Genomic DNA, 144,179 nt, shown 5'->3' on the forward strand with positions numbered 1-144,179 from the left:
GAGAACAATGCACTTGTGAAAGAATCTTTTAGGAGACAAAAGAAATGTGTTGAGGGATTTTCACTAATAGAGAATGGAAGTGATTCAGGTAATGATACAATTTCAAATGCACCACAGCTGAGACAGCAATACATTGATTTGATTTCCAATTCCAGACAACAATCCAGACTGGAGCTGATTTCATATTGACAAAAACCCTACAGTGGCAATGCTTTAGGTAGAAAAAAGGAATAGTAATAATGGGTTGTGGGGATGGAGAGAAAGAGTATCCAGAGGGATCAGAATATTTTTAAAAAATAAACCATGTTAGAGCAAAGTATGAATGGCCATTTATGATTGTCTAGGGCCATCAGAAAGAAAAAACATTGTTAGAAGTAAAAGAAAAACAAAACAAGAACTGTCAATGAATGGTAGATGTTTCAACATTTTCTTATAGGAGAGTCTGTGTGGGTTGAGAGACTGAGATAAATTTCTTCAGTTTACATTGTACAATTGACTCCTGGAGGGGATAAAAAAAAGACCAACTTACAGATAGGCATTTACCACCTCTGGGTCCAAGACTTCAATATCTGCCCCTCTGCTGGCAGCCTTTAGCAATCATGATACACAAGGACCAGAAGGCAAAAAGTGAATTGAAATTCCTTCCACCCCAGGCAACTTGTCTGCATCCAAGCTGAAAGGCATCTAACAAAGAAAAAAAAATCAGTGAGTGAATCAATTATTTCTAACACTGAACCTGTTATTATTGTGGAATTTATCTCACTACAAATATAAGCATTTTATCCTGCAACAAGCAATGCAAAAGCATCAAAATTAATATTGAAGGATCTGTCTCTATGGCCTGAATAGCAAGCTGATATGAAGACATTACCTAGTCACTTGGAAAAGCTGAGCAAATGCAGAAATGGAGGAAACTAACCCTTTCCTGGACCAACAATCCCTACTCATGGTCACTCATGCTCTAGTCACCCCTGTCTTGACTATTGCAATGCACACTACATGGGCTGCCCCTGAAGAGTATTCGGAAGCTCCCGTTGGTGCAAAATGCAGCAGCCTGCATGGTTTTGTGCAGACCTTAGTGTGCACATGTATAATCTCTCATGAAGGTTGCCGATTTGCTTCTGGGTGCAATTAAAGATGCTGGTTGTCACCTTTAAAGCCCTTCATGGCTTGGGACCTGGTTATCTGAGGGACTGTCTCTTGCTGGTCACATCTACCCTACCCACTAAAGAGGGAAACAAGGAAAGTTGTGGGTCCTATCTCCTAGGGAGATACATCTGGTGGGACCCAGAAGAAGGGCCTCCTCCGTGGTGGCTCCCTCCCTCTGGAACATCATCCCTCTGGGATTAGACTGACCCCCGCTCTAACACTCTTTCAGAAGACGCTGAAGATGTGGTTCTGTAAGCAGGCCTGGGGAACCTAGAGTGAGATGGAGCCCATTAAATGGCTAGTTTGAATGTGTGTTGTCACCAGGATGGGGGGGGGGGTTATTATTTTATTATTTTTCTTATTATTATTTTTACTTCTTTTATATGGTGTAAGCCTCCTTGATTGCCATGTGCAAGTAGATGGCAATATAATTTTTCTTAAATAAATAAATAAATATTCAGATTTACACATTATACTGCATATTTTGTAAGGTACCTGACTGGTATGTATTATTTCTTCCTTTCATATTAAGAAAACTTAGGAACAATAGATAAGTAACTTTCATGAATAAAGGTAAATATATGTGTCCCAGGATAATGTTGCAGAATCTGATCTGGGTCAGTCTCTGGAACCAGAGGTTTAGTCTTTTGAGCTTTTGGAATCGTGCTGGAGCCCATCTTCAGAGAACTTCTCTCTAGCAAAGTGTGTTATGTAACTTCCCCTTTATTGAGTAAGTAAATATAAGTTGGAGCTGAGAATTGTGTTGAGGTAGTTCAGGACAGATAATCTCATATCTTCCAGTTGTTTTAGAATTCAGTTCCCAAAGCTCCAACTGGGATGGACAGCAGCAAAGAATTGGTTGTAGTTCAAAACATCTGGAGACAATACCAAATTGCTTATCCTTGAAATAAACTTATAGTTACTATGACAACAACAAGGCTGGTATAACATGTATTTCTAAAACCATACAGCTAAAAGATTGCTTTTCTCAACACCAAATCTGATGCAATTATTCATTTCTGTGCTGACTTGTGGTATTAGCTAATACTTGCCTTATTATCAGCAAATTCACTATTGGAGAATTACAAAACAAAAGGTAAGATTTTTTTTTCAAATGGCCAATTCTACAAAGACACAGACAAAGCTAGATACATTACGAAACAACTCAAAAAGGCAAAAGTGAGGAAATTACACATTTTATGGCATTGATTACTGGCCAATTATGTTTTGATTCCATAATTATATATTTTTAACAAAACAATAACAGACCAGCAAATTAAACGTGAATGTAATATTTCTAATGCAAAATTGTATTAAACAAGGTTTAAAAAAAAGTAAAAATCAACCCACACTCGGTATATTCATTATATGAAGGTCAATCAGTTATTCTTCAGCTACAAAAGATACAAATCTTGAGCACCTCTGAAATTGCCCTGAGAACTGAAAAATAAATTGTTCTGTTTGTGACTTAAACACATACTTGCATACAAATAGAGAAATCGTAGGTGAGCAGGAGTTCTAGGGGAATGGTATGCCAAAGGTAAAATGCAAACACAAATAAATTCTAGTAACAAATACCAGGAATACTCTTGTGGCATAGTCTTGCGGCTTTAGGCTATTATTATGTATCCTGAGATGGCAAGTTACTCTGGAAACAAATCTACGCTTGGAGTGCCAATGTATGCCACAAATCTTTTATCTTATGACAAAGTGATCAAAAGTATGAATAGGAGGCTAGATGGAAGATGGCAGGTTTTTACAATTTTGTTCTAGAATTTAAGATTTCAGCTGAGTTCCCTGGGCATCTTATTGAAAATTGTAATATTTAAACTGCTAACATTTAAAATCCTTTAAAGGGGCAACATGACACTATTTAATCAAATTTCTTAGAAAATGTGTAAAAAAATCTTCCTTGAAGATCTATGAGCAAACTTAGCAGCCCTGAAATAAGAGAAGAAACTCCCTTGTGAACTGGTAATCAATTAAAAAATGAAGAAGCCAGAAAGTAGAACATAGTTAATTCTTGCTGTGGAAGGTTACGGATATACTATATACTCCTTGAAGAACTAGAACTAGGCTTTTAAAAATGTTCATAAAAGACCTGATGGTAAAAGTGAACAATCACTGACCAGTTTTCCTTATTACATCACATTTAAGTAGTTCAGCAAAATGAAGAGCGAAAAGTGTTTTTTTTTTCACTTGCAGAACAATCCATAAAAGGGAAAAAAATTCCCAACCTGATGGGAGCTGAACTGGCAGGTTGATCAGAAAGAAGAGCTTGCAGTGGTAGACAGCTCAATTAATGTATGTACTGTTATGAAAAAGGGCAAATATAAGATGGAATTGGTAGGAAATAAAATTGCAATTATTATAAAGTCTTCTATAAAAAAAATAGTACAGCAATGTGCAAAATTCTGTCTATCATTTTAGTCACTGCATTTCAGAAAAAATACTGCCAAGCTGGAGAAGATGAATGGAAGAACAAACAACATGTTCAGAGGCCTGGAACCAGTGGTGGGATTCAGCCAGTTCACATCACTTCGGCAGAACCAGGAGCTAATTTTTTGTTGCCCAGGCCCAGAATGGACTTCTGGAAGCGGCATCCACACAGAGAACTGGTTGTTCACATATTTGAATCCCACCACTGTTTGGAACTACTCCCTTGTGAGCAGATTCCAACTTTGGGAGACTTCAACTTAAAAAAACAACAGGTATCTGGGGACTTGAAATGGACAGAGAGAATTCTATGTGATGTGGAGAAAATGGTTAGGAAATTCTCCTTCCTTTCAAAATAGTCAGATATGAGGTCAAGCAGTGCAATTCAATGGTGTGAAGATTCATGGAAGGAAAAGAATGGTGGCATTTCTATTGGTATTTGGTTAACATAATGCTGGACTAGATAAGTCTTTCTTCTGATCCAGCTTGACTCTTCGTAGATCATTTGTTCCCATCATAACCCAAAAATGTAAAATACATTTAGCATATTATTCCACCTCATTATTAACAAATTATTTTAATATTGCAATATTGATAATTAAGTTCAAATCATTACCATGCTATGCTATGCCATGCCATGCCATACCATACCATACCATACCATACCATACCATACCATACCATATCATACCATACCATAATGCTAAAAGTAATCTCTTTAGAATCAAAACCAAACAGAATGAATATTACAAAACATCCATAATGCAAACATAAATGGAATAACATCAAAAACATCAAGAACAATTAAAGCAATAATAAAAACAGGTAGTATAATTCTTTCCCCATAGAGTGTTTGAAATAATTCAATTGTTTAAAGTGTATGTAACATAGGGATCAGTCTCTAGTAGTTTCACCTGAAATAATTGATTAGTTGGGTTGAATCCAGCTGCAGCGGGTGGTCTTACAGTGCTAAGACATAAATAGCTGATAGGTGAAAAACAGCACTTTGAATTACAACAAAAGCCAATAGAGAGCTAGGACAGGAAAAATGGTGTAAAGTGCTTGTTTCTACATGTGCCAGTGAACAAATGGATAACTTCATTCTGGGCCAATTGTAACTTTTAAGTTGTCTTCTGAGCTAGCCCCATATAAAATTAATAGCATTAACCCAAGCAAGTGGTGATAAAGTCCCAAAGTCCTTTCTAATCATCTGTAAATGCTGTGCAAACTGTTAAAAGTAATTACTTTTGTTCATCATTGTTTAAAATTCAAAACCAAGCAACCAGAATAATGATAAAGTGGTGCAGTGCAAGTATGTTTTCAACTGAGTGAAGCTATGCCAGAAATAAAACTTTTATTTCCCAACTGAAGTTGCTCATTTTGTGTAGGGGTGCCAGAGCCTTCAATTAAGCTGACCAACCGTCCTCCTTTAGGAAGGACAGTCCTCCTTTTGTAAGTTCTGTCCTCCCTCGAAAAGTGTCCTCCTACATGTCCTCCTTTTTGATATTTGAAGACTAATCTTCAGAGCTTTTTTCTCTCTCATAGAACGCTCAGAATGGCGTTTCGGCACCTTTTTTTGATGTTTTTTTTTTCAACTTTTTCATGAGCTGTGCTACTCCCCCTACTGGTTTTCGAAAGCCAAAAGGAATTGCTGCTGAGCACACCAAAACACCCGGCCAGCAAACTTTGCACATGCAAGTTGTCTGCAGCGAAGGCGAATTGACAGGAACTTTGTACCCCTCCCTGCTACCCAACTACACCATGTCCTAGTTAGTCCTGAAGATACCTGGAGGAGACTAACTTCCATTTAGGGATGGAAAAATAAAAAAAGAGGAAATGCCATTTCAACAATAAATTGAATAAGGAATTTCCATTCATCACATCAAAGAAGGATTACATTGTTTCTGCAATATTTGCAATGGAGAATTTTGTATTGCACTTGGGGGCAGAGCAGCTATTACGAACACTTGACCACCAAGAAACATAAGCAATCATCAGATGCATCTGCTTCCAGTTGTAAAGTAACAAGTTTTTTTAAAACTTCAAAGTATTATGAAGATGAAAAACAGTTAGCTCCAATGGAGGGAACATTTGCATTCCATACCACACCATAATTCACAATCAAAGTTTTCGTAGTATGGATTGTACAACTAAATTATTGAAAAAGTTTCACGATGCTAAATTTTCATGCACCAGGACAAAATGTGAGGCTATTATTAAATCAGCATTTAAAAATTACTGTGACAAAATACTTACAGAAGACTTGGAAACTGCAGCATTTGTAACGGTTTTATCTGATGCATCCAATCATAATGAAACTAAATTGTATCCAATACTAGTAAGATATTTTAATGTTACCAAGGGCATTCAAGTAAAAAATTTAAATTTAGAATCCATTGAGGGCGAAACTGCTGAAATTTTGTCAAACCATCTATTCAGAATAATAAAAGAAAACAATTTGAAATCCAAAGTTGTTGCACTAACAGCTGATAATACAAACACAAATTTTGGTGGGCGAAGATGCAAAGGGGTGAATAATGTGTATGTAAAATTACAACATTTACTCCAAAAGAAAATATTAGGAATAGGTTGTAATGCACATATTTTGTCAAATGCAATCAACACGGCGTCATGTGCCATGCCAATTGATGTAGAAGTAATAATAACTACAATTTATTTGTATTTTAGTCATTTTACCGTTCGTGTGGCTACTTTAAAACAATTTTGTGAAGAAGCGAATGTTCAATACAAAAAACTTTTAGGATATTCAAAAGTTAGATGGCTTGCTCTAACACCTGTTATAGAGCGTGTTCTACAATTATTTGAGCCTCTCTGTTCATATTTTTTAAGTTTAGACAAATATCCTAAAATCCTGGAATCGTTTTTCAATAATGAAATATCTGAGATATTAATGTATTTTGTACATAATCAAGCATCTATTTTTCATAAAATGATTCAAAAGATTGAAGGTGAACAAATTTCAGTTACAGAAGTTAGTCTTATTTTGAATGACTTTATCCTTCAATATAAAACTCGATTTGAAGAAAAATTTCTTCCTTTAGTTATAAAAAGAAAATTGTCAGACTTAGAGGAATCAAATCCGGGCATAACGGAAAAGTTTGTCAAAGAAGTACAGAATTTTTACCAAACATGTTTTCAATATATTGAAGAATGGTCTGAAACAAACATCACAGGAAATAACAGTTTTCAATGGTATTTTTTGACTTCATCGCAAGTATATTGGACAGATATTAAATCTTGTGTTGAGTTCTTACCTAAAGAAATGCCAGGCATTAAAATAGACAACAATTGTCTCTTTGAAGAAATTAGAAGACTGAATGTATTTTTAAATTCTGAAAAATTAATACAATGGGAAAATAAACACGTTAAAATTGATAAAATATGGGTGGAAGTATTCAGCCATTTCAAAAATGAACATATTCCATGTAAAAATTTATTTATTCTTGTTCAATTTACGTTGTGCTGTCCTGGAACTAATGCAGCAATTGAAAGGGTTTTTTCAATTGCTAATGATTTTGGGAAAAGTGAAAAATCGAGATTGAATATTGATACTCTACTGCAGCACTTGCCGTAAAATTCAATATGAAGGATATTTCTTGTTCATATATTTCCAATATATTGTTAGAAGATGATGGAAAAGTACTCATTTAAATAATAATTAATAGGCAGGTAAGCATAATTACAATATAAAATGTTATTGTTACAAATGTTTTTATTATGCATTTATCATATTATAGTGTATTCTGTATTATTGTTGCAATGAATAAAATGTTTCTTTTACTTAACAATATTTTTTTCTTCAATTTATTTGTGTCCTTTTTATGTAAAAAAGTTGGTCACCTTATTTCAATGAACTTTCACAAAATTGTTTTTTTATCTCATTGACTGCATGGATTATTACCCAGTTATTTCTTCAGACATCTATTGTATCCTGTTACATCCTGTCACTATTCCCCACCTACCAGCTTTTCAGCCCTGTTGCTTGGTATATTTTTGTGGCTCTGAAATGATGCTTTTCTCAATGCTTGCGGCATTGTGAAATGAAACTTTCTCTTACGTTAAAAAAATTTGAACTGTCCTGAAATTTTAAAGTTCCACATCTGTTCAGAGGGACAATACTTGCCAGCAGATACTCTGGGCCAAATTAACGATGGTGCTAAGCAGGGTATGAAATAGTAGAGCCTTAAGCAGGTTTGGGACCTTGATGTACTAGCACAATTTTCTGAGGAAGTACTAGCACAATTTTCTGAGGAAAACTGAGTGGAAAGTAGCTTCATCAGTTTCCTCTGTGGGTTTCTATAGTGTTTTTTTTCTTCCATCAACCACAAGGCAAACATAGCCTGTGCCTCCTCTTATAGGTGACTTTAAAATACATTGGTTTATCACATTGGCTCATATACCAGCTTAATGGCCTTGCCACTGCTATGCCCAATTTCAAATGATGGATAATGTGCACTCTGATTGTATGCTTTTTGTATCAAAACAAGAGAATTATAAATACCATGGCCTTCTATTGAATATACATACAGACATATAAAATAATAATGTAATACAGTTTAGAATCAAACCTAAAATCAGATGTAATTGTAAATCTTAAGAAAACAATATAAACTGCCTGCTGGATGTTATTAAACATATTATTTGCAAGTAGTGTTTTTTTTTTTTAAATCATGCTACTTTTGAAACCTTCCTATTTCCATTAAAATATATAGCTGCCCTCAAATCACTTGGATCAGCAAAGACCAACAGTGTGGAGAGAAAAACCTGAAGCTACATGACATCAAGCGTACCCGATAGAATTTAAACATTAAGAAAAAGTACCCTTTAATCGTTTAATTATGTGAAAGTATAACAGCTCAGGAACTAGATACTTATGAAGAAGCATATACCTTCAGGACCTTCCAATAGTACATTAAATACACATAAGTACACATTATTATTGGTTATTGTAGAATCATATTTGGGAATCTGTCTCTTGACATAAAAGTACATCACTTTTATTTTACTAAATAATGCCTCTACTTTGGAATTCCAGTTGGCATTTGCCTCTATGACTTTGTACTAAAGAAAGAAGAACACAATCCTTTCTTTTTAAAATATATATTTCATAGCTATCAAATTTTCTGTAACATAGTTTTATTGAAATTTCTAAATTAATGAAGATAGTTTGTTTGGTTTACTTTCCTTTTGTGTAAATAGGTTTTATTTTTAGCTAATTCTTCTCCCAGTAATGTAATGCTGAAAAAGTGACAAATACCATATTCTACCAGTACCCTATGTTCTTTTAATTTTTCAGTCACTGTTTATCAGGTTTACTTACGTATACTTTGCATAAAAAATATGATGCTTCAGAAAAATAACAGCCATACTTCACAGGTTTGGATGACATATGCTACCCTCATTGAAAGGCAGGCCATAAATTGAGATAATAGTAATAAATGATAGTTGAAAACAATGATATACATATGCCCATATGCAAATGAAATGGTAGTGCTTTCAAAACCTAGATCATTATGCTTTAAGAAAAATGATTGTTTTGATGAAAAAAAAATAAAGTTATGTCACAAGAAAGGTCTTAACCAAAAAAAAAAAAAAAAACCCAACACCCTACCAAAGTTTAAACTAGGTTATGTGGAAGGGATTAGTGGTTTGGGGAAGGGATTGATTTATCATGAAACATTATGTTGTTCTGGCTGTACCTCATTTTTTGCATATAATGGATGGAACACATTCTTCATTAGGTAGCGATAAACATGATAAATTTAAAGCAGTTTTTCCATTTTTTTTCATCTCATATATAGAACTGGCTTCCCAAGAATAAACTGAAGAGGAAATGGGCCTAAACTCTATGGGGCAGTTCATACCTTGTGACGACTGAGGGATTAGGAAGTGTGAAGTTGTGACCTATTGATATTTATTATATTTATTTATTTTCTGCTGAAGTTACCATACTCAAGGATTAAATATAATGACCACTTCTCTTTATTTCAACACTAAAGTCTAAATTTCACAGCAACAAACTTCAGTTACTTGGGTGAATGCAAAAGACACCAAATTAATGACACTTTGCAAATCACTGGAAATATGTATGGGAGATCTGATCAAGAAATAAGGTCCACTTATATGAAAACCAAACTACATGTTAGTTTCATTATGTGACTTTTCTCTTAGACTTAGGCTCTGAAATGAATAGTGATTAAAGAGCCAAATCATTGCTTGACAAAATTCCACAAAAGTTGAAAGAAGCATTGCATGAACAAAGCATCTCTTTTTGAATAATTAAAACAGCCACCTAAATAGGAGTGAGTATATTTGTGTATTAAAAAAAAGCCAAGATGGCAGCCACAACCATGCAGTCAAAGCCCTGAACTTTTTTTTTTTTTTGCATTTATTGATGTAAATACGTAAAACATAGGCTGAGGTTTGATTACATGGTTGTGGCTGTCATTTTTGATTTTATTTTTTTATCTGATTACAAATGTCCCAGGAAGCGTGCATTCAAGCACATGTGCCTGTAGCCCAGGAGTCTTCAAAGAGGCTGACAACACTTTTAAAGAGTTTTAAGGCTTCTAGAAAGAGAGCTTGCCTCATGCTAACCCTTTGCAAAATATTTTACATTTTTCTTTCTCTTAAATTCTCCGGATTCAAATTCTCCTTTTTCTCAAAGCCTCTATTAACCTGCTAAAGAGAATGAGATTGAGGAAGCACACATATCAATTTTTCTCAAAAAAGGCATAATGCTATATTAATCAAAAGAATTTTTTATTCAGAAGAACTTTGTTGGTGTGTGTTTGGGTATGAGAGAGATTTAAGCAGCATATTATAAATTTTAAGGAAAAAAAAGAGATTAGACACTATATTTTCCATAATACATCTGACAAAAAAAAATATCCATCTATGTTTTGCAAGGTTACCTTGAAGCACAAGGAGAACATAATGCAAAGGGATTTAAATAAATATTCTACACTTTTGATATTTCTCTGCAAAAGCAACATATGAATCACTAGAAAACTAGATGATGGGTACTACATGGCTTCTGCTTTTTAAATGAGCAAAAATATAGCTGGCCAGCCATCAATGAAATTAATTAGTTGGTACATTTCATTATTTCTCTCAATGTATTTTCCCATCTTCTATTACTTGCAATTAAATTATCCTTCCAAGAGAAATTAACATTTCATTTTGGTGGATTATTATGGCTATGTGTCATAAACCAGGTGATGTCTTTCAGCAAGATAATTACTCATTCTCTGAAGAGGTTGGAGGAAATTGTAGTCATCCTGGGACCATGAGCTCATCTCCAAGTCAGTCTTTCAAATTAGCAACGCAAACAACTTCTTATCCTTCTGGCTTCCCATGAGGCTCACTTTTAACAGAGAACAAGAAACACTCAGCAAACAAACACAAACCCAAAGTGTGCGCAACTACTATCATTGCATTTACTTAGAAATAATCATTCTATTGATTACAACTGATCTTCCTGCCTCAAGTTTATTTAGGATTACAAGTTCTTCAAAAGTCACTTGAATACTTTCTCCTCAGATAAAGACAGTTTAATTAAAAATGCTGCAGGGAAGTTGTAGCCCTTTTCCAGTGGTGGGATTCAAATATGTGAACAACCGTTTCTCTGTTGTGATGATGCTTCTGGAAATCCATTCTGGGCTCGGGCAACAAAAAATTAGCTACCAGTTCTGCCGAAGTGGTGCAAACTGGCTGAATCCCACCACTGTTCTTTTCATATAGAAAAAAGCACTTTGAAATTCTCAATAGATTGTCATGCTGTATAAATTGACATAATAGCAAGTTGATGTGATTTCTGTTAGCTACTGAAATTCAATGCTTTCCCAGACAACTTAATTCAGTAAACAATTCTTCTCTTCTGTACTTTTGCTTGGACAAAATAAAATAATATGGCTATTAATACCAGTACTGAAACAAGGTTTAATATTAACATCTGACTAATAAACATAGAGGTGGGTAATCTCTAGGTACTGCTTAACTGCAATTCCCAGTAATACTAGTTCAATCGTGCTAGCCAATAGTGAGAATTATGGGATTTTTAACTGAACATCATATGGCAGGAGATTAGCTCCCAATACTTAAATAATTTAATGACTTATAAAAATAGTTCAGAGATGTTTTTAGAGACTTAGCAAGAACACCGGAAGTGTAAAGAGCAAGGACATAGATATGCAGAAGTATTGCTTAGGCAAAAGGGCTAAAGCATTCTTTAAGAATGGCTAGATAACATTTGGAAGAGAGACCTCTTCCTAGCTTAATTGAATTACAGGTAGTCCTCAACATATGACCAAAATTGAGCCCAGAACTGTAAGTTGTAAGTCAAATCCAGCCTGTAGTTTTATTTAGTTGCCATGCCCCATCTGGCAGATGTCCTCAGGGTATTGGACAAATACTAAGTTTAATAATCTCACTGGACCTTTCAGCCTGACTTATCTTGTAGGTTATGTTCACATTAATACTGAATCACCAATTAGTCCATCAGATTTTGGCTTAAGGTGTTGCTTGACCCTAAGCAAAGTGTGGTTAATTAATTGTTCTTTGGATCCAGATTTGCTTAATAAAAAAAGATATAAAATATTATAAAGTTAGGTATCTTCCATTCTGAACTTGTGAATTTGATATTTTCTTCCCAAGTAAAGAGCTTCATAACTGTGTTTATTAAACTTTGCTCTCTTATTTTCTGCTCATTTCTCTAACTTTCCATGACCATTTTCTCCCCGCCTCCTATATTTTAGATAATTGGGTAGCTATCTATTCAGTTTTATGATACCTAATATTTGATAAGCATTCCTTCCTCTTTTTAATTCAAGACATCAATAAACATATTGAAAAGTGGAGGACCAAGAAATGATCCTTCATAGAATCATAGGGTTGTAAGGGATCTTGAAAAATCTCCTAGTCTTCCCCCAGGGCAGCAATCCCCTTAAGATCCCTCCAGTGATGGAGTACTCATGAGTCCAAAGGCAGGTTTAATAGCTCTCATAAAGAAAGTTCTCCTTATTTTGTATTTGGATTTTCCTTTCCAAAGCTTTTGCTCACTGATTCTTATTCTACTCTCCACACCTTACATGTCCACAGCTTCTTTTCAATGACAGTCGTCCAAGTATTGGAAAATTGTTATCATGTATCCTTCATCTTCTCCTCTTTAAACTAAACATACTCACTTCCCCTTAATGTTCTTCAACTATCTTCTCTGCATTCTTTCCAGTTCCTTGTAGTTTGATAAAGAACCATTTTGAGTATCTCGACAAACCCAAACACATTATCCATAGAAATTTTAATAATAATTTTAATAGTAGCATAAACAGACTGTAGCTTGAATTTTGGGAAAACAGATTTCCCAGTTTTTAAAACAGGCACAATGACGGGAAATATCTGATCTCACTCCTGAAAGAGTTACAAGTACATAAACATTTTCTTGCATAAGGAATAATCTATAGCAGCCTTAGTAATAGCAGGGCTGCTCTCCTTTCATATAAGCAGAGCTTTGACTCTGGCATCATTTTCATGGGTAGCTTGAGGACTTAATGACTTTGAGGGACATTTCTCGATGGACTCTTTGACCTCTACCTTCTCCTGTGGTCAGATCTCCCCTGTTCCCCTTTTAGGCATTTTTAACTAGAAAAGGTTGTAGGCCACAGAGTCACAGACTCCAATTTTATTCTTGAGGCTACAAAAACTTGTCACTTTACCTCTGGCAGGGCATGCCAGTCCGTAAACTTGAACTGCTCTGGACAGCTGTGAAGAGTGAAAAATAAGTGCTTTTGAAAACATTTGTCCTTGGTTGTGTGCCTTCTGTTTGTAGTGCAGCTGGTTCACATTATTTCTGAGAAGATGTCACACAGCTGTTTCTCTGAAGCATCACCAACAGGCAAATGGCCCTAACATCTCCCTGATCTCTGTAACTTGTTAATTTTTTGTCTCTATTCTGTCATATTTCATTTCAACACATTAAGTGTTTATTTTAAAGTATTGTCTTTGGGCATGTACTCAAAAGTTTACAGGAACTATGTATGTTTTAAAATCTTACCATTTTGCTCCTAAACGTTTTTTTTGTTTTGTTTAATTTCTTATGGGAATTTTGCATCCTTCTAAACACAAAGGAGGATGGGAGGTAAATGACAATACTTCCATGATGGGGGCCTCCACAGATTCGAGTTATGTACTTGCATAAGAGATAATGACTAACATATGGATGTGGTGTTTACATAATGAAATAATCATGTGTGTATACTGTTTTAAATCATCATGGATGCTACTGCTTCTAATTAAACCAAAGAATCAGTCTCCTAAGGGGAATAGATGACACCATCTAAATTAATGACCTATAGACAACAATAATTTGTCCTTCCTGACATATATGAAAGATGTGTTTCCTTGCCAATTGCACAGCTGTTCTGTTAAAATTCAAGAACTTTCTGCTACCCTCAAATTGTGAGATTGCACTGCAAGGTCAATCTGCTTTGGGTCTGGATGGGCGAAAACATTACAAAACATGTGCAAAAAGAATGAATCTTGCATCCTGAAAACACAATGTTACTGTCCAAATACTGTTACTGTTTCTTACTTTGAAGTATAATTCAGTTTGTCTTAAGTCCAAGATTCCTAAGCAAACTTTAAGACTTGGCTTAAATCACATTTGTGGTATTGTGATGTTATACTTGCAAAAGCTTCAAAAGTGTTGAAACAGGTGAGCTCATCACCTGATTCAGGATTTTTTTAAACATCCCAATCCATCCCATAGCCCTGGGTTTTTCTCCATCTAAAAACTGATCAAGTTTGAGCCATCTCACCCTTTTGAAATCAGCCAAGGCCTTCTATGTGCTGCAAAGTGGTTGGGTTACAGAAGCGTTGTAAGAACTACTAAAACTCTGTATTACAATGTTTCCATAATGTGAAAATACTAAGTACCTGTGTCTATGAATAAAGTGAATAATTTTTGAGATAAAGATTTACATTCTGTAATAATTTCCAGAATATTTCTTAGCTTGGTTCTTCTGTAGGAGGTAGGGAGGTGGTTATTTATTACTATTGTCTGAAGTTCAATTAACTTCAGATAGTATAGCTGAACTCCTAAAAAGATACATGAAAAGCAGCTAACTTCTACTTCATATACATTGGTGATTGTCTGTCAGATTAGTTATTTCTTGTCAGTGCAAAAAGATCTGCTGTTAAACATCTCCAAGATCACAAGGCTGGACAGAGCAGAATAAACTTATGATCTGAATTAAAAAGTTTAAACAAAAAACAAATGAACTTCACTTTAAATCTAGACCATGTTAAGAAAATAATATCTTTGTAATTATTATTTCTGCTCAACTTCTCCTGGCTCGTTAAACATTAATCTCTAACCTTAATTTCCATAACCTCTTATATGATTGACTAATATGAATATATTTTTGTATTCTTTCTTGAAAAAGTTATAAGTAGATGGGTGGTTGTTGGAAGAAAAATCAGAATCTGTAGAAGTGCTTGGTGGTTTTCTTGCAGACATTTCATTAACAAACTAGTAACATCAGCACTACTGTTTCTAGCGTAGTAGCTCTGTATGGTATCTAGTAGCTCTGTATGCAAGTTATCAATACTAATAAAAGACCCAATTTGTAACAGGGATTGCATTTTTGAAAAAAAAAATCCACAACTAACTTGAATTCAGTCAATTTTAAAAAACCTAACCCAATGCACTGATAGATCCTTGAAATCAAATAATAACATGAATTTTGCTATGATCACTAAATTAACCCTAAAGTTATAAATAAGATGTTTGAGGTATTTGTAAAAAAAACTATAATTAACCTACAGCAGATATTTAATCAATCATCCCTCTGTTTAGCATTGTTCTTTCTTATATAGATGCCCTAGTCTAGGGGTCTTCAAACTTGGCCCTTTTATGACTTGTGGACTTCAACTGCCAGAATTCTTCAGCCAGTGTGCCGGGTTGAGGAATTCTGGGAGTTGAAGTCCACAAGTCATAAAAAGGCCAAGTTTGCAGACTCCTTCCCTAGTCTGTAGATATTTGCTCTATGCTGTTCTTTGAACTAAACACTGTCCTTATTAAAAAAAAAAAATCATCAATGCATAGTTCACTCCTTTTTAGACTGATTGAATGGCTATCTGAAAAAATTACTTAGCTTTACATTAAAAAAAATATTACGGTCTTACACATCCTCTGTTGCAGGTCTCAGTTTGCATAGTGAGCCATAGAATTGTTAGATTATAATAAATAAATTACAGAAAAGCCTCCAATTGCCCTCTTTAAGTTAAGCACACCGAGGTCTCCTCCTCCTGCAAATAGATAGTTATCTTATTGAACCATGATATCTTACCTCTTTACCTATTTTTCCATCCTTTGTAGCATATTACTTAGTATTTTTTGGACTAGATATGTCAGTCTAGGGGTGGAACATTTTCATTGCAGTTATCCTACTCATCCATGATCTAGACTGCTTATTAAGATCATTATTCATTTATTTAATCAACAGGAATAGTCTTGTAGTCTTATTGATCACCTTGGGAAGTTTTACCCCTAAATGAGATATACAATTATCTTGTTAATTGTCAATGAGGCAAGCTTCTATCATTAACTCAGCATTCTATTTCAGTACTTTGTTAGATGAAAATAACATCTGTGGTTTTGTAAAGTTATACATAACAATGAAAACACAAGTTACATGTAATGCTATCTTCAGAGATTTATAAATTTGGATTTCCAAGGGATAAGACTATATTAATCAGTTTTATATTGCTTATTTCTGATTGTTTCTAAGAGTTCTTTTAGAAATGCAAGCAAGAAGGATGATAATGGGCAACCCTATTTATTGTAGTGCTTTGATTTGTACTGTATCTCTTGCTACTAACCATTAACATTAATTGTGACATAATTCTAATTATATAATCAATCCAAATCAGGAATAAAATTCTCTCTCATGTATGGAACTGCAGCTAATTTATTCAGATATTCCCATTCCACTGTAACAAAGGCTTTAGCAGCATCTAGTGACATCAAAGCAGAGTTTTATAAACTCTGTTTGATGTATGTTTCTTAATTTCCTTGTAAGAATGCCAATATATATCCTACTTTATTGATTAATTTATGCACTATAAAAGATAATCCACATTCTGCCTGATTTCAAATGGAGGTACATTCTGAACGCTTTACAGCATTTTGGAAAATTATTACTGATTAAATGTTATTAATTAAATATTAAAATATTAATTAATGTAATTAACATATGTGGGATTAAGATATTCATTAAATGCTTCTAAAATTCTTTTTTTAGGTATTTAGGTATTATTATTAAAGTCCTTTATTGCCTATTACCTGATTAATAAAGGAAGGGTTCTAATTTGGCTTTGAAAATCACTTTTGTATCCCTGCCCTACCCAAATTCTATGGAAGGATAAACATTTCCATTTTTATGTTCTTATTTAAAATGTTCTCTTTGGCATTTTAAAACACGTTTTTATTTTACATTTTATACAAATGGTAGCAACTAGTTAACATTAGCGGAATTCATGTACAAGATGACTAGTATGTCAAGTACAATATTAACAATAAGTGCCCTAGAAAAGGAAATGATATACTTCTGAAAGAATGCTAATAAACTCAATTGGTTCCTTCATTTCTTATCAAAATGAATATACAATGCTGCACATAATGGTATAACATTGTTTTGTCTAACTGCTTTATAATGCTGTTGAATGTATGCCAAGAATATATGCACCATTAATTTAAAACACTGAATATTTAATTTCCAACATATTATACTTTAGGATATAGATATAGAAGACAAGCATCTATTATGAACATAATATACCTGAATTACATCGATTATTTCTAAGGCAACAGATTTGTGGTTCAATAATATTTCCATTTTAATTCTGGTAATAGGCATATATTCATTCAATCCTTTTGTACAACTCATCTCAAATTACAAATCCTAGAAAGAATAAATGTTTTAAAAATAGTTTTTGAATAAGAATCTGACATGAAATTGGCCTACTATGTAACATTCATTTTATTTATTGAAACTTTTTATGCTTGCTTTGATGTTTATTCCCTTTGAGGCATATGCCAAAGCAGAATGCTATGTCCTATGACCCCAGTCCACATCTAGCAAAGCATTATTCCAGTTTCAGATGGAGCATTTTTCAAAATGGGGCATCTTTCAAATGATGAAGAAATTAGGAGTCTTTGGTGGTCTCTGAACGTGCTTATTTTCTTGCAGACGTTTCATTACCCTAACCAGGTAACATCACCAAGACTAGCATTGATGATGTTACCTAGTTAGAAACATGTAAGAAAACAAGCAAGCTCAGAGATCACCAAGAACCCCTCATTTCAACCCTGAGCTACAAATATTCTTTCATTGATGAAGAAATTGATATGCATCATCATCATCATCATCATCATCATCATCATCATCATCATCATCATCATCATCATCCTGCTGTTTATATATATAAAACTCAAGCTATCATATCTAGTTGTCCTGCCTTCTGTTTCTCCTACAACAGCAACCCTGTGAGGTGGGTTGGGATGAGACATAGAGTGGCTGGAACCCAGCTGGCTTGGTTCCTGGTTTCCAGACCAGCACCTAAACCCCTTCACCAAACTGGTTCTCCCTTCAACCAGGTCAGAGACTAAATAAAAATGCTGGTATCTGGTAGATAACAAGCTTAAATTGGGAAAGCACTGACAGTTATGTATATACAGTACACATAAAAATTCTGCTGATTACATTTCTAAAGTCACTTACCCAAATTATTTTAGTTTGGTAAGCAGCACATCAGGCTAAAGGGACTTATGAACTAGATTGAAATGCAGCTCTTCCAATGAAGACAGAGACCCCCACAGAGAGTTCCAAGGGCTTTCTGTAAAAGCTTTGTGATGGCAGAGGTCTTATGCCTAAATGGAATATACTGGCTTTGCCATGAATCTATTTAAAAATTGGCAATATTTTATATTTCAATAAGTACAGTAAATTCCCTTCACAGGTACTTGGTTGGCTGCCACATGTTTGAAGCAAACTTTACTTAAACAAAAGTGGGGGAATTACCAACTCTGTAACATTTCCATTTTTTCCCTTCTGATATCCTTCTGTCTCTCCCCACCATCTCCCCTCCTTCACAAGACATTAGACTCCAGGGAAGGAATACATAGCTATTATCATAATTATCTGGTCAGAGATCTCCATATTTCATTAAGTTTGCAATGAAGCCATGGGCTACACAATTTTTGCCCAAGGGTTAAATGTTGCACACCCAAGATTTATAGGGTTCAATTTCTTCTTTTTCCAGATCTTCTTTCCTTAATGTCCCCAAATTACATCAACCCAGCATTAGCATGCTACATTTCCTTCTGCTGGCATTAATAGGAATGCATTAAAAAAAATGTTTCTAGCATGCAGTACTTTCCCCTTTCCCAGATTTGGAATCCTCTAGCAGACAAAATGTTTTTGGGTAACAGACAAAAACCAGGAAAATTAAAAAGCAGGAAGGATGGCTGACACAAATATTCCTTTCAGAAAAATTTCTGACCTTCCCTTCTGGTCAGCTTTAGTATACCAAATGAAACTGTAGAGATTTGCTGTAATTTTTTTTTTATTAGAAAGTGCTTGAAACAAAATCCTTTGATTTAATTCTATCATAATTTATAAGAACAAAATGTATGGTATAAATATGTGATAAAACATTAAAAAAATACATTTAAAGAAAAAAATCTCAAGTCAAATATATAGTTGTAATATGAAAAGTGAAGCTTTAATGTTTAATAAAATAATTATTACTTTGAAAAACAATTCAGAAGTATCTCATGCAACTGTATTAGATTGTAATTTTTGAGGCTCAATAAATTCATCCTTTTCATATCAATAAAAGGCTGTGTGATTTTTTCCGATTTGTATGGCTTTGAAAGATATTGAGACTTGGTATTTGTTATGCTTTAAACCAGGGGTCCTCAACCCCTGGTCTGTGGACTGGTACTGGGCCGTGGCATGCCAGTAACTGGTCCGCACAAACAAGGAAAGTCCCATCTGTAGGATACAGGCAGCACACAAAACCATACCCCCTCTGGTCTGCGGAAAAACCTCTCTCCATGTAACCAGTCCCTGGTGCCCAAAAGGTTGGGGACCTCTGCTTTAAACAACTTTTTGTTGGCGTTTTTGCAAGCTTTATGACATATAATCAAGGCCCTCCATTTTTGTATGAATCATGTATGCAACACCAGAGGGAGGGACACGGCTTGCCATCTTTCTCTGGCCTTCTCTAAATTGATACATGGAAAGACTTCAGAGGCCGCTTAATTACATTGATTTTACTCCTGTGGGAAAACCACACTAACTTTGCTGATGGTGTTTTTGCAATATGTACATGTTGGGGGTGAGCAATTTAAGCCATAAGTACCAGTGACTGTCCAAAGTAACACTCTGTGTTTTTCTGAATAATTTTTCCTTCCAGTGTATGTTTTCAAACAGGCAATATATTTAGAAGTAGGTCTTTGTTAGTCACTTGAATGCAAAATATCAGTTACCAAAAAATATTCCGGTAATATTTTAAAGAATTAATAAATAAACCTCTTTATTATAATTACTTTTTAAAAATTACAGTGTATGCAAAATGGATGAGATTAAACATTTCATTTATATAAAATTGGCACAGTAATGCTTTATTTGTTTGAATAAGTGCACTGAAAGCAGATCAGTTTCCACCTTTTTTCTGATCCTTACACATTTTATTAGTTTTATGATGAGCAGCTAAACTTTGTGAGATCTTTTGCACGGAAGGACATTATAAATTGGTATATATATTTTTAGCATTATTTGGGATGTAAAATAATTTCAATTGCAAGATTATTAATGAGGAAGACCGTTGGTGGAGAGAAGACAGGAAACAATTAATGTTTTATTGGTTTGGAAGGGACAGACAAATGCTCTGATAGAGCTTTTTCATGTCCCCCATACCACTGAGTTTGACATAGACTTTACAATGAAAATACTCATCAGAACTGACAGCAGCCAATTAAGAATCAGAAGAACAATCTAATAGTTTCTTGTTTCTATGGGCAATAAGTTGCAACACGTCATGATGCGGTGATTTGACACCAGTGCTCTAAAGAATATAATTCTTCAGAAAAACAAAGATTTGTTTCAATAATAGATACATTTTGGTTTTTATAGAACCTAGCTACTAAGATTTCTAAAGTAGAGATCTTGCCAAAACCTGTTTCTGATCATAATCTCATGAGTTAGGTTTATAGAGGTAAAGCTACTACTTTTAAATGGAGATTAAATGAAATATTGTTATAAAACCAATGATGGATTATAAAAAGAAATTAACAGAATCTTTGAACATAATTTAAATATGGGCATGGATTTAAGAATGGTGTGGAATTCAAGTAAAGTTTTTATGAGACCATACAATACAACACCCAACTTAAAAAACGAACTAAGAGAAATATAGACTATCTTGATGAGATTAAAGAACAATTAAATCTCCAAAGCAGATAAATATTTCTCATCAAATTAAAATTTTACAATAACAGCTGTTAAAGTTTACAATAAAAGAAATGGATATAAAAATGAATTATGCAAAGCAAAAAAAAGGTATTTGCAAATAAATCAAGGAAACATTTTGCATATAAATTAAGAAAAGAAAAAGAAAACAATATGGAAATTTCACTGTATTAATGGATAATATACAAAAAAAATTCATCAGTATTATTCTATTTGGTACAGAAGGCATAAGATTCCCCAGGAGAAATTAGAATTGAACTATTTTATTAAATTTTGGAAAATATAAATTTTGGAGAGACTTTCATAAAAAGGATAAAATTAATTTATACTCCATAGACTGCATAAATAATTGTAAATGGAGATTTAACTAAACCATGTGAGATATGAAAAAGAATAAGACAGGGTTTCCCATTATCTCCTCTTCTGTTTATTTATTCTATTTATTTATTATTTTAGTTTGGAAAATATTGAATAGAGATATAAGATTAAAGGATTAAAGATGTAAATGTGAAAAACAGATTTAAAACTAAGAGCTTCTGCAGATAACCTGGTATTGGTTTTAGAAGATGAATTAAAGGGAATTGAAACATTGATGTGAAAAATCATGGAACTTTGTTTCTATATATGACAGTTACAATGAGATTATTATGTGCAGAAAGGTGGCAAGATTTAACTTTACTAACAAGTTGAGAAATAGATGGTGAAAATGATGGAACTTGCTGAGATTGCTAAATTGACAACTTTAATTAGAGATAAAGCATTATCTAAGGTCAATGCTGATTTGAAATCCCTTTTTAAGTTTTTGTGTGGCATTATGAAAATGAATAAATATGAAATTATGGTTTAATGATTAGAAAAAATACAGATTATAGAAAAAATGTAAGCAAAGTTGTAACCATAGAATAAGAGGTTAATTTAAATGTATACTTATAATTGCTGTAAAAGAAAATTGAAAGTCATTTATTTTTATTACTTTTTCCTGTTTGTTATTTTTTGCACTTTTGTCTTCTCTCTTTATTCTAAATATTAGTTCTTGTTAGTTTTATATATATACACTATCCTCTCACATATGATCTGATTAAACAGCTAATTCATTGATGATATTGCCCAACATTTGAAGTTATCTCAAGTGAAGAACTCACAATAGGTCTGTCTCTTTTATAGGTGGAAAACTATCTGTGAATATACTAGCAGGCTGATCTTTGCTTTCAGTGCTTCTTGCTAGTCATACAGATGATAGCACTTCATTGGTAGGATCTCTTCCTTTCTTATCATCACCCCTTTCCAGATCAATGAAGTGGACCATTCCAGGTTTCTGGAGTAGATCATCTGTTTCCCTCTGGCTCTTGGGGTCTTCTACTTCAAGGTATTTTCCTTTGGGTTGCTGAGTTGTCTTAGTAAAAGTTTCCTTGAACTTGTGCTCATCATCAGGGCAATAGACATAGTGATAAAGGGCACCCGCCAGGACAGCTCCTATAATTGGTCCCAACCAATACACCTGTACAGAATCAGAAGGAGACAAAATTTGATACAGAGAAATTAAGAACTGACTAATAAACAAAAGGGCAGATAGTAAAGTTCCTTTGGCAAATGACTTGCAATAATGTGATTGGTTACACCTTCCCACACTTCCACAAGTAAATATAAAAGCCAGCAACTTTTATTGTTTAGCAGTAGATACCTTTTCTATACATTCTGCATTGCGCAAATATTCAGACCCAACCAAACTAATCTACATTTTTTAGATGTTCTTGTAGTGTTGTTCCACAATGTTATGTTGTTCCTTTCCTCAAAGAAAATGTATTGGATGAAGAATGACTGACAATTCTGAATTTTGATTTGGATCATAATCTGTTTTCTTTTTTATGAAAGCTATGATTCATGATGGAAAACAACAAATATAAGAAGGAGACCTGCAAAGGGGGGGGGGCTCAAAAAAGTCAAGTTGACAACTGCAACTATGGAATTTAACCCTCCTTTTTAGTATGTCCCATGCATGGAGAATGTAAACAAGCAGTGAAGCTTCAATCTTGATTTTTTTGATTCCTTCCCCACAGGTAAAGTACCCACAAAGTAATCTTGATTTAGCAAATAAAAAAACCTGGTTGTGCCTTTTTACACAAAAGCCACTTTATAATTTATTTATTTTTTATAAAATAACCAAGCAAAATAACAATTATAGATATTAAGTGGTCTGAAAAAATAAGGAATACTAAAGTATAATAACTTACCCAATGATCTTTCCAGTTACCCATAATAACTGCAGGCCCAAATGACCGAGCAGGGTTCATGCTGGCCCCTGTGTAATTGATCTGCAGTAAGTATACACATGCAAATATATAAATATTTGGAGAGGAAGAGTATTATTAACTATTATCAAACATGAAGTTAAAATTCTTATAGCATCATCCTTTTCCAGTGGCACAGAAATGATGGATGCCAATTCTAGGGCTCTTATGCATTTCATTCCTTGGGGGCATATCTGTGGATGAAAAAGGTTACCAGGGGTGATTTTCACCTGCTTGGAAAGGAAACTTGCTGATGGCATTGCTGGCCTTTTCCCATTGGAGCAAGTTTCACTTGCTTCTTACCATAAGGGTGAGTTTTTTACATAATTCACTTGACCTCTGAACTCATGTCCGATCATGCCCTTTGAGCCCTTCCCATTTGACTGGCAACACATTTTCTAATTTTTTTTCTGCATTTTATAAGTGCGGATTTTGATGATAGGGTATCTTTGACACTATGTACATTTTTGCAGGGGCTTAGAAAAAGGCAGTTAGATCATTTCCAAGAGCTGTGCTTTCTTTCCAGCTTTAGATCTGTTTTCCTTCCTTCCTTCCTTCCTTCCTTCCTTCCTTCCTTCCTTCCTTCCTTCCTTCCTTCCTTCCTTCCTTTTGATTCATTCAATTTCTATAGCTGCCCATTTCAGTTAATGACGCTTGGCAATTTATAGTTTAAAAAATATATTACACTTAAAAGACTAAAACATTTTAAAACCATAAAGAAACAATAACATATATGGATATTGGGACATTAAATGATAATAGATTCATACATTACACTGTTAAAAGTGACTGTGTTACTGTTATATGTATTAAACATCCTGATAAAATAGCACGGGGGCCACAGTCCATCATGCAAACACTATAAATAAATATTAGAAATAAATTCCAGCATATGTGCGCGCACACACACACACACACACACACACAGAATATATCCTTATATGTCATAGTATACTAGTCACTTGAGGGACTGCCTGTTCCCCATAGCATCTGCCCAATCTCTTCAATCTGGGAGGATTAGGGTGCTCCAGGATCCTTCAATTAAACAATGTCATCTGTTGAGTTCTCAGAAGTGCAATGCCTTCTATGTGCAATGCTGCATCTGGAAAGAGGTTTTCCCCAAGACTTGGATTTCCCACATTCTGTTATTGGAAAAAGTGTTGAAGACTTTGCCACATTCCATCTGTTCTGTTGTGCTTGCCATCTTTCACCTTTGATTGACATTATTATAATTACAGTGAGCTGCCAAGAGTCATTGGGAGTTGAGTGGCATATAGGATATATAAAATAATAAAAAAAATCGTGTATTTACTTGGACCAGCATTATTTCTAGTCACATACAAACTAAGCTAACTAAAAGTATTAATATAAAATAAGATAAATTAAATATTTACACACTAGTAGATGTGTTTTGCCATTTTAGAATAGAATAGAATAGAATAGAATAGAATAGAATAGAATAGAATAGAATAGAATAGAATAGAATAGAATGACAGAGTTAGAAGGGATTTTGAAGGTCTTCTAGTCCAAACCCCTGTTTAGGCAGAAAAGCCTATACTATTTCAGACAAATGGTTGTCCAGTCTCTTCTTAAAATTTCCGGGGTTGGAGCATTCACCGCTTCTGGAGGTAGGTTGTTCCACTGGTTAATTGTTCTAACTGTCAGGAAATTTCTCCTTAGTTCTAGGGGTTGCTTCTCTCCTTGATTAGTTTCCATCCGTTGCTTCTTGTCCTGCCTTCAGGTGCTTTGGAGAATAGCTTGACTCCCTCTTTTTTGTGGCAGCCCCTGAGATATTGGAACACTGCTATCATGTCCTCCCTTGTCCTTCTCTTCATTAAACTAGACATACCCAATTCCAGCAACTGTTCTTTATATGTTTTATCTTCCAGTCCCCTACATATTGTTTGTATATTTATACACCCCCCCAAAGAGTGAAAGAGACATATATTATAAGAATGTTATACATTTTAATATTAATTTGACTCAAATGATTCCAAATAAACTTAGTTTCACATAAATATTTTAAATAAAATTAACTGAAAGTTAAGCCTCTGACCATGTACGGGTTTCAGAATAATAAGCTAATAAGCTACTTAAAACACTGCTACTCTATATTATTTACAAGTACCTAGCTGAAAAAGCAAATAAAAGAAGCTGGCAACTTACAGCAAAGAAATGTCCTATTGCAACCGATAGTCCAATTGCCACTGCCACAGAGCCGGTGACATCATTTCGTTTAGAATCACAGCTGGCAAAAATAGTAAAAACCAGCTGGAAGGTAATTATCACCTCCACCAAGAGCCCATGTCCACTGGAAAGTTCTGCATGTATCTGGAAGAAGAAACACACAGACAGCCAGGCAGCATAAATAAAGTGTGAAATTGTAATTACCAACCCGCTAATTAAAACAGTTTCAAAGTAAATAAGTGTTTTGGAAAGAAAGAAAATAGAATAAGGCAAGAAAATAATACACTGTTAAAAGCCTTTTAAGTAACAGCCTCTTGGGTAATCTGGGCTTCCTTGACAGAAAGCTCTGAAAGGCTCCTGTTAATGGCTTCTTAGCCATTGGATTGTTGGAATACAGAGTTGTGTATTTTGTGTCCTTTCATGAAACAGCAATGCATTAAATCATAAGATGATTGTAATGTAGGTACACCTAATATGGCTTATATATTATGATATATAGTTGACAGCAGTAAATTAAGCCAATGTGATTTATTCCCCCAAATCATGATGACCATAGGTTTGTGTGGTATGCACACTCACAAACAGCCTTACACTCAACATCAGCTAGGGGCCTTATTTATATGTGTATGTGTATAAAATACAAAACAGCCCCCTTCCAAACTCTTGGTTTTTGATGGGAATTTCACACAAAGAGTCTTAAGAATACAGCTATTTTTCTATTTTTTCTTCAGCAGATCCATGATTTAGTTTTCTGCTATGAATCCATTAATTAGCTCTTACTCAAATAATTTCAGTTTCAAATAGAAATTGACAGCATGTAAGTGCAGTTTCATGTCCTGCAGTGAGGCTAATTGATAGAAGAGAACAAAGCTAGAACCAAAAGCAAAGTCTGGTTTTAAAAAGTTATCTAAAATATACAGTTCTTTTGTTTTAATATATCTATGCTTTTCTCTTAAAATATTTCATGCCTGAATGTTATGATTATATGAATTCTTCTTTTAGTTAGAAATATCTACTAAGGAACAATTCCTAACTACAGAATAAAAGTCGCAAATAAGGTACATCAAATCTATTAGAATAAAAACAGTTCCTTGCTTTAAGTTAAACTGCATATGCCCCCCCCCATAGTTTACTAGGACCTGATACTTGCATATAACTGTTGCAAAATATTTAGCAGTTAGTTTACAGTAAAGAATGGATTTATGAGGCACAGGGTACCCTGCCTATCAAAATTTCTTATTAACATTTTTCTTAAAGGCATTCTAAATCCGTTCAAAGCAATACATTCCATGTGAGCCTGCAGTTTTATCAAAAGGTCACTTCTGAATTAAAAAATAATCACAGGAACCACTTGAGAAACCACTCTTCAAATTTTAAAGCAGTTTCTCAAAATACTTTCATTAGATTTAATATAATTTAAACAACCTCTATTCATTTTTTGCCCTAGGCATCTACATCATCATTATCATCTGTAACAATAAAAAGATGCTGAAGTGAATTTAAGCTATCCAGATCTTGTCCAAGGATCCATGCTAAAACATGAATGTGTGTATGAGACTTAGAATGTTTGTTTGTATATTAATGTGGAAGCCAGTATAAATGTAATCTGAATGAGAGACCACACTTTACAAAAGTGTTGCTTTGTAAACTTATTAAAACAAGAATTACTTGAAGCTTCCTCGGGGGAAAAAGTCATTTTTGCCCTGAATGTATTAACTGAGCACTGTTCCCCAATAAATAGCTCAATTAAAACCTTTTTCTGGATTCCTCAATCTAATATCTGTGGATGTGGTTTGCTCCCAAGACTGTGGCAAAGTATCTACTGCACAGTGTCTTTGATGTGGAAAGAAAATGTCCTGGTGAAGATATGGACTAGGCCTGTGGAGGAAAACCCAGTTTCAAGTCCACCTTTAGCTGTGCAAACTGATTGCCTGACTTTGGATCAATCACATTCTCTCAAGCATGGGGAGACTCTTCAGCCATTTTTCAGGAAGAAAGGCCTTTTTCCCTTTCAGCAAATGCTGAAATAGGTTTGCAAGGTTTGGGTTCTTATTGTGTTTCATTAGAAAGGGTAATTCTCCATTCTTTCAACCTACCTGGGTAACTCCCAGTCCCCCAATTACACTTGATGGAGTGACAAGATAGAGAATCCCTGCCCCTGCAATGGCACCCAGGCATTGGGCTACAATATAGAAGACTGACTTGGCAAGGCTGATCTTCCGAGTGCAAACCATTGCAATGGTCACTGCAGGGTTAATATGGCCACCACTGATAGGTCCAATGCACTGGACCATTGTTGCAATGCTGAGTCCAAAGCATAGAGAAATAAGGACCACGTCCATAGGAAGGGGTTTTTCACTTCCACCCCAGTTGATAGTAGAGCCAAGGCTGAGGAAGACAAAAATGAGCATGGCCAAAAGTTCTGCTGACACTGACTTCCAGAAGGACTTGGTCCAGATGCCTTTAAATGCTGCCATGACAGCCTCACAATTACACCATCGGCCACACTTACTGAAAAGGAAAACAAAGCAGCATAAGGATTATCCTGTCACTTAAAAAATGCTTTTAATGAACATGCTATCATTTGCAAAGAACTAATGACAGAAACAGCTTGTAAGAATCTATCACAGATCTGTAATTAGCCAATAACAGTCCCACATCTGTATGGAATAAACAATGGGGGGGGGAGAGATCCCATCTAGTCATCTCTATACTATATTGTCATGCTTTATCGATACTCTCCACCTCCAATTCCTGTTTAAAGTTATTGCCACAGAAGTAACAAGTGATGGGCTTTTATAAATAATCTTAGAACCTAGAATAACCAAGCACAGAGATGAAAGTGAGAAATTAATCTTCTTCTGTACCCAGTACCCATTCAGGAATGGTATGTGTGAGAAAAGATGCCTTGCTAAATAACATTATCTAAAAATATATTGCATACACCACAACATGACTGAACATTCTTTGTATAGTTGGGGTGAGGAGGTCTGACTTGCAGAAGTACTTAGATACTGGGGTGAGAATTATCTGAATTAGGAAAACTAGGGATACATCCCATGAAAAAATAAGATTGAGACTTAGTGCTATCCTACCTCTCAAGAGCTCCAGTAAATTGTCTCTAGAGCTATCCAAGGTGCTGCAAGTTCAGTCTGGATGCTTCAAGTCTTCCCTGTTGCTTAAAGTCTTATCTGCTTGAGTCAGCAGAAAATGAAGCCAGCAGGAAATGTGCAGTGTCCATTGCCTCTGTTCCCAATTACTGACAACCAACTGATTTTTCCCTAATATAATATAATCACAGCCTATTAGATTTTTTTTATACCTCGAGTCTGCCTTTGGATGATGTTAGAACAATGGGAGTAAATGACAAATAAAGTGATAAAATATGGCAGTTTGTCTCATTCATGGGCTGAGAAGATAAAGCCAACACTCTGAGGATATAGCAGGAAAAAAAAATATTGTCATGGCTTATTCCATGGTTAACTACAAGAATCTGAGTAAGATATGCATTATTCTATATGGCTGCCTGCTCATTAAGACGTCTGGAGAATGCATGACTTCTGACTTTTGTTCTTTTCTAATATGATTTCTTTCCTTCTGACCCTACATTTCTGCTTTGATGTTGGCTTAGTTTTCCATACTGTCTCTTCGTCCACCCACTGCTTACTCCTACAAGCATTGTTCCATCATCTGCTTCTATCTGAATCCTATTTTGCTTCTTATTCCTACCAAAGACCAGATGGGCTTACAGTGCAAACAAGCTTGAATGTATTTCCATCATTCTACAATCATGTAGCCTGAATTAGCAAGGACAGTATATATAGAAATAACAAATTGGGGAAGGTTATTCTACATAATGCTTCCATGGAATAGAATCAAGATTCTGCTCATATAAAGGTAAAGGTTTCCCCTGTCCAGTCATGTCCAAATATACAGTAAGGGGTGGTGTTCATCTCCGTTTTTTAGCTGACTGAGCCAGTGTTGCCCAAAGACATTTCCATGATCATTGGCCAATATGCCTATATGCTGAGGTGCATATGATGCTGTTACTTTCCCATTGAAATGGTATCTATTTATCTATTTACGCTTGCATGCTTTTGAACTGCTAAGTGAGCAGGAGCTGACATATATTTTAAATATCAGTATACTACAATTCAACGAAGCTTTCAAAAGTTTACAGGGCATGTGATTCATACACTTTAAGAGCTTCCAATAACTATACTTTGAGTTTTAACATGAAATGTTTTTTGTTTAGGACTAGATAATAGAAAATCTAGAAATACTTCTATTTAAACAAGAGCATAAAACAAGGTCCATAAAGTGAAAGCAGGGTAGTTAGAAACACCAAAGAAGGTTTCCAAATTTCTCTTTGTACAGCATTCCTGGACTATTAACATCATCCCAAAAGACAAAAGAAATTAGCAAATGATAATTTATCCTGGTCTGGAAATGAAGTAAAGGGAAATTTTGTATGTATCTGCTCAATGTTGCCATGTTTTGTGAAGAATCAGTATTTCCAAATAATACTGGATATTTGCGAATTCCAAAAATACTTTTGCAGAAACATGCTTGGAATGAGCAAGAAACTTGTGAAACAACTAATTGCTTGATCAGACTAAGCTACAACCAACAACTGATTCCCGTTGTCTATCTTTTGTTAGTATCCAAAGCTGCAGTCCCAATTAGTCCAAATATTGTGCAGATATATTCAATAGCCAGCATCCCAGCACATCCAAAGTGCTATTGTGCCATCTTTTTAAATGATGTAATAATAATTGTTTGTGGCAATTACTAATTACCAAATGTTTTGACTTGGTTGATATTCCTCTTGTTGGTTGGTGATATTCCTATCTTGTTGGTTGATTTAATGGCAGGGATTGCCAGAAAGGGTAGATTTAGAAAACCATTCAAAGGTGCAGAGAGCAAACAAAGTGACTTTGACAAAAGGTGACTTGGGTTAGAGTTTTAAATGATGTTAGGGAAAGCATGATGAGTTGCGCTGGGCTGTTAGCAATGTGAAGGTATTTCACAAACTACAACCCTGTATAAAATATGGCAGCCTGAAGCTTTATGGGATCATAGATTACACTACATAGGTCCATTACTGTGAATACTTAAACAGGCTATTTGTTTCTGGCCTGAGTGCAAGTGCCCCTTTCTAAATATCCTCTTCAGAGGGATAAAATATAAGCCCATTGCTGCTGGTTTCTTCCTAGGGGAAAAAAAAAATCAAACCAAAATACTCTGCAAACACAGTTAAGAAAAAAAAAAAACTGTGGCTGGGGAAAATGTCAACTCCAAGATTTTTTTCTTGCTGAAATTATTTTTGTGTGCGGTTTAGAGTTCTTAAAACTGCCTCAGAAGAGTAACATGCCCCCAAAAAGATGGCTTTAAGCAAAACAACTCACTATCTTGTCCATTGCTTGATGCCAATATTGCATGGTTTGAATCAGCACAGAATGAACAACCATCCAGATTTTAGGGCTGCCTTCCCCCAACTGCGCTCTTCAGAGCAGTTAGACTTCAGCTTCCTTGATCTCCTAGCCTGGCTAGACGGCCTCACTCTCAAGTGGGAAGCAGCACACCAGGCATTTTCTTTAACTGCTTCATGAAGGCCTTCAGCTGAACCAGAGTCCCCTTGCTCCTGGCTGATCTCCTCTGTGCATCTGGCGGGCTTTGAAAGGGAAGGAAGCCGACTTCTCCATCTAACAGGAACTTTGCACCATGTCTTTCCATCCCATGCCGGGTGCGCTCCTGGACTCCCTTTCCCCAAACAGAAGCACCCGAGCCGCGTTTCCCCTGCCAAGTTCGGAGCGACCTACTTTCCAGTCTGGCCTTTTGAGTCGGGAGCCAGGATGGAGGGGTGGAGGAAGGGAAGACACCCCAGATTATCTTTGCAGGCCTTTTATCTTGGCGCTAAATGCTCCGGATTTCGGCAGGTCAGCAGAAACCGAAGAGGAAGGCAGCACCGGCAGCGTCAGTCTCGAGGCAGAAAAGCGCTGGAAGCCCAGGGAGCGCGCGGGGCCATTCCCCCGGGGAGCGGAGCTGGGGAAGATTTATAGTGCGCCGTGGAGGCAGCTTCTAACGGGGTCCGCGTCCAGAGGCGCTGCGATCTATTTACGAGGCAGCGCAAACTGCTGGCAAAGGAGTTTTTCTAGGATCCTTTCCAAATACATAGGTGAAAAGGACGGGAACTGCCCTTGACATTTAGCAATTACAAATCTTCCAGGTATAACGTTTCATACCGTTAATACGCTCACCGAGCCTCCACAAGCTCTCTCTCTCTCTCTCTCTCTCTCTCTCTCTCTCTCTCTCTCTCTCATACACACACACTCACACACACACACACACACACACACACACACACTAGATGCCAACGGCACAAAAAATGCAAGCAAATGTCTTTCTTAAACAGTTCCCCCTTTTTAAAAGAAACTAAAGAACAATTAGATTAAACAACAACGCAAGGTGCATTCTGCAACAACACTTGGGTAGGAAGAAGAACCGAGGATTATCAGAAAGTCGTGTATAATTTCCACGTGTTTAATCAGAAAGTCGTGTATAATAAAAGCGCAGCGGCACACAACCCAGCTGCGCGGGACAGGGGTTCCGTACTCTGCTCGCGCGTTTTTGGGGAGCTGATTGGGGGGGAAGCGGGAGGGGGAGAGGAAGGACTCCGAAGGGAAGGGCGAGCGGACCAGGGTAAGGCGAGGCCGTGTCCCGCAGCGCTTCTGCCCTCTTATTGTCTGGGCCGGTTACCTCTAAGAATTCTTCGCAGAGACCTTATTCCTACTCGCTTTTACTCCCGCCAAGAACTTCTCGCTACGGCCCGTCAAATTTCGGAGGAGGGACTCGCGTGGGGCCTTTCCCATCTCTCGCTAGACCCTGGGCAGCCCTTCGCCGCAGCTTTGCTACGAGAGGTCGCTAGAACGAAGGTTGGGTCTCCTCCGTGGAAACCCTTCGCCCGACGGAGACAGAAGGGATTGGGCAAGGGGGCCAGGGGAGAATCGTGGGAAGTAAGGCAGTCCAGGCGCATCTTTCTTACCGAGGTACCCCAACCGATCCCCATTCCCCCACCCCCGGCCGGTTAGTCGACTCACCCCCAAGGTCTGGGCGCCGCTTCGTCGCTCATGCCTTCTCGCGTGTGGCGCGCCTGGCTAGAGACCGAGCCGCGAGAGGGGGAGTGGCGGAGCCCGGGGGCCTTGGGGGAATCGGGTTACTGCTCCTGTCTGGCCCGGAGGACTTTTCCAAGTGGAGGCTGTGCGCCGAACAGCTGGCCAGGCGTTGGGTTATATTTGAACTTTGAATAACTTTCCCATACCTGATCAGCCCGAAAGGGGTGGAGCCGCCGCCCGCCGCCCGAGCGAGCGCCTGTGGCCCAGGAAGGGAGAGGAACCGAGCGCGCCGGCCCTTGGCTCGCGGTCTCAGGCGCTGGGTTGGAGCAGCCGGGAGAAAAGGCTTCCCGGAATTCGCCAGCCCTTGCCACGAGCGGCGCTCAAAGGGACGCTGGTGCCTCAGCCGGAGAGGCCCCCCTCCCGCCTGGCTCGTGGCAAAGCAGAACGGCTTGACCCAGGAGCGGCGCGCTCGCCGCACGCAAACGAAGTACTTGGCCTCTTTATCTGGACTTCCCTCGCCCCAAACTCTGCTTGGCTTAACCATAATGTAAGCAGAGTTGCTTGGGATCACGCAAGCCATAAGCTGAGTTTGACCCTCCTGAAGACTCTGAGAACCCCAGCAGCAAGAGATTCATTTGGTCTGTCTGCACCTTGCTTTTTTCTGCCTGCATCCTAGAACAACATAAATTTTCCTCTGTTATTTTCTTTTCATTCAGGTCAGTGGCCCAATAAAAGGAACAGAACAGAATTCTTTTAATAATAATACACATTAAATTCCTAATTTCTAATCCTTGTTTTTCCAGCCATTGATAAAATACATCCCATATTTGAAACTATTCCGTGTCTTCTTTTTCTTTAATATTCAACGTTAGTCTATCCATTTTTGTACAGTCTGGTATTTTCTTGATTATCTCTTCTTCAGATGGTGTTTCTTCATTTTTCCAATACTGAGCAAATACAATTCTTGCTACTGTTAATACATGCAACATTAAATATACATTTTCTTATCATATTTTCCTGATAATATACCTAACAACAATAGTTCTAGTTTAAAATCTACATGTTTTCTTAACATCTTTTCTAGCCAGATATGTATTTTTGTCCAATTTTTTTTTTTTGCTTTAGGGCATGTCCACCAAATATGGTAGTAGGTGCCTGGTTTTTGATTGCACTTCCAATAGTTACTAGGCATGTTTTTAAACATTTTTGCTAATCTTGCAGGTGGTAAGTGCAGAACAGAATTCTTTATTGGCTATGTGTGATTGGACACACAAGAAATTTGTCTCCTGTGCATAAGCTCTCAGTGCACATACAAACAACAAGTGATAAATCATGATTATAAGTATGAGGAGAAAGCAGGTACTCTACCTCCCTTATGGCTGACTTAGCAAACTTTGAAATGTCTTGCTTTTCCCCTTAGCTCTCCTTGATCTCTGATAGGCGAAGATTCCCCAGCCAGGAAGACAATGTTCTGTACTCTGGATGTACAAAAAAACAGAGTATGGGCTTCTTCAATGCATAGAGGCGTTCATAATAGCTTTATTTCAGCATTATTACATATATATCCAGGGCTTACAGGACAATTCTACATCTCCCTGATGCATTCATACCAACCCTGCTACAACATACAGTGTTGCCGGGTTCTGTGTTGTAACTTTTAAAATATGTCAGAAAATGATCAGTGTCACAAGTCAGTTTTAACGAGCACTAGAGCATTATTATAGGTTTTTTCTTGTATGATTTGTATTAATTGATTCAATTTACCACGTTTTATGTTCATTTATTTATCTCTCCTTTTAGATTGTTTAACTATTTTTGTGTTTGTATTTTTTAGCTTTTTATGTGATTTTTTGTATTTTTTATGGTTTTTTTGTATTCCACCTTTCTTATGCTGGATCTTTGATCCTAATAAAGGTTAATGTGATTTAATGTGATTTGATGTATGGGAACTGGGATAAACTTGCCCCTAAATTGGGGCCATAGGCTGTTCTAAGCCCTATCATATAGACTGTGTGTGAACCTACTCATGATGTTTCTTCCCTATAGCTTCCCTATAGTTTCGTGTCTCATCTATAAATAGCATATATGCAATTTTTGTACCCAACTTTTAATACAAATTAGGCATTTGTTGTTGTTAGTTGCAAAGTCGTGTCCAACCCATCGCCGCCCCATTGACAATGTTCCTCAAGGCCTCCCTGTCCTCTACCATTGTTTGGAATCCATTTAAGCTCACACCTACTGCTTCAGTGACTCCATCCAGCCATGACATTCTCTGTTGTTCCCTTCTTCTATTGCCCTCAATCTTTCCCAGCATTAGGCTCTTCTCCAGTGAGTCCTTCCTTCTCATTAGGTGGCCAAAGTACTTGAATTTCAACTTCAGGATCTGGCCTTCTAAAGAGCAGTCAGGGTTGATCTCCTCTAGAACTGACCAGTTTGATTACCTTGCAGTCCAGGGGACTCACAGGAGTCTTCTCCAGCACCATAGTTCAAAGGCCTCAAAATATTTGAGATGAGGGAGGGAGAAAAACAGGCAAAAAACAAGCTGGGGAAGTGTCACCCTTCATGAGGAATGAAGAAATACACCATCGCCTGGAAGTGGCCAGCACATGGCCATCACCTACTTCACATATTTGGCTTGGTGGGCTCTGGGGGAGGGGATGCGTGAGAATCAACATTACCTGCGCAATGCTGCCCAGCCCCCAGCCTGCCTGGTCTCGGCAGGCAGTGGGGCACTCTCCTCACAGTGCCAAGAGGCTGAGCCGGGCAGCATGAATCCAAAAACAAGCACGAGGCTGCCCAGCCCTCAGCCTGCCTAGTTTCGGCAGGCAGTGGGCTGCTTTCCTCACAGAGCCAAGAGGCTGAACGGGGCAGTGCAAATCCAAAAAGAAGTGCGATGCCACCCAGCCTCCAGCTGCCTTGTTTCGGCAGGCAGTAGGGCGCTCTCCTCACAGTGGTGAGAGGTTGAGCTGAGTGGTGCGAAGCTCATCAGTTTTGCACCTTGCTGCCTGCTGAAACTGGGCAGGCTGGGGCTGGTCAGCATCGCACTTGTTTTTGGATTTGCGCTGCCCGGCTCAGCCTCTTGGCATTGTGAAGAGATCACCCCCTGCTTGCCAAAACCTCTCCCCTGGAGCCCATCAAGCCGGATATGTGAAGTAGGTGAGGGCCATTTGCTGGCCACTTCCAGGCAATGTGCATTTCTTCATTCTTCACAAAGGGTGACACCTCCTTCGCATGCACCCATGGGGCAGGGCTGACATAGCAGGGGCTAGCTCCTCACTGTTTTCGATGACCTTGTGGAGCTAAAACTGAATGCGTTTCAGCATAGATGACCACCACAAAAATGTACATTGCTCTCGGCTGGCCTGGGCCAGGGCCAAGGCAGCGGGGGCCGTTCCCTCACTGTTTCCAGGATGGCTTTGCGGGCCACATGAAACCACTTCATGGGCCACATCCAGCCTCCGGGCCTTGTGTTTGACATGTCTGTTGTAAAGCAAGTTGAAAAATAAAGCGTGGCTTGTCTCTGAAAGCACATTAAACCCATTAGACAGGTTCTCCTGTGGCTTTGTTGATCACCTGATGCTTATCCCATGCTGCTTATAGTAAGGTTTCCATGAACAATCTGTCTTAAGAATTTGAACACATACTGTGCATCAGACTTTCAAGATTCTTTGAAGGTTAACTAGAAAATGGAGCAGACAACATTGCCCTAAATTGGCCAATAGTACAAAAACAGATCCTTACTTTTTAATAAAAACAAACATAACCTGCAAATACATCCCAGAACAAAGATGTATACTCTTCTGTTTCCTATTCTGAAACATATCAAGCATAATCCTGGTTTTCTTTTTAATTTTGTCTTTTCAGATTGGATTACATAGTGGTGTACAGGTTTCAGACTTTGAACATTTTGATCCAATTTTGGCCAGTTCATTAAGGTCTAAGAAATGCTTCATCCCTTGAAATGTATATCAAGAACTGCACAAGAAACCAGTCAAGGGTTTGCTCCATTAATGCTGGCTGCCATCCCAGGAGTTTACTAGGACTAATCTTCTCCAACAGATACAGACTATATTGCCAGACAAGATAGTCATGTGCTGGGAAAGTAGAAAAGGAAACACAATTGATTCGAGCATTTTAGAGTTTGTTTTGGCTTTTATGGAAAAATACAAAAGACAGCCTGTTTCCTTAACTTTCACTTAAATAATTAGGTAATAATTTGCTGCAAGGAATAACACTGGTAAATAACAGTGGTAAATAAAATGGGAATTGTGCATCGGTGCAAAAGTGCAAATTCAGCTGTCTTCTTATCTCAGGTATTTGGCCAGAATTTCTTTCTCTTGCAACTAGGCACTTAAAAATATCTTTGTTGATTGTGCTATCAAGTTAGTCTCAATTCCTAGCAACCAATTAGTTAGATAGTCTCCATAACATACTCCTAACTTTGTCCTTCAGGGTTTCCAGTTGTACACTCATTGCCACTGTAACTGAATTCATCCACCTTGTTACTGGCTTTCTGTGTCTCCTTCCTTCCAGATTTACCAACATTAAACCCTTTTCCAGAGAACTAGGTCATCACATAATATGTCCAATATATGCTAATTTTAGCCTGGTAATTTGTAATTTGAAAATATAAAGTTATTGATAATGCAGTGCTAGATTATAGGTATCTCAGGTTGGATTACACACAATATGTTGTTGAAGAAGAGTGGAGATCTTTTCAAATACAGTGGTACCTTGGTACTTGATTGCTTCAAAACTCATCAAATTTGATATTCAATGCATTTTGATGGAACCTGGATCATATTCCACAAACCTAAGTTTCCTGGCATTTTTCTGTCCTATGCACCCAGGCATAACTGCCAAATGTCCTTAGGCGAGCTAATGAAGGTTTCTTCCCATACAACATGTAATATGGAGTTTCATTGATAGCAACATTCCATACCCAGTTTACTAAATAGTTGGCTGTTTTTATGGCTTCTCCCCAGTACGTGTTACTCATTCCTGCATCTGCCAGCAGTGAGTCCTTCATGGCCTGCAATATACCATTCCTCCTTTTAGCCACCCCCTTTTCTGCTGGTGTTCCTTTCTTCCTATCGCAGTGCATCAAATATTAAACAAATGCTGAACACCGGGACATCCCTTTAATATGACAATCTTCCAGGCTGATGTCTATGAAGATTCTGTTGTCTAAGTCATGTTTGTTCCAAAGGTGCTTTTTCAAAAGGCAACTGGACTTTGTTTTTCCTTGAAGATGTTTCACTTTTCATCCAAGAAGCTTCTTCAATTCTAACTGTATGATGGAGGATAAAAGGATTTATACTCCTAGCAGTCATCTGGTTGCTTGCAGTAATTCTGAGAGTCATTGAGGCCACTTGGAGGTTTATCTGTGTCTTATCTGAAGAGTGCAAATGGGTGTGGAGCCTTCTTGGAACTGCTGAAAGGACTGTGTTATAAACAGGAGATATGTAGTGTCATATCCTTCTCCCTCTATTGAGAGAAGGCTATTCAGTCTTAAAATAGATGGCCTCTTTGACCTCTCTTTCAAACCAGCAGTCCTCTGTCCAGAATGTGGACTTTGCTGTCTTCAAAAGAGTGACCTTTGTCTTTCAAATGCAGATGGACTGCTGAATCTTGTCCTAGTGTTTTTTTCCCTTTATGTTGAGCCAAGCATTTGTGAAGTGATTATTTTGTTTCTCCAATGCACAGACATCTATATATTTCACTACTTTGTACTGCATATATCACATTGCTCAGTTTGTGTCTGGGTGTTTTATCCTTGGGGTGGACAGGTTTTTGCCTTAGTGTATTTTTGGGTTGAAAGTGTGCATGTATGTAGTGTTGGTTGAAAATCCTCCTGAGAATTTTGGATATTCCTGCAATGTATGGAATGACAATGTTGCATTTGTTGTTCTTTTCTTTGTCTATTATTGATGAGCTCCTCCTGGGTCTTTTTTTTGAATTTGATTAATCAAAATTATTTCTTTTAATTTTTTAAAGTAACAGGCATTGGAAATTAGAGATCTCCTCAACATATACCTGTGCTTAAAATCTTGTCTGACAATGCTAGAGAGCAGCAAGCAATCCAGATGTTGCTTTCCATTTTACACAGTTGACACACATTTCTTTCTTCAAAAAGAGAGATTCTCATTCTGTAATCAGACATCATTGTTGTTGTTATTGCTTAATTGCTTGAAGGACTTTGAGAGATTTGTGTATGTGGCTTGAGGTGATGGGCAATTGTAGTACAGTATAGTTGACAAACTTCAGGTTGGGAAAACGAAGATGAATTTGTAGTGAAAGTATGACAGAAAGAAAACCTACAGTACAATTTTATAATAATGCTTTCACACACTCACATTGTAAGGAAGTCTGTTGCTAAGATTGCTGGGGATGCAAGAAAGTTGTCTGAAGAAAATCTGTGCTAAGAGGATGAGAAACATTGGATTTCACATGCCAGTCATTCACTACTGTATGTGTAGTTCCTCTCCAGTTGAAGCTTCAGATTTGTTATTTCACTGCAAGTGTTGAGTTTCTATTACCATTAAATCCAAAATTAAATTCTTTTCAGCTACACGCATCACTGAAGCAATTATCCATAAGCCTCCAGTTGTGAAACTTTTAAAACTGGAAGTGAAAATTCAAAGGATTACTGTAGGCATGAAAGCAAATGTATATATATGTTTCTCTCTCTCTTCTCCCCTTCCTTCTTCTGTCTAAACAGGGAGAGAGAGAGAGAGAGAGAGAGAGAGAGAGAGAGAGAGAGAGAGAGAGAGAGAGAGAGAGAGAGAGAGAGAAATAGATTTCACAAGTGGATTTCACATATTATTTGGTGCTTGATTTGATTTTCACTTTTGTGCCATTTGGGAACCTAGCAAATTGTAGCCTATTTAGAATAGAATGGAGTGGAGTGGAGTGGAATGGAATGGAATAGAATAGAATAGAATAGAATAGAATAGAATCGGGAAAGGACCTTGGAGGTCTTTTAGTCCAGCCCCCTGCTCAAGCAGGAGAACCTATACCATTTCAGACAAGTGACTGTCCAGTCTCTTTTTAAAAATCTCCAGTGATGGAGCATCCACAATTTCTGAAGACAAGGTGTTTCACTGTCCTCATTGTTAGGAAGATTCTTCTTAATTCCAGGTTACTTCTCTCTTTGATCAATTTCCAACCATTGTTTCTTGTCTTGGCCTCTGGTGCTTTGGAAAATAGTTTGACCCCCTCTTCTTTGTGGCAGCCCCTCAAATACTGGAACACTGTTATCATGTCACACCTATTTCTTCTTTTCTTTAGATTAGCCAAACCCAAGTCCTGCAGCTGTTCTTCATACTGTATGTTTTAGTCTCCAGGCTTTTGATCATTTTAGTTGGTCTTCTCTGAACTTTTTCCAAACTCTCAACATCTTTTTTTGTAGTATGGTGACCAAAATTGGTTGCAGTATTCCAGGTGTGGTCTTACTAGGGTTTTATAAAGTGGTACTAATACTTTGCGTGATCTTGATTCTATACTTCTGTTTATACAACCAGGATTGTATTAGCTTTTTTGGCTGCTGCTGCACACTGCTGACTCATAGTCAAGTGATCGTCTACTAGGACTCTCTCACAGTTGCTGTTTTTGAGACAAGTCTTGCCTAATCTGTACTTAAACCTTTGATTTTTTTCCTGCTTAAACGTAAAACTTTGCTTTTCTCCACATTAAAACTCATTTTGTTGGATAGGGCAGATTGTTCAAGTTTGTCAAGATTTTTTTGGATTCTGAGCTTGTCTCCTGGGATGTTAGCTATTCCTGCCAGCTTAGTGTCATCTGCAAACTTGATGAGTTCCCCTTCTATTCCCTCATCTAAGTCATTAATGAAGATATTGAAGAGTACTGGGCCTAAGATGGAGCCTTGTGATACCCCACTGCTTACTTCTCTCCATGTGGATGTAGTACCATTGAGGACTACTTGCTGAGTATGGTTTGTCAGCCAGCTACAGATCCATCTGAGGTGTTGTTGTCTATTCCAATTTTCTACTTACTAAGTAGCAGGTTGGGGTCTACTTTGTCAAATGCCTTACTGAAGTCTAAGTATACTATGTCCACAGTGTTTTGCTGGTCTACTAATTTAGTCACTTTATCAAAGAATAAAATAAGATTGGTTTGGCATGATCTATTTTTGACAAACCTGTGCTAGCTACTAATTATAACTTTGTTTACTTCTAATTGTTCACAGATCTGTTTTTTTGATTATCTTTTCTAGGATCTTCCCAGGTATTGATGTTAAACTGATAGGTCTGTAGTTTCCTGGGTCTGTTTTTTTTTTCCTTTCTTGAAGATGGGAACCACATCAGCTCTTTTCCAATCATCAGGTACTTCCCCGGTGCTGCAGACTTTTTGAAAGATACGGTACAATGGTTCTGAGATAACATCTGCCAGCTCCTTCAGAACTCTGGAATGTAATCTGTCGGGTCCTTGTGATTTATATTCATCAAGGTCGAATAGGTGTTCTTTCCTCATTTTCTTGCTTATTTTAATTTTTGTTTCTAATTTGTCTATTTTGTTTATTCAAGAAGTTATAATTTAATAAACAAAGACTTAGAGTAGCACATAAACTCAACTTCTGCTTGTCAAAGATGCAAAACATCTGAAGACCTCTGTCCTTTTCTTTACTAGCACTTCTGTGTTTTTTTTTAATTTGGAGAACATCTTGACTATTATCAGAAACAAGCCTAGGAATCAGTTGAATGACCAAGGAGCCTCAAATATTTTTCACTGGCATTTAAGGTTTTTCTGATAATATTTACTTAGCCTCATTTATGTTAGGAAGTACTTAAAGAACTACTTAAAGAAGTAAATGAACCACAATGATTCCACTAATCTTAACTTAGATGCTCTCCAAATGTGTTGGACCTCCATTTAAAGCAAGTTGAGTTAAGAGTCAAAATAGCTGGAAAAGCTTGGCTCATGTCCGTGTTTTATTTAAGATACTTTTAACATTGAAGTGGGAGAAATATTCCTATTCTTTAATTTTATTTTTATTTTCCTAATATAGTAAGTAGTAGTGAATGAAACTTAAAACACTGACATTCTCATCAGAGGATGAGATCATGGATTTTTCATGCCACTAACTAGAGCAAAATAGTTTAATTCTGTGAGATCCACATTGTTTCTTTCCAAGCCAATACATTTAGTTATCATCTAATAAATGCAAACAGAACATCCAAGAATGAACTGCTGATTCTTGCATACCAACACAACTCAGCCAGCAGAACAATTTTGGCAGAAAGAAAATGGATAGTTTGGTGTGAATGTACTCTGGAAGATCTTGTTTCTTTGGCAAAAAAAAAAAAAAAAAAAAAAAATCTGGAAGAAAAACAGAACTGAAAGTGAATTGCTAGCTGCTTTGTGTTAGGCTTCTGCACGTACATTCTCAGGTCTTAAAACTAGGGAAATGGGAAATGCATGGGAAATGTTTCACAAACATGTTTCTCTTCTTAAATTTGACTGACTTGGCAGTTCCTAAATTATTCAGTAATAGTTTATGTTGAAATGCATTTTTAAGAAAGCCTAATATTTTTAGTATTTAATATGGACACTCCATCTTCTTCATAAATAGATTTAAAGTAGATATCTAACTTTTAAAAGTCTGGTATAATCACCAGTTTACTATGTTTTGTATAAGGTGTTCTTCTCAATTAATGAACTTAAAACTCATCCAAATTCAATCAAATGTTCTTTATTTAAAAATGACACAAAAGTGATATGTTGTCTTTCTTCTACTGTAATACCAGTTGGAGATAACCATCATATTTAAAAATTGAAATGATTTAGACATACTTCCTAATTTTTTTATTTGGTAAAATACATTTTATAAAATAGATCTATCCTTTGCACCAACTTGGTTATATTTTAATAATAAGCCAGTGCAGAGAGGATACTTAATCTGAAACAATTTTGAGAACTAAAACAGTAGAACAAGAAAGAAACACTCCATGGAATCTCACGCTATCTTCATCCCAAATCATTGTTATTCAGGTCTGCATTCCCTTGAGTTGGAAATCTAGTCTGCTTAAAAAACTTGCTGCCAAGAATGTAGGGAGCAAAGAATAAAGTTGAAAGAAGAGGAAATAAACAAAGAGGAATTACAAAAGGGGGAATTTAAATAGGGGAACAACATAAAAAGAAAGCCAGTCCCAGAACATGAAGTTTTGTGAAATGCATTTATTGCTACGAGATCTGTGCCAACATTTATTTTTCTGAACTGACCTAAATAAAACTTACTTCTGTACAGAGCAGGAGCAGAAAGCAATTGAACTTTGCTGTAAATATTTCAGCCCTGTGATGTGGTAAGCCTCATATTTATTCATATTTCAAAGAATGCTGAATTTTCTTCAAGCAGAGTATCACTGGCTTATGGTCATAGTTGTTGAAGATGAATGTTGAGTAAAAAGTTCTCAAACCAGCTGTATTGAGTAAAGATTCAGACAGATTAAAAGAAATTTAAAGCTTCTTCTGAAGTTCTTATTGTGTTCAACTTTATCAGTATGCCAATTGGCCATCATGTTCTAGCTAAGTAAGATAAGTCACCTGAAATCTTTCAGGAGCTGCAAATTGAAGCCAAGCGATATTAAACAGAACTTCTTTACATTTCTGAAAACTGTTGAAATGTTAGAAAACTATACAGAATATTCTTATAGGAGTGTGAATCACTTTGGACAACTTGCAGCCTTTATGTCACATTAGATTGTAAGGTTATTTTCATCCTTTCATTGCAAAGGATCCATTTAGACTTCTTGCAAGAGATAGATGATCCTCATCCAGAAATCTCAAGGCAGAAGGAACAAGGAGAGAGAAAAATGCTTCAAACAGAAAAAAAGAAATTATCTCTGTTGTTTTTTTCTTTAACACCTGAAGTCTAAACAAATTTCTTTCATGGACAGAATATGAGTATCATCAGAAAAAATGCTCCTTTAGGATTTAGGATAATATTTGGATTACATAAAATTGACATGATTTTGGAAATAAGCATCCAAGAGAAGCAGCTATTATTACCTGAAGTGAATACCTTAAGCAACCATTATTTTCTATACAACCTGTAAAATTATTAGGCATGAAGAGGATTTGTAATGATTACTTTTCATCAATTTGCAAATTTATATAAAAAATAAGTGAATAAAATTATGTAATATCTCATTCAGAACTGTTCATTTTTTCACTAGTTTAGAAATCACCACTGAAATTTGATGATGGCTTCAAAATCAGAAAATGCACCAAGGCAGAGGCTACAGTTGTACCTTTGGCTTCATTTTATACAGGTAAGGAACACTTTATTTTAGTTGGATCGAGCAGACCAGTCAGTAATAGAACATACCAAGCACAATAGAATGAGAACTGAGTGACTCAAGGAACTGTGGTGAATTACTACTGCAGAAACCCAGCTGCTGTTTGGAGAACAGTTCTGACAGCTGTTGAGGATTGATGGTTCCAGAGATTAACCCTGGATCCCCAGAACATTAGGCAGGCTTGAGGAAGAGTACTAGTAACCGGTAAGAAAAAGAACAGTTCCATCATCTCTCCCCTTCTCCCTGCTGAGAGATGGAGAAGGCTGAAGAAGGGGTGGAACGAAGCCTTTTGAAATAGAATGTGGAGGCTAAGGAGCTCCCAGCAATGGGAGTATTGTTAGGTTTCAGGGATTGGTGGAAGGGACAATTACATAGGGAAGATTAAATAGCTGGTGAAAGCTATTGCCAGGGAACCTTCACCCAGACATGGCTACTGAAATAATTTTAAACTTTCCTGAGTCAAGCAAGATTGCTGACTTGTAACTTGTTCCCTTATTACAATCCTTGCAATGTTCTCTATATATGGCGGCAAATTGGAGATCACATGGAAGCTATAGCAGGTTAGTTACACTTAATTGCAGCTAGACAACTCATGGATCAATCCAATCATGTAGGAATAACAACATTTTTTTTAATAAAAAGTTTTTATTTTCCATTTATTCAACATAATATAATTTATAAGATAAAATAAATTCATAACCATTGGTGCCGCTTGCCCATTCCCCCCAGGCTGCATCTACCCTCTCTAATACCTTCCCTACTTCCCTCCTCTTTCTCTCCTCCCCTCCAACTGTCTTTCCCTCCCCTTCTCCTCTTACCATCCTACTTCTTCCCTATACCTTCCTCCCCTCTCATCCCTCTCAAACACAGGAACGCAGCATAGGGGAAATGCCCAAGCAGCACCTCTCTCATAAACTACCATATCTACATTATCCTTACCCACCCATTCAACTACCCACCCACCCTCAACCCTCCCCCCCTCACTTCCCAGAGCAGAGTACAGGATTATTAATAAGAAAAAACAATATACAATAATAAAAAAAAGAAAAGAAAAAGAAAAAAAGAAAAGAAAAATCATACTTAGCCCTTAATTCCCCTTAAATTACATCATCATAAAGAAATCTTCTACAACATTTACTATAAAATTTACTCATAAAATAAATGAAAGTTTGTAGTCCCATACTTTTTCTGATTATAATCTATCAATCTTCTCCATACAATAATATATCTTTCTTGTGTATGATCCTTCAAATAAGCAGAAATTTTTGCCATTTCTGCAAAATTAGAAACTTTAAATATCCGTTCTTCTAAAGTAGGCAACGAATCTTTCTTCCAATATGAGCCTACTAGTAACCTTGCAGCAGTTAATAAATTCAACATTAAAATAGTTTGTCATTTAAGTCCACAAAAATACCCAATAAAAATAATTGAGGAGTAAACTTTATCTTCCTTTTAAAAATCTTTTGAATGTTCTACCAAATCATAATCCCAAAAGCCTTTACCTTTTTACAATTCCACCAAACGTGAAAATATGTCGCATCCGTATTACATCTCCAACATTTGGGTTGTAAATTAGAGTACATACAAGATAATTTTTTAGGATCTAGATGCCATCTATAAAACATTTTATAAAAAATTTTCCTCAAATTTTGAGCTTGTGTAAATTTAACATTTCTGATCCAAATTATCTGCCATAAATCCAATGGGATCGGTTCCTGGATATTCTGAGCCCATTTAATCATACAGTCTTTAACCAATTCTGTTTCCGAGTCTAATTCTATTAAAGCATTATAAATTCTTTTTATATGGGCCTGATTCTGATCTTTAATCTGAATAACCAAACAACAATTTTGAAGTCATCTCCTTAGTTGAATTAAGCTCGGTGGCTCAATTCAAACTGTTGATTATTACCTTCAATACTCTTCATGGTCCAGAGATACGTTGCTCAAGTCAAATATGTTTTCTAGATGATTGGTCATCTAGAAAGGGCGTGATGCAGGACTCCCATTTTCAGAAGATTCATGTGGGATGGGCCAGGTGACATGCTAGCCCCATTACGAAGTGTCTTTCCTTGGAGGTACAACCTCCTTCTAAAGGCATTTCAAAAGATAGTCATATGGCCCTTAGGCTAGTTTAACTGAACAACGTTATGATGTGTTAAGGGTTTTTTTGAAACCGATTTTTATTACCCATGTGTGATCTTTAATGTATTATCTTTTCTTGATTTTGTTACACTTTTATCAGAGACTGTTTAGACTAGAGCAGGCTATACATGTTGCAAAATAAGTAGATCAATAGTTCTACAATGTACTGAAAGAACCCTCTGGCAGATTCACTGAAAATCAGACAAGATCCTTCAAAACAAAGTATGTAAATCCTATACAGAGAAAGGTTTGGTTTTTAGGTCATAGACACTGCAGTATGGCCTGAAATTTGTATTCAGCATTTCCCCTCCTCATTTACTTTGCAATCTGGCATGGAGCAGTGATCTATCATATTTAGGTTGAGCAACATCATTCTTGAATCCCATATCCCCAGCACTGTAAATGATTGCTTGACTCCTGGACTGTCCATCCTAAGTCATTAGCTATATTCATAAACTACATTATTTGTACATAATTAATTTACCAATGCTTTATCAATTAATCCTATTCATTAGACTCACACAAGATGCTGATCACTAACTACATGAAGGATTTATACAACACACTAAACTGAAATATGGTTAGTCACTTTGTGTTTCAGATGTTGTATAGACATAGCCTTTTTCTGAATTCCTGCCTTGAGTATTTATTAGTATGATAGCCAGATGAGACTAGTTTTCATCCCACAAACCTTTGTTCTTATTCATATTTGTAAAGGGTTTTGCTTGTATTGAACAAACAAGAGTTGTATTGAACAACTCTGATTAGAATGGGCTCCTGCAGTGAAAGAAGAATTACCGGTATTTTGTTTCCTCAACAGTCATGTCCTTTTTTCCTACAGAATTCAATAATTTCAAAGAAATGAAGATCATTATTAAGATATAACAATAAATACAAGTAATAGAGTTGAAGTATGTGTGAAAATAGGCTTTGGGATGTTGATCGTAGGATTTAAGTAAATAATTGATTTCTTAAGTTAGAAACAATGCTAAAAAATGCTAACTTTCTCCCATCAAAGGACTATAGGACAGGATCCAATCTGGATCAGTTCATCCTCAGGGAACTTGTCTCTCACCAGAGTGTGTGCTCAAAGCAGATTCTGGTGAGAATGAAGTGAGGATGGGCTCTAGCACAAGTCCAAAAGCTTGGAAAACTAAACTCATGGTCTCAGTGACCGACCCAGGTTGGATCCTGCAACATTATCCTGGGACACATACTGTAGATTTGCCTTCATTCATGAAATATAGGACAATTCATTATGAATCATTAATTTAAGAAGAGTTAAAAATGCTTGAAATGCATACTAAACAAATTGAAGCAAAATTATCTGATCCTGCAGCAATACACACAAGGATGCCGAAGAACTGTGCAGACAGTGAAATGGATATTAGTAAATAATATTGTAGAACAACTTATATTTGGAGTAACCAATGTCAAACAAGGGATGTACAATAAAAAAATGAAGAATTTATATATGAAACAAATGTTAAAGGTGTAATTAAAGATATATTTAATACTTAAAGGTGTATTAATAAAGGTGTGTTAATAAAGATGCATTTAAAGGTGTAATTAAAAATGTATATAAAGATGTGTTCAGATTGTTATCAAAATTACTATAATAAAACACAATGAAGAATTGTTTGTTGAAATAATATGTCTTATAGTTGATATTACAGTAGTGAAGCTAGGTATTTTATTATCTAGTACAGTGGCCCCAAACATTTTGGGCACCAGGGACCAGATCCGTGGAGAGTTTTTCTGTGGACCAGAGGGGGTGTGGTTTCACATGCTGGCTGCATCCCCCGGATGGGGCTTCACTTGTTTGCGTGGCCCCATTTCTGGATGCCATGGGCCAGGGGTTGAGACCCTTGTTCTAGTAAACTATTTACTATTTATTTTTATTTTTAGTGTGTTTTTATCTGCAATTCTGGCTTTTTTTTAAAAAAAAAATCAAAATATTTATGGTTTTAGAAAAATCAGTGGTTGCAGTATATATTATTTCTAAGCACCATCTGTCCAGACAGAAATAAGCTTTTCAAGTAGATAAGCTAATATTGGACCATTGCATACATTTCTCTGAGAACACACATATTGACTCTTCTCTAATATTTCCTTATTTGACTGATAATAAAACACAAATCCAGCTTCTAACTGCTCTTCCCTGAAATATAGAAAAATGCATTTGTAGCAACTGAATAAATATAATAAAACACAATTGTTTTAATGCCACTCGTGTTAATTATATTGCATTATATTCTAAAATTTTCTAATATTAAATTATTTTTCTCTCAGACATCACAGTGCAATATGTTGCTTCCTAAATGTTAGGCACTTTCATTTATGCAAATTTTAGCAAATCAAAGTATCTCCATTTAAGAAATTATACTTTTTCTCATAAGTTATAGGTAAACCGGATTATGTATTACATCAAATTGGAATGTCTCGTATGGTACAGTATAGTTAAACATTAAATAATCCAGGTAATAAAAGTTGTAAACCTGCAACCTCTCTGTGGCAGGAATTTCTGCCAAGTACTTCATTACAACTTCTGAATTGGTTCTTTTGTCAGTGGAGTGTCTGTCTTTGAAATGAGGAAATAGGAGCTCATCTGGGGCATTTATTAGTTTCAAAAAATAATTGGCGTCTTTTTCCAGAGTTTCAAATTTGCCAATGAAATTATAATTGATATTGCAAGGATAACAAAGTTTGTTAATTTGCTCCCAATGCGTATCCATACCTAATGGCCTATAGGGATCTAACAGATATTGTATAAACTCTTTAAATTGAACCCCTGAGCCAGTTGTCAATGGGTCTGCATTGGGTCTGTATTTCTTAATAATAGCCTTCCCAAATATAGGATGGTAATAACTGTTTGGATGTTCAAACTTATCCCGAAAAGCAGACACCAATCTTTCCATTGGATCACGGACAAATATAATTTTGGTATATGTTTTTAAACGCTTTTGTATCTCTTTTATATTATAACTATCTAGTTTCTTCAAGTGATCTCCATAGTGTACACTGTCATGAGAAATATTAGCAGCAGATTTTGTGAGACCGCTAAGTATCATCAGAATCCTTTTCCAGTTGGAACAGCCTGCTTTAGGAACTTCACAATACAAGAGTTTGTATTTATCTTCTACGTATATTCTAGAGACCATGTGCACAAGAGGTGTCTGGGTTCTGTTTCCATTAACATATTTTTGGCAAATATTACGAAGAAAAAATTTCCGTTTCTCTTGTATCTCATCGGTGGTTTTCCAGTTATTATTCCTATTAAATAATTTATTTTGATAAAACTTGGTGGATGAAAAATTCATTTTTTTGAGCTGTTTAAGAACCTTCTGTGGGTCTTCAGAAAAATTAGTGGTCAAAGAATCTTCTGTTTCCCCGAAAAGATAGGACTCCTGAGAATTTTCACTCTCAATCAAAGCTTTACTGTCTTTGTGAAAATACTTTCCTACAATCCAATTTTCTTTTGGTTTTTTAGATTCCTCAGTAGAATAGCTTCCAAAATCCTGTTAAAACAGAAGAAAATGATAAAGAGTAAAGCCTAATCTTCCAAAGAGGGACAAAAGTGACCAAGATATAAAATATATTTTGCTTTGTATTGGTTTATTTCAAAGCACATTTCTAACAAACATGGGAAAGGAGGCTAAGAAAACATTTTTTTCCCAATTTCAACACCTTCAGATACATTGATATTCTATATCAGAAATGTCAAACTTGCGACATCATGTGACATCATGGAACATATTGGAACTTTTTTCCCATTGCCGGCAATGGGGTGGGTGCGGTTTCATTGTGAGGTGTTCGGCCTACGGGCTGGCAGTTTGATACCCCTGTTCTATATTATCTAATGTTGAGGTTGTAAATGTTCTGGATATACCAGAAATCGAAATAAATTTAATGTTTTTTTTGAATAAGTAAGTTGTATAGAAATATAAAAATAGGATTGTTGAAATATTTGAAGATAATTATCCCTAGGGAAATATCTTCTTTGTTAGATTGGAATTTTTAAAACTGTATAGCATAAATTAATGATGATATTAATAGATGGCTGAAAATATGTACAAATCTGTCTAAATAATTAAGAGAGCAAACTGCTTAGAATAGATAAGATCCCCAATAGTAGAATGTCAATATTGGAAGGAGCTTTTTATTTTATTTATTTATTTAAAACATTTATATAGCCGACCATCTTATATTGATCTCTGGGCTTTATAGATACTTACGGTTTAGCGATAAAAAAGGACAAATTTTTTAAAGAACATATTGTAAGACAAAGCTTGGTAAAAGGATGGAACCTTATAAGAAAATTATTCAGTCTAACAATCTCACCGCTAGTCTCTCCTTTAAATGCTTTTCATGTCAGAGACAACCACAGTTAAGAAAAATACAATTATATAAGCAAATATGGTTCATTCAGATTTCATGATCAAACCAAACATACACCAGGAACTTGGTGAACTTTCCTTCCTTCCTTCCTTCCTTCCTTCCTTCCTTCCTTCCTTCCTTCCTTCCTTCCTTCCTTCCTCCCTCCCTCCCTCACTTAATTCAGAGATTTAATTCCTTACTGACATTAAAATAATTTCTTGTACTTTGTTATATATGGTTAATTTCTCATCAAAGATATACTGAGTATTAGCTTAATTAATTCTTAATAATTCTTTTATCTATTTCTTGTGGTACAGGTAGTCGTCAATGGTTGTAAAGCACATCAGCATGTGACTGGACCTAGTTTTACAACCTTTTTGGTGGTGATTGTTAAGCAAATGCCATGTCATAAACCAACCACCACAGTCATTAAGCAACCACAGTTGTTAAGCAAGCACCCAAAATGTGGCCACGTGACTGGGGGGAGGGGGAATGGATAGCTATTGGAAATTTGGAACTGGATAGTTTACAATATAACTTAAAATGGGTGCTAAGTGACAGGTTGTAAATTGGGGACTATCTGTAATCAGTTTTGAACAGTTTTCTGTCATTTTTATTATTGTTTATAATATAGATTTTTTTTATTCTGAAGTCACATTTCACAGGACACCTGTGTAGTCATCTTAAAAGGATTTAATCTTTTAAAATAGTTTTTAAAACTTGATTTTTAATATTAGAATACAGACATCCTCCCAATGATGACCATTATATTTATTTGTAATAAATAAAACCAACAAAGCATAAACATTCAATCAAATCAAATCAAAACAAAAACTCCAGCATGCTAATAACTATAAGCAGCTTAAAATCTAGGATACATGAGAATATATGAGCAGTTTGGTAAGCTGAACAGCAACAGTTTAACTGAAGATTTGGATGATTAGTTTATCTTAAGCTGGCTCAATTTGTTAAATGTATTGGTACAAGCTGCATTGGATCAGGGAAAGAAATACACAAGAGGCCATTTGAATCAAGAATTTGCATCCTGATGTAAGGCACCACTGACAGATGTAGCCTTCTCCAGATGTATTAGGAACCAGATGTGTCATTAGTTCCTAAGTCATCTACCATAGGTGTTTTATATTATTTATTAATTTCCTGCCTTTTTGTATCATTGTAAGTAACTCAAGGCAATGAACATCTTCCTCCTCCTATTTCCCCCACAACAATAACCTTGGGCTTTGGGCTGAGAGTGACTGGGCCAAAGTTACCCAAATCGCTTTCATGCCTAAGGTGGGACTAGAACTTCCCAGTTTCTAGTCTGCATCATAACGATTGCCTTGAATTTGATTCAGGAACAGTAAGAATGGTTCCTTCAGGAGAGGCTATTATCTTCATAATTGGTTATCCTCTCAATAACTAGTTGGCACATTTCACATTAGCCATAGTTACCAGGATTAAAATTAGCTCTATTATGTACACATTACAAAATCCATTCATTGCATGGATTTCTATGGTTAATTTATTCCTGGCTACGTCTAGTAAAACAGCCAGAGCATCCATTTCAATCTCCATCCAAGGCTGTGGATCTTGGAGTACTTCCAGTAAAAGAGTCACAGCATGCATCCATGGTTTCAACAATCCATTTTGGAGTAGTCCCCCAAAGACATAATTCTGCTGGACAGCTATTAAAGAAAATAATATGCAACATAAAAAACAGGCATGATGTTACCTGTAAATGATCATTTTACTGTTGGATTTCTGCTACCTGTTTGGTTGCCTATAGGCCTTCATTGATGTAATTGTTTATAAGATAAATCATAAATATCTAGATACAGATTTTTGTGTTATTTCTTCTCATGTAAAAATGCACAGTGCATAGATTTTATTAACCGTGCAACTGAAAAATATCTAAAAATGGTCAAAATACCTGATTAATCATCTGCTGCTGCATTTTTTCTGCAGTCCCTGAAAAAAAGAAAAAAGTTTTTATTTCAGAGAAAGTGGCCATATCAGTTTCAAAACAAGGTCAAGGGGGAAAAAAACGACCAGCTTTTAGAAGTGTTTGAATCATTCCTGTTGGATTTTATAAAATGGCTTTTAGGCGCGTTAGAATAATGATTTGTCCCATTTACAGTAGGTGAACTATTTCTGGTTCGATATCTTCATCTCTTGATTCTGTAAGATAGCCATCATCAAAAATACCTCACAACAGGTCAAATAGAAATACACCATTACAATGTCAAATAGTTTGCATTTTATAGTTCATATTTTACAAAATAGAGAGAATAATCTTTCACACATGAATAACTCCAAACCATGTCATGTGACGTGTCGCGACATATCGTGACTTTTGTCACATTGTTGGAGCTGGGGTGGGCGCGGCCTCCGCATGATGCAACTGGCCCATGGGCCGGCAGTTTGACCCCCTGACTTAAGGTATATAATATATGTTAGGCTTTGTCATTGGTACTCTGGAGAAAGGTCAGCTAATGTGGCAATTGTTGGGAATAGAAGCAAGAGAGGAACTGACAATGGGAACAGAAAATTCCTTCCAGTCTCTGATGACTTAGACATGGGTGAATAATACCATAACTCAAAAGTGTGGTATTGTGGAAGGGGCAATGTCAACTTCTTACTAAACAAATTGGTTCCTTTATCTGGATCGCTAGTGTTTACAGGGCTGTATCTACCTTTTCAATATATATTAAATTATGAAGAATCAGGCTTAAATATACATTCTCCATTCAGGCAGAAAACTAAATGGAGACAATCATCATCTACCATGCTATTCAGAAGATAAATGAGGAAGAAATCTTAGTCATCTTGAGCTTTTAAAAAATATAATAAAAATAAAATAAATATGTTCAAAATCAAGTAAGTTGATGGGATGAAAAGTATTACACTGTTACAAGTAAGAAAGTAACTTGCCTAATGATCTCCTAAAATAATAATCTTCCTAAAAAATAAACCAAAATCAAGATTATTTATTGCTTTAGGCTATGACAAGGATTGCCTCTTTATGGTAATTACTTTCTGCATAATAGTATAGCATTTTGTTTTCCTGCTTTGAGAAAGAAAATCAACATTATTCAGGCAGACTTTCAGTAGGCAATAGAGTTCACTGAGAACATCATTGTGAAAATTCACATCTTGAGGCTACTTTTTTTAACCAAATAAGGCACTCTCTTTTTGGGAGTAATAAAAGATTAAGGCAAACGTATTTTAAACAACCTTTAATGATGTACAAGATGCGAGGAAAGACCAATGTTTTCAATCTCTACTTGGTTCAACTCTATTTAGCTCAAAGGTTTGTGGACTTTGAATACTGATGCTTTCCTGCTTCCCACTACATTTGTTTCTAGGCTATTTTTATTCACTTTAAAGGAATTTTAATAACTTCGTGTTGACAACATAGACAGCTGGGACTAAGAATTAAAGAAAAATTCACTTGCTGACTTAGGAAGGAAGTGACATCAATGAGTTTCAAAAAACAGCCAAGAGGGAAAATCGAGTTTGTATGTTTATGGTCTCCCATTTTGTTGTTTTGACAGGATGCCTACAAATGCAAATTAGATGATCAACTTTATAATATTTATATCAAACCAACAAAGAAATGATGTAACTATACAATTAAGTTTTGATAAAAAGTCCACTGGCATAAGGCCTTGAACGCCAAAAACAATTTATTCCTTGGAAATTATTTCTGTTAAGATCCATAACTGTGTTAATACACTATCATTTTGCAACAAAGCTGATCCAGAAATTGTATTTATATTTGCAGGTTTGTTGATATGAACCTCTTAGTGCTAATATCAATATAACTTCTTAACCTAAATAATTATCTACTTATGTCTTGTCATATTACTAAATCTGTTTCATAGTTACAGTGCTTTAATATTACCACTTTGTAATTTATTGTAAATCAATATAAACAAATCAAACAAATCTTCCTCTTGTGGAAGCTTTCTGTGAGGGTTGAATGAAGAGTATTACCGCCACTTCCATAACTTAGCTTAAATAACATATTTTAATAAATGAAACAGAAGAATAATTCTTGAAATGAGCTCTTATATTACCTGTATTGACTTTTCCATATAATCACCTGCCAAGGATGGATAAGCTTCTTAAAGGCATCACAAAAGAACTCTATTCTTTGTCTTTTCAACCAGTTCTTGACATTGCTTTCCACCTCTTCATTTCAGTTAAATAGATGCCCATGAAGGTACTCTTTCAATTTTGCCCAAAAAGTAGAAGTCACATGGTGCCAAGTCTGAACTGTATGATAGATGGGATAAGATTTCACAATTGCTTCATGGGTGGCTTATTAGGTATAAAGCCTAAGCGCTGTCATGTTGCATTAAAAATTCCTTCTGGTTCTTTCAAACTTTGCTTAATTGTTTCAAAGTGTTGCAATACAGTGTTGTGAGTTGATAATAGTGTCAGTTGCAAGGAAATCTATGTGAATAACATCCCCCAAAATTGTAAACATTAGTTTACATGCTAATATCTGGTTTTGAAAACTTTCTCCATGGGTGAAATTTTGTGATGTTATTCCATGAACCAATGCTTTAGTTCTGGTTAATAATGATCAGTCCATGTTGTGTTGGCTGTCACTATGTTAAGGATTCCTCATCTTCATTCTTGTCAAGATAACAATTGCAGGCAAATTTCAATTCTTGAAGTCTAATCTTTGCTGTCAACATGCAAGGAATTCATCTTGCACAAATCTTCTAGTATTGAAGAACCATCAATATTGTAATCCATATGTTCCTATGAGATTCCAAGCTGGACAGCAGTTTCCATTTTAGTGATCTGCTGATTGTCCTTAATCAGCTCATGTAAAACTTGTTGGTTGCTGTCACAAGATATCCTCATTCTTGATCACACAAATCAGCTTTTCCTAGTTCACCAAATTTACATTATGTTGCTCCAGTGACACAAATTAAAAACATCAACTTACAATCACAAATGAGCCATGCATGACTTTATGACCATATTGCCATGATTGTTAAGCAAATGACTGCATTTGTTAAGTGAATCACATGGACATTAAGCAAATCTAGCTTCTCCCATGGACTTTGCTTGTTAGATACCCCTTGGGAAGGTTGTAAATGTATGCCAGCAGCCAAGTGCCATAATTTTGATCACATGGCCATGGGGATGGTCAGGTGTAAAAACTGGTCATAAGTCATTTTTTCCAGCGCTGTTGTAATTTTGGACAGTTGATAAATGAATGGCTGTACATTGAGGTCTACATGTACTCACTACAATCTTTACCATAGACCAGAGATCCCCAACCTGTGGGCCATGGCCTACTACTGGTTCGTGGCCTGGTTCGTGGCCTGAGTGGCTGGCCAGTGAGCATGCGTGTGTACACACACTTCTCCCCACTCGTGCTAGCATTGCCCCAAGGGTTGCACAGGTGCTACCATTGTCAAGAGGGTCACATGAGGGTAATGCGGGCACTAATGTCGCCGTGAGGGTTACATGGGTGCTAGTGTCACTGCAAAGGTAGCTATGAGGGTTGCACAGGCACTAGTGTCACCATGTGGGTCGCAGGCACTAGTGTCAGTGAGAACATTGCACATGTGCTCATGGCCCTGTTTGCATCATGCACCTGTTCATGGCCCCATTTGGAGTGCACACACAAAACCCTGTTCGCATGTGCACATGCGAGTGTACAAGCACCTGTCACTCCCTTTCCTTCTGGGCTGCCAACCAAGAAAAACAATCTGCATTTGACAGAGAATTTCAACTGGAAGGGTTGTTTCAGCAATCAAAAAATGGTGCATTGCTTAAGTGGCACTGATAAATATTTATTACAGGTATCTAGTTCATCATCAACAACAACTTTTCTTTCAATTTCTGCCAACTAAAGTTTGCAAGAGTGAATGCAGCCAAATATCTTGTGCTGACCCATGTGTGCATGTTCAGTTTCTGGCTAATGAAGACATTACAAATACTACAATCTACAGCAAAATAAGATTCTTATTAGACTGCCAAAGGGGCTTTCCCGTGAATAGATGTTTGGAGTATATATTCACTAATGCCTTTGTGAATAAAATAAGGAAAACTGAAATTAAATTTCAACCATAAACCAACAATTACATTAATTCATTTTTTTAATTCAGCAGAATAAAATCCTAAATTGAACCATTTTTACTGTGTACTCCCAAAAATGATCAGTAATCACAAATCAGAAGGATAGAATTTGAGAGCACTGAAAAGAGTATTTCATAATTTCTAACATGTAAGATGAAATTTGGAATTTTGGGAATGATAAATCAATTTTTCCATGTCAATAAAAAAGCAACTACTCTCACTAATTTAAAAGTTTCATTTTGTCTACCAAAACCTATCCATCAGAAAAAGGCACAGAGAAAAAATTAGATAAATTCTCACACATGTGTTTTCCTGTTTCTTTTCACAGCAGTTGCTCTTCCCAGCTAGGAACACTGTTGTTTCAACATGCCAAGTTACTCTCCCCTGGCTGATACAACTGAGAGTATCTCAAAGTAAGTATGATGAATTCCAGAGCCAAGTAACGTATCAAAAGCTCTTGCCTGATATCCTTCCTATTACTCTTATTATAAAAGGAAAAGAGAGAAAGAAAGACAACTTTCCTACCCAATTGCAAGACTTTTACTGTAATTTATATAGTGTCATGTGGTGTAATGTGGAACAGCAAATCATGCACCTGTTATATGTGTGGACACATTCTCTTACACTGATCTATGAACAGTCATAGTCTTTAAAGTAACAGTCTATGTCAGGGGTGTCAAACTCAATTTCACTGAGGGCCACATCAGCATTGTGGTTGCCCTGTGTGTGTGTGTGTGTGTGGTCAGAGTGGGTGCAGCCTAATGGGTGGGTGTGGCCTACAGGATGGGCATGGCCAGTTCTACATCATTCGCATCAAGGGTGCCTATGGGGGGCCTGGCCAGGAGTGGGACAGATCTGAGGATCTCTGGCAGAAGGGGGTGAGACCGGGGCAAGTGCCAAGGCATGGTCCACTGGGACAAGTGCCAAGATGGCCACCACGAAATTGTACATTGGCTCCCACTTGGCCTGGGCGAGGGCCAAGGCAGCGGGGGCCATTCTGTCACTGTTTCCAGGATGGCTTTACGGGCCACATAACACCACTTCACGGGCTGCATCCGGCCTCCGGGCCTTGTGTTTGACATGTCTGGTCTATGTCATGGTGCTGGAAAATGGACAATGAAGCAAATATAGATCCAGACGTGAGTATCATCTATCTAAACTGCATTTCCTTCAATGGAATAAATGCCAAGTGAATATCTTCATGCCTATCATGTTCTGATTAATAAACAGTGTATAACTAGAATGAGGCAAAGGATCACCTTTCTGGTTATTAGGCAGTAGTGCCATTTTTCCTTTTTTTCTGCTATGTACCCCCTTTATTAATAGTTTTTATCATTTCATAAAGTAACATAATTATCTGGAAGTTGGCATTTCAGTTTGGCATTATTATAATATATTTATGTAATTTTTATGACATCTTTCTATCTACATCTCCTTAAGATCTCTATATTTAATTTCAGCAATGAAGTATGATACACAGCAAGCCAATGCAATTACAGAAAAAGACTTTTTATTTGTGTATTTAATATTACATGACTGTAATTCCTTTTCCAGAATACTACTATGCCAATAAAACAGTTGTAAGAACATGAGTAGCAGGAAAAATCTGATAAAAGGGGCTAATAATTTGAATATAAAAATATTCTCTTAAACTTAAAAGATCAATAGTCTCTACCTTTTAGGATAAAATATCATAGTGAAAGAATCAGCAGTCAAAACAATACAATGCAGATTAACACTTGATGGAGTGGAAATGAAAAAACTGTAGTTCTTAAACATGGGCTACTATATGTCTGTCTATCACTTTGATTTCAGGCTTTGGGACCATCCTGTAAAGACTAATATCTAGCTGGAATAAAATTTGACTAATTACTTGGATAAATCCTTAATTTGACAAACTTGCACAGGCTAGTGAGGAATTTAGCCATAATACGTAAAACCAATGGTTGAATCTTCTAAAAGGGAATAAACAAGGACTCAAACTGCCAAACTCAGCTTTTATTGAACGAAGTGGTAAATTGCATTTGTAGGAAAAGTACAACTGAATGCAAATACTTTCCCTGATTAAGGTGGCAAGCAGAGATTAAAATATTGAAAGAACAAGCTCAGTGAAAAAAGCTGTAAACACATTTTAATTTCTACCACGCATCTGAGTTTTATTAATATACAATAAAGAAGCATCATCCAAGGCATTTCATTTGTTTTGAAATACAAATGCCTAGAAAATGGAAACAAGCCAATTCCAGGCATAACTTTTAAATTAATTCTTAATACATAAATTTGAATGATTGTGCCAACACTACACAAAGACTTTCAGCAAATCAACTGCTGCAAGGAGATAATGTTACCAACATTTTGCAAAGCTGCATTCTGACCATTTTGAAATACAGACTCAGCTGCATTCATAACAAATAACTTGCTAAAGGTCATCCATGAGTGGAAACATCAGTTTTGTAAATGCAGGAGATCATGGTGGTATTCTTTTACATTTTGAAGTTCAGAGACATATATAGGAAGGTCACAAGTAAAGCAAGTTTGCTTTTCATATGAAAATAGAGAAATTATAATTTGAATTGCCACAGGAAACAATTACTTCAAGAAAGCAATTAGTTTAGGATGCTCACATTTTTCTTCTCCAGTGTTGCTGATTAGCACAATGTTTCTCAACCTTGGCAACATTAAGATGTACGAACTTCAATTCCCAGCATTCTCAGCCAGACTAAGAGCACATGATATAGTTCGATGGAGTGCCTTTCAAAAACGAATAGAGGGATTTGTTCGGTTTGGATAATGTATTGAAAAAGCTCAAATGAAATAATATGAACCATTTTTTTTGCCAGCAAATTGTCCAATCTTTTCTTTACAATCTCATTCTGCTACCATAAATCGGGGCAAAGCACTCACTTTAAATGCAGTTTCATTCCGCAGTGTTGTCAATCAGAAACTGTCATGAAGTTGTGAAACTGAAAGACGGCTATAAATGCAACTTATTTGTAAAGCAAAACCATGTTGAAAAGCAAAAGACAAAAATCAAGTTACAAGGCAAGAATCAGAATTCAGAAAAACTATCTGACTTAGTAGGGATGCGGAGTGAGATCAGAGAAGCCATATGAATTGTTGCTTTTGCATTGGTCTATCACAAGCTAACTTTTTAAAATAGTAGACCCAACAATACAAGAATGCCTTATTAAAAAAAAGTTCACTTTTATTGCCTTTTAGTCTCAAGTATTTTTTTGCAGTAAGCACATTTTCTGAATCTGTATCCGCTGAGCATATGCAGAAGTCTGATAGCATGGAAGTTTCCACTAGATCTACCTGAGAGTTATTTTCACATTCAGGTTGTGCTGAAAAGAGTCAGGATTAGAACCTTTATATATCCCAACAAATGGCCTGAGTCAATATGAAAACAGCTCTACAAGAGCATCTTTTGAATAAGTGTCTATGGAGATTCTCACTCATCCAGATGCTGACTGGTTTTTCCAAACGTGCTCTCAGAGTTGAAGAGGCTTCTGGGATGAGAAGCAAAATGTCTTCAAAGAGAAAAAGGGGCGTTGTCTTACCTGAATGCCTTTTCTCAGCATGATGATGGAGAATCCACGGATGGGTTGTCTTAATCTATCTGCTCCAATTAGACTAAGTCTGAAATTTAGTACCGCCCCCTCTGTGCCAACTGCACCCCAGTTTTAGGCTAAGGCGATACTCAGACTTTAGTCCGACGCATCTGAACAATATGGGAACCAGGCCAACTGACCTAATGGGAGGGAGTGGATTCTCCATCATCATGCTGAGAAAAGGCGTTCAGGTAAGACAACGCCCCTTTCTCCAGCATGATTGGATGGAGAACCCACGGATGGGACATACCAAAGCCCTGTGTCCCTAGGGTGGGGAATTAGATTGGGCCTGGGTCCCATCCGATGTTAATGCGTGTTCTAGAACCTTGCGGCCAAATGAAGCCGTAGAAGATGCATATATATCCATCTTGTAGTGACAGACAAAGGAAGAGGGCGATGCCCATGTTGCTGCTCTACAAATTTCCTCTACGGAGGCCTGAGTACACCAGGCAGCTATAATAGCTGCGCCCCAGTGGAATGGACCGTGATATGCCTGGGATCTCGCAGTGACTGAGTCTGGTATGCCAGAGAAATACAAGCTCTAATCCACCTGTGTATTGGGGGTGAAGAAACCCTCTGACCTAGTGATGAAGGGTGATAGGACACAAACAGAGCCTCTGTTCTGTGGAAGGATGAGGTTCTCTGTATATAACAACATAAAGCCCTGGGCACATCCGATTTTTTCCACTGAACCTCTATGTCATTAGATGGATTAGGACAGAAGTCTGGCAAAACTATTTCCTGAGATCTATGATACAAGGACTTAACCTTAGTCACGGAGGAGGGGTCTAGCCTAAGAGTTACCCTGTCCTTATGGAAAGTACACAAGTCCTTCCTCACTGAAGAGCAGCCAGTCCAGAGATCCTTCTGGTTGAAGTTACATCAACAGGAAGTGCCACCTTCATCGATAACTGTTTGAATAAACAAGTGTCAATAGGTTCAAAGTGTGAAACAAGAGCCTATAAAACCGGATGAAGATGCCATGAGGGGTATCCATGTACAGTTGATGGGCTGGCGTTGTTAGCTCCTTTTAGGAAGGAGCATATCATAAGGTGATGTGTTAAGGATTCATTACCGCAGGAAATAACTGTGGCAAGTGTTCCTACCTGCCTGCGGATGGTGCTTGTAGAAAGCCCCTTGTCTAGACCATCCCTCAGGAACTCCAAGATAACTGGCGTTGAAACCGCCAAAAGGTCAATTTTGAACCGAACACCAATTACGGGAGCCTCTCCACGTGGCATCGTATATTGTATTCGTCGAGGGTTGCCTGGATTGCTGAATCATAGCTATGACTTTCAACGAATATGAGTCTTGGCCTAAGTCCTGCCTCTCAAGTGCCAGACGGTTAACTGGAGCCTTTGAGGGACTGGTTGGCGTAGTTCCCCCTGAATGAGGGAAATGCGATTTGCTGGGACCTTCCCTGGAAGGGATGCGGAGAGCTCCATTAGGTCGGCGAACCAAGAGCGTCTCGGCCAATGTTATGCAACCAGGAGGACCTGGTTACGAAGGATCTTCCTGATCGTGGCAGGAAGGATCTTTTGCGTTTGCGAAGGATCTTCCTGATCATGGCAGGAAGAAGCGGCAGAGGAGGGAAGGCATAGAGCAGTTCCCTGGGCCAGGGACTGCGGAGCGCATCTGTTCCCTCCACTGATGGAGATGGGAACCCGGAAAGGAATCTGGGAAGTTGTGAGTTGGTGGGGGAGGCAAAAGGTCTAAGGTTGGGGAACCAAACCCGTCCACGATCTCTCTGAACACCTTCGGATCCAGCTGCCATTCGGAATGATCCATGGTTACTCTGCTCAGTGAGTCCGCCTGCTGGTTGGTCACTCCAGATATGTGCTCCGCCCTGATGGAGGCAAGATTCAGTTCCGCCCAGGACCCCAGCAATTTGGCCTCCTGCATGAGAGGCCTGGACCTTGTCCCCCCTTGTCTGTTGACATGGGCTTTGGCTGTAATGCTGTGAGTTAAAATCAGGACATGTTGGCTCTGTACTATATTGCTGAATCTCTTTAGGGCCATATGTATGGCTCTGAGTTCCAGCCAGTTTGTCTTGTTCTTTAGGTCCTGTTGGACCACCGACCTTGAGCTCAGTGCATGTGGAGGTGTGCCCCCCACCCAAGCAGGCTTGGGTCTGTGGTAATGGTAATCCTGTCTGGTTCTTTGAATTCTGCTCCCCGTGACAGCGCCGGGGAGTCCCACCATCGAAGGGAGTTCAACACCGGTCATGGAACTCGGACCTTCTGGTGGGATGTGCTGGTGTGAAGTCTCTGAAATGGAAGGAAAGGCCACTGTAATTTTCTGGCCTGGAGGTGTGCCCATGGCATTTGCATGCAGGACCGTCTTCACCAGTAGCTGTGATAGGGAGGCCAATGTGCCTACTCTGTCCCTTCGGATCCAACATACAAGGGTCTGAATAGAGTTCCGTCGGTCCTGAGATAGGTAGACCGTACAATTGTCCATGTCTATAACAGCGCCCAAATGGAGGAGCCGGGTTGTTGGTACAGTATGACTTTTCTAGAAATTAACAGAAAACCCGTGCTCCTGAAAAACCTTGATGGCTAGGCCGAGGTCTGACTGAGCGTTTCGGAATGATGATGACTGAATTAGTATGTCATCTAAATAGCATTGAATTCTGATTGGAACTTGTCTAAGGTGAGCTGCGAACACCGCCAGTACCTTTGTGAATACCCTCAGTGCCGATGAGAGGCCAAATGGTAGGGCTCTGTACTGGTAGTGGCGTTGGGCATAGCTGAATCTGAGGAATTTGCTGTGGTCAGATAAATGGAATGTGCAAATATGCCGCATTTAGGTCTATTCAGGTATGAGAGTCACCTTGCCTGATGTTGGCCAGGACTGATTGAAGTGATTGCATCTTAAACTTCTTATACCTCAAGTAAGGTTTAGACCTTTCAAGTCTAAGATTGCCCTCCAGCCCCCCGAAGTCTTAGGGATGATGAAGAGGTTTGAGTAAAACCTTCGTCCTTCATGGTCAATTGCTTGTATTTGTAATAATGAGCTATGGCCTCTGACATAAGATCACTCCTGGACCTGCTCGTTGGAATAGGGCAAGAGCGGAATTTGTCAGGTGGTTGAGAACAAATTCTAGTCTCAGACCTTGGGTGATGGTGTCTAACACCACGCATCTGCAATGGTGGCTGCCCAAGTGCTGGAATAAAGGGCCAGCCGGCCTCCTAAGGGAGATGAGACTGTGAGATCACTTGCCTCGTTTAGAGGAACGGCCCCCCGCCCCTCGAAGGGGCCGCTTGGCCTGGATCTGTGGTCTGCTTCTGTATGCTGAACGATCCTTGAAAGGAATAGAGAAATGCCCGGGCCCAGTCCCAGGATGGAGGTGGTCGAAAGGACTGTCTCCTGTAATTGTTCTGTGACATGAGTTAACCAGAGTTTTACGTTTGTCCTTACCTTCAGTTAAGTATGGTTCTAGTGCCTTACCAAAGAGATGTCCACCTGTGTAAAGTTTAGAGGCCAGACGTCACTTGGCCTTGGTGTCTGCTTGCCAATTCCTGGGCCAAGGGAGCCTTCGCGCTGAGATGTCTGCAGCGATGGTCCGGACAGTGTATCTAGCCATGTGCCGAGAAGCGTCGGCTAGGAACTGGGATGTAGCCACTAACTTACCCAGATTTTGGTGAGCTCTGAGCTGGTCTGGAGGGATCCTGTCCTGGAGCTCACATAACCCAAGGACTGAAGCCCTGGCGAAGAAGGCCATGGATGTTGCTGCCTTTGTTGCCCAGGCTGATGCCAGATGGGACCTACGCAATGCGGAGTCAATCATTTTATTCTCTGCCCTAAGTGCCTCATCTATATCCCCAGGATGTTAGCATTGGAAAACAATGAGTTCAATGGTTCATCAGTCTCAGGAATCTCCAATAGGGAGGTCAGGGAAGGGGCAACATTGAATAATGTCTTCTCTACAGTACCAGGACTTGAGAGGGGTCCTAAATTCTCCCATGTTTTTGAACTATATTGAGAAAAAAGGGGATATGATTCTGAGAGGCTGAGGGCTCGGTATATATGGCATGGGGACCCTTGGATGTTGCAGGTGGGGCCTCCTGCTCTTGAGAGAGGTTTGCAGTTGTGCAGGCCCTGATTAGCAGGGAATTAAAGTGAATGGTCAAAGAGACCGACAGGAGGGGTGGGGTCAGATGAAGTGATACCTTCGTCCTCTGACATAATCAGGCCCGATGGTTCAGCCCCTGTTGATTCTAGATCTGATGAAGGTTCATCCATGATATCTGGAGATTGGGAATGATACATGGATTGTGGGGGTGGCTGTTGGGCATTGGAAGCCATGAATTGAGCCACAGCCTGGGCTATCATGGATTGAAGGTAATCCGGGTTTAGAGTCTGGTTCTCAGGAGGGCGAAGCCCTGCTGCAGTGGGGTGAATGTGGCCTGAGGGCCCAAATTAAGGGTATCCTGGCTAGTCAAGCCTGTCCCTGGGGCAGCCCTTGTGGCTGATTCTAGTTGGGAAATTCCCCTGGGGGGGAGACCAGGCCCTTGGGGCTGAGGCACAATGTGAGGAAAGGGGTTCAAAAATGGGCCTTCCTGTTTTGCCTGTCTGACCTGGGGAACCTCCGTGGATTAGTGGTTTCCCTGAGTGACTTGGCTCGTTTGGAGTTATTCTTTCCACTTGCCTCAGTAGGATGATTCCTCTTGGCCGGCGATGGTAGATTTTTCTGCCATGATGAATCTGGTTTGGGCTCAACCTCAGCAAAACGACCCCCCCTCGGCGTTATAGCTTACTAAGGGAGCCCAGCAGAGATGATCCGGCCCGGTGAGGGGGGTGGGCCATGGGAATGAGCTGGCCCTCCCCAATCCAATCACTCTTGTCCGGTGATAAGGTTGATCAATCTAGAGGCCTCTGTCTCAACTTGTCAGAAAACTGCCTTCTGGAATGATCCTGCAGGTGTCAAGCTCCCGAAGGCTTGACATGGAAACGGGGAAGGGGGGAAGCAGATGACATCCCACTAACCTCCGGATTCGCCGAGCCGTACGCCGTTGCAGCCGAAGTCCAGGCCAAGCGAAGCTTCGCAGGAATGCGTCCCCGGGACCCGTTTTCCCCAATGGCCATGCGGACGAGGACGGTCGCAGGTCCGCACGCGAGCTCAGACTCTTCCGAGGGCCAGCTGTTACTGGCAACCCGGAAGTCTGGTGGCGCACCGGCACGGGACCAGAACGGGACAGTTTTTCACATACTAAGGAACGGCACGGGGCCTTCCCAGAACTCTATGCCACTGCAGGCATATCCGGAGTGGGCGAGGGGAGGGGAATACTTACCAGACGGGTGGAGCGGCGAGAGGGGAAAGCCGGGTGGTGGGGAAAGCATACGGGAGCCGGTCGCGCAGACAGAGGGATGCAAGGGTGGGGTTCCGTCGGTGAAAGGGGGAGCACAGGAGAAGGGTGGGATGTTTATAGGGTTTAGGCGGATGTCGGTTTGGGGCTGGGGGCGGGGAATAGGGTGTGGCAAACAGTTATAGAGCACTGGGAGGAAACCACTCCCAGTGCTGACTTCTTTTCATCTTCGAAATAAAACAGTCGATGAGTTCAGTGTGTACCGGTGTGCCTGTGCTTTTATTTATGGACGACAGCGGATACACTTGACAGCAGGCAGTCTGGGCCTCTGTAAGTTCCAAAATGGCGGCCGGGAGGTAATTCAAAATGGCGGCCGCAAGCTCTGCGTGCCAAAAACGGCCGTTAGAAAGGAGGCCTTGAGGCCTGAGGCCTAAACTGTGATGAGCCCTCGTTCCTGAGACTCGCCTGGGCTCCTAGCGCAGCGGAGGCCTGAACTGCGGTGAGCCCTTGTTCCGAAGAATCGCCTGGGCTCCTAGCGCAGCGGAGGGTGTTAGGATGGTCAGCTGGGAGGCGCTGAGGCTGGCCGAGGCCGATAATGCCTCCAGGCCTTGCAATTAGGTGAGCTGAGAGAGGCTGAGGCAGGCTGAGGCCTAGTAAGGCCTCCAGGCTCCGAAAATTGGATCGATGCCAAAAACTTTCTCCTGCTGCTGGGGCGGTCTGCTGAGGCCGAGGGACCTAGAAAAGGCTCCCTCCAGGCCTGACCAGCCTCGTCGTCGCTTGCGGAGCCCTCCAGTCAATTGGCAAGCTTACCCCTGCCTCTAAGGCCTCCAGGCTCTGGTTAGAAGAACGGAGCTTCTGATGCAGAGGAACGGCCCGATAGGAGATTTCTCTTGCTTCTGGGAATCCAATTTTCAAGCTGATTATGAAGCTGAAAGGCTCTCAAAGGGAGAAAGGGAAAGTTTCCCCCCCCCCCAAAGGGAGGTTCATCAGCCTGTCAGCCTGCTAGGCTACAGGTTGGGATGATCACTGAAAAAAAAATTTTTTTTAAAAAAATTATCAAATCTATTAATAAAAATGGTTAGCACTAAGCTAAAGGGAATAAAATAAAATAGGAATACACAGTCTTCTGCTCCAGGAGCGAAGAAAAAACGCGTCTTAGAACAAAAAGACTAAGTCTAAAACTGGGGTGCAGTTGGCACAGAGGGGGCGGTACTAAATTTCAGACTTAGTCTAATTGGAGCAGATAGATTAAGACAACCCATCCGTGGGTTCTCCATCCAATCATGCTGGAGAAAAGAAAGTCCAGTTGTCTTGTGAAAAAGCACCTTCTGGAAAATCTTTTGAATAAGCATTTTAACAGCATTTTAAAAAAACTATTCAAATGGCAGAGAAAAGTCTGTATTATGCCCAAGATCATCTGCAAATCCTTGGAAACAGCAACAACAACGAGGTTATCCTTTAATTCTTATATGAATACTCAAAGCAAAATGAAATTTCCTAACAGATTGTAGAAGTGTTTCACAATGTGGCAGGCTAGTTGCAATTTTTCTTTGAAAAGGGCACATACCATGAAGCACATTAGTCTTAAAGGATTTAAATGATATCTCCCTTTTCTATTATCTTTAATATTTTTTATTAAACTAGTTTCTATGGGAGATATTTTGAAATGTTTCGAGTTGGAAACATTTTGGAATATCTCAAGGAACACAATTTAAGATTGTCTAGCAGAACAGTTTCTTGCTTTGCTGGAATTAATATTTCCCATTATGCTTGAGTCACTGTAGATTCCTGGCCCCAAAGGGAAGGTGAAGAAATATTAAAATGTCTGAACATGCTTGTTTGCAGTAGGCAAATTCTTATATACTTAGTAGCTGAGTTCCCTGAACCTTGGAAAATGAATGTTGAGATGTTGATCAGGATTTTTGTAGACTTTTCACAATATAAGATTTGGAATTTAATTTGCTATTTTAAGTGAATTATTTGTTTTGTTATTGTTCTATGTTTAATGCTATAATACTTATGCTAGTGGAATTTTCTCCCTTGTGGTCATGACTCAAATGTAACAAGAAGGCAGCACCATTTGTGAATGAGACAAATCCTTTATCTGATGATTCTCTATCTGGAATAGAAAAATGTTTCAGCCTAGGCCTGGATTTAAGCATGCAATCTTTGCAATCAAAAGCATGTGATAAACATGACTGAAGAATCTGAAAAATGATTCTGAGACCAATGCATAAAAAAAAGAGAATAAGATTGAAAAGCAATTTTAAGAAGGCCAGTTTTAAGAATTCTATTCACAAGACTCAAATTCCATGACTGACTTAAGTTTTGCAAACCATGGATTAAAAAAAAGGCAATTATGATGTTTAGTCTCATTTTTTAAAAAAAACTAAGATACTAAATCAGCAGTTACTCTTCTTAGCTGAGTAAGTCAGAATAAAACTATTTTTCTATATATCTCACACTGAAAAAATTTTTGTTCTTCAATTTCCATACATACCATTTCTCTATACTGGTAGAAATAAAAAAAACCCATTTTTTTGGCCATGTGGCACTTATTCTTATGCACAGAAGATAAAAAGGAATGAGTAGTATTAATTATTCATCTCCAGTATGATGACTTTAGTTACCTTGATAAATAGCCTTCTTTCTTTATTAAACTGTGTCATTCAGATGTTTACATCGGCTTGTTTTAAACACTGTTTCCCTTTGGATTAAAAAGAGAACTAACTCCCAAGACTAAAAAATAAAAGAAACATCTTCACTAATTGTGACATGTTATCATGATTATATGACACAGTATTGCCTGGGGGAGAAAACCAATTTTATAAATCTAATTGTTCCTGAACTTATATGTTGCTGGATTTGCTATTTGGATTATGATTCTGAGTTTTTTGTACTGGTCACTCCATTACTTTTCTACCATTTCAGGCGATTTATATTTCTTGAAAATATACTTTTTGGACTATTCAGGATATAAAATTTTGTGGAATATTTATTATCACTGCGATATTCTCTGAAAATGATTTGGATGAAATTCTTTGGATGTTGTATGAGTGAGTACCTCTCTGATGTTTATTGAAGTAACCTGATTTTTTCAGGCTTTTAAGGGGACTTTAAGGAAACTATTAGTTAAGTTAATGGTTCTCCAGAGGGAAATTTTTTCCCCCCAGAATTACATAGAACACTAAAAATATCATGTTACTTTAAAGAAGAACAGAGACGTGCTGTGCTGAAAAACTTCACAAAGAATATTTTCGATGCACAATCTTACCATTCAGAATTGTATTTTAATCATGGTTAAAATAAGGAAATAAACTGAGTTATCAGTTTTTTTCTCCCCCAAGTCCTGCCGTGGTATATCATTGTGATGGGAGGAGTATTCCTGGGAGGGAGGGATGAGAAGGTGGGAGGGTATATAATCCGGGCTGGGTCACACAAGGCGTGAAGGTCATTCCAGCTGCCCAGCTAAAGCAATCAGTCATTTATACTGGGCAGCGATATATAGGAAGATGCTGGAGGCAGGTAAGTATTTTAGTGACAATGGCAAAGACATCAATATGTACTGTGTGGGAGAAGGCAATAGTAAACTACTTCTATATTTTTACCAATAAAACCACATGGATAGAAAATATAAAATGATTGATGACATAGTGGGAGATGATGGGCCCCTCAGGTCAGATGGTACTCATGCTACTGAGGAACAGCCGAAGGTCTTTCAGAGTACTAATTGTGTTTATGACATAGTCATATTAAAGCCTTTGGGATGTCTATTGCTGATGTTGTCATACAGGAAAATAAAATTAGAAGCTACAAAGGTAGAATTACAGTAGGTTTTGTGAAAACAACGAACGTTGGAAGGTTCAATCGAACAAAAGGTAAAATGCAATGGCTTCAGTTAGGATCAGTGAATTGAAATGGACTGGGATTGAGCACTTTCAGGCAGAAGATCACACCATTTATTACTCAGGGACATGAAAACAGAAAAGAAACAGTGCTCCTTTTATAGTTAGGAATCATAGAACCATAAACCTAGAGGGGACCTTGGAAGTCTTCTGCACCAATCCCCAGCCCAAGGCAATAGTTCTTATACCACCCCTGATAAATGGTTGTCTAATCTTTTGTTGAAAAACTCCAGCGTTGGACCACCCATAACTCTGGAAAGTAAGCTGTTCCACTGAGTAATTATTCTCACTGTCAGGAAATTCCTCCTTAGTTTCAGGTTGTATTTCCCTCTGAAAGACTTCCATCCATTGCTTCTTGTTCTGCCCTCATGTGCTATAGAAAATAAACTGACCTCCTCTTCCCTGTGACAGCCTTTCAAATATTGGAAGACAGCTATTGTGTCAACCCTAACCATAAACAGACCTAGTTTTTTAGTTCTTCATCCTACAATTTAACCTCTTGACCTCTTATCATCTTCATTACTGTTGTCTCCACTTATTTTAAGGCCTCACCATCCAAAGTACATATTTTAGCACCTCAGCCATTTTTTTTTCAAATTGACTATATTATTGCTAAAAGAACAGCACAATTATAGCATGGCCAGGCACTAACTGAGGAAACTGCTAAAACTCCAAATTAAACTAAACAAGAAGTTTCCACTATATGATTTTGAGCAGATCCCCACTATTTTTAAGGAGAACATCAGAAATTGCTTTGAATTTCACTGAGAGAGAACTATTGAGAGAGAATTATAGTATGAATTTTAAAACGTCGTTTAGGATGAATGTAAAAATAAAAAAAAACCTACCAAAAGTGAAGAAAGAGAGAAGAAAGCAAACTGCATATCAGAAAAAAGCATGGGAAATGCTAAAAAGAGAATGCCAAGAAAGGCAAAACTCTCAGACAGGACTTCAACAAAGAATTAGAGAGCTGCAAAAAAAGGCTAGAACCAGTACTACACAATATCTGTAAACACATCAAAGAGGGAAACAGACAAGGAAACAATAGAAAGATTTGTTACAATTTTTGGAGGGCAGCTTTCTTAACTGTGGCCACTTTTATTTCATTGATAAAACAGAGAATGCAATCTACTTGCTTAAAAGTAAGACAAAGAAATGTAATAAGTATATCCTAGAATTACATGTCAAATAGAAATCTTAATTTTGTTTGGTAGTTATACAGGAAAATCACAAAACTGAATTCGCTGAAGAAAGCAATTATGTTTGGAAGAGTTAGCGATAAAAGGAAACCAGGCCCCCAAAGAACATGGAGGCTGGACACCATCAAAGCTGACACCAGCGAGAGGATAGAACAACTCCAAGAAGTAGTGCAAGATTGGAAGATGTGGAGAGAGTTGGCCTACAGAATCGCCAAGAGTCGGACATAACTGAATGGATAACGTCATCATCAGTTATATAGGAATATCCAAAATATATGAATAATTTTTAATTAATTTTTGCAAGAACCATTCAGAACAGATTATACATGGGGTTAATTAAGAAACATTGCTAGGGTAACATTTCCAGGGCAAATAGCCAACAAAATTAGATAAGAACAATTAACACAGACATTGCTATAGCTGTGTCTCAGCATGGACTCAAATCTTACTAAATTAACATTTACACTGACTGCCTGATCCAACAAAGCATTCAAATCCCAATATGCTTTATTTACCTATTGTAACTGGTGGCAGCAGCCAATTGGCAAAGAACAATAAGCCACCAAGGAATCTTTCTTCTTCTCATAATTTAAGTAGTCGGCCTACAGGGCAGAATAAGAGAAAAATGAATTTTGGCCATTTGCCCTACAACATGTTACTAGCAGTTGATGCAAATGTAAGAACAGCTTTGCAGTTATGCCAATAATACTATAATGCAGAATTTCAGAAATATTATGGAGATTTAATTGGAAAATATTACGGTAGCAGACAAAAACAAGTACTTTTTTGGTAAGTACTTCACATTCAGTGCTGTGAAAGTGCCCACAATTCTATGTCAAATGTTTACAATTAAGAATTATACATATATATGCAATATAGGATATTTCTTCATAAATTGCACCAAGGTAATATTATCCAGTTTAGTCTATTGGTTAAGACACTAGGCTATAAACCAGGAGTCTGTGAGTTCTAGTCTTGCTTTAGGCATGAAAGCTGGCTAGGGGACCTTTGGTCAGTTACCTTTTCTCAGCTCAACCCACCTCACAGGAGTATTGTGGTTAAAACAGAAGGAAGGAGTATTAGATATTTCACTGCTCTATTTATAAAAAATGATAAAGTTGGGATACACACACACACACACACACAGTACATTTAGAAAGTATTCAGATCCCCTTCACTTTTGTCAATTTTGTTATGCTGCAGCCTTATTTTACAGTTGTTGAAATTCATGTTTTTTTCATTAATCTACATTCAGTAGTCCTAATGACAAAGTGAAAATAGAATTTTAAAAATGTCTCCTCTTCCATAACAACATTTAAATAGAGTCTATCTATTCAGGCATTCTTAATTAACATTAATTAATTAACTTCTGGGTTTCTTGTTCCAAAATATCCTTTTATGTCCAGTGTTAAAATATATTTCTGTTCAGTTTGGATGTTCTTCTCTTTTAATTGTATCTTTAATTTGCTCTAGTCCATGATAGTGTCCAAATTTAAAAGTCTTACCTTTTTATGTTTTTTAAAGTATTCAAAACAAAAGAATTTCCTGTGGCATGGATTCTTCATAATTAATTGCAAAATTTTATTTCAGATTGGTTTAATCCATTTGTAACTTTCTAAAATCAAAGTTTTAAGCACCTTTTTGTTATTTATTTCAGGAAAAAATCCTTAATTTAAAATTTCTTTCACTAAAGATGGAAGGAAATTCACATTATCCTATAAAACTAGCTGAAAAACAGTTAACAAGCAATTTCTTAACATGATTAGAAAAAGAAAAAGATGTATGTGAACCTAATATCCTTAAAGGAAACACTTGTGGTCAATATCAAGTGCTCTGCTTGTCCGGATAGAAATTACAAAGAGCCAGTCTACTTGCTAGCTTTTCCTTGCATTGCCGTTATCTTCAATTTGCCATTTATTCCCTGGAAATCCCAATGCTAACTTTTGATGCTATCAAAATGGGACCTCTATTATAAGGGAGAGGGTGTGCTTATTTATTATACAGGTAATCCTCAACTTATGACCATAATTGAGCCCAAAATTTCTGTTGTTAATGAGACATTTGTTAAGTGAGTTTTGCCCCATTTTACAACTTTTCTTGCTACAGTTGTTAAGTAACCCGATTGTTAAATGAACCTAGCTTCCGCATTGACTTTGCTTGTGAGAAGGTCGCAAAAGGGGATCACATGACCCTGGGACACAGCAATGGTCATACATATGAACCAGTTGCCAAGCAACTGAATTTTGATCATGAGGATTCTGCAAAGGTCATAACTGTGAAAAACCATCAAAAGGCACAATTTTCAGTGCCACTGTAACTTTGAACAGTCACTAAATGAACGGTTGTAAGTCAAGGCCTACCTGTATTGTTAAAATAGGCTGCTCAGTGAATAGAGCAGAGTTCTTCATAGAAACAAACAAGACTATTTAAAATATTTAACTTGCACTATAATTAATATATCACACTGATCACGTGAAAGACAGTCACTGTGTATCTAAGACTAAAATAGCACAAAAGCATCATTTTTAGATGCTTTGGTGCATGAAAGTAGACCTTATTCCCTGAAATAGATATGCTATTTTCTAGCAACAAACATGATTTTGTGTGTTGAAGTGCCCTCTAGTGATAAAATAAGGTCATGTGATGATCAGTTAAACTAAAGGGAAAAAAGAAAAATCCAGCTGGTTCTCAATCTGTATGGATACATTAATGTACTTCTGCGCTAATAGTGGGACCATTCTTCTTGGATTTTGAGGCAGCAGATTAGTTTAGGAGCACAAGAAAGACCATATGGCATACATCTTTCTCCTTCACCATTTTGTTGCCGTTTCCCATCAATTTGCTATGATAAGACTAGCCCTGTGAGCTGTGACATGTGGACCAGAACTCAGTGGAGGAAACCACTCACAATTACCTGATTTACAACTGTAAACATTGGGAGGGCTCCCTGTTTGCTGATGATGACCAAATGTCACATATGGATAAACCTAACGAATAGCTTCTCTAATACTTAATCTTGCAGTAATACAAAACAGATGTTAAAAGCTCAAAAATCTTCTTAAATAACACTAAGAAAAGTTCAATTGACTACACATGCTTAAGAGAGATTTTGTCTTCTCAAAATACCCAAAAGTTTGTAACTGCATATAACCAGGAAGAATGCAGCCAAGGAACAGATTGGCCTAGTTCAGGGATGTCAAACTGCAGGCCTGTGGGATGCGTCATGCGAAACCGCGCCCACCCCATTGTTGGCAATGGAAAAGTCGTAATACATCACGTGATGTTGCGAGTTTGATACTCCTGGCCTAGTTGAATCATGTAGTATCTTTATCGCTGGTTATGAACAACCTTTGGTGATAATTTATCAGAACTCTCTGGATTGTCATTGCTCTTTTTGATTTAAGCAGTTTAATCATATTGTTGGTGCAAGTAAGATTGTTCTTACTTGTTCTTGTTTAACTATTAAACATGAAAGTCCATTTAGGGATGTTTCATTAAGAACACACTTTCTTCAATGCAGAGGTGAAACTGCAGAGAACTTTTCAAACAATTAAAATTCAAAGCTGATGATTTGATAAACCGAAATAACTTTCCTTAAGATAACTGACGTGAGTTTTTATTTTTTCTCAAATTGTAGAAAAAAATTGAGAAAATGTATCTTTTCTGTTAAGCAGAAAATATAGCTTATAATAATGTGTATTACTGTTTATTGTAATCCAATTGTATGAGTCTTCATACTGTATACTAAATTTTATTTGCAGAAAAGTGGTTTATAAACAATTGATTTAAAGAAATGTAAGGAAAATTCTGTTTATCCAATACCATTATAGCACTTTGCCATTCCCTAAACCCATTCTTAGGGCTAAAGGAGTGCTTTTGGTATATCATAAATTAGGGTGAAAATGGAGTTGAGACTGACAAGTCCTAGCATTAAAATGTTCTCCTTATGGACGCCATATTGGTATCCAATACAATAAAAAACTTTCCAGAGAAACATATTTAATATTTTAATTAATATTCCTTTGGTTTTCTCAAAATAAAAAAAAATTGAATTTCCCCCTAATTTCCTAGACTGTCATAAACTATAATTGGACATTTAAATTGAATCAGGCAACTACAATTTGCATCTAAATTTGAAATGAATTCATCCTCATACTGCATTTGACAAAATGTGTCCTTACATTTTTAATTACTGATTTAAAACAAATAGAGGAATATCTTGCACAAATGGTATTTTTATAAAAATGTATTTTCTATTCATTGTGTTTTGTTGTACTGCAGTACAGCACTGAAACTGAGTATCACGAGACTATCTTATGACTACACATTTTTTACAAATATTTTATTTCAAATATTTAGGTTTTTCACTTTTTGTTGCAACCTCATATTTTGATGTTTTGTGAGATGAAATTCTTTAAATGATATTAATATTTGTCATGACTTTGATATGCCAGCAAGGGGAGTAGTTACACTTTGGGAAGCTATGTTTAAGGAAATTATATAGCAATAGTAAATAGAACGGTGTTTGGATTTATAAACAATAGAAATAGCAGATATTTTGATGTACCAACTTCTCTTCCCCCTGAATCTTTAATGATTGTTCTTAAATCTAAAAGGAAACATAACGGAAGTAAATATACTGTATATTGTTAGATCAATATATTAAAACATCCCAGGGTATTGAAAACAAAGACAGAAAACGAATGACATTTTATTATTTTCTTTAACTTTTGAAGTTACAGCAAAAACCTCAGAAGGAAAAAGTTATAGATTCATAAATAACTTTGTAAAGTTAAGTTATATTAAAAATGCAGATCCATATTTCCTTCCTTCCTTCCTTCCTTCCTTCCTTCCTTCCTTCCTTCCTTCCTTCCTTCCTTCCTTCCTCCCTCCCTCCGTCCTTCCCTCCCTCCCTCCCTTCCTAAAATACTTAAAAATTCTGGCAGTAACTAAAGAATATTCTAGAAACAGAAAGTCTAATATATTTCTCTCTCTAAATGATAGAAACATTTATTATGATAGTAAGTTCACTACAGGTGAATTTGGCTTACATCCATTCTTTTAGCAACTGTTCAAAGTAACAGTGGTGCTGGAAAAAAAGCTACTTATGACTTGCACTTATGAATATTGCAGCATCCCCATCAACACATGGTCAAAATTTGGCCACTTGGCAAATGTTATATATTTACAATGACTGCAGCATCCTGGAGTCATGTCATCACCATTTGCCACCTTTCTAGCTGGCTTCTGACAACAAAGTCAATGGGGAAAAGCTGGGTTCACTTAACAAGTGTGTGATGACATCTGTTATCTTTAATACTTCTAACATCATGTTCTTGAACTTTGTTAAATTATCATTCATATTGTTTATCATTCTGAATTGGGCAAAACTGCACAAGTTACTGATTTCAGATATGTTTGAGTTACAATATGATACCTATCAGGGTTGCTCACTTTCCCCTTTGCTTTTTGATTTAATCTTAGAATCCTTACTACTGATATTACTGGTATTACTTTTGTGAGTTTTGATTATAAATTATCTTCATATCCTGATATTTTACCAGCTAGTCTACTTCATTGCCAGTTTTTACATGGATGATTCAACATATTTCGGGATATTAAGTATAAAGAGAATAAATCTATTTTGTAATTACTGTATTAAATAATTTTATTTCAAATATTTTCTATTTCAAATAGAAATTTGTTTCCAAAATTTGTAGCATTAGCAACATAATCAACACAAGCATGTTTTAATGGCTGGATATGGGCCAAATTCTTTGGATTTGTCTAAGAAATCTGAATTGCTATTATATTTGATGGAATTGATGTTTGAAACTAAACCCACTTCATTTTATATCAAAAAATAAAGAATATTATAAAAGTTGACAATAAGGACATTCGTGCTAATGGATTAAAGAATTAGAACAGCTGATAATGGAACTTTAATGATTGTAGGTCTTAAAAATGTTTTTTTTCAATAGGTTTAAGATTAAAAGTGGCCCATCAAGATTTGATTTGGATTTACTAGACACACTAATTTATTTGAGAGGGTGAACATTAGATTTTCTTTGTTAGCTATGTAAAAAAAGTGAATAGTTATTAACTCTTATGACTTCATCTTGTGAAATGCTGGCAACATTTTAAAATATTTTAATGTACATAGGTAGATTTAATTCAGAATCCTTATGTCAACCCTGCAAATACTGTATATTGCTTTGACAATATGCAGAACTGTCTGGTATTTTTGGGGTTAATACAGAGCAGAAGAGGGTGGGGGTAAAGCCCGGGAAAGAAAGAGGAAGGAAACCTTTGACCTTCACACTAATTGGATAATGTGATATAGCTAATTTAGCTATAAATTAGCTAAATTAGAGAGGGAACATGCTGATAATTTAACTGCTCAGAGGAAGAGAACTTAGATCTTAGCATCAGACCCCGTTATGCCTGTGCCGACATTTTGAATCAATAAAAGATTTTTAGGGAAATCAATGCCTGGAAGTTCTTTGAAGTGTTTCATTAGCCGGAACCATAACAACATGCTAAAATCTAAGTTAGATCTTCTTTTGGGTTACGGTTCAATTTCAGGAAAGGGAGGCTTCTTATAGCGAGAGAGCTTAACATCCAGCTTCACTGCTGTCTGGTACCACTCCTGTAGCCGATCAGGTACTTCTTGATAAATGCAGGCCTGACCCCTCGATGAAGTGATGGATTAGGGACTGCTCAGGCCACCCCTCTATTCGACCTGCTATCTCCTCCATTTCGAGGGGGGACATGGCATACATTCTCAGTCGTGGAAATTTGGCTCCTGGCACTAGTTCGATGGAGCAGTCATTGGGTCTGTGAGGGGGTAGGGCATCACATTCCTTTTCACATTCCTTATGCCTCCCTCCCTCGACCATAACACCTTATGTTAAGGATGTTAATGTTATATTAAATTATGCCCCGAAATTTTGGATTCTGACTATTTTTGGGAAGTTACATACAGTAATATTATAACAAATTTAATTCAAATTTAATGTCCTTATTAATGATTAAATTAATGATGTTTTATATTGACGTTTTTATTGCCTGGCAGATTGTTAAGAAAATTAGTTTGAGAAATTGGAAAAGTAGTAATGTTACTGATTTTAGAATTGTATTAAAGAAATGTGTAATTTGCCTGTTTTGAAAAGACAATTATATCTACTAATACAAAAAGCTCAATATTCAAGACAACCAGGAAAAGTAAATTCATCCTGCTAATGCTGGTGTTCTTAAAATGGTTAAAATGGTGTTCTTATATTGTTCAGAATTCTATAGAATCCCTTTCATTACAAAATCCTAAAAGATGATGACCAACCGGTCCTAAGGAAGTGGCTGGCAACTAACCTTCAGAATTCCAAAGTTTCTAATCCAAGGCTTGAATTGCTTTTTATTATATAACTAGACAACCTGAGATATATCCTCACCTAAATAGAAAAACAGAATAACAACAGACAGGCAAAAAATCAGTGGGAGCAAGAGCAATTTTTAAGTTCCTGTTGGCTTCTCCACTGAACAGCCTGGTGGGAAACTGGCAGTGCGTGTCAGAAACCTTCCTTCCACCCATCCCCTGGCCTCCTCTCTATGTGCAGCATAATCACTTGATAGAGTTTGTTCATTTCTGCATAGGATGGTTTGTCAAACCATTATCAGGAAAAAAAAAGTTGGATAGTTCAATATTTCATTAAATCACTTTTATATTTAAGCTTAACGTCTATCTAGTGCAGGCATGTCAAACTTGCGACGTCACATGACATTGCACAATTATTGGAACTTTTCCCCCAGTTTTGGCGTAAAGCATCCGGCCCGCGGGTAGGCAGTTTGACATGCATGATCTAGTGTAATTAATTTATTTATTATATTTTCAGTCTTGACTCCTGCAGTTTTCTTGGGAAGGTTTTTCAGAAGTAGTTTGCCATTGGCTCTTTCAAGGGCTGAGAGGGATCAACTGGCTTAAAGTCACCAACTGACTTTGTGCCAATGAGGCAATTAGAACTCAGGGTCTCTTGATTTCTAGCCTGGTGCCTTAACCACTAGACCAAACTGACTCTAGATAATGAATGTATCATTTTTTAAAATATTCTGTCCCTTAAAATCATCCCAGAAAATAAATAAGTAAGTAAATAAGTAAGTAAATAAATACCCCCCCTTTCCATGATTGCAAAGTACTGTAATTTTTCCCCTCCTTTCATTTATATATATATTCATATAATATTATAGATCTTTTTATTGGCTTAGAAGCAAAGGTATTTATCAAAGGTTACAACACTACAGCATATACTCCATTATGATATTGCTCTTCTGTCTTTGTACTCTTATTCCTCTTTATGTTTATATTCTTATATTCTTACTACAACATAAAGAGAGGGAGAGAGATGGGGAAAAAGAGGAAGTGTAACATTAATTCCTTTAAAGATATTTTCAATTAGTAAATAATCATCTGTATGGTGGATCAATTTATTCATCTCCAATGGCTTCGTTTTAATTATAAGAATAAAGGTTTCTTATTTTTTTAACATGTATACATTATATACAAATAATAATAATAATAATAATAATAATAATAATAATAATAATAATAATACAGTAATAAAGTTGGAAGGGACCTTAAAGGTCATCTAGTCCAACCCCTTGCCCAGGCAGGTAACCCTATACCATTTCAGACAAATGGCTGTCCAGTCTCTTCTTAAAACCTTCCAGTGTTGAAGCATTCATAGCTTCTGGAGGCAGATTGTTCCACTGATTAATTGTTCTAAATATTAGGAAGTTTCTCCTTAATTCTAGGTTGCTTCTCTCTTTAGTTAGTTTCCATCCGTTGCTTCTTGTCCTGCCCTCAGGTGTTTTGGAGAATAGCTTGACTCCCTCTTCTCTGTGGCAGCCCCTGAGATTTTGGAACACTGCTATTATGTCACCCCTCGTCCTTCTCTTCATTAGACTAGACATACCCAATTTCAACAACTGTTCCTTATACGTTTTAGCCTCCAGTCCCCTGATCATCTTTGTTGCTCTTCTCTTACTCTTTCTAGAGCAAGGGTGTCAAACTTGCAATGTCACGTGATGTGTTGCAACATATTGCGACTTTTTCCCCATTACCGGCAATGAGTGGGTGTGGTTTTGGCATGGCGCATCTGGCCCACGGGCCGGCAGTTTGACATCCCTGTTCTAGAGTCTCAACATCTTTTTTACATTGTGGTGACCAAAACTGGATGCAGTATTCCAAGTGTGGCCTTACCAAGGCATTGTAAAATGGTATTAACATTTCACATGTTAATTGAGCATATAATATATGCTCAATAAATACACAAATTTCACAATGGGAAGTCTTACAGAAATCTATTTAATTTGGCATTATTTTAATACAAATTGATCCGGATTATCATAGCTTACAACAGCTCAAAAGACATTTTGAATTCATAGCTTTTACTCAAGTTATTTGCACTTTACATAGCATTGAGGCTTCCAATTACACAATTTATCAATGCTATTTTTTGTTTAATATTAAAACCACTCAGAAAACAAAATTGATTCTACAACACATTTATGTAAACAGTTCTGTCCTGTCCTTCTGGTACTTACTATATGCACTATTATTTGTGTGATGTCCCAACCATGGTAGCCTAAAATGCAGCAAATACATTAAAGGTACAACAGGCATCAAAATACTTTAGAAAAGCAATACTGTAAAAAGAATGATTAGAAAGAAAGCTTAACCTTTAAGTACATACACCCACACAAGCGCTGCTGCTATCATCTAAATGGCAGGAAAATCCTGTTTATGCATAAATGTTGTCTTTCAAATGGCCACTTTCAGGCAGATGGCTCTGCATTTTGGTTCTAACTAGTAAGATAATTCTGTTGTCGTGCAAATAAATCTAAAATACTGAAAACATGTTGATATTCACATGTTATATTTACACATTATAAATGTGTTTTCTGAAACTATTCCCATGTTAATGTCTTTTCATATTTAAGTTTTGCAGGTTTCTTGCTATTAAGTTTTCCCTCCCCATTTAGATAGGTGTTAAACACAGTGTTTGCTTCCTCATTTATCACACTAATGAAGGCTAATTGTTCATTTAAAACTTGGACTCAAGGATGAACTTTATGGCACAAAATTATCTTTCCCCAATCCAGGCTATTCATTATCATTTGTCATTGTCATTTCAGTCCTTCACTGAATTTGTCATTTGGATGTTGCTCCTATCAAAATCAGTCTGAATGGATATTTCAGGTAATCTTTCATATGAAATAACTTTTTCACATCATGTTTAAAGCAATTTGGATCAAATGCCAACCATGCAAGATAAAGTATGTCAATAGAAGAAGTGGAAGATACCTTATCTTTGGATAAACCTTGTTGATTGCAAGTAATTCCTCTGAAAAGCTAAGAATTCTCCAGATATCCAAAGACTATGAGTTATTTGTTTCCAATTTAAGTATCTGCCAGATCTTTGAAACTAAATACACAAATGAAACTAAATTTAACCATGATTATTTATATAGTCTGCTATTTTTTGTAATAAAGTACCTGTAGCTCATCAAATGTTATCTGAGAAAAAATGATGCTGAATTTTCTATTGGACAACAAAACATTTCTTCTTACATAACTAAGGACAGGAGATATTAAGATCTGAATATTTTAGCTAAATGCTTAACAGAAGTGTTGAGTCCGTCGCGAAATGGTAAGACACGAGAAACAGTTGTAGTTCTCAGGAAACCTTTTATTCTTCAGTTCAGCTTACATTGGAATATGGCGGCAACGCCCAACTCTCTCAGCCTCCTTTTATAGGCCTTTCCCGGGTCAATCTGCTACTTTTGGCGCGCCAGCACCCGCGCATGCGCACACGTACTGGCGACAGCCTGTCTGGTCCCGGGCAGCTTGCACCTGCCCGGGACCGCCTGCAATGCCCCGAGCCTGCTTGCAAGGCTCAGGACATAACACCCCTTTCCCCCGGGCTAAAACTACGACCAATGCAATAATAATACACAACCCACTCTTAGTACAATGCTCTGCTCCTCCGATGTTCGGAGTTCCCCCCATTTCCATTGCCTTAGTGTTTTCTACCCTTCTACTGGCTCTGTTTAGCCAATAGTGTTATGTAATCCTCTAAGTACTTAGGAGATTTCCTTGCTCTCTGCGACCTCCTAAGCTCTGGGTGTCTGACAGGTACCCCCTGACTGAGGGGTGATGTGTGCCTGTTCCCCTTGTTATGCCTTGGTGACTCCCAAGGACTGTGCTCCAATGCCTGGCCTGCTTGCTTGCCCACCGGGCTCGTCAGGCCAGGGCTTCTTCCAGTGTATGACCTGGTTGCCCCGCCTAGCTGTAGGCTCTCTGGCCCTTCTAAGTTACTGTCACTGTTGGGCGTTTCTGTAGAACCTCCTAGGTCCGTCCAAGACCTGTCAGGAGGCTGTCTATTCCCTGAATCCCGTTCTGTGTCCGGGCTTGTGTGGGTTTCAGTACTGTCCCAAAATTCAGTTGTCCCCTGAGTGTAGTCAGAGGTGTTGTAGTCAGGATTTGGTTCCTCGACCACCTCCCTGTGTGTTTGCCCCCGGGACAGGGTTGAAGTCAGGCCAACTAGGAGGAGTGTGTGCCAGCTCTCTTGCAGGGAATGGATTGTTGGGATGCTCCCGGGTATTCTCTCTGACTGGAGTACTGAGTGATGCAGGTGAAAAGTGATCATGCCCCCGGGGTGACTCCCTGGCTGGAGTAGGCATTGATGCCTGAGTTCTAGTTGGGCTCCATGACTTCCTGTTGGGAGCAATTGCGGAATTTTGGGATGGGCCATTTGTGGCTCCCTCATTGGTACAGGGCAGCATTCCATGCCCCTCCCTTTGCCCAAAGGGCTCCCCCTCCCCCCCCTGGAAAAGACCCAAGAGTCTCAGCGGGAAGGTCCCGTCTAGGGCGAAGTTGGTCAATGTGCTGACGCAGGACACGACCGTTGTCCAGGGATACCTCGTAGGATAGAGGACCTGTGACCCTGGATATAGATGCGGGGACCCATGTATGACCAGGCCCGTAATTACGAGTCCAAACCGGGGCACCCGCAAGTAGTTGCCTAGGTGCCCTGGGGTGTGAGACAGAAGGAGATAGTCTATCCGGATGCAACCGGTCAAGCTTGGTAGTCAGTTTGCGCCCCCAACGAAGTTCAGCTGGGCTTCTCCCTGTAGAAGTGGACAGTGTGGTGCGATAAGAAAGGAGGAAGTCAGCCAACCTGTGATGCCAGTCCCCGTAGGTGAGCCTCTTCAAGGCGTCCTTGGTGATGCGAACCATGCGTTCAGCCATACCGTTGGTAGACGGGTGGAAAGGTGCAGAAGTGGCATGACGAATCATGTTAGCCTGCAAGAAAGCTTGGAATTCGGAGGAAGTGAATTGAGGGCTGTTGTCAGACACAATGACGTCTGGGAGCCCGTGTGCAGCAAAAATCCCCCTCAGTACCTGAATAGTCTTTGCAGTGGTGGTGGAAGAGACAGGTACAACCTCAAGCCATTTTGAATGGCTGTCAACGAGGACCAAGAAGAATTGACCCTGAAAGGGCCCAGCGTAGTCAATGTGCACCCTAGACCATGGGGACTGTGTTTCCTCCCATCTATGCACAGGAGCTTGGGGCATTTCAGGGCGTGAACGTTGACAAAGGTGGCAAGCATGCACCTTAGCTTCTATGTCTTTGTCTACCCCTGGCCACCACAAGTGGCTGCGTGCAAGAGCCTTCATACGAACAATGCCAGGATGACCCTCGTGGAGGGAATCTAAGACCCTAGTCCTCATTGAGGTGGGAATGACAACCCTGCTTCCCCAAAGCAGACAACCCTGAGAGGTGGACAACTCGTTCCTTTTAGACCAGAAACTCTGAAACTCAGGACTAGGACAGTGCTCAGGCCATCCAGACAAAACCCAAGAAAGGACACGTGAAAGTGTGTGATCTGTGCCTGATTCAGCGGCTACATCCCTGGCATTCAGGGGGGACTCGGGCAAGGCTTGAATGGAGAGAATATTGATGGCTGGCGCGGGGTCAGCCTCTATTACTGGCAGGAGTAATTTACTGAGGCCATCAGCATGGCCCATTTCCTTCCCAGGCTTGTGAAGTAGGGAAAAATCATATGCAGACAAAAAGATAGACCACCTGAGCATCCTGGGGGAGATGATTTGGGGAGTTTGTTTACGTGTGGTAAACAGTCCCAGCAAAGGCTTATGGTCAGTGAAGACCGTGAATTGCCTACCATATAAAAAATCATGGAATTTTTTTAATTCCAGCAACAACAGCTAAGGCCTCCCTGTCTATCTGAGCATAGTTGCGCTCAGCTGCAGACAATGTCCTGGAGTAATATGCAACAGGAACCTGAGTTCCATCAGCCCTCAGGTGGCTCAGTACAGCATCCACCCCCTAAGGGGAAGCATCACAAGTGATTCACACAGGAAGGGACTCATTGAAGTGTACAAGTACACTGTTAGAAGTGAGTAAGGCCTTGATCTCATTGAAACTAGCCTCATGTGTTTGTAACCACTGCCACACTGCCTGTTTATCTAATAGCCTGTGAAGAGGCTCAGCTACACTAGCCTTATGTGGAAGAAAGGAATTGTAGAAATTCAGAAGGCCCAGAAAAGCCTGCAGTTCGGCCTTCGACTTTGGCCTAGGGGCTTGCATAATGGCTTTTAGTTTGGATTCAGCAGGATGAATCCCAGCAGCATCAATTTTGAACCCCAGAAACTCAGTAGAAGGTGCCCCAATTTTACATTTGTCCTTCTTGAGTCTGAGTCCCGTTTTCCTGAACCTTAACAGGACAGCCCTTAGCCTTTCAGCTAGAATGTGTGTGGAGTCTCCTGCAATTAAGACATCATCAAAATAGGGGCAAACCCCTGGTATACCCCGTAGTGTGTTTTCCATTACGCTTTGGAAAATCCCAGGAGCGACATTTACTCCAAATTGAAGTCTCTTTACCTTGAAAGCCCCTCTGTGGGTCACAATAGTCTGAGCTATAGCAGCGTCATCATCAACAGGCAGCTGTTGATATGCTTGAGTTAGGTCAAGCTTTGCAAAAACGCGCCCCCCCTTTGAGGGAGGCCAGGATATGACTGACCACAGGAACAGGATAGGCATGTTGCTGCAATGCCTTATTTAGAGTGCATTTGTAATCAGCACAGATGTGAATGTCCCCATTTGCCTTAAGAGGCGTGACAATGGGGGTCTCCTATGGACTGGAGTCAACAGGTTCTAGAATTCCTTGTTGGATCAGTTTGTCCAACTCAGTGACAATTTTACTCTTTAAAGCAAAAGGGACCCTTCTTGCTTTAATTCTAATGGGAGTGACTGTGGGGTCTAACTTTAATGACACAGGGGGTCCTTTGTATGTGCCCAGCTGGGGGCTGAAACAGTCTGCAAATTCTTTGCAGACTTCCTGTAGGTCGAGTGTTTGTAGGCTGTTGAGCCCTGTGACGTGTATCCCCAAGGCCTCAAACCACTCGAGTCCTATGAGACTCGTTCGTTCACCCTCTACTACTAGTAGGTCTAGTGGACCCTCAAAATCCTTATACTGTATGTTAAGGGTGGCCTCCCCCTTAACACACACTCTGGAGTTTTGAAAATCCGTTAGCACAATGTCAGAAGGCCTCAACTTGGCCTGGTTCCGCTGCCGGAACAAATCTTCCTAAATGTGTGCATAGAAATGATCGAAAGTGCAGACCCGGTGCCCAGTTCCATAGTTAATGGAACCCCTTGTAGCTTCACCTAGAGTGACAGCTTTTTCTTAATGGGCTTGTGTGTGCCTGTCCTGTAGATGCTTCTTCGTGAAGCACAAAACCCCACCCTATTCTGGCTGGGGACCCTGGTACCTTTCAGGCGCAATTCTTCCTGAGGTTGTACCTTCTGACGGCCCAGGCACACAGCTGCAATGTGTCCTTGTTTTCCGCACGCCCGGCAGATAGCGGAGCGGAACTTGCAGTCGGCTCTCTTGTGGCGACCTCCACAACCGATGCACTTGGGGAGAGCTGAAGAGCTTCCTCTTGGTTTTCCTTCCTTTGTGGGGTGGAGACGGTCCACTTCCTCATCCGGATCCTCCTCGGAGTTTCTTTGGACTTCTTCCTGGTGCACGGATGCAGCATCTGGACTGTTTCTGATCGGCCGCATGTTCTTGATGGCGCCGCCCGCTGCTTCTTCTGCGGTGACCTCTCTCAAGGCATCTTGGAAGGACAAGTCCTCCTTGGCGAAAAGTCTCTGTTGCAACTCTCGATGCCTTAGCCCGCACAAAATTGGTCCCTCAGTCGTTCTTCGAGGTCCTTGAACTCGCAATGTTTGGCGGCTTTCATCAGTGCGGTGATGTACTCCCTGGCAGATTCTCCGGGTCGTTGATCCGTCTGCTCGAAGGTGTGGCGCCACGCGATGACGGACATCTTAGGTTGGAAGTGCTCCTTCAGTAACTTCTTTAGATCTGCATAGCTGACAGACTCTAAAGGAACAGGTGCTGCGAGGTTCTCAGCAATTTCGAATGCGTCTTGACCACAAACGCACAGCAGGGTGGCAGCCTTCAAGCTCTCTTCCCTCACCTGGTTCACTTTGAGGTAGTTTTCCACCCTGGCTGCGTAGGACTCCCACCTCTCTGGATGTGAGACGTCGAATTCCGAAAGCCTTCCAATCTTCGCCATTTCGTATCAGGAAGGGTCTATCAGCCAGCCTACCCCCGAATGCATGCTGGATTGGCGGGTAGCTGCCGAGTCAACGCCGTTCCTGCCGCTCCGGACTCACTCGGGTAAGCTTACACCTTCTCTCTTCCGATGTAAGATATCCCACCTTCGTCGCCAGTGTTGAGTCCGTCGCGAAATGGTAAGACACGAGAAACAGTTGTAGTTCTCAGGAAACCTTTTATTCTTCAGTTCAGCTTACATTGGAATATGGCGGCAACTCCCAACTCTCTCGGCCTCCTTTTATAGGCCTTTCCCGGGTCAATCTGCTACTTTTGGTGCGCCAGCACCTGCGCATGCGCACACATACTGGCGACAGCCTGTCTGGTCCTGGGCAGCTTGTACCTGCCCGGGACCGCCTGCAATGCCCCAAGCCTGCTTGCAAGACTCAGGACATAACAAGAAGTACCTGGCAATTTATTTCCAGATCAAAGTCCCATTACAGTTCTACAATCTTTCAGTAAAGACTGATTTTGGTTATGTTCCCTTGTCTAACATGAGCTCATGTGCTGATCATGGTCTGCATCACTATGAAAAGGACTTGAAAATGTGAATTGTTGTTTTTCTGGATACTATGATCACATGCAACTCAGCCTCTGAAAAAGATAGAGATATTTCATCTACCTTTGTTTCCAATAGAAAACATTTATACACTATTGGGCCATAACATACAACATATACATTATTACTAGTAAGCATTCCAATCTAATATGAGCTTTCCCTGTGCACCATTTATCCTTTGAACATAAATTCAAAGAATTACAGAAGGTGCTTTATTGAAATGCAATATTTTTTTATGAATGGAAGAAAGTACACAAAAGATGCATTTAGGCTACTCGATAATATATTGAGTAGATGAATATTTTTACAAGAAGCCCAAACTAATTCAAGCTGTAAGACATCAACATTGTCAGCAGCAAAAAGTTCTCTTATCTTACCATTCTCCTTCCTCACAATCCTAACCTTATATCCACCCAGAAAAAACAAAATGAAGGAACAAGAAATAAAAATGGATCCTAAGGATGGAAGTGAATAAATTTGTGGATGGGTCCTCCCTTCCAGTTTTAAAAATGAAAGGCTTGTTTTCATAATAAAGCACATTGTGGGAAAGGACAGATAATGCAATAATCTCATTTGACTCCAGCATCGAAGCTGAGGAAAAGCAATAGTTTTTCTACCCACAAGCAGACAATATCTCTGGCATTATGACCAGCTTATAATCTGGTTTTTCTGACATCTGATTGCAGGGCTTGCTGTTTGAAAAAATAAACTTGGCCTAAATTGGACCTCTGGTCTGCGTCAGCAGTCATTCTTAAATGAAATGAAAGTCATAAGGACATATTCCCACAACCTCCATGTTCTCATGATAATTATATTAAACTACTTCTAATCTACTACAGTACAGGCTTTTTTTAAAAAAAAACAAAACAAAAATCCCTATCCCTAGTTTAACCATCTGTAAAAAGAAAAAAAGAAGAAGAGAGTTGAAGGGGAGATGAAAATGAGGTTTGTAAGATTAAAAAAAAGAAAATAATAATATACTGTTACACAGAGAAAAAATGGTAAATAGAAAGTTGTATCAAAATAACTTTTAAGTAAATTTTAAAACAAAAAGTGGAAGACAAACATATAATAGAAGTAATTTCAATATATAAGTGATAGAGAAATAAAATATGCCGCAAGAAGATAAGTAATGCAATGTATAGAATATACGATGTTTAGTTTTGATTAATGGAGAAGTTAAGAATGGGTCCAGATCATAACACACAAAAATAAGAAATTTAAAAAATACAAAATGTAGTGAAAACATAATACAAGAACCACCCCTTCATTTCTATAAGCATGAATTAGTTTCTTGCTTAAATTAGTATCAAAACTACTATCATATTTAATCAAAAGGAAGATCACACCAGAAGAGCAAAGAGAAAAAGAGAGAAAGGGTGTGGCGGCAGGACTTGTAAAAATATAGAAGGGGAATGTCTCGGCAGACATTTAAACTAGTCTTCGATGTATAGTAATTAACTGCATGTAACAACAGTTCTCTGTCACACAGAAAAAAAACCCATCTATCAATATGGCCACATTCATATCTCTGCTTTCTGTAGACAACAAAAGGGAGGAAGAAAGAGCCAGGTTGAGATAGGAGGGAGACAGAAACAGAAAAGAAAGTTTAGAAGTTAACAAGTTAAGCTACATGACCAGTTATGAGCTAGAGCTGCTATTATGGCCTACCTTGTGGAAATAAGTGGCAGTGAAATGCAATTATTTCTCCATCCTTATTGCACCCGCCAACAGCCACCCAATGACTATCTCTTAGTCCTTCCATAGAGGGAGCAATACCAAAGTTCACCTATAAACTCATTGTGAAGAATATGCTGCATATCTGGTGGACAGATTCACTTTACTTTGGAGTCCAGTTCTAAAGCAGAATCAACAGGGGTAGTAGGCTTTACATTTTGCAAGATGACCTGGAAAGAGTTTGAGAAAGGGGATAGGACCCTCTTACCTGCTAATTTAGCCACTTGTGTATTAGATATATGCCCTTTCTGCCTTATTAAGGCTTGTGGAAAGGGATTTTTGATTAGGGTTTGATAACTCCTTCTTGAAAGAGGGAGTGGTCTGCTGACTCTTAAAGAGATGGTAATATGACCCCTCCTCAAAGAACCATCACTCAACCGAGCTAAGCTGGACACTTTTCATACAGTTTCCAATACTCCTTTTTGGGAAAGATGGTGAGAGTATGGTTGCATGGTAACTTAAGAGGACCCTAGATGATTATCCAGACTCTTTTGGTCTATTGGGATTTAGGCCAGGATTTGGCACTGAGAGAGAATTGATTGTGCTCATGGATAACTGGTGGTAGGAGCATATTATGTATATTATATGTATGTGCATATATGCATATGAAATAGACAGAAATGTTAAATATGACATATATGAATTTTCTTGTACAATTATTGCAATATGCATTGGTATAGTAATATCAGCCCAGATCAATCTAGTGAAGATTATAAAGCACCATCTACTATCCTGATACAGGGCTGGTTGGTAGATTGATGTTTTTTGACTTCCTTGTCTAGGGCTGGGAGTGAATGACTGGTCCAACATCATGCAGCCACTTCCAAGTTCCAAATAAGGAAAGACTGGGTTTTCCTGCTCCTAAACCAGCACTTAACTAATTTTGCCCATATTTACTGTTATTAAATTAATTTCATCACTTTGGATTAAATGGCAGTGGCAATCCCTAAATCGATAAATATATTTTATATATTTATAAATATATAAGCATAAATGTATTTGTTCCATAAACTATTTTCTTTATAACCACTTTAAGAACAACCTATACGTAACAGGGAGTTTAATGACATATTTTTCAAGCTGAAGAGAACTAAATTTTTTTGGTGAAAGTATTACAATTGAAGAATACTTTAAGGAACCTTGGAAATCAACCTGTAAGTGTATTTCAAATTCTGGCTGATATAATATATTTCATGTGCTGAGTGCTTCTGTACCAGAGACAAATTCCTTGTATGTCTTGGCCAAATAAAGTTCAATTCAATTTTATTTAATCTGTAACTGATGTCAAATGACAATCAAATATACAATGCTCCCTATCTGAGCAAGGGTTAAAAATAATATTTGTGGAAGTCCAAAATAATAATAAAAAGATCCTTGGTATTGTTGGAGCATTCTGTGTTTTGTTGTTGTACGTATGGTGATTAATTGACTTGTTTCAGAAAAAAAAATTTATTACACAGTGTAGCATAGACTAGGTCTGTAACATACCCTTCAGAACCATAACGGTTTCAATTTATCATTATCAGTGTGCTATAATTTGAATGTACAGGTGTAAACATAATTCTGAGTAAGGTATAACAGAGAAAAAGAGCTTTTGACTGTACACATTTCCTAACTGCAGCTGTCTCACAACAAAAATCTTTAGGAAGTTTAATGATTTGACAATCTGCCTCCCTTTTAAAAAAATGAGTAAAAAAATTGCTTAATGATTTACTGAAAATGTATTGTCTTTAAAGGGGTTGATCTGAAGTTTTGTCACTCCCAGCAAAAGTTAATTCTCCTAATATGGTATATTATTCTTATTAGCTAGAAATATGAATAGCCTCTTTTAGGGAAACTGCAACGTGCAACAAGCTTATATTTACTGTTTGCCATTTAGCCAGCTACAATTATATTCACTGCTCAGATAACTATATGAAGGCATCATAATATAAATATATTTATACTGATATTATATGAGATTGTGAAGCTATTCCTACTTTTAGTATATAAATGGCATCATCTATACTAGTGGTCCCAATCTTTCCAGCTTCATGGACTAACAGTGGTAATGGTGGTGGCAGTGGAGAATGGAAGGCATGGTTTCATATGTGTGCCCGCCGCTTGTGCAACTGGAGCTTCATGCTATTGTACTCTCACCCACTGTTTGCGTGGACCTGTTCCCAAAGGACCACGCCCAGCACTGAGCCACAGACTGGGGTTGGGGACCCCTGATCTACATTTTAAACTGTAAGCTATTTCTTTGACTGAAGAAAGGCTAGTAAGGATCAGAAGTAAGAAAGAAATATTGTAGTTCAGTATACTCTTAATAATTGGCAACAGTGTCACTGTTCAATGTGCAATGTTTTACTATCAGGAGGCACAACCTAAGAATTCTTACAATTACAAACATATGAATTGGCAAAAGTAAGTCACTTACTAAATGCTACTTTTACTGAGATTTTTTCCTAGTTTGCTCTTTAGCTTTCCATACAGCTTCCTTTTTAAGACCTTCTATTTCAGTAATGCAAAAGATAGACATTGTCTTCTTTCTAATTATATAGTTAATGATCATGTAATCCCAAAACTATTAGTTAACCAAGAGATTTCATTTCAAATGACTTATTCAATTGGACTTCTTTGAAATTCAACTGTGTATGAATTTTTAGTTATAGATAATTAAACAGAGATACAATAATCATTTGGAATAATAAAAGGTCTACGCTGGCTTTCATCCTCTTTCTACAATCATTTTGAGATAATGTACCAATAGCACCTACTGCATATTTGTGGCCAAAAGAGGGGCTTACGCTACAATATTCTGTTCATCATTTCAATCCACTCTGAATGCTGCTGAAAAGTGAATATTTCTTCCACTCTGAAAGTGAATTAAATTTCTGAACAGATTTTAGGTTGTCATTTAGATTTTCTCAAAAGTCCATGTTATTTAATATGAGCTAATATACAGTATATTTAATCACATATGTACTTGCTGCAGTCTTATGTTGAATGGATGTACGTGTTTCTAAGGATCTCTATTATGAGATTGATAAAAATTAAGAATTTTTTTTTTAAAAAAAGAAAGGCGAACAAAAAAGTATTCTATTCTGGAGATTAAGACTAGATTCTAATCTTCCATAACTGATAATTACAAACTGGGTCTATTATTATATATTGTCTCCTTTATTGATCTATGAAGCCTTGTTATTTTTTCAATATGTTTCCAGTATCTCCCAATAAAATGAGATTTCTTAATACACAGTATTGGGTGAAGGGGGAATATTGATTTATGCAAATCATCAAATGAGAATTGATGGATAGTATCAGTTCATTCATTAAAGCTGTTGACCTGAGTCTCTTTTGGCAAATTGCCCTGTTTAACTCCCACTGAAGTTTATGTCTGCTATCAATTCAAGGGCAAAAAGATACCTCGCTGCACACAGGTGCACAAACCTGCCTTCAGCTTCTTAAACCAAATGAGTCTTCTCCCAGGACGTGTAGCAACTGCTAATCCCAGAATATATTGGAGCAGCTTTATGGACACATAGATTGCTAAGCAATACTTATGCTTAACGATCTTCCTTCAATTAATTTCTTAAACACCTCTTGATTGTTCCATTCCCATTTTTGATGCAATCACTTTAGATGCCTCCTATTTTTCTCGAAGTAGTTATTGTATCTTCATTGATTCCTCCTCGATATTTTTTATGGATTCTTTTCTCTATTGATACATATTTTAGTTCTAGAATAGGGTTCAGCATTTTTTTCTGAGCTTACTAAATTCAACTTTCTTGAAACTCAAGCATGTATTTCCAGATCTTTTTTTTTAAAAAAAAAAACAATACAATCTCCCTCAATGTCAAAGCTAGATGCCTTTTTTCATCCTGCAGAAGAAATTTCCAGATATTTATAACTTAAATAACAAAGTTATTGATAGTATTATTTATTTTACCTGCATGTTGATCTTCAATGCAGGTTTGCAGATATGTCAATACAATTAGACCTGCTACTCCAAACACCAGTACAGATACATAGGTTAGTTTCAGATTCATGGTCCTACTTTTTCAGCAACTTCAGAATAGGGCATAGCTCACTTTTCAGAGATACTGCATATGTTTTTCTTCCTTTCTCGTTTTCCTAGGAAATTATGATCTGGAAAGATACAATAAAACAATTGATTTTCTATTATTTTCCATTTCTCTTATAACTTTTATGCACAGATTAATTATATTTTAATCATTTTCTGTAATCAACATTAGAATTTAAAACACCTTTATGATCCCTGTCTTAAGATTCACAAAGTAGGCAGCTTTTCTCATATTCCTAACAGTGTTAGGAAGCTAGAGTTAAGGAACTTAAGGTCAAAAGAAATGGAATCAAAACCCTCTGCATACTAATGAGTGATTGCTTAGATTTATGAACCACAGAAGTATATTAATCTACAATGCTCCAGCAGTTTCTATTGCTTGCTCATGTATGCTCGGATGACATACAAAATAAAGGCAGAATTTTTTTAAAAAAAATATGAATTATTTATCATTTTTAATGTACCAACAACAGCTTTGCATCCAACAACTTGCAAATATGAAATACATATTTCAAAGGAAAGGAAATCTGTTCCAGTTCAATAATGTTTAATTTGTAGTACCATAGATGTGTTATTTTCATATACTTCCAATACCAAGATATAGCCTGCAGGTAAGATAAAATGTTCACTAACCTGACATACAGCTATCATTTGAATCAGCAGGAAAATTATTCATAAGAGCATAAATATAATGGAAAAATGAGCAAAAAGCTTTAATCAAATCTCTTCCATAAGTCAATAATTATTCAACTCTTTAGTTCTTTTTTCCCCAAACTAAATTCTTATGGAAAAGTGAGTTCTCTACTTTTCTTTTTGTCTGTAAAACACTAATAGGAAACTCATCTAAATGAGGGCTTACACTGAGGCCAGTAGCCTCAGTCAGTGGTCTATTCCTTGTTCAAGCTTTTGTCCCAGAAACTTCCCTATTTCCTTTATTTTTTGTAGCAAAACACAACTTCGGACACAGGCAGAGTCTACTTCTTGGGATCCAACATGAGCACTGGCATCCATGTTTACTCACAGCACAACAAGAGATGCTTTTTTGCACTCTATGGCTATCTCTATCTACATTATCCTCATCAAAAGATAGTTACTGGAAAGATCTGAAGCTGGTTAGCTATTCAGCATTCATATATCAAGTAAATAAATCATTTTATATTATATATAAATACCAACAAAATTGAAACACCTAATACACCACAACAACATGAACAAATCTGGTCCAGGTGATAGCTTGGAGACCCCAGCCTCTTATCCTGAAACCACTTGGACTTGTCTGCCAATTTCAGCAGTATTTTTTTTTATAAAACAAAATGCTATGTAAACAACAAACTAGGCATGTAAGGCTTATTTCATGTGTTTTACATTTTACAAATCCAATCAAATTCAGATTCCTAATAATGAAAATTCCATATTCATCTGCTCTGGTTATGTTATGTTGTTTTTACACATACCACTTAGTTTAAAATAGTATCTTAAAAAACTCCTGTACTTGTTTTTCTGTCTGTGGTCTGTCTATCAGCCAAATTAAATAATCACTTTTCCCAAAGGCTCACTATTTAGTTTTCATGGTCTTATTAATGGATCTAATACAAGTTATTCATTCTGAATTATACTTTTATATGCCAAAAGTAAACCTAAAAGCAACTCCTATAAAAAGCTATACAATGTACAGTAAATATTAATCTATTTGCCAATTTCACAGACACCAATTAAGACAAACCTTAACAGCCAGCTTCTTACCAGTGGGTTTAAGTAAAACATGCTCAAGCTGAAAGCTTTCTGAAGAATTACCTTACTTGCAACTCAGAGCATCAGAAGGAAATCATTAATTTTAATTTCTTTCTTCTGCCACTCAAACACAGCAGGATGTTATAGCTGACAAAAGGCAATGCAAAAATGGTCAGTAGGTTGCAAAAAAAAGTAAGACTACAATCTGCTTTCAAACCTAGCACATTGTAATACAGTTGACTATACTACAGAGGCAATATTAAACTGCATAATCCCTTCAGGAAGCAGAGTATAATAGTAACATTATTTAAAGAACTTTCTGGTAGATTAAGACAAAAATAACAAAAATATAAAGAAAATACTTGAAAACAATCATTTCAAAGTATTTTCTATTTTGCTTGACATCTTGACAGAGAAATCTCTATCCAGACAGGCCTATGAACAAGTTACAACAGAGGTGTCAAACTGCTGGCCCATGGGCCGGATGCGTCATGCCAAAGCTGCACCCACCCCATTGTGGCAATGGGGGAAAAAAGTCACGCTATGTTGCGACACATCACGTGATGTTGCAAGTTTGACACCCTTGAGTTATAAGATTATTTCTTGAGTATCATTTGGTTAGAGCTACATGAGACCAATAAAATCTACAAAAATAACAGCTTTACATAATTTTACTTTTACACTTTATTAAGCAACGTTATTATTATTATCAACGTTATTACTGTCAACTTAATACAGTTTCCAGTTGTTCATTCACACCTTCCCAGCACGTTGAGATAATGCAACTGAAATTTCACAACCATGAAATTTTTTTCCAGTTTTATTTTAAAATTAAGGATGGGAGTAGACCCTTCTGGTTATCAAACCAGTTTCATTCTCAGCATTAAAAATCTCAACTCCCAAACTTTTATCCAAAAGAGCCAGTTTGATCTAGTAGTTAAGACACCAAGCTAGAAAGCAGGAGACAGTGAATTCTATCCTGCCTTAGACATGAAAGCTGGCTGGGTGACTGGGCCAGTCACTCTCTCTCAGTGCAACCCACTTGACAAGGTTGTTTTTGTGGGAAAAATAGGATGTGGAAGGAAAATTAGGTATGTTTGCCATCTTGACAAATTTATAAAAATAAAAGTAAGAAATAAATAAGGCCTCCCCCAAGGACAGTTTAAGGTGTTTTAGGAAGTCTGGAAGGGTGGTGGTCAGAAGGGTTTGCCCCTTCTGAATCCAATTTTCACTATTAAATACTTTCTAAATATTAATTTTAAAAAGTTAGAGAAAATTATATTCTGCATTTTTCATTATTAGACATTTTCCTGAGGCCCTCCAGAAGCCAGATTAAAGAGTTTCAGCTGCTGACATTTTACTTGCCGCCTGCTTCTGATGTAAAGAATAAGTATTAAGGTGACCAACCGTCCTCCTTTAGGGAGGACAGTCCTCCTTTTGTAAGTTCTGTCCTCTCTTGAAAAGTGTCCTCCTACATGTCCTCCTTTTCAATATTTGAAGACTAATCTGTAAATCTCCGTATTCGATCGATGCCGATCCGATCCGTTGCGTGTGATGTGACGTATTTGTATTTGACATGACAAGGCTCAGTACAATGTGGCAAGACATGATTATGAGACGCATGCGCTCCGCACAGAATTGTTTTGAGAGTGCACCGTGTGCAAGAGTGCACCGCACGCAAGTGGCTTTGTTTACTTCTTACTGAAACACGACACGGCACACACGCATGCATTAGACTCACTTTTTTTTCTTCAGTTTATTTGTGTCCCCCTTCTCATTGTAAAAAAGTTGGTCACCTTCTAAGTATCATTTAAATAAAATAAATCAAATTAGAAATTGATCAATACATTAAGCAGTAGTAAAAATACAAGACTGCATGATAATTAAATGCTGCACATTAAATATATTAGACATAATAAATAACATAATATAAGAAATGGCAGCTTATTTTGTACAGAAATTCCTCATGTTCCATTTTAAAGATCTTGTCTGAAAAATTCTGTGACAATTACATAAATATCTAAAGAGGTTGGTAAAGATGAACTTTATTTTCTCTTTCTAAAATAGTTTTTCCCAACTTCTAGTCCCAAGTATGTATAAAATTCATACCATCCTTAACCATAGTATTTAAAATGATGGACATTATCCTTGACGTAAGAGGCCCTAAAGCTTAGAAATGCTAGGATGCTTGAGTAGATTTGTGAAGCTAAAGCAACATTAGTGATGATCTTTGCCCTGACAATCTTTTGGATTTTGAAGGAAATTATTGTCAGCTAAATTTCACCCTTTATTTTAATGGCTTGTGAACTTTAATTTGTATTTTCTTACATAATGGACAGGATCTAAAAGAGTATGCAGTTAGCCCTGAATAGCCCTTTGGACTTTTTTTAAAAACAATTTTCTTGATTTTCTCCATACTGCACGGCAAACCTCTTTGAAAATTAAGAAAGGTGTCACTAAAATATATTTCTATATCTTAGCCAATGTTTCACAAGATATGGAATACTGTTAAACGGTCCTCATGCAGAGCAGCTTTCTCCAGCAACTTCAATAGTAAAAATAGTTTGACAGAAATCAATAAAGCCTCCAAATGGTACATTTTTTAAAAAAAAAAATCATGTTGAATTATAGTTAGCAACTTATGTATATAAAATAAACCATCTGTTTTATGATTTGCTTTTTATATGTAGGATTGTTTTTGGGCATTTCAAAGTAAGGTTTTTATAAAACATGGTGATCATTTTACTACTTTATTAATTTTTCATTTTTAGAGCTAGTTTATGGCTTGCTCCTCTCTGTTGCTTCTTTGCAACTTTGCTAATTTTTGGTGCTGTTCTCCAGTTCTCTTGCCAAAATGCGCCACCATAAGAACAATACAAAGAGTATTATTCTCAGGATATGATACTCTTGATAGAATATTTGTTGGCAAAAGACAGTCAAGTCTTAAGCATTTTCAAATCAACAAGCAAAAGTATTCGCTGAAGTAATTCAGATTTTACTACATATAGCTATTGTAAATTACTATGTCATTTTGACACAGTGATGAATTTAGGGCAATTTCCATTTTAAAAGTTTGTCAGTAATCCTAATTAAAATATGTGGTATTTGAAATTCTATTGTGTTAAGTTTTAATTAAAAGTTGTACACTTCAGGCTCAAACTATCTGCACATTAGATGCAGTTTTGCATCTGTTATTCTATATAAGATTTCAGCAAGTGTCATCTTGATTAATCTGAGCATTTAACACAATGATTTCTGATCTACAGCCTGTGCTGATAAGCCTCATTAAATCCATGACTATGACACCAAGATAGATCATCGCCTTCTGTATCAAACATAGCAGGGGTTGACTCTTCTATTAGAGCTCTCTGTATGAATTCTTTTATGAATTCTTATGAATCCTGCTTAGGAATAGACTAAAGTATATCACTTTTTGTGCCACAAATCCTCAAATGTCTATTGTCTCCAATTCAATCAGTCAGGGATTGACCCTATGTATGAATGAAAAGTAGACAGAGCTGGAATTTTATAATTTTATTCTTTAGAGAATCATTAGATTTTTTATTATTTATTAAACCTGTTTTAGGTATAAATTACAATTTCCATGTGTTTTGTATTTCAAAAGGACAGGAAACTGAAACTTAGCAGTATAGTTGGGGTGGTTCCTGAGACTGAAGACATGGATTTTGTATGCTGCATGAAACCCTTCTATAGAAAACACTGATTTTTTTTCCTGAATAAATGGATCAATAACCAATCACTTCATCTCAGGATAGTTTACCATTGACAAAATTCATTCAAAAATTCAGCATGCAAACACAGCCCTATATTTAAGGTATTATTATTTCTAAAAACATTGAGCCCAAAATTTCTGTTGCTAAGTGAGACAGTTAAGTGAGTTTTACTCCACTTTAAGACCTTTTTTTGCCACAGCTGTTAAATAAGTACCATGGTTATGTGAATCTAGCTTCCCCATTGACTTTACTTCTCAAAAGATTGCCAAAGATGATCACATGATCCTGGGACACTGTAACCATGATAAATATGTTGCCAAGTTGCCAAGCGCCTGAATTTTGATCATGTGACCATAGAAATGCTGCCATTATTCACTTTTTTCAGTGCTGTTGTAACTTCGAACAGTCACTAAACAAACTGTCATAAGTTGAGAAGGTACCTGTGTTAAGCATACACAAAATTAAGAACAGCTTGCCCAAAGCATGATAATCTTTAGAATTTGTTCTCCTTATTTTCTACATCATCTCTGTTATGTCCTGAGCCTCTGGAAGCAGGCTCAGGGCATTGCAAGCGGTCCCGGGCAGGTGCAAGCTGCCCGGGACCAGACAGGCTGTCGCCAGTACTTGTGCGCATGCGCAAGTGCTGGCGTGCCAAAAGTTGCAGATTGACCCGGGAATGGCCTATATAAGAGGCCGGGAGTTTTGGGCGTTGTCGGCGTCTTGTAACCAGTATGCTGAACAGAAATAAAGAAGTTCCTGAGAACTACAACTGCTTCTCGTGTCATTGCCATTTCGCGAAGGACGCAACAATCTCATTAGAGAAGACTGGCTATTTAGACAATATGTATGATTTGAAGTATTCAATGCAGAAAGAAAGGCTTTCCATTAACACTTTAATATATAGAAGAAAAGTACTGTATTATTAACAATGTCAATATTGACATACTTTGATTTAGCCTATAACCTTTGGCACAATATAAAACCAATAGAGCAGGAAGTAGTACTAAGACAAAATCTAAAAGCCACCAGCTAAGACAATAATTTTCATTTAATTGAGGCAATTATAGGCAAACTTACTTTAGCTAAAACAAATGATTTTACAAAACACAGAAGGACCAATTTTATGCATGCTTTTGCAAAAATACCTCATTTGTGATCAGTAGAGCTTACTTCTAAGCAATTATGCACATGATTGCAGTACAAAGATTAGCTATCACGTTTCTTTTTATTCTGTGAAATGCATTATGGTAGCAACAAAAGAGATCACTTTTGCATACCCTAAGAGGATAGCAAAAACCATGCTTTGAAGCAGAGAACTAAAATGAAATATTAAAAGCTTAACTATGGTCTTTTATTTATTTATTTTTAAATAGCTGTACTATTTTAATATTCAATCTATGTATGTTATTTTTAGCTTCCAAATTCCACATCTTACAATCAGAAGATTGAATGTAGATCAATAATATCAGAATAGAAAAATTATATTTTGAAGCAGAATATTTAGTAAAGAGTCAGACAAGGGCCAATAACATAATATAGTGTAAATCTATGTCAATATAAGTGCCATAACAAATGAAATTTTAATTCTTGGATATAGATTAAGGCATCTTTACCAAAGTGCTTGTAGAATAGACCACCAGAGGCTGTAGGTTTGTGTCAAAATAAACATTGTGATTCATATCATTTAAAATCAAAAGCATATCTTCAATATTATATAAATATCTTACAGTATTGTATCAATATTATACCAATTTTGGTAGCCCTTGACTTATAACAGTTTATTTAGTGACTGTTCAAAGTTACAACGGCACTGAAAAAAGTGACTTATACTTTTTATAGCTTTATCAAATTTATTTATTTATTTATTTAATGAGACTTATATACCGCTTTAAGTGCAAGCACTCTCTAAACGGTGTACACCAGTAAGCAATGTATATATATATTTACATTGCCCCCAACAATCTGGGTCCTCATTTTACCTACCTCAGAAGAATGGAAGGGTGAGTCAACCTTGAGGCGGTAAGATTTGAACCGCTGACCTGCTGAACATAGTCAGCTGAAGTGGCCTGCAGTACTGCACTCTAACTGCTGTGCCACCTCGGCTCTACTGGATTTGGAGCCATATGGACCTCAGAGAGATGCTGTTCCATGGGGCAAACACAGCCACTGAGAATGAATGTATCCTGTGTTCCACATGATGTCATTGCTTGACAGCTGGAGCCAGAGCACACCAATTCAAGACCTTATTGTTTATTAGGTAAAAACAACAGGAAAAATATGATCCATAGTAACCAGGCCATAATCTAAACTTTTCTCATGACAACCAACATCTTGAATTACAGTTGGTAACCAGTGTATTTCAAATGGAAAGTGGTCATATCTGTAACTAGAAATATATTTTTAATTTTCCTCCCAAGTTAAAATTTTGTTTGAATTCCTTGACTGCCCTGGGCACAAGGCTGTGATATGTGCTATGAGGCTCATGGGTACATTATCATTTCTTGGCTAAAATAACAATTAAAGTAGGAAATAAAATTGTGCTGTTTCTCCCTGCATTCCAATTTGTCTGGGATGCTGCTCTAACTTATATTTGCCATTTTATTTTTCCTGAGCAGTTTCTGAATACAGATGCTGCAGAAGGATCTTGGTAGTCACTAATAGACCACTGGTGTGACAAAGCCACATTATGTACTTCTGAGTTATGCTTTTTTCCATATTTCTCTATCAAAAATGCTTAGTCCTGATGTACTTGAATGTACTGCTGAACATCCAAAAATCCTAAATCTCGAAGGTTTCCCCCCCATACTTGTATATCAGAGCTGAATAGCCTAGATTCAGGATACATTTTTAAAATTGTAACTAGGTTCCAAATCCCAGAACTATAGTTCCAAATACTTTAAAACAATATTGGAGAGGTCTCAGGCAATCCCTGATTTTGATGTCTTTGACTTAGGGCCAATTTTACTATTATGGAAAAATAACTTTCCCATGTTTTCCCATTCCCATTCCCATTTTTATTTATTCAAATTGTGCTGGCTGGAAAATGTGCAAAGAAACATGGGGAAAAGAACACATCTATAAAATTGTCATAATGAAAAGATTAAGCAGCCCAGCCTGCTAAATGCTCCTTTTATTATTTTTTAAACAGATAACCAGAATAGTCTCTATTACATTTTAGATGCATTCTGCCAATAGCAAAAATAAAAAAATATTGGCTAAATACATAATTATTCAGAAACAACTCTTAAAAATAAAATACCAAATTATTAATTACTGACAACTTTAAAAAACAATGCCATTAACTGATTTTTAAAATAACTTATTTAATAATTTTGAATTGTTTACATTCCTATGGACTGCCTGAACCTGTCACACCTAGAAACAGCATTATTTATTTTTGGTGCCTTGACTTCTGGCATCTGCTTAGACAAGTCCCTGCAGTTTTCTTGGCAAGATTTTGTAAGTGGTTTGCCATTACCTGCTTCCTAGTTCAAGGTCACCTAGCTGGTTTCAGACCTAAGGTGGGACTCCACCCATGTAGGGCCTCCAGGTATCTAGCCCAGTGACTTAGAGCCAATATACCAAACTGGCTCTCTTAAAATTGCAAGAAAATTGAAAACCATTTTAGGCAAATCTAATAAGAAGGAATTTGATAACAAACAACACAGTCCAAAAAAATGACAGCCTTTTCATATTTTTTTCCTTATTCAAACATTATTGTTTTACCAAAATAAACAAATACTGAAATACATGTTAGAACATGTTTTGTTACCATTTTATTTCTCTTTGCTCCTCTACTTTAATTTTTCATAACGAAAAGTTCTTTTCCTCTTTTCAATTTGTTAGACAATGGTGCAGGGCCGGAAGAATCAGTTAAGAAAATATAAGGTAGATTTGATAAGACCAGGGGACGAAGGCAGTGGTGGGATTCAAATATGTGAACAACCGGTTCTCTGTGTGGATGCCGCTTCTGGAAGTCCGTTCTGGGCCTGGGCAACAAAAAATTAGCTACCGATTCTGCTGAAGTGGTGTGAACCGACTGAATCCCACCACTGGACAAAGGGCTTGTTTCTTGTCCCCCCCCCTTTTTTTAGATTAAAACCAACCATATATGAATGACTTTCTCCCACCCAGTCTGCTTCAGAAGGTAGCCATCTCGCTGGAAGAATGTTTAGGATAATCCCATATGTTCAGTCCCATTGAGTAACCCATTGCTGAACAAATGGAATTACGGAGCAAAAATTCTAGTTTGCAGCCAGAACTGAATACCCCAATTTACCTTCTCCACTATTAACATGTGTAATATTTAAACAATGCTGTTTACATTTCTTTTTATGAGTGAATGCCAACTATTTTCCACTTTGTACTAGAAAGTTACTTCCTTTAGCTTACAACATGCTCATAATAGGCTTTTGTAAATGTTTCCAACTGCAATAGATGTCAGTAAAATTTAAGATACCTATAATTGTTCTCTTTGTCATATGAATTTATTGGATTTAAGCTACAAAAGAAAGCTTTAGTTAATTTACACTCTCTGAGTATAAACTCTTTTCCAAAAGTTTTCTTATGGCATGTTCAAACAAAACATGAGAGGAAGTGGAACTTGATCAATTTCTAGTTTCATATCCAATGTCCTTGTCTGCTCTATGCACATCTCCCTTGAAGGAGTCTTCATATACCCAGCTGAACTCATAAAAATTGAATTTTTGTTCTTAAAACTCGGGAGTAGTGCAAATAGGGATTAAAGCACTGACCTTGAATGAGAGAAAAAGAAACATTTCACATTACTAATTTAGAATCCTGTGATAAATTAAGACAGGATTTAAGACAGTAATGGCTGGATAATACTATAATTCACCAGAGTAATGGTCTTCATTGTCTGAAAGATATTCTGCTAGACTTTCTATGAGGAAGGAGTCATGATGGTGAAGTGGATAGAATGCAGTATTGCAGGCTAATTCAGCCCACAGTCAGGAATTTGATCCTGACTGGCTCAAGGTTTGACCCAGATTGTTGGGAGAAATGAAGACCCAGGTTGTTGGAGGCAATATGCTGACATTTGTACACTGTTCAGAGAGCACTATAAAGCACTGTGGAGCAGTTTATAAGTCTAAATGCTATTGCTATTAGACCAGGGGTATCAAACTGGCCTGTGGGCCGGATATGTCATTCAGAAGCCACGCCCACCCCATTGCCAGCAATGGCAAAACTGTCCCGATACATTGCGTGACGTCATTGACGTCACGAGTTTGATATGTCTGTATTAGACACACTGATCAGATTTACATTGTATCTCTCTTAGTTTATAATCCAAAATGGGCGATTTGTGGTCCTAGAATACCACGCAGCCCTTAGGATAATTTCAAAATACCTGTGCAAGAAATAAATCCAGAGCTCTGTAATGCATGTCTCCTTATTGCAATCAACAGTGTATGGTAGAGAAAGTAAATGACAAGAAACAGAAGGGACATTACTAAGAGAGAAAGGCCACTTTGTCATATTTATTAAAATATACAATAATAAATGCCTACAAAGATTCTCAGTCATCCAGGTCACGGTTGTCCCAACGTTGCATTTTTTTTCAAGCACAACTGGATTTTCTTATTTTGTTGTTTTGAAGACATTTCACTTCTCCAAGAAGCTTCTTCCATTCTAATTGATTGGTCGGAAAGGAAGGAGTTATAATCTTTTCAATCAGCCAGTCATTAACACTTTGAGAGTCATTGAAACCACCTGAGGATTAATCTGTGTCCTTAGAATATCTGAATCAGAGTGCAGATGAATGTGAAACTTGTGTTGGGACTGCTAAAAGGACTGCATTGTAAGCAGAAGATAAGCAGTTTCAAGAATTGCACTGTAAACAGAAGATTAGTGGTGTCCAGGGGTAGGAGGGGTGGGTGATGGGAGATACCACACCACCTATCTCCTGTTAACAATGCAGTCCTTTTAGCAGTCCCAATACAGTTCCACACTGGTTTGCAGTCTTGATTCAGGTACTCTGAGATACAGATAAATCCCCAGGTGATTTCAACAACTCTTAAAGTGTTAATGACTGGCTGACTGAAAAGAGTTGGGGGAAGAATGTTATTTTAATAATCAATAATAATCACAGGAGAGTCTTTATTCTAAATTAATTTTATTTATCTCACTGTCTCAGCTATCTCTTTAACTTTTAACACAAATCCATGATCCAGTGAGACTGGAAACTATGGGAAATACCTTGTAAATATAGATTGCTAAATTGCACTTCTGCTAAGCTATCAATTAACAATAGCAAAACCAAATACCAAATCCAAGTACCTGGGCAAGAGCAGTTAACCAGACAAAGAACCTGCCCCACACCCAAAAATAGGTTACCCAAACACCATCTACACAACAAAAGGCAAGTCAACTGACATGAGGAAGAAAATTAAGATTGACCTTTTGGCAGTATCACACTACAACCAGCACTACACACCATTTACCCCCCAGGCTCATAAACTTTCTGTACCCCCATTTTTTTCTGCAGTTACCCTCAAGAGCAAACCTCTTGGCTTTGGGGGATAGGATAAATGGATTGTCTCCTTTCCACCAGCAATGTGCCTTGAGTTTTATTTGCTTGCAATATCCCAGCTTAGAAAAGGGACCTGGAAATTCTTTGAACAGAGTATAAAATCCTTCCTTCCCCATCAGTCAGTTAGCAATGAAGAAGCTCTTCAGAGGTGAAGTGAAATGTCTCAGGAAAAATCAAAGTGTAGTTGCCATTTGAAAAATAAAAGCATCTTTGGGATATGCAATAATAACTTTTTCAAGTCATCAAAGTTTTGTGAGTTTCACATTTCTGCTGCATTAGACTAATAAAGTATCTCTCTGAAAAGTAATTTTCAGACAACTCTGAAGGGCATCACACAATTTATAAATGAATTCCATGGAGATCAACCAGGTTACCTAGACAGGTAAGTATAAAAGAAACAAAAATTAAAGCCAGTGTCAAGCAATTGGCTTAAGGTATGTTCAAAAATAATTTACTTTTACATAGAATACAAATATTTGAATTCCTCAAGAAAGCTTTTTTTCCAGTTTCTATCTTTGCACGGTGAGCGATCTTTACAATGTACCAAAGCCATAGTTTTAATCCTATTTTGATCTGAAACCATTTCAGTCTGTTGTACAAAAAGGTTTCTTTAAAACGGACAAAGTGTTAATTCCACAAAGAATATTTCATGTAGCTCAAATATCTACAAGTGTGGGCCCTCCAGTTTTTCTGTCAATGACCTCCAGGTCACTGGTGGTATGAGGGGAAAGTCCTACTTTAGGGGAAGCTATTCTAAACTTTGCTTAACTTCTCATTCTTAAAATTAAAGAAATCGTCCATTTAGGGATTTCTGGCAACAGTACCATCATTGCATTCTGTTGGAGTAAAATAATGACTGTTAAGCACATACTTATAATAGAAAAACAAACTATATTAGAAAGCACCCACTGTAATTTCAGGTTTCAACCAAGGGTTGGTTTGTTTTTTGTTTTGCTTTAAAGCAGTAAAAAAAGAGGCTTACTTGGCTACAAAAACTTTTTTACAATTATGGAGAAACTTTACAACTTCTAAAAGGATGCAGGCAAGGACTCTGTTCTTGGGGAGTGGAGGTTGAGTTGTCTGAGAAAAAGATAATGCTATGAAAGGAAAAATAAAATAATAAAGAACACTATTGAATTGGCTACAGAAGTAAAGCTTGTGGGAAGCTTCTGCTGCTGCAGAATAGAAACAGTAATACAGTTTCAAAGCACCTGAGGGAAAGTTTGGTCAATAACAACAAATCCAGCATTTTTTAATATTCAAACTTTCACAGTGAAATAGAGAATTTATTTAGCAGGTTTCCAGCATTTAAAACGCTTTGCAAACGTTGCTTGAGCAACTGGGGTAACCCTATAAAGTCGTTCAAAGTTATTACTACAATACTGTGCAATGACAGACGGGGGGGGGGAGGTGGGAATCAGATGTGCAATGTGTAGCCAGAACTCCCCGCCGAAGATCATCACCACTCTCGGATTAGTCCCTGTTTTGGACGAAAAAGAGCACAAGAGATCGAGCTGCGGGTCCAACAACACTCGCGGCGCAAAACCGAGGGAGGGAAGGTAGCCACCTCACATTCAGAAAGTTAGAATTAGCACGGGACAAAGTGAGAGCCAGTTTGGTGTAGTGGTTAAGACACCAGAAAACCATGAGTTCTAGTGTTGCCTCAAGTCACGAAGCCAGCTCGGCCCAGACACACTCGCTCTGCCTTAGGAAGCGGGCAATGGCAAACTAGTTCTGAAATTTTGCCAAGAAAACTGCAAGGACTTGTCCTGGCAGTCTCCCGGAGTCAAAAAGCCAAGCAGAGCGAAAGCGAAAGGGTCTGTCGGAAAGGCATTCCACGTTGCTACCAGAAAATGCCCACTGCTCTATCTGGAGCAACCGCTCCCACGTCGAACCACCCCAGGTCCTTCGAGAAACCTTCAGTTCCCAGATTGCCGGATTCTTGGCAAACGACGTTGGCCAAGCCCAAAGCAACCACCAGCTTTACCTTATCCTAGGAGTAGTTCGGTAGGAATTTGGACCGGCGACCAAGGGCCGGGTCTCACACGCCCGCCCTAGTAGGCACCCTGTGAAGGAAACGCAGGGACAGCGCGGCGGAGGCTCCCTCCCAGCCACCTCGAGGCAGGAGGTTTATGTTGCGGAGCGCTCGTCTCCCGCGGCGAAATGTGACGGGCTGGGACTCCCCAGCCTGCCAACCTGCCTGTTTCGGCGCGCGGCTGCCGGAGCCCCGCCTCACGAACTTGTTGACTTACCCGCTAGCGAGGTAGCCCCGGCCTTTTCCTTTCCCCGAAGTGGCGATGGGTTGCCCCGCCCGCTCTGCAAGCTGCTTTTCGGGAGTGTCCAACCGGCCTGCCAGGAGCGCTGGGTTCTCCGCGCAAGAAAGTTCGCCGCATCGCACCCGGTCTTCTTCCCAGGTTTGACCGCCCCTCCCCCCTTTTTTTTTAAGACTAGCAGAAATTGTGTACAATACTAGGGTTTCGAAGTTTGCAGCCTGAAGACAAAAAAATAAAATAAAGTTGTGTAGGGCACAATTTGCCTTCCTTGCCTGATTAGTTTAAAGGATCTACGAGTAATACAAGACCAGCTTTGGGTGCCTCCACTACATTCAGGCCTAGAGATTAACATTGCAGATGGATTCATGTTGAATGAGCTGGAGGAGTCTGTTTTAGGAAAGACTATAGTCCTTTGCATTGACAAAAGGAGGAGAAATAGGGCAGTAAAATTCTTGAACTCCTCCATTCCATGTACCTGTCTGCTAACCCATCGTTATATTAGCTGTTGAGTAGATCTACTATTCCCCCCCACCCCCAAATCCCTTTGACTGCTTGCCCAGGGATCTGGATTAATATGTGGGTGAACTTGTAGTCTCACAGTCCTGAAGCACTTATAAGATGTGCATAGCCAGGTCACTTTTGTACCTTTGCTCCATTACCTGTTTGCTGGGGGCCCTATGCAGCTGCAGGACCACTGGCCCTGTTTTCTGTCCATGTATCCAGATATGCTGCTAGACATAAGATGGACTTCTAGTAGTTATGAGAAGCAAGAATCTGGAGGCAGGTGGCAAGTCTCAGACTTCAAAGTAGAATGGTATCCTCTGCTGGTAGCTATCGTTTGGTCTGGTTGCAGAAGAAGTGAGAACATGGAAAGCAGGAGATTTAAGGGTGGCTTTTTTGACTTTGTTGTTGATGTAGTTAGAAATCTGCCAATTAGAAATATGCCAGTTAGTGCATAATGATTACAGTTAGTTTTTCAAACTCTTTTGCATAATCAGAATGGCTAAACTCAAACACAGAAGGAAATCATCAGGTAATATGTTTGAATTTATAGTAGATTTACTATGTTGCATGAACCCCTATATACAACACTGAGTTATGTAGTAGATTCAGTAGATTCAGTTCAGTTCAATTCAAGTCAACCATGGCATAGTACAAAATGAGAAACAAAAAATTAACTGCTAACATCAGATCAGCTTTCTTTCTCTCTATCTTGCTTAACATCCATGTTGATGGAGGATTGAGGCAAACCTAAAGCCTTGTTCACAATTTGCCGAATTTTAATTAATTATAATAAAGATACTGGGTTTTTTATTCATCATTCAGTAAAGCTTGCTGTTTCTTTCTATGCATAAAGCCAAATATAAAAATTTTAAATGTAAATATTTTTTTTTAAATTTAAGATAGGGTAATTCTTAAAAAAGAAATGGATATGCACAGCAACATTAAATGTTGCTAAAGTATTTGATATGGTTGCCTCAAACTTTATATTGCTATCTTTCAGACAGGGATCTTGCTTCTGTATCAGTTACATGGAAGGATACATAAGTGATTGATACTGCAGCTTCTGCCCAGTTTCCTATTTCAAGTGTGACCTTTTTGTGAAAAGTCTGTCTAGGATTACAAAACTTTATAGCAGTTTCTCAAGCATGTTTACTCTTATTTTGAAGTGAACATGATTGTACAATGTCTTCTGACTTTTGTAAATGTTCTTACTTGTACTTGCTACTTGTAAAGTACATCCTGTTTTAGCTAACTCCTTGTTTAGTTTACTTTCGTGACTAAGGTCAATCAGCTATCAAATATATAATAGAACAGTAACAATAGTTATTTTCCAGTTATATGAGATCAGTTAATCTAGTACAGGGCTTTTCAACCAGTGGTACGGGTACATTGGCATCTGGCAGGTGGTATATGACCATCCTAGAAAAGTGGTAGCGGGGGAGGGGAATTTGCTGAACCAGTGGCAGCACCGCACAAGCCTGAGCGAGAGATGGCTGGAGCTGCAGGGCTGTCAGGGCTCAGCGGAAGCGCCAGGATAAGTGCTTCTTTGGAGCTGTCAGGGCTCAGTGGAAGCGTCAGGATCAGTACCAGGCTCCAGCTGGAGCTCCGCACTGATCCTGGCACTTCTGCTGAGCCCCGAAGAAGCACCGATCAGCTGGAATGTTGCAGCATCTCCAGGATCTTGTGATTTACATTCAGGTGCTTGGCAACTGATTCATATTTATGATGGTCACAGTGTCCCAGGGTCATGTGAAGTGACCAAAACCTGCTGTAATCCCCCAGCAGATGGGGGGAATAAAAACCAAACACCCCCCACCCCACCCCCACTGCCAATCTTCAACAGAAATGTTCACAACAGTGAAAACCTCGGACATGAGGAAGAGCGCCACTGGATGGGCAAGCAGGTGTCTTGCTCGGCTGTGGCTTGGGGGCACTTTTTTCAGTGCCATTGTAACTTCGAACAGTCACTAAACGAACTGTTGTAAGTCGAGGACTACTTCTATTTCATCACTTTTTTCTTTTCTTTTCTTTTTTTTGGTCAAGTTTTTGACACCTTGCTAGGCGACTGGTGGTACTCGGATGTTGCCATATCCTAAAAGTGGTACAATGGGTGAAAAGGTTGACAAGCCCTGATCTAGTAGGCATTTGACTAGAACAGGTGTTCCCAAACTGGATGGGGGGGGGGAATGTCTTCTGAGAGATAGGAAATGGTATGAGGATAAGACATTTTTAGAAAAAATAGTGCAAAAACTATATTAATTTTCAAATGAAGGTCTACTATATAGGGAAGATTAGAGAGTATGGCAGGAAGATCAAGGCTGGCCACGTTTTGGGAAAATTGCTGGAAGATGCCTTTTAGATATACCCAAAATTCTATTTGGGTAGAAAAGCATGAGGTTTTTTTTTTAAATATCAAAACTTTAGATCTGATTGAAAGCAACTCTTTTTCAGAGTTTCAGATGAGCATCATATATTTTCCTTCTTAATGATAATTCTTTTGTGTGTGTAGATGTGTAGTTAACCAACAGAATTTCTTGTTTTTCCAGTTGAAGGACCAATCAGCCTTCCAGGGTCCCTAGGAGATGGATGGCAATCACAAATTTGAAATAAATAAATACCATTCATTTGGATTCTTTTCACTTCTCCAGAGCTTCACAATGTGAGATAATTGATTTCTTGGCTTCTCCCAGGCACGTGGAAATGAGTATTGGATGTTCATGTTATTTTACATACTGTTCAGGTTATAGTATAAGAGTAACCCATGAGAAATGTTTAAGAGTATTTGGGGAAGTTTATTTTCCTTATGTCTACAAGAGCTACTTGGATCTAGTTTGGTGAAAACCACATCAGCCAATGATATTGCTGAGCTGAAAACACCAGGAACTGAAAACTGCAGACGCAGGTGGTACTCTAGAAGCCAAAACACAGGAAATTCTAGAACAGAGGTATTAAATGAGGCTGGAGACTTACATGATCCCACCAAACCTTGGAGATAATCCCAAACATCTCCAATTGTCACCAAACTGTAACTTCTAACAGGACAAAAATAATATTATCTGTATCTTATTTTAAAGAATATGAATTGAATTTAAATTACATGTAATTATTGTTCATTATTCTGTTTACCCCACTCTTTGGTTTCTTGATATGATGAATACTTATACAAGCTCTGAAGAAATTGAAGTCATGAGTGGATTTTCAGATTCTCATTAATTCATGTTTTTCTTAAACATTTTCCTTTGAATACATAAAAATTGTTAGGTTTCTTCTACATGTTACATCATAAAGCGATGTTAATTGTCAAGGTTGAAGAGCTGAGATGCTTGCTAACCTCTGTCGCTGCTCAACTTGCCATAGAGAGCCTGAGAAAGAAACAGGACTTTCAAGAAGCAATCCATGGGCCGTGAGACCCAAGGTTATCAAAAGCAGGTGTCTGACAGAGAAGTGGACCATTTCTATAACAAACAGAAAGAACATGATTGGGCAACGTGAACATGATTGGGTGGGGGTTATGAAAAACTGTTGTTAACTAACCAAATCTTCACACGGGAAAACTAGAGTTGATTTTCCTTCTTCTGTGCCAGGATGTTTATTCAATAAAGATTATCTCTTTTGGCACCTCAAGGCTGCAGAGTTTCTTCAATGTTGAATTCGCCAGCTGGACAGTTGACATTAATCTAGCCTAAGATTTCTGTAACTCCTGCTGGAACTTCCTGTACCAAATATAAGCCAAAAGAAAGGACGTAATCCATTAGCTTTTAACCTGCCTAGTACAGATAAGAGATCTGAAGGTGATAACATGGTATAAAAATGTCACTTGACTAGCTAATTGATGGATGTGCCAAGCTGTCAAGGAAGCTGTTAATTGATCTCAAGCCCAAAGCATAACATACTTAAAGGGAATGAAGAGGTGGTAAAGGTAATCAAATTCACCATTTTTCCAAAGTGGTTTTTGAAAAACAGTTGACAGTTTTTCTTATCAACTTGCCCAGTGATCTGGATGGAAGAACCTCCTGGGTCCAGATAAATTTCACACTTTCTGCGCTAGCTACCCTTAGCTATGTGAACATGCTCTTCAGTTAAAGAGTACATGCGTTTCTAAGAGATGCTTGATTTCTGATAATCAGCTTTTTACTCTGGCAGTTACCAAAAGAACTATATATGGCACAATAGGGAATAAGTACTCCTCCTTCAAGATTTCCTAAGGATAGATAAGTATGATATAGGAAATTAATGTCAATGCTGCTCTCCCAAAGAAGACATATGCCTTTCATAAGCACCTGTTGGGGGACTTTATCCTTCCAGGCTTTGGCTGATGCTATAAAAATCACTGCAACAGGTTGGGGAAAAAAAACAAGATAAACTCTGTTTTTGTCACAGCACAGTTTGTAAGACAGAGTCATGCTGTTAGTGTAAAAATGTCACTTGAGAAAATTGTTCCAATATTTTTGCATAAGTTATTAACCTATTTAAAGTGAAAACTAGGCTTTTTATGGGCTTTAGTTTTTTTGTTATATCTAATCTAGCTATCTAAAAATCCAAGTATTAGTTCAAGGATATAAAGCATTACTAGTTTTCAGAAAGCATTACAAAAACCTTGTAAAAATTTCAGGTCTAGGAAACTAACATGACAATGGTAAGAACATTTCTGAATGCTTTGGTTACAGTTCAACAATTGAATATGTTGTTTCTGATCTACAATCTTATGATACACTTTTCTTGGACTAATCACAATTAATGTAACTGAACAAATATAGAGTATAGCTATTTCTCAAGAATCCAAATCCTATAGCTTTGTAGCAGAGGAACACAGAGAACATACATCAAATTGTGATACAATAGTATTTGAAAGCTGTGGCATGGTACATATTTTCATTGCTAGCTTTAAATATACAGATGAAAAAAAATCTATATTGGGAAAATTGTTATTTGTTTATTTATGAGAGTATCTTACTACCTTCCTAAAATGTATGTGATTTTTATAATGGTGATTGAATTTTTCTGGTCATAGTTGTTTGGCATTTCATCCCTTTGTCCTTCTTGGAATTACCTTTTAGGTTCTGGTAAATAAGCAATTCTGTAGAAAATATAGACAGAATTGCAAATTTATAGAATTTTATGATGTGTGGTGATACATGCATCACCATCATGCTGCTTACTGTCAGAGGAAGCAGCAGTTAAGTTATGCAGAATGTAGAAAAATAAGTAATACTAAAAGAAATTAAAGATCTGAGATTAAAAAAATGAAAGGAAACAGAAATGCACTAGTATACATAGCAACTTTCAATGTGACACTTGTCACCATTATCCATACATTTCTGTCCTTTCTTATATCACATGTTGCTTGATTGAATGCTTTTTTTCTCTCAGTATGCATCAAATCACTCCATATACAGTCATGTAAAAAAATACAGTAAGCACTCTCCATGTAATTCCCCCCCCCTCTTTTAACACACATGGACATACCAATATTTTACCTCTGTTCAAATAGTATATAAAGGAAAAGTGATGTAATTGAACAAAAACAAATCTATGAATAAATTACTTTGCAATCATTTAATCAAGAAAAATAACAAACATGTCATTTTAGAAAACTTAAGTATTCCCTTGCCTGTAATACTGGGATTGTCTCCTTTGGCTGAAATAACCTTAAGAAGATATTTCTTATAATTAGCTACCAGTTTCTTGTGTCTGGGAGAAATTATCCCATTTTTTTTTTCATTTCAGTGCAAAGTTTGAGGAGTTTCTTGCATGCATGGTTCATTTTATATCATCCCATGGGATTTCCATGGGATTTGGATCCAGGCTTTGATTTGGTCCTGCTAGCCTGCCTGCAAAATGTAAATGGTGAACATAATGGAATGGAATGGAATAGAATAGAATAGAATAGAATAGAATAGAATAGAATAGAATAGAATAGAATAGAATAGAATAGAACGAACATTGAAATAAAATGTACATTTAATGCTATAGGTCAGCTGTAGGAATTGATAAAACTTTGGACCATTTGTTTTATTTTCTAGATATAATAGAATCACACAGAAATAGTAGAATTTATAGGAAATTTTCATTTGAGTTTCCTTTTATATTCTTCAGAATATTTAAGTTGTGATCATGGAAGAAAAATATATGTGCTTTTGGGTTTAATTTTTTTTATAATATATGTCTTATTCAGTGAAAACTGAATGTTCCAAACAGATCAAGAGCTTTATGCATTCTAGGCATCATATTTCTAGAAAGTCATTGATAGGTTAGAACAGGTTCAGAGGAAAGTGACAAAAATAATATAGGGATTTCATGACATGCCCTATGGAGGAAAGCTGAAGGAATCGGGGAAGTTTGTCTCAGGAAAAAAAAGTGAAGAGAAAAATGATAATAGGGTTCAGATACCCTACAAGAGTTCCTTAAGTAATATGGCCTGGAAGCTGAAAACTACAATATGCTACACTTTTTCATATTTATATTGATTATTTTTATGGGAACAACCTCAAAAAGAGCAATACCACAAGAATCTACTACATTTTTAACACATGTGAGTCTAATGAAACTTTATATCAAGAATGAATGAAAACACACACACATACTTCTAACATCCCAAGTTTTTTTTTACATAAATTGCTGGATAAAACTAGAGGCAAAAGAAAAAAATTGGGATGGGTCTGGAAACATGCACAGCAGGAGAAAAAGGAGGGTTGGGGAAAAAAATGACCAGTTCTGGTGGATCTACTAATGACTTTTTGAGGAGGTGATATAGACCATCCCCCATCTCAAGGATGCATTCATAATCACATTGATCCATCTACACATCACCTTTTAGGAGACCTTAAACAACCAGGAGGGGCATGGATCTAAAATGCAAGTGGCTGAACTTACTCCATCAAGGATCCTGTTCATTTTCTCAGGACTAACAAGGTCAGGATTCAACTCTTCCATGATCATTGTCTCCACTTCCTAGCTAGACTTGTCTCAATCAGCCCTATAGGGCTTTAATAGATGACATTTGGAATGGATTCGATTAATTTTTCCTGAAAACAATTATTATAGTGGCCCTAGAGGACTTTCTTGCTAGGCTGTTACCCAAAAACTGGCTATCTTAAATTACATTGTTGGCCAGCAATCTTCAGAATTGATGGGTGGGGAAATACTCAAGGGATCACTGTTGTTGTTAATAATATTATTCATTGTAACAGTTAGGTAAAGTATTATTTATTACATTATTTCCTTTTTACAGTTATATATAACTATAAGCCGCCCAGAGTTACCTTATGATAACATGGGTGGCTAATACATTTTATAAATAAATACATAATAAATAAATAATAAATGTTTGGAGTTGATGGACAACCTGAAACTTCATGAAGGAATTGATGAGCTGAAAAGTCCTGCTTTAAAAGGAGAGGAAAATATAAAAATAATTGCCAATCATGATTTGTTCTTGAATAATGGATTGTTGTACTAGCCCAGAAAAAAAAGAATCAAATTTAAATGAGGAAGGGGAATAAAGGATGTTATGTACAAACCCATGTTTGATGATATGTCACTCTTCTTGATTTTGTCTGTAATTAAAAAGAAACAAAGTCCATACAGTATCTAGGAAAAGGAAACAGGGAAAGAAACAATGAACTTTTGCTGTAATAACTTGGCTTTTCACACTGCAAGGAGACTCAGTTTTTTTTCTTTTCAAGGATAAAATTGTATTATAAGATAGAAAACGCTTTGCTGTTATTTGAAAAAATATTGACTCTTAGACCTTTGATACCGTTTTTTTTCCTTTTTATTAGTTTATAGTATAAAATACAAAAATACAAAAGTAAATAATAGGAAAAATAGGGGAGGGAAAAGGGAAAAGTATAGAGAAGAAGTGAAAAAAAAAAGAAAAGGCATTGACTTCTGACTTTCTTTGGTGCAGCAGAATAAGAAGAAACATTGAACCTCAACTTTTTACTTTTACGTACTAGTATAAACTAGCAATTTCTATAATAACAGATGTATCTAATCAGTAAAACCCAAAATCAGTGTTTCATTTTTCCCATCTCAAGCACAAAGTCAAGAAGCAGTTTCCAAGTAGAAACAAAAGTACTTATGAATTTTTTTTATCAAAGCAATCAATTTTCCCATCTCTGCTAACTTTATCAGCTTTTGCAACCATTCATCCATTGTGGGGATTCCATTTTTGTGCATAAAGTAATCTTGCTGCCATCAACATATATAACATCAAAGTTCCAAATATTTTTTCCCAAATTTTCCATTAAACTGAAGAGAAAAGTTTCTGGTTTTATCTTTATATTCATTTTGAGAATCTTCTGTATTAGAATACGAATCCTACTCCAATAGTTCTTTGTTTTATCACATGGTCCACCATAAATGATAAAACATCCCTTCTTTACATTTGCATTTCAACATTCATTTGAAATACCTTTGTACATTCTGAATAACTTATCTAGTGTTAAATATCAGTGATACATCCTCTTATAAAAATTTTTCCTTTAAATTATAATTTAATGTTAATTTCAAACCTGTCATCCCCATATTCTTCCATTGTTCAAGCTTTACATTGTATCCAAAATTCCTGGCCCACTGAATCATACAATGCTTTACATATTCACTTTCCAAATTCAAATTCAATAATGTTTTGTAGATCTTAGCAATAATGTTTTCATCTCTACCACACAGTAGGATTTCTCATTCATTTTTAACACTCAAACCCATAGCTCTTTTTGTCTAATTTAAATCTTTCTTTAAGTTATAAATATGTAAACCAGTGGTAGACATGTCCTTCTGATTGTAGCTTCTTCCTTAGACTTGAGGATAGGATCATCTTAATTAAAAGTTATTATTTTACCATAAGCCCACCAGTCTGGCTTCGCCATTATTTCTTTTCTAAAAGAAGCTTCCTGGGGAGACACCCAAAGAAAAATCCTCATAGAACACCTTGTTTTATATTTATCCCAAACTCTTACAATGGCACATCTAACAAAGTGACTGTTAAAATCAACATTTACTTTAACCTTATCATACCATAAATAACCGTGTCATCCAAATCTTAATTCATGACCTTTTAAATCAAGTAGTCTCTTATACTGGAGGTTCACCCACTCTTTTAGCCAGACCAAACAACAAGCATCAAAATACAGTTTCAAATCTGGTAAACCCAACCCCCCTCTTTCCTTAACATCTTGCAGTAGTTTATATCTAATTCTTGGTTTTTTTCCTTTGCCATCTAAACTTCAAAATATCCCTCTGCCATTTAAAGGGAGAATCAGTTGCAAGTATTGGTAACATCTGAAACAAAAAAAATAGCATCTTTGGTCAGACATTCATTTTAATTACAGAAATTCTACCCAATAGTGATTAATGCACTTTATTCCATCTTAATAAGTCCTTTTTAATATCATTCCAGAAAGGCACATAATTATTTTGAAACAGTTTTGTGTTTGAGTTTGTCAATATAACCCCCAAATATTTCACCTTTTTCTCAACCCTAAAACCAGACTTTTTAGTCAATATAAACCCTCCTGTGAGGTCATATTCTTAATCAACATTATTTTCTATTTTAAAATCTGCTAAAATCTGCTAATTTCCTCATCAGATATTTTATATTGTTTTCTGGATCTTGCAAGAATATCACTAAATAATCAGCAAATGCCCTCAATTTATAAACTTCCTTCTGTTATTTTCTCATCTTGCCAGATATCTCTGTTCAAAACTTCCAACACCAAAATAAACAACAAAAGAGACAAGGGACATCCTTGTCTCATACCCTTTTGAATTTCACATGAATTAATTAAATCACCATTAATGACAATTTTTCCTTGCTGTGACATATAAACAGCCTTGACCGCTTTGATACAGTTTTTTTAAAGAACAAACATTATTTACATACCATATATTCTAGCAGAAAAAGATATTAAACATCATTACTTATATACTGGAAATAACAAAGACTTTCATTGTACATATTTTAGCCTAAAGCCTTTGACTTGATAATTGCATTATTAGGAATATTAGTATGCAATTTTCAGGTACTTGGTTATGAACAAACATCTCTTTCATAATTTTTTTTCTTTCCTTATATTTGTGCAACCATTTTTTCTTTGAATTAATAGGTTATCCCTAAAGAAGAACACTTTAAAATACCATCTGGACTTATAAAAAAGGCTTGGATTTTTTTATATGAAGGTAATTTTAACAAATCTCCTTGTTCTTTTGATCAATCTAGTCTGCAAAACAATTTCTTATAAACAATTCCTTATAATTCTTTGTTCATAGCAGCTCACTTCAAGAAAATGATAAGCTTTGTTTTCTTAAGCCTTTCTAACCTTTCATCAGAAAGGATGTTCACCTGTATGTTCAGAACGGAATGTTTCATTCATCCTAGCTCAGTGTTTCCCAAACTTGACAATTTTAAGGCATGAGGACTTCAACTCCCAGAATTCCACAGCCAGCACATGCCTTAAAATTGTCAAGTTTGGGAAACACTGTCCTAGCTCAACTCTTTCAGTATAATGAACAGGCCCAATGTCTCTCTTGCGTCTGGCAGCACATCATGCTTTGAACAGAAGATATCCTTCCTCCTCCATAACGTTTGAGAAACCAGATTCCCCTTTATTTCAAAACATTGTTGAAATTATCTAATAAATTATGAACATCTTACTATGGAAAGAAAATTCAAGGAAAAATTAGGAGAGGAACTCTTTCTTCCCAAAGAGTTTGGCTATGAAAGATGAGGAAGAAACACCCCACCTCCACTTCTGTTATTGCTCTTCTTTAGAAGCCAACAGACAGATTCTGGAAGGTGCAAGTTCTTCCTTTGTTTTCAATAAGATATCCCAACAAGCTAGAAGTATTTTGAATATCTTAACTTTCTCCATTTCCCAGCCAGCGGCTAAGTGACAAAAGGAGCCCTAAGAGATGGAAAGGAATGAGTGCTGCTTGGACTACAGGATGCTCATATATTTATAGACCTGTGCTTTTGATAGAAGGAAGAGTAAAGAAAGGATAACTGAGCCAGGAAAGAAAATGGCTGGAAATAGTGAGGAATAAGTGATGCACTGGAAGTTCAGGAGGACAAAAAGTAGAGAGACTGCAGGGAGCTTGACTGAAGGAAAAACAACTCTGTGACAGTAAAAGAATGGATAGAAAATTAACCAATGGAACAGCTTGCCTTCAGAAATCATGGGCGCTCCATCACTGGAGATATTTAAGAAGAGATTGGACAGTCACTTGTCTGAGATGGTATAGGTTCTCCTGCTTGGTCCCTTCCAGTTCTATTCTATTCTATTCTATTCTATTCTATTCTATTCTATTCTATTCTATTCTCAGCAGCATAGCAGAACTGAAGTTTGCCACTGAGAGACTCATTCAGTAAATGCAGCCACAAAAGGAAATCACATTGACAACAAAATGCTGCCATGAGAAAAGGCTGAAAGGAAAGGCTGAAAGTGAAAACTAATGGACCAGCTGTAGTGAATTCAGCAGCATTAAATGAGACAGGCATCCATTTTGCAGAGATTGTGTAACTGGTTGTTTCACAAGCAGCTTATTATGTTCCCAAACTCAAAACTGGTAAAGGGAAAAAAAGAGTGAAACCCAGCACACAAATGACATCTACTGGATCACTCTGTGTTTATAAAGGGAAGAATAGAAATAAATTTGGGGATTAGGAAATAAGAATAAGAGGCACAAATGTAGAATAGGATTAAAATAAAGATATTATTTTGTCAAAATAAAATGTTACTTATGTAAGTTCAGCAATAAAGATAGGCTCATATAAATCAAATACACTCTGGCTTGACTTCTGCTTATGTTGGCACCATCTAAAAACAAACTGGTTATGCTTCTCTAATTTAATTTTGCATCACTTGCTATCATATTTCCCTGTATTTGTTGGTTTGTTTCCAGATCTGATATTTCATAGGTCAGTCTTTTGAAGTAGGCCACATCAGGAAACAGGATCCATAATTTTGATTGGACTATATTTTATAGAGACAGGCAAGCCTTTCTCAACTTTAAGATGTGTGGACTTCAACTCCCATAATTCACCAGCCAATATGCAGCATAGGCTATAATAACATAATATTCAAATTTTTTTTTTTAATTTGTCTCTTTCTTATACCTCACTGAATGATAGTGGAACCAGTCTGAGCTTCTTTCTAACACATTGCTTAATCGTACTTTTGCTTTTGTAACCAGTTCTGCATAGTTTCTCCAATGCTATTGTCATGGCTCTCTACAGCAATGATATCCTCAATCAACATGAATAACTCCAGCATTATAGCAAGGGTTTACTTTTAATACCTCTCCTGGTGATTCCTGGTATATCCGTATTACAAGCTGCCTTTTTATATTTCCAGTATGGCAACCTTAGGGGATATGAAAATAGCTACTTCCCAGCTACATGGTGCTCTTTTGATGCTGCTCTTTACAGCCTTCCCGTGCTTAGATATAGTCCTGTTTCTTTTTTCACTGGAGTGGTACTATAAAAGGGATAACTGATTGCAAGAAAAACTTTTAAGGCATTCACCATTATTTGTTTTCCTAAATTAAATACCTTGGGAAACTGAGCTGTATTTTGGCATTTATAATTATACCGATGATATAATTAATGGGAAAAAGTTAATACTAGTAATAAATTAGCTACTCCATGAATATTAAATTGTATTAAATTATTGTGATCAATTCAAATCCCACACATGGTAGAAACTAGTTTATCATGGTGACTTTTTCTACTTTGTTGATACCACTAGGGATGGAGACTTATATTTAGAAAACAGTAGATTTTACTTTCTTAAACAAATATGGACCCTGGGCTAATGGCTTATGAGTGAAAAGCACTCAAAAACCTATCCTTTCTCAGCACATAGTAGGCAAATGGCAATACAAATAGAAGGTTACATATTCCTGTATGAATTGCCAGAACATCAAGTTGGTTCTTCACTCACTCATAACTGATGTTCTGTAGCAGCCCATATAAATAGTTTCCAGATGCAGGTCAGAAAGGAGAAGAGATTGTTAGAGATAAACTATTGGTAAGATTGGAATAATCCTGCCAACATATCCATACCCTTCATCTAATTTTATTGCTGAAATCTGACAAATGGTTGCTGTTTGTTGATAGTTGAGGAGGAGCCTACAGAGATTAGAAATGAGATGGAAAGGATGAAGCTCAGCACATATCTTTGTTTCCCGTATGCACTACAAAAAAAAAAACACAACAAAATAAGGTATTAAATTAAGTTTTCTTATTTGCATCCCTGCTACTGGCCTAACCCAAATATAAAGACAATGTATGTCTCTTAAAGTGCTACACTATATATCTAAATTCAGAAGTAAACCTCATTGAATTCTATGTATGTAGAGTACTGAAGCCATAAAAGATAGTCATAGATTTGTACAGTTAAAGGATAGTACGCTTATTTCAATTGATTTGCAATGATTAGACACTTAGGAAAAAAGAGGATTTCTCTGAGAACCTTCTAAATGCATAAAGTAAATTGATTTTTGTGAAAGTGCAAACCAACTTCCCTAACCATATGCAAAGTACTAATGTTAACTAATAGTGGGTAATAAAATGTTCTGCAGTCCAAGTATATTACTTAACAGCATTCATTTAAGAATGCTCCTGAATAATTTGAATTTTCTGCACAATGAAATCTGAGGTGGCCTGAATGTAAAGTAAGTTATTTTCAAAGGATGTCAATACTTTTCAACTGAAGTATTTAATTATTACCACATATGTTACTAGTAATGATTTGTAAACAAATTGTCTAGCTTTTTCATTTGTCTTCTTTTTTTTGAAACAAGTTTTATTAGCTTTTTCATTTTACAAACAAGTACTTATGAATCAACGTGGTGGCAGGGTAGTCAATTGTCCAAAAACAAAGTCATACTCATATAGTTCAGATTAAATCATTAGAAACCCCCTCTCTATTCCCTCTAATATTATATTATATTCGAATTAATGTATTTCAATACAACTAAGTCAATCCAAACAATCATCAATAACATTTCATCTAAATAAGTCCAAATCCTGTATTAAGCTTTACTATTTCAATTGGTTTATTCCATATTGCTAATATAAATACATAATTGACACTTCCCTTTTTCCTTAACATAATCAATAATCATTTATTAATATCATTTCTTCTTTTTTCTTATTCTTCTTCCATAACAAAATAACTATCATTTCTAATAGCAAAAATATTAGTTCAAAAAAGAAAAGAGAAAGAAAACAAAAAACAAAAACAAAACAAAAAAGAAAAAATACCTTTCTACTCTTATTATACTTTATAATCTATCAATCTCTCAATATCTGTGTCAAACTCCTTTAACCCCCCCCCCAAATTACTATATCCACAACAAGCATGCTAATACATAAACGAACATCTTCTTATTAAATTCAAATCTTTAATTAATTTTTATTCAGCCTAACATCTTATTTAACTGTCTTAAACCATACATCAATCCATATCTAATAAACCTTTTAAACCTGTTATATAAAGCCTTGAGTCACACTCTTAAATCTTATTCTAGCTTTCTTTTAGAGACCTAGCTCCTTTGTAAATAATCCCATGTTGTTTTAAAGAGTCAAGTCTCCACATTTGAAACTGTTGAATAACAGACTCAGTTATGTCCAACTTTGTAGTTAATAGTTGCTTATCCAAGCTATCATGGTTCTCAGTTAGTTGAGCTTCTCGATCCATTTCTGTTGGTTTTGGAATTGTAAGTGGTTTAATTACAGTCCTTTTTGGTTCCTCGGAGATCTCATCAGAATGCATATGAAGTAAAGTGGAATCTTCTTTAATCTTAGTTGGTTCCGCTTCTGTTGTTTTTTGGTCTATAGAATGCTCAGATAGCGTCTGGGGATCAATTTGTAGATTCAAAGCAGAATTTCTATTTCTTATTGCTATAGTGCACTCTTTTATTTGCAAACGTATTTGATCAGTAGCTTTATAAAGTTTTTCCAGTATGAGTTTATAGTCAAGTTGAACATAGGATTTCTCCATTTCAAAAATAATTAGAAACAGTCTGTATCTTTTAGTAGAGGCTGTGTTCAAGGAACATTTAATCAGTATCCACTCCCACAAATACAGCTGTTAAGTTTCTTTGTTTTTTCCCTTTTATGGTAATCTGAATGTCAAAGTCAGTCTCACCATCAGAAAAAGAAACAGTTGCAATTTTGACTTTTTCCACAAAGTGTCCTCAGTAAAATATAAAATCTCCTTCCAGACATCAGGGATAACGTTAACAAGATCAGAAAACACACAAAAAAGGAGAATTCTTCAGATGTAGACTAAGTCCAGTAGTAAATTCAATATTAAATTTTTTTCCCAAGACCCCAAAGTGAATAAAAAAAATAAAAATAGAAAAAAAGTCACTTTAAATTAATTCAGTCCATTTAAGCTTCTTTTCCCACACTCACAAACGCCGCCTTCTTAGAGTAGGGAAATAATTTCAAAAGTGCTTTTTACAGGCCCAAAAGAAAAAGGAGAAATAAGAGAGGGAAAAAAAAGTCTCATCTGGCTCAGCCAGGTGGTTCCTGCACTTAGATGTTCTTCTGACTTCTGGTTACAGCGGCAAGATGAACGGACATTTTACTGGCCGGTCTTTCTACCATTGGCCCAAAGATGCAATCTCGGGCTGTGGAAGAAGCTGCCACTCTTCCACAGATGACAAGGACCTCCTCAACAGTAGCTGCCCCTCCAGGGCAGCTTTTCGACCCGATTAAGGGTCTACTGGAAGCGGAGAATCAGCTGGCGAAGAGAGCAGTCTCTTCGCATAGCTGCAAGCTGCGATCCGGAACCGGAAGTCCTCATTTGTTTTCTTGATAGCATATATTTCTGTAACAGAAACATTAAATACTGTCTCTCAAATCTGTAGAATTTATGGAAATAATAAATTCAGAGGCAGACAGGGTAGACTAGACTTTAGAGTAACACTGCCCTATGGTGTCTTTCTTCAATATATAGCACCTACTGATGTCCAATGTTTTGCCTCATTGTTTTGCTTATAAATATATGTGACTAAGTCAGGATGATTGTGCAACAAAATCTTCAGCTGTGAGCAGCCTTGATCAAAATTATCTTAGATTTTGTCCAGATGTTCTGCCTTTTTACACTGCATTGCCACCTACCACACACACTTGATGTTGCCACTTAGAGCAACTTCTACTGATGACCATAGATAGCAGCAAAGAGATAGGCAAACTCTAATTCATATTTTTTTTCAGCCTAGATCTGTGATCCAGCAATCACTATGTATCTGTTTTTTTTCCTCTTCCATTTCTCCTAAATTTGGGGGGACACAAACATCAATGAGCAGATTTCACTTCTTTTCCAAATCTCATTGCCTATGTGGGTAAAAAAAAGATTTAAACATACAGATAGTTCTCAACTTACAACAGTTCACTTACTGACTGTTTGAAGTTACAACAGCACTGAAAAAAGTGACTTTTGACCATTTTGACAACCTTGCAGCATCTCCCTCTGATCAAAATTCAGACTCTTGGCAATTGACTCATATTTATGATGGTTGCAGTGTTTTGGGTTCATGTGATTACTTTTTGCAATCTTATGACAAAGTCAATGTGGAAGCCAGATTCACTTAACAACTGTGACAAGAATGGTAGTGAAAAGGGGGAAAAACTCACTTAACAATCGTTTCACTTAGCAACAGAAAAGTTGGGCTCTATTGTGGTAGTAATTTGAGGACTACCTGTATTTAATATCTACTAAATAAAGATATTGTCCAAATGTTGTTTCAGATTACCAAAATCTGAAAACTGTGTGCACATTGAAGATATTAAAAGATACATTTGGAAGCCATTTAAATCTCATTGGTGACTGTGAATCCAACCAATTATTCATGACCGATTGATATTACAGTTACATTTTTCTTTGTATAAATAACAAAAGATTCCTTTCATTGTCCCTATCAACAAGTAACAGATTTGTTTAAGATCTTACATTGACCAGATACTAGTGATTTCACCCAGAATGAAAAAGAGTTATAAACAGACAATTTTTTTTCTGGAAATAACCCGGTGACAATTTCTTAAGAGCAAATAAACTGTTGTTCTATAATATATTGATTTTTGTAATAGAAAATAAATTTCTGTGCTTTTCAGATAACTTCAGAATAATTTTTCAAAATAAAACCAAGTGGTTTAAATATGGTAGTAGATTTTTGAAGGATGCTTCACCTTGATGAAGATTCAAGTAATGGGATCCTTTGAAGTGCCCTCATGAAGCACTGTGGCATGATGCTTGCAACTGGCGGTAAGTCAGTTTGGTTTTGTGTTGACAAATAGAACATGAACAGTCACCAATAAATGCTGCATTTGGGCGGAAGTATGCGTTATGCTCTCTCTCTGAGTGCAAGTATTAGGGGGTCCTTTTCTGGCAATGGGAATTGCAGTGTATGGTCGTTGATTTGTCTGGGAACAAAAGTTGTCTTAGTTTTCATACTAGAATCTAAATCAAGGAAGCATGTGTATGTACATCTCTTTCTCTCTCTCTGTAAAAAAAAATCTTTCTCACTTCTGTGGATAATATATATCTTCTTCAGTCTTGGGTTGGGAGGCTTGGGGATTTGAGAGTTCTACATAGTATCTTACTTGTTCATGACACTGCAATGTTCTGAACTGAGTACTCTGATGTTGTTCCTGGGTTCTGTTGGAACCACTATCAGTTTGGGAGTGTGTACCTGGAGAAGCAGTGGAAAAGACAGGGGAATCTTAGCAGCACAGAGCTTTCCAAGGGAGGAGGCAATACATTCCAGAGGGAAGCACAAATTAAGAGACTGCACAGTCCCAAACTGGATAAGGGGGAGAGGAGCGGGGAGTAGGGAAGAGGTTCAGGGTAGGCACACATTATAATCTTTCAGGATATAACTATTAGACTAGGTTTAGTTATAACTTTAGTTTGGCAAGATTCTGTTCATTAGGCAGGACTTTTTTTGTCATAGAATGCACTGTAATGGTGTTCCAGCACCTTTTTTTCAACAGATTTTTCCAGAGTTGCGTTCTTTTCCTATTGTTGCCCTTCCTATCCTCATCTGCTTTTGAAAATGCCCCGCTGGCAGTAAGGTGCGAATGAGGTCCCCTCCAGCACTGTCTGCCTCCTCTAGGAGGAGCCATGAGGCACCAGAGCACCACATCCAGAGTGTGACTTGATTGGCTAGGTTAGACCATGTGGTGTGGAAGCCGATGGTGGCAGTGGGAGACACATAAGAAAATATACTTGGCAAATACAGCCTTTTAAAAATTAACAAATATGGTAACTTGAGATCATCCTAGCACATTAACATACATTGCTGGACTGTCTCTCAACTCCATTTTTGCCAGTCTTTGGATTTTCCTTTCCAGAATGATATTTGGACTGATTTTGATGGTGGTGATTAGATAACCTGCTTCTATTTCTCTGGCCATTCACCACCATGTTCTTGGATTCTTCCAACCACTTCATTCCCACAGACAATTTGCCCCCATTGCATTTAGTCCTTCTTCCAAAGGCTGTAGTTAACTGTAGTTCAGTTTCCTCCTACAGAAATCTCATTCTGGCCTGACTCTGAAATGCCACAGGAGCACAGGAATGTCAGCGGTCATAGCTACTAAATCCCAAGTGGGTATTTGGGAGTTTCAGCTGCAAATGACCCAGGACCGCTACCCTCCAGCCCTTTTCTTACAAACTGCTCCCAGACTCTACTCTTCTGGGAAGAGCCCATCCGAAGATCCATACCCTCAAGGGCCAGATCTGAAGCGAAAGCCCCGAGGTTTAACCCTGAGGGAGCTTAGCCAAAGTCTCTCCAGATCCTTGGAGATACCAGTGCAGAAAATGACCCAAAGCAGCAGCAGGCATATGGAAGCATACAAGAGGGTGCGCTGAGTCGGAGTTGCTAATTGGTGGTGTTCTCTCATAATACCGCCAGGCTCCCATTGCCTCCTCCTGTGAGGAAGGCCAGTTCCTTTCCTCGGAGCTCTACCAAGCATTGCCTAGCTCCCCCTCCCCCACTGCCCTCTTATCTCAGTCAGTTCTCCCCTCAGCCCTATTCCCTATCACATTGTCTTTCTCTCTGGGGAGAGGGAATAGACCCATTCTAGGCCAAGGGACATAAAGATTCTCCCCACATTTTCTCTGCAAGAATCCCTTTTCTCCTCAACTATGGAAGCATCCCCATGCCTCCCTGTCCCCAGCCATGCCCGGGCCTCACTTCTCCCTCCCGCCCCATTTCTGGAATAAACATGGAGGCCATCTTTCATGAGAGAGTGAGTGAGTCTTTTGCCTTCCCTTACAGAAGATGGGGTGTGAGGTTAAAAAGAGGCGAAGCGAGAGGAAAGAAAGGCGGCTGGTGTGGAAGCCTTCCCAACAATGAAACTTTGCTGTTTCAGTTTCTTGGGTAGTTCAAAGGCTGAGATGTCTATGAAAATCTCTTTTTAGTCTTTTATACTTCATATTCAAACTGCAGAGGGGAAGAATAAGAATAAAGCCAATGTCTTGTAATTTGGAGGTATTATTATTAATAATAATAATGTTGTTGTTGTTGTTGTTAATTGCGAAGTCGTGTCCGACCCATCGCGACCTCATGGACAATGTTCCTCCAGGTCTTCCTGTCCTCTACCATCTTCTGGAGTCCATTTAAGTTCACACCTACTGCTTCAGTGACTCCATCCAGCCATCTCATTCTCTGTCGTCCCCTTCTTCTATTGCCCTCAATCTTTCCCAGCATTAGGCCCTTCTCTAGTGAGTCCTTCCTTCTTGTTAGGTGGCCAAAATATTTGAGTTTCATTATTAATAATAATATATATTAATTATGTATTGTTCAGATGTAATGGTAGACCTACAGTTATGAGATTTAATCAGATCTATTTATTCAATTGGGTTTAACTTAAAGGTAAATTAAAAGTAATCTGTTCACTGACAAAGTTTCATCTTTAATTTGCTTCAAGTCAATATCCATATTAAACTCCAAATGTAAATTTTTCCACCTTGTTTAACAACTTCTTAAAAATAATTCAATCTTTTATAAGCAATCAAATTTTGTTTTATTGGGCCAATTTTATTCCACACAGAAAGCTGACATTTCCACTCATTAAACTAAATGGGTATGTCAGTGGTAAATATCCCAAAAGATTAATAAAATGCCTTCTTGTAATTTAAAGCCAAACAGTGCATTGTAACATTAATAGTATTAACTTACCTTGAACAAAATCCTAGTCTTTTAGATACACTAAAAATTGAAGGTTTTTTTTTTCAACTACAAAGGTAAATCTTGTAGAGTAGGCAAGGTGGGTTGTATGACATGTGTGAGTTCCGGGACCTTTTTTTTTTTTTTTTTTACAAATAAAGCACTGCCATTAGGTATAAGCAAATAAAGGATCAGACTCAGTTGGATTCCACTGGGTTGTCTTTCGGCTTGAGCCTGACAGAATCCCAACCTTAAGTCCTCCTACCACCACTGGGATCATTTTCCCCTTTACTTTCTACAACCTCTCCAGTTGCTCCTTCAGGTTCTAGTATTTTTCTAGCTTCTCATACACTAGCTGAAGTGTAGTCCCCAAATCCTAAAAATAAGTATTTTGTAAGAATACTTAATAAAGTTAACTATAGACATAAACCATAGTGTGCAAAGAAGCAATGAAACTTTAACAGATTCTTGCAGAAAGAAATAAGGAAAAGAAATAAATCATTCTGCAGATGTCACTGAAATGATCTAGCTTTATGGAAGGGGATTTATGAGCAAATAATACTAGAGGCAAAAATAGGATTTCCATTTGTACAACTTTTGCATCTTTAAATCAGGCAGAAATTCAGTAGAACATTATTTTATTTTATTACTATATATGCAAAGACATCTTGTTCTCTGGGTAGCCTATAAGATGGAAAGATAAAATATCATTTAAAGTAAAATATCAGAAAACAATTGGAGGATTAAATTTTCCAGAATAAATATTTTCAGGAAAAGGAGAGAGTGAGAGCAACTGTCTTACAAACATGCAACACAAAACTACGAAGAGTGGCTCAAAGAGTTTTGTAAGACCTGAGAAAATGATGAAACTCTGGTATTAAGAGAAGGAATCAGACAAACTTTTATGGAAAGGGTACTACAGAGATTCAGTTTGATGTAGTAGTTAAGGCATCAGGCTAGAAACAGAGAGCTGTTGATGGATGGAGACACACAAACACACACACACACACAAATACAAACACACTATGAAGCCAGCTATCGTGTAAAGAGTGTTTATCCTTTGAGCAGTGGGCTCATTTGGATTCTATTGCTAGCAGAGTGAGTTCTATAACACAGTTGTTAATGATTCAATTACTAGCTTTTAGTGGTATTCTGCCTGGTAACTTAGACAGGCTTAGCAAGCTTGGTAAAAGGGCAAGGATACAAACAAACAAACATACATACAGAAAGAGTGTGGTCCCAAACAAAAAAATAAATAGAATGTGCCATTTCCCCCGCCCCCTTTATTTCTGGAATAAGGGTGTCCCCTAGTGGCTATGCTAGCCCACAGTGCATTTCACCGTAACTGTTGCATATACCACCAGTTATACTTAACAGAAAAAAACCATTCTTTTACTATTGTAATAACAATTTCAAATGGCACTCAGATGAATAACAAGATACAGCAGAAAAAAGATATTGCCAGGGCATGTTCATGCCACAGATAGTGGCAATTGTGGAAAGTTTCAAGTGCTTCACACGAGAAACCAGTTGGGGATCCCTTCTAATTACCTGCATACCAGTAAAATAATTCTGAGCAATTCTTAAAAATTTGCAGAGACAGGGACACTGAAGGAACAGCTTGACAAATATCCTGTACAGGGCTAAAGGCTTCTACTATATAACCTTTTCTATTCACAGTTGGTATGGAAAAAAACAAGATACAATGTTAACTTTTGAAAATAAAGATTGTTTGCTTTTCGTTAAAAGAAAAAGTGGGACTTTTAATGAAAAACAGCAATGTTTAAGAGATCTTACTTTAACCTTTCTTGGAAAGGAAATTTTTCTGTAGACATCTAATGTGGAATGTTGTAAATCTTTTTTATCCTTGCAGTAGCAAGCTAGGAATTTAAAAAAAGATCCACTTCTGCTATAATATAGATATGACATTTATAAATCAGAGTATTTATGCAGAAAAATCACAAAATGAGACACAAAATCAACACATAAGAAAGCAAGGCTTTTTGCAATTCCCTGACCACAGTGAAGGCAGACACAAAAAAAGTAAAAAAAAAAAATGAATGTAACCTCAGTTACAAAGTTGCCTGTTTGACAAAAGAAAACAAGAGAACCAAAATATGAGAGAATTAATAGTGAGATCTGAAAAACTGTGACAGAAAATAAAAAAGATGAAAGGACTGATATGAAGCAGAGAAAGAGAATACAAAAAGTGCCAAACATTGAAAAAATCAGAATGGAATAATGAAATCTATGAAAACAAGGAAACCAGTTGTAATCAGAATCATGGAAACAATATAATTTCAGACTTTATTTGGCTACAAGGTAAAACATTTGGGAGGAGAGAAAATAAATGTTTCTCAGTCAAGAAAGACTGAATTCCAACATTTTTAGACATGATGAATGTCAGATCTTTTAGCTGAAATATGTCTGAATTCAGCACAATCAATCTTCATTTTCATATCTGAGATCTGTTGATATTTGCCCACTCAAATTAATATTACAGGAAAGAAGAAATGTCCTTCAGTTCACCAAGGACCATCTACCTATAGAATAAGACCTGTCCCTTTGTGGGATGAGTTTTTTGTATATAGAACAAAGTCCCCAGAAGGCAGACAGCCTGTAACTGTATTGGACCTGATTTAGAGAGCTAGAGCCAGTTTGGTATGGTGGTGAAGGGAACCAATCTAGATACCACAAGATTGTGAGTTCTAGTCACCACCATCACCACCAGATGAATTTGTAACTGGGATCAACTGCACTCAACATGTAGTCCTCAATGGAAATGCATCTATATGGAGGGATGTATGTAAGTAGGGTACCCCACGGCTCTGTTTTAGGCTCAGTACTCTTCAACATCTTCATAAATGATGTGAATGAGGGGATAGATGGGGAACTCATCAAATTTGCAGATGACACCAAGCTGGCAGGAATAGCCAACACTCCAGAAGATAGGCTTAAGATACAGAAGGATCTTGACAGACTTGAACATTGGGTGATATCTAACAAAATGAAATCCAATGGTAAAAAAAGTAAGGTTCTACATTTAGGCAAGAAAAACCAAATGCACAGGTATAGTATAGGGGGTGTCTGACTCAATAGTAGTAACTGTGAAGGGATCTTGGAGTCCTAGTGGACAATCACTTAAATATGAGCCAGCAGTGTGCTGCAGCTGCCAAAAAAAGCCAACACAGTGCTGGGCTGCATTAACAAAAGGATAGAATCAAGATCACGTGAAATGTTAATCCCACTTTACAATACCTTGGTAAGGCCACACTTGGAATGCTGCATCCAGTTTTGGTCACCACAATGTAAAAAACATGTTGAGACTCTACAAAGAGTGCAAAGAAGAACAAAATGATGAACAAAAGTGATCAAGAGACTGGAGGCTAAAACATATAAGGAACAGTTGCTGGAACTGGGTATGTCTAGTTTAATGAAGAGGAGGACTAGGGGTGACATGATAGCAGTGTTCCAATATCTCAGGTATTGCCACAAAGAAGAGGGAGTCAAGCTATTTTCCAAAGCACCTGAGTGCAGGACAAGAAGCAATGGATGGAAATTAATCAAGAGAGAAGCAACTAGAACTAAAAAGAAATTTCCTGACACTTAGAACAATTAATCAGTGGAACAACTTTCCTCCAGAAGAGATTGGACAACCATTTAAGACGAGATTGGACAACCATTTGTCTGAAATGATATAGTGTTTCCTGCCTGAGCAGAGGGTTGGACTAAAAGACTTCCAAGATCCCTTCCAATTCTGTTATTCTATTCTATTCTAGTTCCACTTTCGACACAAAGCCAGTCTCTCTCTTTCAGCCCTAGGAAGATCTTAGTAGCAAACCACTTTCAAAGATCTCCCTAGGGGATAATCTAGACCAGGGCTTTTCAACCTTTTCACCAATTGTACCACTTTTAGGATATTTGAGTACCACTTAGCAAGGTGTCAAAAACTTGATGACCAAAAAAAACCAAAAAACCTGTTGAAAGTTGCAATTGCACTGAAATGACTTATGACCATTTATCACATTTATGACCATTGCAGCATCCCCAGGGTCATGTGATTTATATTTAGATGCTTGGCAACTAATTCATATTTATTATGGTCACAGTGTTCCAGGGTCATGTGATCCCCTTTTGCAACCTTTTGACAAGCAAAGTCAATGGCAGGGCTGCTGGTGGCCAAGTGCTAAGGCAGGACTTCCCTCCCTCTCTCTTTCTCATTCCCATCTCCTTCTGAAGGAAGAATTTGATCCCCCCATATTTTCTCTCTTCTATATATTCATCAAACAAGGAAAAGCCTCTAGAGACAGAAAAGACAAGCTGCTGAGTGAAATAGCTTAAAAAGGCACATTCCCCTTTAAGAATTAGCTACTGGCTAGAAAAGAAAGTTAAGCAGCTGGCACTTAAGGAAGAAAAAAAAATGTAGTAAGTACTGGCTGCCGGCTAAGGCAGCCTTGCCAAATGGCTCCATTCTTAAGTAAAGGAATGCTATAGGCAAAATCCATTCAGGAGAAAAATACTTCAAAATCCCTTGCAGTAAAACTTACAGCTAACAATAGCAGAGCTATAGAACCTAACACCAGCCATCAGCCAAATAGAAATTGCCAAACACTCCTTAAGAACAGAAAGCCCACATTGCACAAATCCCAGGATTTCAAAGTCACAAAAGCACATAAGAATCCTTCCACGCTCCATCTCCCTGCCTCACCTCCAGCCATTGCTGCCTTTTTTCACTCCTCTTGAAGGACAACCCCTCCCCCACTGCATTTCTTGCCTGTTTGTTGCTGCCAGCACAGATGGCTGCCACAGCAATTGTAGATCAGTTCATGGCCAGCCTGCTTGATCTCATCTCCCCCCAACCTCCTCCTCCTTCTTCTTCTTTCCCTTCAGTGCAGCTAGAGCTGACTCTGCCTCTTCCCAAGGCTGATGCTTTTTTTCCTCTCCCTCTCCCACCCAAACTGCCTCCTTTTATAGCCTCTCCTGTCTCCGTCCCCCTCCTCCTCCTCTCTCATGGGAGAGGGTGAGCAAGAAGTGAGCCTGGGGCCTTTGCCTCACCCCAGCAACTCTGCTACTGCAGAGGATTCTCTCACAGTAAGTCTTTGCCTGTGCTGGCTCTTTCTCTCCCCCACTACACTTGGCAAGGCATGGCTGGGTACCACCTGCCACTTGTTAATGTACCAGAAGTGGTACATCTACCACCAGTTGAAAAGCCCTGATCTAAACTATTGCCAGGAGCCAAAGTTGACTTATAGATATCTGCACGCACAGACATAGACATAGACATGCACTCTAAAGAGATTAAATGTGCAAAATGGCACTCATTGATCTGCTATTAAAACTCACATTGTAGATAGAGGTAAAGGTTTAAATATGAAGATAGAGACTTAAATCGTTAGCAACCCTACATTCTAATTAAGCTTCAGAAAAGCTTAGAACCATGAGTCTTTTTTAGAACATGGCCTGTCCATGCATTATCCAACCCAATTCACATTGTGTGTTAGGATTGTCAATTTTCTGTTCTAGACACTGCCTAAATCACGGGTGTCAAACCTGCTGTGTCACATGACGTGTTGCGACGTATCACAACTTTTTTTGCTTTGCTGGAGCTGGGGTGGGCGCGGCCTCGGCATCATGCAACCGGCCTGTGGGCTGGCAGCTTAACACCCCTGCTTTAGACCGTGTCTAAATCTAATGAAGAAAGCAGTCATAAACCATGTGACAATACTAAATAAATATTATGAATATTATTAAAAAATAAAAATCTGAAATATATATTAGTAATCTTACTTTACTATGATTATCTCAATTTAGATACATTGTCTCATCTATCTATGTCATCTCTATTTCTATCCCATCTTGATCTTTATCTTTCAGTAGTATATTGATATAACAGTATAAGAAATCCTAATGTTCTTTTTTATAATATACACAAGGAAGGAAAGGGGAGGGAAGGGGAGGAAAGGAAAAGAAAGGAAAGAAGGAAAGGAAAATAAAATAAATAAAATAAAATAAAGGAATTTTTACAGATCAGTTTTAGTTAGAAATGAAATAGGAAGCTGTGCAAGCTGCTGTTATTCTAAACCCAGCAATTAGACAGTCCATTTGAATCTGAGAAGGGCACAGCATGTGCCATGTTCGATATGTATACATTATTAACTGCAGAACTACATGCAGTATTCATACCTATAAATCATTACCTAAAAGAGGCTACAGAGGAGAAGAAGGCCATCTTAAATATGAAATAATGGTAATCCTTTAGCTTAGAGGTAGCTTTTATTAATTAATTCATTATTTCTCTATTCGTACCAGATGTTGCTTGACAAATTTGCACAACAAATTCCCAATGGGCAGAAAACAAGTCTACAATTTAGTCTCTTGCAGTATTAATTAACATTATGAGGCATTGTTAATGATAGTGGACAAAGTTAACATCGAGAGTTCTTTATGCCTGGTAAATTGAGGATGAAAATGGGTCACAAGAACAATAGCTCTGAAATAGCAGTTGTCTTCTCAAATGTATTGTGCAATCTCAGACATGTTTGTTTGGGCAAGGAATGAAAAAACAAACCATGTTTGTTGCTGTGCCTTCATGCATACACAATAGAGAATGCCTCAGCCCTTGAGATTTCAAATAAAATTGATTTATTCTGAAAGAAGCCTGGAAGCTTCATTAAGATTTGGTGGGGAAAAACAAATGAAGATATCTACAGAGATATCATGGACATGGCAAGCAGGGCATTGAAGAGATGTTACAGCATCTTCTTAAAAAGATGATTTAAATCCAGACTCAAGATTTTCATGATTTTGTGCTGCATGAGTATCCTCAGGAGGAGTAAAAATGTCAAGTCAAGATTATGATCAAAGCTTTACCTTAATCTTGTCACAAGTGCAACATTTTTTTTTTAAGGTTAGATCTTTGACTGCATGATTGTGGCTGTCATCTTGACTGTTTGGACATCCCAAAGAACAATAGAGTTATTTTGCTTTCTCTGACCTGTGTATTGGATTATTGGCTTGTTAACGGATAATAATCTAATACATTTATTAGGACACCACATCAGGGTATCCATTTAATAATTTAACAGTAAAGTTGTTCAAATTAGTTGTGACACTTCACAGGAAAAAAAAATTATAATACTTTTCTTCTGTCTATATATTTTTTAAAAAACCCTGAAAGGTTAGAACTGATTGAACGCCAAACAGTAATAATTTTGATAGCAAATGGTCCTGATCCCGCTTTAACCCTGATGTAATTGCTGAGGTGAATTAAAAGCACCAGGCATAAGAAACTGGTTGATTTTGAGATATGAAATACAGTTCCTCTGTAGCTTGGTATATTCCCTGACTTGGAACAAATGTTTTTGCTTTTTGATAAATCTAGTTAACCTAGTAGACAGTAGATTCTGAATAGTAATAACCCCACATACTTTGTTCTAATGACATATCCACACTTACCATTTAAGCTGTACCTGTCCTGTGCTCAATCTGTCTAAATCTAAGCTGGTTTAAGAAAATTCTGTCTGGGGACACTGGACCACCTAGGGCAGAATTTCTCAACCTTGGCAACTTTAAGATGGACAGATGTCAACTCCCAAAATTCCCCAGCCAGCCAAGGTTGAGAAACATTGATCTTGGGAAATGCTCCCATTGGACAATTGCTTTGCTGTTATGCATTCCTACTTTCTGTCCCACCTTTCTTTTCAGTTTTTTGGGGTAGGTTTTCATGGAAACAGATACAGTTATGTCTGTATGTGTTTGTATATGTACATATTTGTGTACAACTGCTATACACATATGCTCATGCCCACAAAGTTAATTAATTTTATTAATTTGATTTTGATGCTCCCAACCTCCAACCAATTCTGTAAATTATATATACAAAGAATATATTGAAATGTACATCTGTTCAAGCACAACAAACTTTTGTTAATTTTTTTTATAGTCCTATATTTAATAATAGATATACAATAATGATTGTTCAGTGGTAAACCTTTCATTATTTTTCTATCTCTAAAGGTTTTATCCTCAGCTCCCAAATACAAAATAACCTATGAACACTTTGGGAGCGATCGATAAAGTCCTTATGTCTCAAGTTATTGGAATCTCCCTCCCCATGAAATGGTACATTATCTCTCTTCAAAAAATAAATAAACAAAAATAAAGAAATCAGGAAAAAGTAGGAGGCGCAATAATAAATAAATAATATGAGCTGAGGTGGCGCAGCAGTTAGAGCGCAGTACTGCAGGCCACTTTAGCTGACTGTGATCAGCAGGTCAGCGGTTCAAATCTTACCGGCTCAAGGTTGACTCAGCCTTCCATCCTTCCGGGGTAGGTAAAATGAGGACCCAGATTGTTGGGGGCAATGTAAATATATATATACATTGCTTACTGGTGTACACCGCTTAGAGAGTGCTTGCACTTAAAGCGGTATATAAGTCTCATAAATAAATAAATAAATAAATAAATAAAGATTATAGCAACAATTACAAGAACATTCCTGGACGGGTTTCAAACCAACAAAGTAAATGTTATCACTATTATACTAGTTTAGCTATCAGAGTAAAAAGTAGCTCTAAAACATCTTAGAAAATTGGGACGAAGCAGAAAAATGCATTGAATTTGACAATAAATAGAGGCATTCTGATATAGTAGCTAAAGTATCATACCAGATACCAGGAGAACATAAGTTCTAAGGCATAAATGCTGGTTAGGGCCTTTTGGCCAATCACTCTCTTTCACCTCAGCCCATCTCACAGGATTGCTCTAGTATGGAGAATAATGTACATCCCCTTGAGTTGTAAAAAAATAAGTGGGGGTATGAATCTAAATAACAAACCTCTAGAGAACTAATAGAAGATAATACTGTCACTTTCTGTTCTCCAGAAATAGTTGCTAGCCCCTTCTGGCAATGAGTCAACTGGATAGTATTAATAAGCCCTGAATTGGTACAAGTGGTATGTAACATGATGTTGTGCGAAGTACTCTTGCTCAATAGCACTCAATCAGTCATGCTCTTTTTTAGATTCTGCTTTTCATCTCACCTGGCCTTCAGGTTTCTGTCTTCTAGCTTCACAGATTTCTCACATTTTTTTTAATCAACAGAGCACAGTCTTCAATTTGAGTTTTTGATTATTTTTATCCCTTAGGGCTTTTTGCTTCCTAAACTTTTCTTCTTCTTTTTGTTCTCCTGCAAATGGTGGCATTTCATGCCTGTTAATATGTCCCAATGGTGCTATTTTGATGACATAAGGATCGGCACTTAAAGAACAGGCTATTAGTACACCGAAGTAAAACTCTGCTTTTGACTCATGCTTGTTTTTAAAAATCAGTCTGAAGCAGTGTCAGGCTTTAAAGTAAAAGGACTGCTATATCCTGATCTCATTTGTATTTCCAATTTGGAAGTAATGTCCTAATTTACTTAAATTAAATGCAATAAGTTTAAGCAATGTGAGTTTGCAGCTTCAGATGTTTCCTGCAATCTCTTATGATTGTTTAGGTGCCAGATTTAACAATCTTACCAACAAGTCAGATACTATTTTTATCTTAGAAATACTATTGTTTGGTGGAAACACACCATGATAGAATGAATAGACTCAGCATATTATGGTGCTAGAGAAATTATATTCTCATAACTGAAAAAGCACAATTGTATAGTTAAAATTATGCAAAATGCCTTTAAAATCTATCTTCTAAAAGGAAGGAAAGGAAACCAGGTCAGCGGCTTCTTATCATAGAACCTTCTGAGTAACATTTTCCAAATCATCTTTCTTTCTCACTTAGCAAACCAATTCCTTGGGTAATCTGAAATACAACCGAAATGAACAGACATTTTCCTCACAAAGCAATGAGGAAAATGTCTGTTAATTTCAGTAGTATTCTGTGTTCTGCACAGAAGAGACAAAAAACTTGGCTGTTGAAAATCAGCATCAGTAAAAATTTGTCTCTTTGACTGACATCTACAAGACTGCAGAGTGTATGAATTTTTGATTAGTTCAATGAAAATACTTTGTTTCAAAATCTAGATCATTGACTAGTACAGAACCTATACAAGTCCCAAGATAACTTTCAGCTATTAAATCCTTTTTGCATTTCTCACAGCCCTTTTTGCTATTATTTTCAAAAAGAAAAGGTGTGGTTCTTCACTATTTTGAAGTAGGAAAATTGTACTAATCTAAGCTTAACATCATTTTAAAAACCTTTTTTCCTGCATACAGACTAGGAAATCCTACCACTACTTATATACATAATATGGCTTTGATCACCTGCCTCACCTGCCACATCCTTTTACTTCCTATGAAATCTGTTGGGTGCCCATCTGTGATAAAAATGAAGAACTAATAATAATAATGGCAATATATCTGCAGGCAGTAACATCTCATTGATCTCAACAGGATTAGATTTGGTTACTATTTGGATAAGACACCATTGGGGACTTCATGGATGAAAAGTTGAAAAACATCTTAGAAGAAAGCAGTGACAAATCATTTCCATACTGTTGTCGATACTGCAGGAGAACTGTGTGTTGTTGTTGTTAATTGCGAAGTCGTGTCCGACCCATCGCGACCCCATGGACAACGTTCCACCAGGTCTTCCTGTCCTCTACCATCTTCTGGAGTCCATTTAAGTTCACACCTACTGCTTCAGTGACTCCATCCAGCCATCTCATTCTCTGTCGTCCCCTTCTTCTATTGCCCTCAATCTTTCCCAGCATTAGGCCCTTTTCCAGTGAGTCCTTCCTTCTCATTACGTGGCCAAAGTATTTGAGTTTCAACTTCAGGATCTGGCCTTCTAAAGAGCAGTCGGGTTGATCTCTTCTAGGACTGACCGGTTTGAACGCCTTGCAGTCCAAGGGACTCGCAGGAGTCTTCTCCAGCACCATAGTTCAAAGGCCTCAATTCTTTGGCGCTCAGCCTTTCTTATGGTCCAACTTTCACAGCCATACATTGCAACTGGGAAAACCATGGCCTGGACTATACGCACTTTTGTTGGCAGGGTGATGTCTCTGCTTTTTAGTATGCTGTCTAGATTTGCCATAGCTTTCCTCCCCAGGAGCAAGCGTCTTTTAATTTCTTGGCTGCAGTCCCCATCTGAGGTGATCTTGGAGCCCAGAAAAATAAAATCTGTCACTACCTCCATTTCTTCCCCATCTATTTGCCAGGAATTGAGAGGGCCGGATGCCATGATTTTGGTTTTCTTAATGTTGAGTTTCAAGCCAACTTTTGCACTCTCCTTCTTCACCCGCATCAAGAGGCTCTTTAGTTCCTCTTCACTTTCTGCCATTAGAGTGGTATCATCTGCATATCTTAGGTTGTTGATATTTCTCCCGGCAATCTTAATTCCAACTTTTGATTCATCTAGCCCTGCCTTTCTCATGATGTGCTCTGCATATAAGTTAAATAGGCAGGGCAACAGTATACAGCCTTGCCGGACTCCTTTTCTAATTTTGAACCAATCAGTGATTCCGTGTCCAGTTCTCACTGTTGCTTCTTGACCTGCATATAAGTTTCTCAAGAGACAAATGAGATGGTCTGGTACTCCCATCTTTTTAAGAACTTGCCACAATTTGTTGTGATCCACACAATCAAAGGCTTTAGCATAGTCAATGAAGCAGAAGTAGATGTTTTTCTGGAACTCCCTAGCTTTCTCCATGATCCAGCGTATGTTGGCAATTTGATCTCTAGTTCCTCTGCCTCTTCGAAATCCTGCCTGTACTTCTGGTAGTTCTCGATCCACATACTGCTGGAGTCTAGCTTGTAGGATTTTAAGCATAACTTTACTAGCATGTGAAATGAGTGCAATGGTGCGATAGTTTGAACATTCTTTGGCATTGCCTTTCTTTGGAATTGGAATGTAAACTGACCTTTTCCAATCCTGTGGCCACTGTTGAGTTTTCCAAATTTGCTGGCAAATTGAGTGTAGCACTTTTACTGCATCGTCTTTTAAGATTTTGAATAGCTCAGCTGGAATACTGTCACCTCCACTAGCTTTGTTGTTGCTCAGATTTTCTAAGGCCCATTTCACTTCACATTCTAGGATGTCTGGTTCGAGGTCAGTGACCATCTCATTGTGGTTATCTGGGATGTTAAGCTCATTCTTGTATAGTTCTTCTGTGTAGTTTTGCCATCTCTTCTTAATCTCTACTGCCTCTGTTAGGTCTCTGCCATTTTGGTCCTTTATCATGCCCATCTTTGCATGAAACGTTCCCTTCATATCTCCAATTTTCTTGAAGAGATCTCTGGTCCTCCCTATTCTGTTGTTTTCTTCTATTTCTTTGCACTGTTCATTTAAGAAGGCATTCTTATCTCTTCTAGCTACTCTCTGGAATTCTGCATTCAATTGGGTGTATCTTTTTCTTTCTCCCTGGCCTTTCGCTTCCCTTCTTTCCTCAGCTATTTGCAAAGCTTCCTCAGACAGCCATTTTGCTTTCTTGCATTTCTTTTTCTTTGGGATGGTTTTAGTTGCTACCTCTTGTACAATGTTGCGAACTTCCATCCATAGTTCTTCAGGCACTCTGTCTATCAGATCTAATTCCTTAAATCTATTTGTCACCTCTACTGTATATTCATCAGGAATATGATTTAGTTCATATCTGAGTGGCCTAGTGCTTTTCCCTACTTTTTTCAATTTAAGCCTAAATTTTGCAACGAGAAGCTCATGATCTGAGCCACAGTCAGCTCCTGGTCTTGTTTTTACTGACTGTATACAGCTTCTCCATCTTTGGCTGCAGAGCACATAGTCAATCTGATTTCTATGTTGATCGTCTGGTGATGTCCATGTGTAGAGCCGTCTCTTGGGTTGTTGGAAAAGAGTGTTTGTTATGACCATTGTATTCTCTTGGCAAAATTCTATTAGCCTGTGCCCTGCTTCATTTTGTACTCCAAGGCCAAACTTGCCTGTTATTCCGGTTATCTTTTGGCTTCCTACCTTAGCATTCCAATCCCCCATGATGATAAGGACATCATTTTTTGGTGTTAATTCTATAAGGTGCTGTAGGGCTTCATAAAACTGGTCAATTTCATCCTCTTCAGCACCAGTGGTTGGGGCATAGATTTGGACTATTGTGATATTGAATGGTTTGCCTTGGATTCGAATTGAGATCATTCTGTCATTTTGGGGATTGTATTCCAGTATTGCTTTTCCTATTCTTTTATTGACTATGAAGGCTACTCCATTTCTTCTGAGGGATTCTTGCCCACAGTAGTATACCTGATGGTCATCTGAGTTAAATTCACCAATTCCTGTCCATTTTAGTTCGCTGATTCCTAAGATGTCGATGTTCAGTCTTGTCATCTCTTTTTTGACTATGTCTAGCTTGCCTTGATTCCTGGATCTTACATTCCAGGTTCCTATGGAGAAAAAATCTTTACAGCATCGGACTTTCCTTTCACCACCAGATATATCCACAGCTGAGCGTCCTTTCGGCTTTGGCCCAGTCACTTCATTCTTTCTGGTGCTACTAGTACTAGTCTTCTGCTCTTCCCCAGTAGCATATTGGACACCTTCCGACCTGAGGGGCTCATCTTCCAGCGTCATATCTTTTTGCCTTTTAGTACTGTCCATGGGTTTTTCATGGCAAAGATACTGGAGTGGTTTGCCATTTCCTTCTCCAGTGGATCACATTTTGTCAGAACTCTCTGCTATAACCTGTCCGTCTTGGGTGGCCCTGCACGGCATAGCTTATAGCTTCATTGAGTTATGCAAGCCCCTTCGCCACGACAAGGCAGTAATCCATAAAGGGGAACTGTGTGTTAACAGATATCAAAGTGAGTAGAAATATTACATTGCCTCATTATGCCACTTCCTGATTCACACTCCAAAGTTCTTTCACATGTTCCCCAAAATGGAAAACAAAGGTACATTATGCATTAGTTAGATATTTTAATTCAATTTAATTTAACATTTCAATTTTGAAGACATCTGACTCCACACTGACTCTGGGCAGTTTACAGTTAAAAAAATTAAAACAGAATATATGAAATAAAAAAGAATACAAACAACCAGAAGTCTGATCCTAACACACACACACACACACACACACACACACACACACACACACACACACTTTAATGGGCTTAACCACCATCTGAACCCAATTCTGGGTGAACAACCCAGTTAATTTTATTGTTGCTGACATGGGGCATGGGGCAACATAGATACATCATTCTGAAGACTGTTATACTGTACAAACTGAACAGGAACACTACAACTTTTAATCTTTAAGTGCATTCAGAACGAATAACATCTGAGACAGATCTTGCCTTTAGACTTAGATAAAATGATGAATGACAGGAAACTGAAGGGACACAGTTGTACAAAGTTAGAGTCTAGTGTGTAGTTCAATTGTAGAAGCTACTAAATACAATGCAGTGATATCTACAATATGCTCCAAAACTGTAGATGCAGATTCCTATTTATTTGGTCACAGTTTAAGCCAATCCATAACATCAGGAAGTTAATCTTCTTATGATGATTCCTGAATTACCTAATAGTATTAGTAGAAATGCTTAAAGAACTCTTTTCCTTATTTTTCTGAAATAAAACTGCTGCTAAATCTTTCTTGTGGAAATGGTCAGGTTGGATTAAGCCTTAGAGCAATTATGCTATTGTACAAATGGCTCAGCTGAACTCTTAGCTCTCCTGTGATGCAATTATCTGATAATGTAGCTGTGCAGCTTGCTTTCCTCTGAGTGCTTAAGCGCCTTTAAAAATTTGTCCTCCAAGCAGATCCTACCACAAAGACATCTAGGATAGCAAATTGTGAGCCAACTGGCCTGGAAAATGGCACATAAGTTTCAGTATAAGATCAGAAATAAATCCTAATGCAGAACAAGAAAGGGATGTATTTCCAAAGTTAAGAACTTATTTTTTGTTCAAAAGTTGTTGAGCTCCTGAGAGTTTAGGTAAATGTTGTCTCTGTAAATAATTGTCTATTTTTGCATGCCTATATCTTGGAAAGATTGGAGTAGAAATCATAAAAAGATTTTTTAATGAAGTCATTGTCAGTTATTACCATGTTGCCTTCTTTATTTTTCTCTATCATTTTCTTTTTTCTTTCCTTTCTTAATTTATATGCCAGCCATCTTTTTGGTTTATTTTCAAATTCAATACCTTTCCATTTCAGTAATTTAGTTTGGTTTCTATTTCTTTAACTGTTAACATAGACAATTGTTAGCATAGCAGTTTAATATGGCAGATTTTAGAATCCATTGGTTTCTCTTCAGATCATATAAATCTTTCACAGTTAACTTCTTGAATTTTTGAAAGGGAATAGATCTTTTTAAGGAAGTCTGAAATTCCCAGGAATTATAACACCAACTTGTTTTTCTTATCATAAAATTTATCACAATATATTTACCCAATGAGGAACAAAGTGGACAAAATTCAGATGATTCTTACAAAGAATGGCAGAATTAGAGCAATTTAAAGCTTGGACTTTTAGATATAAAAGCCTTATGTCTCCTACCTTGCTGTCATCATCTCAAATATATTATTTTTTGCCTTAAATTATTTAGGGGTTTATATTTTAAGGGAGAAATACATATAAAACTCTACTCCAGTTTGGAGTTTGTCATACAGGCGTATCTACAAGTGATGTTAAAAAAAATCAAGATGGCATTCTCAACTGGATGATTGATTTTACATATGCCTTAATTGCAACATGTGTAAACAAGGCAAGATTTTGATTACACAGGCATGGTTACACCTTGATATTTTTGACATGCTCTTCAAATGTCCCTACTTCTACATATGTTGCACTGTCAAGGTAGTAGCATTGTACAATTTATTGCTTCTCTAATTCTAAATTAATACAATATTTTCTAACCTAAAGATATAAATAGGTTTTGTTGCATTTGTATATTTGGGTATTTTTCTAGATGTTTCATTTTATTATATAATACTATATACACTTATAAATTTGAAGTATCTTTAGTTTATTACCCACACTGTAATTTTGTTTTAGTTTCATATAATAGCACTGACAACTTGTTCAACACTGTTGACAAAATATCAGTATTTAACTTAGCATAAGCTGCACAAAATGTTCATGAATGTGTTAGATATTTAGAAGTATTTTGAAGTTTTACTTTCTTAATATGTGAGCTATGTTTTTCAACTGCTGTGTTTTAATTGAATCTTATGGGCATTGGATTTGGCTGTATCTTGAATTTTGAGGTAAAGTGGGGAAATTTGGAATGGAATTTATTCATTTCTCAGGGTGGACCAGATGGTTTCTAAACTTGCTTCATTTTATTTCTGGCCTTCAACAAAGCTTTAATACCAGTCTCCAAGGTATTAATACCTAATTTGGCTGAACTCACTCTAACCAGTTGCAAAAGCCAGAATTACACTTTGGCTTTGTTCATGAGATACCTGCCATATGTTTCTATTCTGCCAGGCCAAGATACCTGTGTGTGACTTCCTTTGTGCAGGAAGGAATCCGACT

At 37.4% G+C, this 144,179-nt stretch overlaps 2 protein-coding genes and 2 long non-coding RNA genes across 10 annotated transcripts; 2 read left to right on the plus strand and 2 right to left on the minus strand.

Moving 5' to 3' along the window:
• Positions 1-19,360: 19,360 nt before the first annotated feature.
• AQP4 (aquaporin 4) lies at positions 19,361-33,538 on the minus strand. 2 transcript variants are annotated; one of them, XM_039328593.1, is made up of 5 exons: positions 32,937-33,538; positions 27,712-28,126; positions 25,595-25,759; positions 23,372-23,452; positions 19,361-22,638 (listed from the first exon to the last, which is right to left on the minus strand). In XM_039328593.1, exons 1-5 carry the CDS (start codon positions 33,308-33,310, stop codon positions 22,366-22,368), a joined length of 1,308 nt encoding a protein of 435 aa, XP_039184527.1. In that variant the 5' UTR covers positions 33,311-33,538; the 3' UTR covers positions 19,361-22,365. The 2 variants fall into 2 exon arrangements, with proteins under 2 accessions (XP_039184527.1, XP_039184528.1); XM_039328594.1 differs by lacking the exon at positions 32,937-33,538 and adding an exon at positions 32,716-32,909.
• Positions 33,539-42,432: 8,894 nt separating this feature from the next.
• Positions 42,433-106,753, plus strand: LOC120301411. Of its 3 annotated transcripts, none has more exons than XR_005554888.1 (4): positions 42,433-44,021; positions 57,003-57,087; positions 80,887-80,950; positions 105,079-106,753. It is a non-coding gene; the product is annotated as an uncharacterized LOC120301411 (long non-coding RNA). The 3 variants fall into 3 exon arrangements; XR_005554890.1 differs by having other exon boundaries at positions 57,006-57,087; XR_005554889.1 differs by lacking the exons at positions 80,887-80,950; positions 105,079-106,753 and adding an exon at positions 70,714-71,207.
• Positions 46,213-107,164, minus strand: CHST9 (carbohydrate sulfotransferase 9). Of its 4 annotated transcripts, none has more exons than XM_039328625.1 (4): positions 107,027-107,164; positions 92,622-92,821; positions 52,500-52,537; positions 46,213-49,710 (listed from the first exon to the last, which is right to left on the minus strand). In XM_039328625.1, the coding sequence occupies exons 2-4, from the start codon at positions 92,719-92,721 to the stop codon at positions 48,592-48,594; spliced, it is 1,257 nt and encodes a 418-aa protein (XP_039184559.1). In that variant the 5' UTR covers positions 92,722-92,821; positions 107,027-107,164; the 3' UTR covers positions 46,213-48,591. The 4 variants fall into 4 exon arrangements, with proteins under 4 accessions (XP_039184559.1, XP_039184558.1, XP_039184560.1 ...); XM_039328624.1 differs by lacking the exon at positions 107,027-107,164 and adding an exon at positions 106,762-107,020; XM_039328626.1 differs by lacking the exon at positions 107,027-107,164 and adding an exon at positions 71,214-71,300 and having other exon boundaries at positions 92,622-92,754.
• Positions 107,049-111,169, plus strand: LOC120301410. Its single transcript, XR_005554887.1, has 2 exons — positions 107,049-107,188; positions 110,098-111,169. It is a non-coding gene; the product is annotated as an uncharacterized LOC120301410 (long non-coding RNA).
• The last annotated feature ends 33,010 nt before the right edge of the window (positions 111,170-144,179 follow it).

Source organism: Crotalus tigris, unplaced genomic scaffold (assembly GCF_016545835.1).
Source record: "Crotalus tigris isolate CLP2741 ecotype Arizona unplaced genomic scaffold, ASM1654583v1 scf7180000024382.2542628, whole genome shotgun sequence".
Lineage (NCBI taxonomy): Eukaryota > Metazoa > Chordata > Lepidosauria > Squamata > Viperidae > Crotalus > Crotalus tigris.

What these genes read in the sequence shown, in the direction of transcription:
- AQP4 (XM_039328593.1), bottom strand. Translation starts at nt 33,310, where the DNA reads ATGGCTTGCGTGATCCCAAGCAACTCTGCTTACATTATGGTTAAGCCA. An exon ending in ACCCCTTTCGGGCTGATCAG is followed by an intron (nt 28,127 to 32,936) that starts GTATGGGAAAGT and finishes TTTCCTTTTCAG; the next exon opens with TAAGTGTGGCCGATGGTGTA. An exon ending in GGGGACTGGGAGTTACCCAG is followed by an intron (nt 25,760 to 27,711) that starts GTAGGTTGAAAG and finishes TTCTTCTTCCAG; the next exon opens with ATACATGCAGAACTTTCCAG.
- CHST9 (XM_039328625.1), bottom strand. Translation starts at nt 92,721, where the DNA reads ATGAATCTGAAACTAACCTATGTATCTGTACTGGTGTTTGGAGTAGCA. An exon ending in CATTGAAGATCAACATGCAG is followed by an intron (nt 52,538 to 92,621) that starts GTAAAATAAATA and finishes TCTTTTTTTCAG; the next exon opens with GGACTGCAGAAAAAATGCAG. An exon ending in AGCAGCAGATGATTAATCAG is followed by an intron (nt 49,711 to 52,499) that starts GTATTTTGACCA and finishes CTGTTTTAACAG; the next exon opens with GATTTTGGAAGCTATTCTAC.